The sequence below is a fragment of the Sorex araneus genome, chromosome 5 (assembly GCF_027595985.1).
Source record: "Sorex araneus isolate mSorAra2 chromosome 5, mSorAra2.pri, whole genome shotgun sequence".
NCBI lineage: Eukaryota > Metazoa > Chordata > Mammalia > Eulipotyphla > Soricidae > Sorex > Sorex araneus.
Window position 1 is genome coordinate 42,980,252 of NC_073306.1, and position 141,266 is coordinate 43,121,517.

Sequence of the window (141,266 nt, forward strand, 5' to 3'; positions counted from 1 at the left end):
GACAATGCAGGGATCTTCTCTAGCAGCTCGGGGTGGCGAAGTCAACACCACACGTATGCTCTCGCTTTAGGAAAGCACCTCTCTGAGCTGCTGTTTCCTCCTCTATGAATGAAAGCAAAATATCAGGCAGTTATGAAGATTAACTATCGTAATGGACACAAATATTCAATGGATAAAGATGCGACATACACACACGCGCGCACACATGCACGCACGTGAATGCGCATGCTCACAGTGGACTACTTCTCAGCTTTCTAAGGTGAAATCCCGCAACTTGCAACAATATGAATGCAACTAGAGAACATTATGCTAAGTGAAATCAGTCAGATATAGAAAGATAAATGCTATATGATTCCACTTATCTGTGATATATATATAAAACTTGCCAGGCTCTGCTGTGCGGGCGGGATACTCTCGGTAGCTTGCGGTGCTCTCTCTGAGAGGGACGGAGGCTTTTGAGGCGGCCTCTCAATGGGGTAATTTCAATAAAGACATTTCTGAAGCAGACAAACTAGAGAGCAAGTCTCAATGCCTCCTTCTCACCTCATACCCAACCCATTACAAAACTCTGGTGTTTCGACTTTGAATCAGCACTGTTTTATGGATTTGGCCTCCCTCCTCACCCACAGTCTCGGCCCCAGTCCAGCCTCCTTCCCCTACAGGCACGATGAGCACCACCATCTCATTGGTGCCAGGTGCCCCTTGCAATCTTTCCTGGCTGTTGAGCACTGTACGTGTGCACATACCCCTGCCTTGTCCTGCTGGTGACATAATGAGCATCTCCCTGACTTCCAGGTACCCCCATGATACAGGGTCATTCCCCTGGGAGATCCCCAATGCCTGCAGGAAATCCTTTGACAGGACCCTCAAGCCCAGCACCTCAGCCCAGCCCATCCCCCATTCCCACCTCCAAAGGAAGCACCTGCACTTCCCCCAAATGTGCCCGCCAATTCCCTGGCACAATGCTGGCTCCTCAGTCTGGAAATCCCTTATCCCCTCTCCATCTGGCATACAAGGCAAGGTCTCCTCCCTCTCTCCTCCTCCACCTACAATCTCACATCTGTCTCCATACACACAGAGAACTATAGCACCCCAGAAGTGTTTGTTGAGTGGACCTCGATTTTGACATCAGGCAGAGTCAGGCTTTTTAAAACTACCCTGTAAGCATCTCTTAAGAACCTGGAGCTGGGAATTGAGCAGACACCGGTTGGATCACCAACACTGCACAGGATTTTCTCCAGGAGCGATTCTTGAGGCCAGAGCAGGCAAGGAATAAGAGCTCAGCACAGACAAGCATAGTCCTAAAGCCCCCAAAACATAAAAGAAAATAAAGGGGGGGAAGCAAAGAAGAAAGCCAGAGCTTAAGATGAGGGTCTTGAACTTGCTCTCTGCAGCCAGACATTTCTCCAGCTTTATCTTCATCTTTTATGCAAACGGTCTATTCCATGCAAATTACAATAAGCCCTGTTTGTTTTAATCGAAAGATCATTTTTCCTAAATCTCTAAATTAATGATCCAAAAAGATGTTCCTGATTGCTTGTTATCCTCGCAAATTAACGGAGTCTGAGCTCTACCCACCCAAGGAACACGAAAGCGAGATCTCACTGCCCTTCCTCCCACAGCCTCTGAAGGAACAGCTGGGTTCAGCTCCCCCGGGACCCGAGGACGGTGGGGGCGGGGAGGGGGTCTGCAGCAGGAAGCGGGCCCGCCCCCTCCCCCCCGCGCCCCGGGGGCGGAGTCTCCGGGGCCCGCCCCGGGGGCGGAGCCAGAGCCCGGCGCCGGCCGCTCCAGCTCGGCTGGTTCCGGGTTGGGAGGCAGAGCTCGGAGCGGAGCAGTAGCCGCGGCGCGGCTGGAGTAAGGGGCAACGCCGGACACGTCTGCGGGCTGGAGTCGGGCTGCGGAGTGTGCTGGTGCCCGCCTCTCCTCTGCCAGGCACAACCGAGGTACGGCTTCGCCTGACTTCTTCGCTCACAATCCCCCCTCCCCGACCTCTCCCCCTCCCCCCTCTGCACCCATCCCGGGATTTCCAGCACCGCCCCAAGCCTCCGCCCCCTCCTGGATCCCCTTCTCCCAGCACCCATCTCCTCGGACCGTCCCTTCCCCTGAGCCCTCCGGGTCAAGAGCCTCTTCCCGCAAAGACCCACGACCTCCTCTCTCCAGCACCCTTCGCTCGGGGTCCCCCACTGCCGCACGACCACCACCCTTCCGGGCCGGCATCCCGGGTGGTCCGCAGCCCTCGCGCCCGCCTCGAGGGACCCGCCCCCGGGGCTCGCGTCTCGCCCGGCCCCCTCCCGCCGCCCCCGGCGCCATGGCGTGCAGCCTCAAGGACGAGCTGCTCTGCTCCATCTGCCTGAGCATCTACCAGGACCCCGTGAGCCTGGGCTGCGAGCACTACTTCTGCCGCCGCTGCATCACCGAGCACTGGGTGCGGCAGGAGGCGCAGGGCGCTCGCGACTGCCCCGAGTGCCGGCGCACGTTCGCCGAGCCCGCGCTGGCCCCCAGCCTCAAGCTGGCCAACATCGTGGAGCGCTACAGCGCCTTCCCGCTGGACGCCATCCTCAACGCGCGCCGCGCCGCGCGGCCCTGCCAGGCGCACGACAAGGTCAAGCTCTTCTGCCTCACGGACCGCGCGCTGCTCTGCTTCTTCTGCGACGAGCCCGCCCTGCACGAGCAGCACCAGGTCACCGGCATAGACGATGCCTTCGAGGAGCTGCAGGTGCGCGGCCCGGCGGCCCGGGGCGGGGGCGGGGCGGGGCGGGGCCGTGGGCGGGGCCACCAGCCGGGGCAGGGCCCTATCAGAATTCGTTTAGTGCGGGGGGCGTGGCCACTTGCGGGGCGGGGTGTTGGGGGCGGGGCCATGAGCTGTCAGTGCCTTGGGGTCTGAGACAGACTTGGAGTTGGGGTGGGTTCATGGTTGGGGAATGGGTCCCCCGTGGAGTGAGTGAAACGCGGGGGAAAGGAATATAAATAAGACCAAAGCTGGAGCAGGTACTGGGCTGAGGCACGTTGGGGACAGACAAACTGGAGTTGGGCAAAAAGCAGGGCCAGTCAGGAGTGGTGGAGACTGATCAGGAGACAGGAGCCTGCATGAGGAGGGCTCCAGGTGGTCAGAGACATAGCACAGCGGGTAAGGTGCTCACGGCTCCATCCCAGCTCCACATATGATCCCCCAACACTTCCAGGAGTGATCCCTAAGAGAGCCGTGAGTATGTCCTGAGCACCACAGTGTAGCCCAAACCCTTTCACCCACCTTCTGCCCCACTCCCCAAAATGGCTCGAGGCAGAATTGGAGACAAAGACGAAGAGATGGGGTGGGCAAGGGGTCTTTCTGAATATGTGTGGAAACTGGGTTAGCTGAGAGCAGGGTGGGCTGCGTTATGGAACAGGCTCAGTCAGGTCACCGGCAAAGTATCAGGATTAGATTATGCTGGGAAGGTCAGGAATAAGTCTAAGAGAGAGTCTAAGCAAACTAAGGGAGGGTCCAAGCAAACTACTTGAGAAGGTGGGGCTAGTGCCCAGAAACAGGGGCCCCAGCATGAGTGGTTAAGGCTCGTCCTAAATCCAGATGAGCTAAGAACCTATTTAAACCAGAGTATAGCCAAGCTGATAATAAGACCAAGATTTGGAGACTAAGATCCTACTTAGCAGGTATTGGAGAGAGAGGCCTCTAGAAAGTCTCCGGGACTTCTTGGCTCTGTCATCCACACCAGGCATCTGAGCACTTAGTGATAGAGAACATGCAGGCAGGTAATTTAGGCTAGTCAGCCTAGGATTATAAACCTTAAATCTTCCCAAATTCACTGACAACTGCTACTCAATTTCCAGACCTACTCAAATGTCCTCTCTGAAACCTTGCCCAAGTTTCAATAGCCAAAAAACAAAACAAAACAAAAAAGTATTAGAACACCGTTTTCCATAATTACCACACCATATTTGATGGAGTGCAGATATACCTCTCGGAGAGCCTGGCAAGCTACCGAGAGTATCCAGCCCGCACGGGCAGAGCCTGGCAAGCTATCCGTGGTATATTCGATATGCCAAAGACAGTAACAATAGGTCTCATTCCCCTGACCCTGAAAGAGCCTCTAATTGTTGGGAAAGACAAGTAAGGAGAGGCTGCTAAAATCTCAGGGCTGGGAGGAATAGAGACATTACTGGTACCTGCTTGAGTAAATTGACGAACAATGGGATGCCAGTGTTACAGTGATTAGAACCACATTTCTTCCACATGCTCCCCATTAATAAGTATAGTATTTCAAAATGTAGCAGTTTAAGCTCAGCTCTAGTTAACTGGAAAACATAGTGTGTTCTCTGTATTCTCCTTGAAGGATTCTCAGTGCATATTAAGAACCCAAACAAATCTTGCAGCAAAGCGATCCACTGTATTTAATAAAATGGCTCCCAAGCTTCTTTGAGCCTGAAATCTTTCAGATTGAACCATTCAATATAGCAACCCCTGTTTCTAGCCTTGGTATACCAGTCCAATACACCATCCACCAAGGACAAAAGAGTTTCTTATATCGATGACCCCAACGCCTGGCCAACAGTGCACCTCAGTAAAGATTGATTGAATGAATGAATGAATGAGTGAGTGAATGAAAGAATGAATTAATGATCAAAACGGAACCTGAGCTGTTCCAGACTATGGAACTTCGGGAATCAGAAGATTCTCTGAACATCTTATAAAAATGCAATAGTCTAACATGGGAGGTCGTGAGTTCTCTAGCCCTCGAGATGCTTAAGCAAAAGCTCAATACCTACTTTGGCCTCCTGTGCCTTGCACGTGAGTCTCTCTCAGCCCATTTAGTGGATGCCCACAGAAGTGGCTCAGGAGAAATGGGCCCATGTTTACATGATTTCCCCCAGATGCCTTTCATCCGCAAAGCACAGAGCACCTTCCACTCTGAGGATGGAGAGTCAGGGTCAGGGGCTCTGGGAGTTTGCTCAAGGCTGAGCCCACCTGCACCTGGGGCCCCTGGTGCCAAACACTCAATCAGAAGGAGGAGAGAACCTTGGACAGGACTAAATGCAGATTGTGAGGGTGTGAAAAGGTTGAGTCTAAAGCCATCTGCGCAGCCCCGTGGCTCTCTCGATGTGGGTCTGAGATTAGAGATATGATCTGACTTACAGCCACGCTACAAGAGGTGAGAGAGCCTGGCTAGGATGCAGGGGCTTGGCCAGCCAGGTCCTCCCCCGCTGCTCGCTCCCGCCTCTCCCAGCTGACTCTGCTGCTGAAGAGGCACCTGCCTGGTGGCCCCCGGGCCCCTGCTTGTGGCAAGACATCAGACATGTGTGCTTTGTCTCTTCGCTCTCCGCTTCGTGTCTGGGGAATGGAGGAGAAATTGAACCGGTTTTTCCTCCCCACGTTACTGAAACACTCTTGGTTTTTTGTTTCTTTGTTTATTTTTGCTTTTTTGGGGTCACACCTGGCGATGCACAGGGGTTACTCCTGGCTCTAACACTCAGGAATTACCCGTGGCAGTGCTCAGGGGACCACATGGGATGCTGGGAATCGAACCCGGGTCAAACGCCCTACCCTCTGTGCTATCGCTGCAGCTCCCAATATTGAAACACTCTTAAGTGAAAAGAAAAGCAGGGTTGCCCCCCTCAGATGCCCTCCAGGGAACTTACAGTCTAGTTGGGGTCAGACACCCCAGAATTTCAAACCTTCCCTCAACATTGTGTAACGAACTCCGCAGGTCACTTCATAGACGCCTCAGTGCGCTCGCCTGTAAAGTGGGGTCAGGAACGTTCTTTCCTGCTGGAGTTTTCATGAGGCTTGACCTGGCATGAACCTGTTATTTGAGATGCCTGGCACATGATAGGGCTGGGTCAGCTTGCGTTCCCATCCATTCTCCTTCTGCTTACAAGAACTCATGTGCCCAGATGGGCAAATGCCCAAACTTGCCTCTCCTCCCAGAGGACCAGGCCTGCTTTGGGTGCACCTTTGGACTTGGGAAGAAGGTGGCAGAGGAACCCCACAAAGGTGCTTACCTCTCGCCACTGGAGAGGTGAGCTCCTGGGTGAGGTTCAAGCCACGCCCCAGCCCTTCCCACCGAGCTCTCCCTCCCTCCTTGTGGGGAAGCAGTACCCTTTAGCTACGTGTGCCCCAGGAAGGAGAAGACAGCAGCTCCCTCCCCTCCTCTCTAAGCAGCTGCGCTTCTTCCCCTCCTCCACCCCACAGGCCTCTCTCCTGGAGAATCACAGACTTGGAGCTAGCAGGGCCTTAGAGCTCTTCCTTCACGAGACAGATGGGGACATGGCAGATGGGGAGGGACAGCACCTTAGCCCTTAAGACCAGAAGAGGCTGAGCTTAGATTCAAATTGAGTCTCCTTACACCCTTCCTTGCTATTGGCCTAAAGCTTATATGTTTGTTGTCCTGGGATCCACAGAGCAGAAGGTTAAGAGCCCTGATTTGTGCTCAGCTTCAGTGCTGGCTCTGCTGTTTTCATGCCGTCGGGCCGTAGGGAGGTTACTTACCGTCTCTAACCTTAGGTTTCCTCCTGGGCAGCACGGCAGTAACAGGGTAAGGCTGCACTGGGATGGTGTTAGCCAGAGCCGTGCTTGCACTCGGGAAACAGCAGCTGTGACCTGCTGCAGCACGCTCTCCACATGACTGGCAGCTGGAGCCAGATCAGTTCCTGTCGTGCAAAACAACCTTGTGCACTGGGGATGTTTAGCAACATCCCTGTCCTCTCTCCACAGATGCAGCAGCACACACCTCACCCAAGCAATGACAATGAAAGATCATCAGAGGTCCCCCCAACCGCCCCTGGCTCAGAGCCCTGACCTCCAGAGAAGTGCCACTCGGCTGCTAAGGCCCAGCTTAAATATCCCCTTCTCTGAGGAGCTTTCCTGGACCGCCCAGCAGCGTTGCTCTGGGCTCCAGCCTCCAGCTCTGGGGTCAGATCCTGGCAGCATCCCTGATGAGTGATGTGTCCGTGCTCAGGCCGCTGTACTTCTCTCATCTGCCGCCTCAGGGAGTTGATTCTCCTGGGAATCCATAAGGGCTTGGGCAGGGCTGTCAGAAGCACCCAGGACTGTGCCTGGCACACAGCACTTTTTAAATAACTTGACTTTTGGTGACAGAAAATAAGCAGAGGTACAGAATATGCGAGTTAAAGTTCTCCCATAGTGCTACCCCGTGCAAAAATCACATAGAGTTGCCTTTACAGTTTGGCAGACTTTTTGGTTGTGTATGTAGTATCCGGGCACGTGTGCATGTATATGCACGCACCTGTGTGTATATTCCTCTTCTTTTTTCACTGCAGAGTCCCTGGACCACAGAGCAAAAAGGGAAGGGAACTGCAAATCAGAAGTGTTTGGAATTCCTTAGCCAATGCATGTCGAGTCCTTCCCAACTGATGGGTGGTACTAAGTGCTTTTCTTATAATTATCTTACTGTCTTTTCTCTTTTTTTGCGGGGGGTTGTTGTTGGGGGACCATACCTGGAGGTGCTCAGGGTTTAGGGCTTACTCTTGGCTGCACTCATGGATCACCCCTGGTGTGGGGTTCAGGGGACCCTCAGTCAGCCATGTGCAAGGCAGACGCCCTATCTGCTATACCTTTGCTCTGGCCCCCTCACTGACCCTTTCTAGCCCCCTTTGGAGTGGCTTTTATAACTGTTCCTTTTACATAGAAACCAGGCCCAGGGGTGTTCCTTGTTCAGTCTCTGCACACCATAAATGGCAGAGGCAGGATTTTAAGCCAGTCTGATGGGGCCACTCATCAATTTGGAGGCCTGAGGATTGGTCCCCATTGCACTCTGTCCATCTTTGCATTTCGGGGGCTCAGCACAGGGTCAGGCTAAGGACACAGTATCTGTGGCAGCTGGTGGACTGGGCGAGGGTGGCTGGTTGGCCTCTGGGTCAGGCATGGCTTCCACCCTCTGGCCAGCCCTGCCTCCTCTCCCCCAGAGACAGGATCGGATTCTGTTCCTGGCCACCCTCTCGGGCCTCCTGTGTTCCTTAGAGGCTTTTCCGTGGCCTCCTTCATGCCCAGGGAGACAATGGCAGGCGGGGCATAGCGGCAGAGGCAACTGAGGATCACGTGGAGAAGGCGGGTGAGGGAACTGGGTTTACATCCCGCCTCTGGCCCTTGCAGCCTTTCCCAGGCTGCAAAACGGAAGGAAGAGCAAGATCTCCAACTCTGAATGTCGAGAGGGAGACCGTGCAGCTGCACACCCCAGGAGAGGGGAGAGCCGTGTCCAACACAGCCTCTGCCATCCCTTTGCCACACAGCAGGAACTTCGTGCCAACAGTGGCCTCCACGGGGGCAAGACTGGCTATGGGCACTGAACTCTTTCCCCAGGGGTGTCTGCAGACAGCCAGACACCCCTCTCATCCAGGGCACTTGGGACAAGCACAGTCATGGAGCGGAAGCTTAGGGCTGGGGGTAGGAGAGCGCAGGATGTTGGCTTTGTAGAGAGAGAAGGATCTGTAGTGATAACGGCAGAAATGCAATCATGCCCGTGCCGTCGACACTTGGCAGAGTTGATGGGGCCCTCGCTGCATACTTGCTGGGGCAGGCTGCGGGACCCGGCTCCCCCTGCTGCCATCTCCCTCCGTGGCTCCCCAAAAGCCCCACCACAAGTTCATTTTGCAGACAAACACACTGAGGCCAAGAGGTTTTGTAACCCGCCCAAGGTCACAGGGTGAGTAGGGAGAGCTGGGGCTCCGTCAGCCCGCAGGAACCAATGCTCTACCTGACCCCTGGGCCTCTGCACTGGGAGGGGCCTGAGAACCCCTCTCCCCACTCCCCTCCCTCCTCTCCACAGCGGGGAGGCAGCAGGGCGGGGCCCCTCACTCCGTTGTCACTGCTTTCTTACCTGCCAGATCTTGCGCTCAGGGGCATCAGCTGGGATGAGTGGAGTGGGAGGTGGGTTCCTTCCTGGATTCAGTGGGTCACTCTGTTATTTCTTCCATCGAGGCTCCTGCTCTGGCTTCTCTCAGCCTGGTCGTGAGCAGTGTCCCGGGACAGAGCCCTAACCTTCTGAGTACTGAGAGCAGCATTCCAGCACCAGCAGCCGTGGTGCAGGAAGGCCAGGGGCAAGGGCAGTGTCCGGTGGGCACTCTCTCCACAGCTCCCTCTTTTAGTCCTCAAAGCAGCCCTCTGGGGTGGGCCTCCGGTGTCTGAGAGTGCCTGGGGACAGGCATGGAGATCTCCTCTTTGGGGACTTTGCTGTGGCTGGGGGGGGGGAGAGGGATAGGAGTAGGAGTTTGCGGGGGGGGGGGCGCGTATACCACCCCACCCCACGGAGCTGGGACTGGGTCCTGAGATGCTGGCAAGGCAGGAAGATGTTTGAACAGGCGTGTGTGGCCTGGTCAGGCCTGCATGTCTGGGGCAGTGTGCAAGTTGGGCGTTGGTGAGGCTGAGCCTGGACACAGTGGGGTGGTGGGGTCAGAGTGGACAGTGCGGGGAGAGAGAAGTGTAAGCACTCAGGTGCGTCGGGAGAAGCAGGAGCATCAGGGTGCTGGGGGTGGTGGACAGAGAAGGCCAGTTCGGCTCGCCTGATAAGGGGTCAGGGAGGAGAGAGGGGTCCTTGGCGGGGAGGGGCACCCAGTAGGCTGGGTCCTGTCCGCCTGCATATTATTTCAGCCCTGTCGCCACCCAGAGTGCTTGTATCCGCTCGCCAACTATGACCCTGAGGGGCACAAGTGCTGAGACCAGAACCACCCCACCCCACCCTACTGGGACTTGAACCCAGCTCTGTGGACACTGGGGCAGCTCAGTGAGGCATCCCTGAGACCAGAACGAGCTGGCTTTCTGCTGCAGCTTTGTCCTCACAGATGAGCAGAGAGAGATGAGCTGGGCTGGCCTTGGTGCATGGGTATCCTAGAGATCTGTCCCCCCCCTTCCCCCACTTCTGGTCCTGACCTCTCCAAGCCCATGAGAGCCCCAGAGCACCAAGTGGACGTTTCTTCATTCTGTGCGTCAGGTCAGCGCCGGCCCTGTTGGCCCATCTGCAGAGGGAGGCTGAGGAGTGCCTAACTCTGACATGGCCCTTCTCAGTCCAGCTCCTCTAGGCTGACCATCACAGCTTCCTCTACCCCCTGCCCTCACTCCAACTGGCCCCACTGGCCTTTCCAGCTTGAGCGTCCACCCACCCATCACATACCTGGCTCCAGCCATCCCCGCCTGCCCCCACTTCCTGAGGGTGTGCCCCGGCCTGACCAGTTCTTTCTCCCTGGAACACTCTGACTCCACCCTGGAGACTTGAAGGAACCCGCCGCCGTCCGTCCTCCCTCTCCTGCCCGCCAGAAACCAGCCCTCCCCTGCAAGCGCCCGCAAGTCCCCCTTTCACATATAATTATAATTATTACCGCAATAATGATAGCAACTACGAGTGACTGGGCGCATCCACCCAAGGCAGCCTGGCCGGCCGGGAAGGAAGCTGTGGAAGCATGGTGGAGGCACCATCCTTCGCTACACTCGACAGGGGCGGGGTCAGAGGTGGAAGGAGGGTGACAACACACAGCAGTTGGAGCCAGAGGGTGGGGTCCTAGGCTTGCCTGTGTCTGCCCTAGTTTCCCTGGAAGTCCGTCCACTCCTGTCTCTTCCTTCCCAGTTCATGGCCATCTCCTCAAGGGAGCACTTGATACGGAGTCCCGGGGCTGGCTGCCACCAAGCCTGCCTCTGGGTGGCGGGGCAGGACGGTGCCTTGCCTTGAGTGGGAGGGAGGGATTTGGAGTCACTCCAAGCCCCAGCTCTGCCTCGTAGGAGCCCCCCTGACCTCTCTGAGCCTCTCTTTCCCCCTCTGGGGTGGAGGTGATGAAGGCATGAACTTCATGGAGTTCTGAGAAGCAGGTGACAGGAATTTCAAAGCCAGACTGCTCCCCCTCCATCCCTTCTGTCCCTGGCGTGGCCCCATCCTGCCTCGGGGTTAGGGACTCATTAAGCTTCCTGTTGCATGGCTGTTATTGATTTCCTGTCACCCTTGTAGGACAGGCAGATCTTTTCGAGGACCTCTGTTTTCTGTTCTAGAAACCTGGGGGTCAGACTAGGCAGTCCCTGAACTTCCTTACTGCTCTGGCTGTCTGATGAGGCAGGGAAGGATCTGGACACAGCAAGGGCTGACACCATCACTAAGTGACTAAGCAGCCTCACATGGGGCCTGTGGCTGCTGTGTCTCTGAGAACACAGTGTAGGTCAGACCCTACCCTATGAAGCTTAACCCTTCTCACTCATAGCTCCTTTCACCCAACCCTAGGAGGTATTAGCCTGATTTCCCAGATCAGAGAGGCTAGGCTCCATGCCCAAGGTCACACAGCTTGTACTGCAGAACTCATCTCCTGACCCAGCTCTGATCCTAGACTTGGAAGGAGCTTGGGAGGAGGGAGAGGCAGAGCTCAGGCTGCCTCCTGGTCCTCCTTGCGGGGTCTCGGATTTGATCTCCTAAGTTAACTGATCCCTCTGCTCTGCAGCCTGCCAGGGCAGAGCTGCCGGCCTCAGGCTCTCTCTCCTCCTCCCGTCAGAGAGGCAGTTTGGCACAGCCTAGCTTCTTCCCTGGGCACATTCACCCCACAAATGCCTGCCGGGGCTCCTCTGCCTGGTCCTGTCCTCGGCACCGAGCAGGGTCCACAGTGTCATGGAGGAGACTGACAGGTGACCTCAGGGGGAACATACAGGGTGCACCCTTGTGGTGCAGGTCCAGGACCCTGTGCACGCAGAGAAGAGTCGGGGTACAGTGCGGATCCCCCGGCAGGTACCGTTTGATCCAGGGGTTGAGAGAGGAGAGCAAGTCTTCCGGGTAGGGAAGATTGTGGGGCCAGAGGGAGTAGCAGGCGCGAAGGCCTGGAGGAGAATGCTGCAAGATACAGAGCAGCACTGTCCGTAGAACTTTCTAGACTGATGGGAGTACTCTGTCTGCACTGTCTGGTAGAGCCGTCACAGGTGACTGGTAAGCCCTTGAAATGTAAACCCAGGACCACCCGGTGCGTCTGGGGAACTCACTTGCCATTAAGATGCATCTTAGTTAACTTTCTTTTATACAGCCACACGTGGCTGGGGGCTACCATCATGGACAGTGCAGATCTGGGCCAAAAGATAAGCCTGGAAAGCATCCGGGCCCAGTAGGGGTGGTCTTGGATGCCATGCCCAGACTCCTTCTCAAACAACATGGAAATTCTCAGAGGGACTTGGGGTGAGGCAGGGGAGGAGAAATGTACGCCCGGGTCCTCAGGAAGGCCACTGCAACTGCTCCGTGGGACATTTAGAGAGTGCAGGGACAGGGGAGGGCTGAGACTCCAGCCCAGTTGAGAATGGCACCGGGGGCAGTTGGTGTGGGGAGAACTGCCAGTGCAAACGTGAGTGCTGGGTGGTCGTTATGAACACCATCAAGGGGGACTGCCAGATTTCTGGTTGGGAGGGTGAGGGGAGCAGGGATGCTTGATGCTGACACGGGGGCGCCTGGAGGGAGAAGCAGGTTCGTGGTCCCCGTTTGCTGTGATGCTGAAGTCTGTGTCCCCGCCTTCCTGGCTGGTACACACACCACGGGTTGGGTCTTGTCCTTCATCCCTCTCCCTGTCACGGACACCCCTTAGGGCCCAGGGGCCTGAGGCCATGTTTGTGAAATGGGTGAGTGAGTGTTCTCTAGTTCCCGGGGGCCAGGAAGAGGGGCAGGACTGCGCCCCTCTTCCTGGCCCTGGAAGCAAAGAGGAATTTCTCGAAGTCCCCAAGGAACCCTGAACAATGTGAGGAACGCGGCCACCCGAGCATTTTGCTCCGAGAATCTGGAAAGTTGCCCAGGTCTACTGGGTCTCTTGTGGACCCACCAGGACCTCCAAGTGGGGAGGGGCGGATCGGAACAGTCACATACCTGCATCTCAGGCCTGTGTCTGAGCTGGACAGGCCACAGGACCTCTGCCTCGTGAGTGAATGCCACTCCCCGTGAATCTGTGAGGACCGACGCTCAGGACTCTGTCTGAGAGACCTGGCGGGCCGGGCAGGGCTGCAGTTACATGAGGGGCGGGTTTGTCTTCTGAGTCCCTCTGAGGGGGACCGGGCCATGGGCTGGAGATGTCAGCTTGCCTGGTGCCTGCGAGCTGACTGTGCAGATCTCGCCCCAGCTCTGCCCAGTGGTTCCTGCTGAGAGGTTGAAACGGTCTCTGGCAGGAGCACTTACACTGCAGAGCAGGGCAAACGCTCCGAAATCCTGAGGGCCTCGCATCTCGCTCCGTCCCTGAGGGTCTGGCTGCCCCCACTGACACCAAGGACCCAGGCTCCTTCCTGCTGGTTTTGGTTTGTGACTTCCCTCTCACAAGGGGGGTGGGGGGGCCGTGGCCGGAGCTGGCTGCCGGAGCGCCTCTCGTCAGCACGTCTGTGCAAGCGCGCCAGTCGCAGAAAACAGCTGTTCCTACTTTTCTCTCTGACTCGCATTTCACGCCAGCTTCTCCTCGTCCCCCAGCTGTCATCTCACTTGCTCCCTCCTGAGAGACGCCTCCTCTCGCCCCCTTCCTAAGCTCGCCCCACCCTGCTGCCTGCTGTATTTCCTCCAGAGCACAGAGCATCCTTGGTCATCATTTCCCCTGTTCCGTACCTGTCTCCCCATAGGCTGGGAGGTTCCCCTGGGTCGGGGCAGCGTTGGTGAGGTCCTCTGCGGTAGACCCAAGTCCGAGCAGCGCCTGCCACTTCGTAGTTGCCCAGTCAATGCTGTCAGATAATGACTAAGGCAGAGTTAAGCGAAGATGATTGTATTCCAGAATCTTCCTGGGTTGTTGCTATCCAGTGTGTCAAATCGGTGGGATTCTGTTTTCTGCGGGTCCCTCCTGACAACTGGGTGCATGGGTAGGAGATGAATGGGAATGGTAAGTTTGCCTGCTGGCATCACTCACAACCAGGGCTAGCTCAGGACCTCAGGCCCTGCCCAGAGGCCATTTCCTTGGAAATTCGTTCCCAAAGTAAGCGTTCTGGAGCCCCCCCATCTCCGCTAGGTCATTAGTGAGTGTGGGGGATTTCGAGAAGGAACAAACGGGCCCTTGCTGGAGGACCAGAAGCTGGAAAGACAGAAGAACCTTCTGTGATGCCATGGGCTGGTTCTGTAAGTGCAGACCTCTGGACCCGGTACTGGAAGGGGGCCCCCTCCACGCGTTCATTTGACAGCTGACGATTGAGCAGGCCTATTGTGTGCTGGTGCTATTCAGCATAGACGGCAGACCCGAGAACGTGCTCCTGGAGGAGTGCTCCGTAAACAGGGCCAAAGAAAGAAACAGTGGAGGAATGGGCAAGCATGGCAGTGGGAGGGGTGGGATGACCCTGCCGCAGGGCTGTGATGGCGGGAGGGAGGCTTTGACACAGGGGTGGTCCAGTCAAAGGCCTCCGAGGTAGCGCATGTGAGTGACCCACCCATGATCCAAAGGCACCCCTGGGAAAACAGCTGAGAGGGGAGCATCTGAGAGGAAGCAGCAAGTGCCCGGCCATAGCCAGGAACACGCCCAGAGCGACCCGGAGCCAGAATGAAGGTCACCTGGGCTGGATGCGGAGGGTGATGAATGCAGGGGGGAGACACCTGCTTCAAGCACAAGATTGAAACAGGTGATGCCCTCAAACTCAGGAAGGAAGAGGAGCAATTTTGAATACATTTTCCGAAAGTCAAAAGTAATACCAAAAAATGACATATAGAGAGATAGATATAAAGAACAAAACATCAGAGTTCTGTTTGGATCGAACCCTCACTCTTGCAGGGCAAGTACTCTAGTGCAGAGTCCTTCCCCCGTGCCCCATTCTTTTTTTTTGGTTTTTGGGTCACACCTGGCGATGCTCAGGAGTTACTCCTGGCTCTGCACTCAGGAATTACTTCTGGTGGTGCTCAGAGGACCATACAGGATGCTGGGAATCGAAACCGGGTCGGCCGAGTGCAAGGAAAGCGCCCTACCCACTGTGCTATCACTCCAGCCCCACCCCCCCATTCTTAAAGACGAGATCACCAGCCGCATTGGAACCCGAGGTGAAGGGAAGCCAGGCAGACCTATTCTGGCCTTGTGCACGGCTGTGCTGTATCGTGGGTCACGGGTTTGCCGTCTGTCGTGGGTGGCATGGCGGCACGGTGTCATCTGTCCAGACCCAGGGCCACAGTCTCACGGCCTGAGTTCCAGTTCCAATTCTGCCCTCATGTGCTTTGGGGCCATTTTCTTCCCTCAGTATCTGTCTCTTCCTTAGAAACAGTCTGGCCCCTGGGCTCTGGGGAGGGCCAAACGACAGACAGAAGCCAAGGGCTGAGTGTAGCCCCTTAGCCTTCTGGAAGTCAGGGGAGAATGTTCCCGGCTCCTGTCCCAGGAAACGGTAGAGGGACAGCCTTTCTTGCTCAGAGCACTGAGGCGGGAGCCTGCCCAGGAATCCCCTCGAATGGCCAGGCAGAAAGCTGCTGCAAAACTCCGGGTGAAAGATGGAACGTAACAAGAACAGGACTTGGAGGGGTTGAATTGGGGCAGGACGTGGACGGTGGGAGGTGGAGATGCCCGATAGGGCTGAACTCCCAGGCCTGAACGCCGGGCTCCATCCCAGCCTTGTGTATTCCAGAGGGAGCTGAAGGAGCAGCTTCAGGCCCTTCAGGCTAGCGAGCGTGAACACACGGAGGCGCTGCAGCTGCTCAAGCGACAGCTGGCCGAGACCAAGGTGAGCCTGATGACCTGGGGACGGGCTGGGCCGGAGGGGGCTGGAGGCGGGGCCGGGAGGGAGGGGCGGGGCCGAGTGGAAGGGGGCGGGGCTCCGCTGTAGGTAAGTGGGTGGGGCGCCACCCTAGAGGGACTCCCAGGAAGGATTGGATGTGGGAGGAGGTGGGACAGGTCCCCTCCAGAAAACCCCAGAGCCGGGCAGGACTGGGAGAACTTCAGTAGTCCCTTTTCCTCCCCTAAACCCCTGCGCTGCGCGGCACCCAGCCCGCAGTGTTCCTTGAGACCTAGAATCGTCTCCCTCCTTAAGCTCATGCCCGGGCTCTAGACCCAAACCTGCAGTCTCTAGTACAAGGGCTTGAGTAGTCTTTCTTCTAGACCTGAGAGGCATCTCTTGGGTTCTGACTGAGCCGCTGGTGTGACTCTGGGTGAGCTGCGTCCTCCTCCTGGGTGTGGTGTGGCCGGCCGCGCTCCTTCCAGACCTGACTCGTGGGTCCTCCCACCCTGCCCAGGGGCTCCTCTAGTTTCCCTAACCCTGGCCTGTCTCGGGCCCAGCTGCTGGACCCTGGGCTGCTTTGGCTCTGGCTCCCCTGGCAGGCAGAGGTGCTGTGGCCAGCAGCGGGGATGCTCCATGCCTCGGAGGTCACCTTGTGCCTGGGAGCGGCCGTTGGAGAACCGGATCTGAACCCCAGCCTGGCCATCTGCAGCTGTGGGGTCACAGGAAGGTTGTGGCAAACATTTTCAGGGAACATTTCAGAGTGCCTGTAGGCAGGACCCCCAACAGACAGCCTTTGGGAAGCAACCCCAGAACCCCAGGCTGTTGACTTCTCACAGCCTCAGTTTCCCCATATGCCCGCTGATTCTGCACCTCTCCAGTGAAGAAAAGGCAACTGTAGCTTGATGGCGGGGACGTGTGAGGGTCTCTTTCTTCTCCCCGTCTTCTCTTCCCCTCACTGCACTGCCCCCCCCTTCTTGTTTTTCTCCACTGACCTCTTCTTCCCCTTGCTTTCCTGTCCATCTGTCTACCTCTGGGGGGTCCAGCAGGGGCCACCTCCCCTGCAGTTCCCCCAACCCCACATCCTGTCTGGACCGGGGTGTTTATATAAGAAATGCTTCAGGAGGTCATATTTCACCTGGTGCCGGCCTGGTCTTCCTGCGGCGCCTGCCCCTCTCCTGGTGGCCCTGCAGGCGGGGCAGCTCGTCTGATCTCCGCCTCCAGGCCCAGAGCTTTCCGTGGCTGGCCCCGGCCCAGTGACATGTTCTTGGCAGGGTGTTTTCCTGAGCCCACCAGGCACCCGCCAGCTCCGGGGTGTCCCCAGGGAGGTCATGGGCTGCCATGACAGCTGCTTTCCTGGCCCTGGAGCTGGGGGAACCGGGTCGTTGTGGGCTGACATTGCCCCAGAGAGAACTAGGGAACGCAGGACACGCTGAGTCCAACTCAGCGGTGGGGATTGTTTCCCCTCGAGGTCTTGCCTCACACCCCAGCCTGCCCCCTGCATAGCGCCTCCTTTGTTTGTAGCACATGTGTGACCAGCAAACACACACAGACACAGACACACACACACAGACACACAGACACACACACACACACACCTGGAGGTGGGAGCTGTCATTTGCTCCATGTTATCAGCAAGGAAGAGGAGGCACCGAGCGGTGGAGTGCTGAGCTGAGGCCCCACGGGGGAGGGAGCTCACTGGGAAACTGCGCCCGGCTGTTAGAGCCTCACGCCTCTCCCACTTGCAGCTGAGTGTTCTCCGGCTTGGTGGTCAGCAGGCCAGGTGGGCAGAGCAGAACCATCAGCACGTACCCAGACCCAGAGTTCTGCCTCTGACTTGCCTCCTTCCCGGTGTCCCTCCCTTCCTCTTATCCTGGGGACCCCAGGAGAGATTTGAAATCTTCAGTCATTTCTGCAGTGCCATCTTGGGCCAGCCCCCCTGGAGATGCCTTTTCTACCTGATGGGGAGGGGTCCCTTACTAGCCGCAAAGCATGTAAAGGCCAGGGGAGCAGTTGTATTAAGAGTATTTTCCCAGTGCTCTGGGAACACTGAACTACTTGACCATCTGATCAAGTTAGGGAAATGTCCCAGAGAAGGTAGACTCAGCCTTTAGTTTGGGCCTGGCAGGGTCAGTAGGAATTTACCAGTTGAATTAAGGTCTGGTTTTTTTTTGGTTTTTTGTTTTGTTTGTTTGTTTGTTTTATTTTTGAGGGGGTCACCCTAGGCAGGTGGAATTAGAGTTACTAGGGGTAATTATTAAAGGGTCAGACTGAGGACACTGAATGCTGGGCTAAGGAATTTTGCATTCATTAATCATCCAGGAGCCAGACGATGTTCCTAAACGTAGCTCTGGCCGTGGTCCAGTTTGAATATTAGAAGGATTGCTCAGGGGGCTAAGTTTGCAGCTAAGACATGGGTCTGACTTGCAGATTAAAGAATTAGAACTGTGGGGGCCAGGAGTACATAGGACCGGCCATTGGCAAGGTGGATGCGGTGGCCGGGAGCCTTGCTGAGCCCCCCCCACCCAGTAAGGACCAGGGAACCCTCCCCAAAGCAGGGTGAGTCTGGGGCAACGGGTGGGCGTGGAAGATCAGAGAAGGCAGCGCTGTCCCAGCCTAGCCTTGAGGAACTGGGCAGAGAGGGAACTGCCACAGGGGAAGGGGAACAGCCAGGGCTAGTGATGAGTAGGGGTGGGGGGGGCAGACACTGCCACAGAGTGGTAGAAGAGGAGCGAGGGGGAGGCCGTGGGCTTCGAGGGGCAGCAGCAGTGATGCAGCAAGGGCAGACATTGATGTGCAGCTGATGCAGTCTCGCCCACCTGCATCAGCACCACAAGAGCCTGGCTCCTTGCTAAGTGAGGGGCTTGGGCAGGCCACCAGCGGGCAGCTGCTCATCCCAGGCTCCCCTCCACCCCCTTTGTCTGCCCGATGCTCTGGGTGGGCATGCGCAGGGAGGCTGGCCCACTGCCAGCAGCTCTTCCGGCAGCCGTGGTGGGGAGGGAACAGCCCCTAATTGAGCCTTTGTTGAGCCTCCCACAGAGCCCTGGGCATTGAACACAGCGGGGTCCCTGACTCTCTGAACTTCCAGCCAAACCCCACAAAGTGAAATTGCAGAGGCAGGCCCCACACGCCGCTGCGGTCCTGCTGGCCGTGTCCGGCTGGCTCACACTGCAGCCTCTGCCTACTCTCCCGCTCCCCTGGCTGACGCCCTTCCCGCCCTTCAGGGTTCAGCAGCTAGCTCCTCACGAAGAACTCAGGGATGCGCCTCTTGGACTGAGTCTTGGCCTCCGCAGGCTCTCTCGGCTCCGTGAACAATACCTGCATTCTGTGCGCACTCCCAGGGCTAATCCTCCCCGTAACCCTGCCGTGCGTCACCCTTGGCACAGAGCAGGAAACAGGTTGAGGAGCTGGGGGATGGCTCAGGAGCAAAAGGTGCCAGCTCAGCGAGAGTGAGGTCGTGAGTCTGATCCCTGAGGTCGTCCACATGCGCCGTATGTGTGACCTCCAGCACACAGCAAACACACGCAGCACCGGAACTAAAGTGCTTGGCCCCGGGTGAGATGTGCTTGCACCTGGCCAGGAGCGTGGCCCCCAAATAACTACAAACAGAGTGTGCACCAGCACCAGGGTGAAAGGAGTTTGGCCCTGAGTAGTACATGGTCATGCACCACCGCGGAGCGTGTGGAGCTCGACCAGCACCTGTACAAGGTGTGCCTGTCCCATAACCAGGGGCACGACCCTGGTAGAGTGCCCGGCCAAGGTCACAGCGAAGTGAAGGGGGTGGAAAGGGAAAGCAGAGACACCAGGGTCAGAGATAGGAGACAACGGAGGTTGCCACAGCCAGAGATGAGACTCGTGATTCTCACCAGCTGCTGGGCCCAGCACCTGCGCCCTTCCTCACTCAGCCCCTTCCCGAGCTCCGTAGTGCCATAAGGACCAGACAAATAGTCTCGGTCCGTGATGGCCTTCTTTTTGTTTAATTTTTTTTTAATTGACTCACCATGTGCTACAGTTAACAAAGCTTTCGTGTTTGAGTTTTAGTCATACAATGACCGAACACCCATCCCTCCCCCAGTGCATTTTCCACCACCAATGTCCCCAGTATCCCTCCCCCGGCCCATCCCGCCCCTCCTCCTGCCTCGTTTTGCCCTTTCTCTCTACTTATGGGCATTATGGTTTGCAATAATGAGAGGTCACTTGATGGCCTTCTGGGGAATGGCTTTGACCGCCACCTTGTCCAGGCCCGCTCAGGGTGGCAGGACAGGGCACGTGACCACAGTGCGCCAGCCCCCACAGCTTAGAAAGCTGACTGCCACCTGTGATCTCCTCATTTGTGCTGCCATCTCCCACGAGTGGTTTTTATTAATTTTCCCCTCCCCTTTTTCCTCATTGCCAACCCCCCCTTCTCTCCCTCCTTCCTTGCCTCTTCTTCCTTCTTCTGCCTTCTTCCCTCTTCTTTTTCTTCCTTCTCTTTCTCCTCCTGCACACCCTCAGTTGTGGTGCCCACACACTCAGCATTGTGTTGTGTTTGCTGGGCTGTGTGCTCATTGCACTGATCATGACATACTCCCTGGGGGCTCCCTCTCTTTCATTCTGAGGGGGGGATGCTGCTGCCCAGACTGGTGGTTTAGTGCTAGAACCTGAGCATGCAGCTTCAGGCCCTGTAGTGATAGGAGCCGGCGATGCCCAGGGTCAGGGGCCTGCAAGGCACACGCCCTAACCACTGTCCTCTCCCCTGGCGCCAGTAGCGGTTCTCTCACACGCTCCTGGCAGAGCTCAGAAGGGCTCAGCCTTAGGTTGCTGGGCTCACGCCTGCCTGGTGCGTACAGGTGACAGGTACCAGTGTGCACCTTTGTCGCGGCACCAGGGGATCCCAAACTGCAGCGCTGCTGGCCTCAAACTCAGCATGTGGGGCGATGCCGGGGATGGAACTCACAGACAGCCTCGTGCTGGCCAGCCAGGAACTTTCCTCTCAGCTGCCACCCTTCTCCCACCCCCACCCCCGACCCTTCGATATTTTGATCAAAATAAGTGCTTTGCACTATCCAGCCAGAGCTTACCATCTCGGTCCCCAGACACTCCCAGATGTCCTATCCCTCCCAGATGCACAAGCTGGAAACTTCGGCATCACCCTTAACCCCTTTGTTTCCGGGGGCTGGAGCAATAGCACAGCGGGTAGGGCATTTGCCTTGCATGCGGCCGACCCGGGGTTCAATTCCCAGCACCCCACATAGTCCCCCGAGCACCGCCAGGAGTGATTCCTGAGTGCACAGCCAGGAGTAACCCCTGTGCATCGCCGGTTGTGACCCAAAAAGCAAAAAAAAAACACCTTTGTTTCCGGTCACTAGGGGCCACGAGGCTTCCTCTAGATGTCCTTTCAAGTCGCCATGCCCCCCTACTCTCCTCTCAAGTCCTGTGTCCCATGGAGCAGTTTCATTCCACACGGTCCTTTGCTAGCCCTGCCCTGGCTGGGGGCCCCTTTGTTCCACAGTCTCTTGCAGGGGCCTCACCGCCTGCCTTGCCCCCGGCACCCCCCCAATACCCCCGCAGCACCCCCCAGTGACTCCCCACAGCCCCACACAGGCCCCACAGTGCCCCCTGTGGGCCCCCACAGCCCCTGCAGCATGCCCTTCCCTCTCTCACCCTGGGGTCAGCAACTGTCCTCCCGGACGTAACCTTCTCCCTGTCCCCACAGTCCTCTACCAAAGGCCTGCGGACCACCATCGGCGAGGCCTTCGAGCGGCTGCACCGGCTGCTGCGGGAGCGGCAGAAAGCCATGCTGGAGGAGCTGGAGGCGGACACGGCCCGCACGCTGACCGACATCGAGCAGAAGGTGCAGCGCTACAGCCAGCAGCTGCGCAAGGTGCAGGAGGGCGCGCAGATCCTGCAGGAGCGGCTGGCCGAGACCGACCGGCACTCCTTCCTGGCCGGGGTGGCTTCACTGTCCGAGCGGTGAGTGCCCGCCCGCCAGCGAGGGCCAGCCCCAGATGGGCACCCCTCCCTAGTCACGCAGGGGTGAGAATGAAGAAAGATGGGTCATTAGTGGAGAATCACGCACATCTTGACCAACAAATACATATGGGGGCCAGAGAGCCAGCACAAGGGTTAAGGCGCTTGCCTTGCATCAGCCAACCCCGGTTCAATCCCTGGCACCCCATATGGTCCCCCAAATCCTACCAACAGTGGACCTTGAAAACAGAGCCAGGAGTGAGCCCTGAGCATCACTGACTGTTGCCCTAAAAAAAAAAAAGGTGTATAAGATGGCTGTGCCTAGGGGCTGGAGCAATAGCACAGTGGGCAGGGTGTTTGCCTTGCATGCGGCCGACCCAGGTTCAATTCCCAGCATCCCATATGGTCCCCCGAGCACCACCAGGAGTAATTCCTGAGTGCATGAGCCAGGAGTAACCCCTGTGCATCGCTGGGTGTGACCCAAAAAAAGAAAAGAAAAAAAATGGCTGTGCCTGTAAGCCACACTATAAAGTGAATAGAGGATTGCTGCCCTTTTTTTTTTTTCTTTATGAAATGCTGGGAATGAACTTGGGTCGGCTGTGTGCAAGGCAAACGCCCTATCCACTGTGCTATCTCTCCAGCCCCTGCCCTTTTTTTGATTACCTGGAAGATTTTGCATAATGATCAGTTCCACTCGTGTCAAACTGTGAGTGCCTGGACCAGAGAGTCACTTTCAATTATAACAACCCTCAGTAGCTACATGTTGAGGCTCAGTACTGAGCACTGGCGGCGGGTGTTCTGGGTGTCCTGTGCTGACCGAGCACTTGGCGCCAGGCCCAGGAGGTGCTTCCCAGGGGCCCAGAGGGCAGCTCAGCTGCAGAGACCACCCAGTCACAGCAAGGAAGGGAAGAATGGCACAGCCAGCCCTGAGCCTGGGTCTGGCAGGCTTCAGGCTTCACGTGTGAGCCTTCCCCATCAGCTGCCCCGACAGTGCTGCAGGGGCCCCGTGTGGACCCCACGCCACACAACCACCTGCTCCTTCTCCCCCTCTCCAGGTTGAAGGGGAAAGTCCACGAGACCAACCTGACCTATGAAGACTTCCCCACGTCCAAGTACACCGGCCCCCTGCAGTACACCATCTGGAAGTCTCTGTTTCAGGACATCCACCCAGGTAAGGCCCTGCCTGCCACTCCCACGGCCAGAGCTGAGCTCCTCGCGGCACACCCCGGCCTCGCTGCCCTCTTGGAACCCGGCACCGGGCTGGGCAGAGGGCCCGGAGAGGGCCTTGCAGAGTCCCTGGAATGCTCTCGGTCCAAGGTCCAAGCGCACAGCTTGATGAGTATGCACAGCCTCCAGATAAAGGGACTGAGCTCCCGGGCAGGGCACTCAGTGATGCCCCATGCCCCCTGGGAGGCAGACCCACCCTCGCTGAGATGCAGTACCTGCAGAAGAGGGGCTGAGGGAGCAGCGGCGGGCACCCCCGCCTCCTGCCAAGGACAGCGGCCCCTGGGGAGGTGGGGCAGAGTGACCTGGTTAGCCGGGCCTCTTCCTTTGTCTGTGGGGCCTGTGATGTGAGGCGGGCTCCTCTGCCCGGACAGGGGCCTCTGTGTCTGGGTGGGCGGGGCAGGGCCCCCAGAGACCAGCCTGTGGATTCCAGCAGCTTCCTGCCACTCCGCCTTTACCACGGGCTTTCTAGTGGGTCACCTGAGATCCCCTAGCGCCTGTTCCTCCCCTGTACAGGTCCCCCACTCTCCACCCCAGCCCAGCCCCGGCTCTTAGCTAACACAGGAAACCCGCTTCCAGCTGCCTGGTCTGAGCCCCAACTCTGGCCGGGTGGCCCATTGTTCCGGGGACACCAGCGTCTGCTCCCCTCACTCTGACCACACATCCTTCCCCTCCTGCTCATCTGGGTCCAGATGTCTGGGGTTCCATTAGGCCCACTGCCTTGCTGTGTGATGCAGGGCCAGTGCCTACACACTCTGATCCATCTCTGAACTGGGAGCAGACGCACTCACCTCCCACGGCAGGCGTGAAAATGGAATCACATGATTTCTTTGTGGTAATAATCCTGAGCAGTAGGTTGATGCCTGTTTAATGTTACTATTGTAGCAAAAACATCCCACAGCTCCTCAGTTTAGCTGAATAAGCTTTCCAGGGCCACAGGTGAATGTGGACTGGAACTTGAACCCAGGTCCCACTAGGTCCAAGCAGTAGGGTGGTAAAAAGAGCTACCAGGTGGGGCCAGGGTGCTTTCTTTGCACACAGCTGAACCGGGTTTAATCCCTGGTATCCCTTGTGGGTCCCCCGAGCCCACCAGGAGTGATCCCTGAGCACAGAGCCAGGAGTAAGCCCTGGGCACCACTGGGTATGGCCCAGAAAGCAAAACAAAACAAAAAGAAGCTCCCAGGACAGTGAGACCCTTAGGCGAAAGCAAAGTAAGTTTATTAAAGGAGCAGGAGCTGGTCAGTCTGACACAGGCCTCCAGGGAGAGAGCAGCCCTGTCCAGCCTCCTTGGGGAAGGTCTCTGCCGTGTGTCCCTAGGCTGCTTGGCAGGAAGTTCCTGCTCTCTCTAGTATAGTTTATACTGGGAAGTGGGTGTGAGCAGGAGGAGCGCTGCCAAGTCAGGGAAGGGAGGGAGGTGTATATAAAGTGTCCTGTCACAGGAAGGGAGTGACAGGCATGTAAAATAATTTGAGCCTAACCCAGAAAGAGAGTGACCAGGCCAACTGGGAGCCGAGCATCAGTGGGTCCGCAAGTCTCCTGGGCCCAGCTGATGGCACGAGCAGAGTGGTCCAGCCTCTCGGGTGTTCTAGATACGGGAGTTAAGCTGGGTGTCTCGTTAGTCACCCCCTTCCACAGAGATGAAAGACCCTGGTGTGAAGGACCCTGGCTCAGGTTCCCACTGTTGCCAGCCCACATGGCAGCTTGAGCAGACACCTAACACTGAGAAGTCACAGGTGCCAGGGCCAAAGAGGCAGTACAGCAGGAAAGGTGCTTGCCTTGCGTGTGGCCAACCCAGGTTTGATCCTCGGCACCCCTTACGGTCCCCTGAGCCCAGCCAGGAGTGATCCATGAGCACAGAGCCAGGAGTAAGCACTGAGCACTACCAGGTGTGAACCAAAAACCAAGAAAAGAAGAAAAGAAGGGGCCGGAGTGATAGCACAGCAGGTAGGGCATTTGCCTTGCACGCGGCCGACCCTGGTTCGATTCCCGGAATCCCATATGGTCCCCCAAGCACTGCCAGGAGTAATTCCTGAGTGCAAAACCAGGAGTAACCCCTGAGCATCGCTGGGTGGAGCCAAAAAGAAAAAAAAAAGAAGAAAAAGAAAAACGGGGGTGGTGGTGTGTGCTCCCAAGGCTGCAGTGACGTACCCACCACCTGGAGAGTGGGCAGATGTTTTCTGGGCCGGGCAGCAGGAAGCAGGAGGCCTTAGCCCACATTGTGTAAAGGCCTGTCCAGAGGGCAGAGCAGTGCTACCCACCATTATATCGCGCTCAGCCGCTTCCTCAGGAACAGTGGCCCACACTGCTAAGTGATGGCGCTGAGCCTGGGGGCACCTCTGTGGCTCAGCTTAGCCGCAGTGATGTGCCAGGGCCACCGGGGCAGTCTCGTGCCAATTGAGAGGCATGGCCACGGCTCAGGAAGGAGCTTAACTGGCCAAAGGCAGCAGGCTGGGAGATGAGCCATCTCGCATGCAGGACCACATGGTTTACCTAGGAAGACAAAATCCATTTTTTAGAAAGGGAAGATTTTACAGATGGGTGGGCAGCTGTGCAGTCAGCGACTTCTGCCGTGGCCAGCGAGCCTCGGAGGCATGTTGTACTGTCTGCCAGAAGACACAAAGGTTCCAGTTAAGGATTTAGTGTGCAGTTATCTCAGCTCGCTTGTGGGGGAAGGACAAGATCAGGAAACATTTTCTACAGTCTAACAGTTCCTGCGCAGGGTTTGGGGGATGGAACTCAGCTGTCTGCCTCTTTGAGGCCAGTTTCTGTGGAGCATGGCTGATGATGGTCACCAGAAGATATTTCCCAGGGCGCCATCAGCTTCTCTTCACCTGGAGGTTTCACAGATGCTTAAAGGAAGCAAAATTATCTTTTAGTTTCCCGGCACTCCTGGAAGTGCTCAGGGCCTATTCTTGGTTCTCTCAGGGAACCGGTCCAGCTGGTGCTTCAGAGTTACTCTTGGCAGTGTTCAAGGGACCACGAGGGGCAGGGGACTGAATTCAGGCCTCTTCACACAAGGCTTGTGTTCGGCCTGTTGAGCTCTCTGTGACCCTTGTTTTATGTTCTTACAAAATCGTGTCCAAGGCCTAGGCAAGAAGCTGTAAAATAGAGCACCCAGGGTCTGACAGAGGAGGACAAGCGAGGAGGTGGAGAGATGCTCAGTCAGTGCACAGGCACCGACCTCTCGGAGGAGGAAAGATGTTGGCCGTCTCCCCCGCTGTGCTGAGGGCTGTAACGCCCTTCAGGTCTCACAGGTGGGGAGCCGGAAGGAGCCCCAGAAACCAGGGCTTCTAGCTTAGGAGGCAGGATGCATGGGAGGCAGGAGCCAGGATGACCTTTTCGGATGTAAACACGTAAGTCTGGTTCCGCCAGCTAACCAGGAGACAGACAAGGCCACGCCCTTGGCCCCGCCTCCAGGGCAGCACCACCTATGAACAGCCGGCACTGCCCCCGTTCACCCAATCAGAACCCTGCCCGCGTCCCGTCCCTGGAGCGGGTAGTAACAGAGTAGCACTCGTGGTATTCGGGAGTTCCTGTCTGCCTGATGAGCCCGTGGCACCGGCCTCATTACCGGGCGTGGGCTGAAGAACCAGGAATTGAACTCTCCTGCCCACATGCCAGCCCCTCCGCTGGGCCTGCTGCCCCCAGCCTCTGTTTCCTCCGGTCACTGGGCTCTCCTATCACCTGGGCCAGGCTCCGCCCGGGGCATGGGGAGCTGCTGCTGCTGACCGCCTCGGTAGTGCCCCTCTCAGCCCCTCCGCAGACCTGTGAGGATGCCCTCCAGGTAGAGAGGCCCCATCTGTATCTTGTTAGCTCTGCCCTTCCCGGACTCTCCCCCACACACCTCCTGCACCCCTGCCCCGCTGCAGGAGTCCCCACATTCCTGGGGGGCAGGAGGGTCGGCCTTTGACCCACTGCCCTGCAAGGCCAGCAGGGTGGATGTTTACCCTGTGACTCGGTCTCTTCTCTCTCATGGCCCAGCGGCTGCTCGATCCCCGCACAAAGAATTGTGTTTCCAGTGACCCCTGGAGTCACAGGGCTAATTGTTTCCATACGGCCCTCTGAGTTCTAAGAACAGGAAGAGAGAGTTGGAAGCACAACACAGTTTTGCTCTGTTGGATGTATGAGCAAAAGCAGTTCTGGCTCTTGCTCCCTGTAGGGTGGATGGCCATCACTGGGGCGTTTTATTTCTGAGCATGGATGCAGCCAGCGGAGGTGACAGCAGCAGGGACCAGTGTCCCGGCCAAGTATAATCTTGTCCCTGCTCCACCAGATAAGGAGCACGCCTGAGAGCAGAGGGGAGTGTTCCTGCACTTTGAGGAGCCAGTCGTGAGGTTTCTTCTCCCTTCCTCCCTCTCCTGCCCTCCATTTGCCCTGGCCTGGCATGGTCATCAAGGCCAAGGAAGTCCCCGTCTAGCAGGGCGACCAGCTCCCTCCGGAAGGAAGGTGTAAACAGAGGCCTCCTTGACACGAGTTCCTGAGACTGGCGCGCCTGCTCAGCCAGTGTGACCAGCCCAGAGCCCGGTGCCCGGGGCTGCACTGCTGAGTGTGTGTTTGGTTTGGGGAACCTTTCAGAGGCCTTCCCCGTGCCTGGGCACATGAGGGGGGAATCTCACTGTCTCGAACATGGCCCTTGGCCTCCTGCCACCAGTGTGTGCAGGGAGGACTCTTCCTGGGGGCGAGGGAGGGTGAGCACCCAATGGCCAGCGGGGAAGCTTCCCAGAGAATGGGCCCTGGGGTGGGGGTGGGGTGCCTTTCAGAAGCAGAGGACCCAGCAGTCTGAGCAGAGGCTTCCGGCATGAATGTGTGTGTGTTGGGGGGGCGGGGGCAGGATCAGCAGACCGGAAGGGGGGCGGGAGACTGGACTGCAGCCCCCTCTCCTCTGTGGGCCAGTTTCCTCGTCCCTCTGATGAAACCTGCGTCAGCCGCTTTCCGCTTTGGCCTCCCGTCTTGGGCTTCATTGCAGCGCCTGGGTGCCCGGAAGGTCAGCTGACTGTTCACAGTTTCGAGGTTACGTGTGAATCTAGACCCCACACGTATACGGATTTGACTGTTGTGCCAAGGCAGTGACAGACAATGAAAATACCAGGCATGTCGGCCCGGCCCGGAGGTGTCCACACATACCACGTGAAAGACACGCTGCCCAGCCGGCCGGCCAGGTGCTGCCCTGGGTCACGGCCCCAGGCGGTGGGCAGAGCAGCCGCAGCATTCTTCCTGGAGATCAAAAGGGAGCAGTTCCAGTGACAGTTCCAACCAGACAGACTCACAGGTTCTCTCTTGACAGTCCTCCCAGTCGGCAGGGGGCAGGGTTGGTTATCCTGGCACACAGCCAACCCTGATCTGCCCCTGCGGTCCCCTGAGCACCGCCAGGAGTAAGCCCTGAGCACAGCGAGGTGTGGCTCCAAATTTTTTTTTTAAAGGAAATTATAAAAGAAATGCCTCCTACTTGGTACCATGTTGCTACATAAAGCAGAGTCGAGAATTTACAAAGAATTTCTGTTGGCTGGCATGTCTGGTGGGGCACTGGAAACTGAGGGATGGTGGTGGGTCGGCTCCCCTGTGGCTCTCCTGGGTCCTGCTCCCCTGCAATGCAGCTGAACTCTGGGAGGACCCCAGCTGTCACCCTCCCATTCATTGCACAGAAGAGGAAGCTGAGGTCCAGAGAGGTCAAGCTGGTTTTCAGTAGAATCCAGCTCTCAGGGAGACCTGGCAGAGTGGGTTCCTGTGCCTTCTCCCCACTCACCCTCTCCTCCCCCTGCCCCCCACAGTGCCCGCCGCCCTGACCCTGGACCCGGGCACCGCCCACCAGCGCCTGATCCTGTCCGACGACTGCACCATCGTGGCCTACGGGAACCTGCATCCGCAGCCCCTGCAGGACTCTCCCAAGCGCTTCGACGTGGAGGTGTCGGTGCTGGGCTCCGAGGCCTTCAGCAGTGGCGTCCACTACTGGGAGGTGGTGGTGGCCGAGAAGACCCAGTGGGTGATCGGGCTGGCCCACGAGGCTGCCAGCCGCAAGGGCAGCATCCAGATCCAGCCGAGCCGCGGCTTCTACTGCATCGTCATGCACGACGGCAACCAGTACAGTGCCTGCACCGAGCCCTGGACGCGGCTCAACGTCCGCGACAAGCTGGACAAGGTGGGCGTCTTCCTGGACTACGACCAGGGCCTGCTTATCTTCTACAACGCCGACGACATGTCCTGGCTCTACACCTTCCGCGAGAAGTTCCCCGGCAAGCTGTGCTCCTACTTCAGCCCCGGGCAGAGTCACGCCAACGGCAAGAACGTGCAGCCCCTGCGGATCAACACCGTCCGCATCTAGAGGCCGCGGGCCAGGACCACGCGGGGCCCCACGGGGTTGTCCCGAGACCGCAGGCCAACGGGTTCCGTGGTGGTCCCGTGTCCCTGTCTGTGGAACGAAAGCCGGGCTCTGGGATAGCTCGCTCTTCCGGTGCTAATGTGCTGTGGCCCCGACCTTGCAGGGGTCGCAGCTGTGGTGTAAGGGTGCCACCTGCCTCTCCTCTCTCCCCTCCTGTCCAGGGCAGGGCTCTGCCTCCTCGTCTCTCCCCCCGCCCCAGATGCCCAGCTCAGAAAGTACTGAGTGTGGCCAGCCGTGATACACAGGACCTCTGCGGCTCCCAGGCTCCGGGCTGGCCCCCGACCAAGCTAGCGACAGGCCGTTTTGCCCTGCTTCCAGCCCACAACGGACCCGGATCGTAGCTGGTCCTGGCTTGTCCCAGACCCACCCTAGAGCTCTGGGGTCCTCCTTGCCCCACTGCTCCACAAAAAAAAAAAAAAAAAAAAAATGACCTGAGACCCCGTGGAAGTGTCCCGGTCGCGAGCACATTCCTGTCACCACGCCTCCACCTTCCTGCCCACAGGTCTGTGCCCCCAGTGACGCAGAGCCCAGGACCCTAAAGTAGTAGCAGGAACAGGGTTGAGATGCTCGGGCCTCGCTGCTGAGAGGAGCAGGGGTGGTCGGGCCCTGAGCCCGGGCCCCGCCTCCTCCTCTCCGAGGATTCTGTTGCAGGGCACAGGTGCTGCTTGGACTCATCTAGTGGGACAGGACTTGTCAGCAGAGCAGCCCTGCAGGGGCTGGAGCAGCTCCCGGGCTCAGCATGCCTCTCTCGGGCATCTGCAGACAGACAGTTCTGGCATACGGACCTCCCAGGCCTGCCTCCCTCCCCTCAGTTCAACCCGCGACGCCAGATCTCTAGCCCAGGGATTCTGTTCAGGGTAACTTCACTCCTATCCAGAGCTCCGGCTGCAGCGGAGCCTGGGACATGTAGTTTCCTTCTTCCCAGCCGCCACCCTCCGAACAGGCGCATTAGAAGGAGGTCAGACTGGCTCGAGAGCAAGAAGCATGTCGTGCCGGAGTCCCGGCTCTCGCCACGGTTTGGAGCAGCAGAAGAGCCTCCAAGGGATGGGTGAGGGGCCTCAGGCCCTGAGCATCTGCTGATTGGCAGCAGCTGACGGGACTCCCCAGCTGTGTCTCTCCTCTTTGGTCCCAAGCCCAGATTCTGAGCTGGGAGAGTGAGGTAGGGGGCCACCACGCTCACCCCAGCAGAGACCGATCAACAGAACCTTGGGGCATGGCTGGATTCCCCAAGCTCATCTGCTGCCCTTTCAGCTACCAGAATCTGGGCACCCCGCCCCACCCTGAAGCAGTATTTTTATTTTAAGTGTTGCCCATTTCTGTGAATTATGACGAATTTGTATAAAATTGCGAGATGTTCTGTTCCTACGGAGAAGCACGAACGCCTGCCTCTCTTGTCTCCTGCGGTGTCTGTATGGGGGCAGTGCTGGCCTGCCAAGCAGTCCTGTCAGGTTGTCCCTCTTGTGCCCATTTCACAGAGGAGGGAAAATGAGTTCCAAGAGAGGTTATGACTTGCCCACTGGCCCGTGGCCCACACTGGTAAACAAATGGGTCAAGATCAGACCAGAGTTCTAAACCAGCACTTGTCACAACCCAGAAACACAGCCAGGGGGGCTGGAGTGATAGCACAGTGGGTAGGGCGTTTGCCTTGCACGAGGCCGACCCGGGTTTGAATTTCAGCATCCCATATGGTCCCCCGAGCACCGCCAGGAGTAATTCCTGAGTGCATGAGCCAGGAGTGACCCTGTGCATCGCCGGGTGTGACCCAAAAAGAAACACAGCCAGTCTTTGCCCAGGGGAAGGGGTGTGGGTACCCTAAAACTAGACAGGGGGTTCAAAGGAGTAATGAGACCAGAGACCTGAGAGATGCACAGCACGTCAGGTTCTTGCCTTGCACACTGCTGACCCTGGCTCCATCCCCAGCACCCTTGCACCCCTTATGGTATGCCGAGCCCCTCCAAGAGTGGCCCCGAGCACAGAGCCAGCAGTCAGCCCTGAGTACAGCAAGCTGTGACCCGAAAACCAATAAAATCAAGAGCCTGGTCTGAACTCCACACACTGAGCATGAATCCAAAGTCACTGTGTGACTTCAGAGGAACGACTTCACCTCTGCTTCTGTTTCCTCACTGGAAATAGGCGTCATAGGGTAATGAGCAAGGCCCTGCCTCTTTCCTGCTGCCCCCCAGTTGGCATCTGGAACTGGGTGTGTGGGAGTGGGGTCTGAGTCTCTGAGCTGACTCGGAACCTGAGGAATCCACCTTCCGCTCATGCTGTGTGAGGGGCTTGGGAGCCCGTTGGCCTGAAGGCCTTGGGGCCTGCTGTGTGGGTGTGCATGCCCAGGTGTGCTTCCCCATCCTACCCCCCCATACACCGCTGCACCCCCTGGAAGTCGGAGTCCCCTGGGGCCTGCTGTGAAGAGCAGGCGGCTGGCCCACCCGGACCTGCTCGCTCTTCTGTGAGACACCCTAGTCCCTGCAGCCCTGCCTCAGAGGTTGAGGGAGGAGAGGGGGACTGCCCAGTCACTGGCTGGTCTGAGGTTCTAGGGAGAAGAGGGTCATGGGCAAGGACTTCAAGGAACTATTGTTAGGGGAAGAGGGGGGCCATATGGGATGCCAGGGATGGAACCCGGGCCAACTACGTGCAAGGCCAGCACCTTCCCCACTGTTCTAGATCTCCAACCTCATTAGGGGGGATTTGAAATTGAGTCTCCCCCAGTCCACCCCTCGCCCTCCTCTGTCTCAGACCTCTGAGGGTCCCCCAAAACCACACTCAGTGGATCTGTCCTTGCTCATCTCACTCTGGGGCACAGAGACCGCCCCCCGCCCCGCTTGGTCCATCCTGCCCTTCTCCCCTGCCCCTCAGCTCTAAGCCCCACCAATGCTGGCCCCATCCCAGCGTCCACTCTGAGTATCTGGTGTGATTATAGGGATTAACCCGCATGCAGATCTGGAGATTCTAGGAAGCTGGGGCTCCTCCGGCCTTAGAGAACTGTCTCCCCTCCACTCCTTGTCGGTGTTGCAGTGACCAGTGCACACACACACCCTTAGCTGTGGTGTCTCACACTCTGGGGTGGCACCAGATGGCCGTGCCCTGGAAATCAGACTCTGTGCGGGGCAGTGCCAAGCCCCAGGGAATTTCTGAACTGAAGAATCTGAAGCGGGGGGCTGGTAGCAGGCACCCCACACGGACCTGGGCCAGTGAGGTGGGTTCGGAGGTAGCCAGCCTCGGAGAGAGAGTCCACAGACTCCAGTCACTTGATTCGCAGTGGCCATTGCTGGCCCGCAGATGCTGTTCTCCTCTGCCGACCATGGAGAGAGCCTGTGAGGCTGGTCTTCTTAGCCCCGTGATCGCGAGTCGAGATGCTGCTTCTCAGGGGTCCCGCAACCTGTACTCTAAAGCGCTGCAAACTGGACCCAGGGCCATCCAGAGTACATGCACGTGTGTGTGCGCGCGCACACACACACACACACACACACACACACACACACACACACACAGAAAATGCGTTTCTACTTTCGGGGCCACTTTAGAGACTGGGTGAAGAGTGACCAGTATTCAGAGTGTGTCCAGCTCCCTGCCAGGGTATACTTGGTAAGTGGCGCCTCCTTCACCTCGGGAAGGCACTGCCTACCCGCCCCCAACCCTTCCCCATGCCAGCAGGTCCCTCTCCCCACTCTGCACCTCCTTTTCCTGTCCAGAACTGGGTGCGTCTGCCTGAGGGGCAGGGCTGGGCCCCCGAGGCCTCTAACCAGAGCGTTAGCTCTGCTCCTCCCCAGGGAGGCAACGGCAGCTGAAAACAACAGAGATAAGGTGTCTTGGTAGCACGGGGCTGGCTCAGGGGATCCGAGGACCAGCGTCCCCTGCTCCAGAGATGTCATCCCCACCCCGGGAGCTGATTGCTCATGCCAGGGCAGCCTCAGGTCACCCCCCTGCCTGGGCGAGGGGCAGCGCTTTCATCGCCCCAATACAGCCCCGGCAGGCAGAGGCGAAGGGTGTGTTCTAGGCTTCCAGGAAGGGAGCTATGGGGGAGGGGGAGAGGCACGGGGGGGGGGGGGGCAGGGGGCTGGGAGGGGCGCAGTGCCAGCCAGAGCCAAGACTCATCTTTCTCGCCAGGCATGTTTTCTCACTCCTTGCTCTGACGCCCGTGATTCTACCCACGGCCCCTGGACTCCTGAACCCCAGAAGGAAATGGGTCGCAGAGGGGGGCGGCTTGTGTTTTGAAACACACCCATTATTCTGTGTTTTTTCTATCTAATGAAACTACATCTGTTTTCACACCGGAGATACGGCTGGGTCTTCTCCCTTCTTGCGGAATGTTGACGGCTCTGCAGTTGTGCCCAAGTGCCCACAAAATGCCCGTACTCGCTCCACGAATCTAATGGAGACTGACACGCTGGGCCCGCGTAGACGCTTCCTACACTTGCCATGGCACGAGGGCGAGAGGTACCAGGCCTGGGGTCTAGTGAACCCCTGGAAACTGCAGGCCTGGCCATGATCAAATCTGGAAGCTGGAGGGGCCTGGGGCAGCTGCTGCCCGATCCTGAGGCCCAGAGAGCATCACTTCTAGCCAGGGCCACGCCACGACAGAGTCAGGATCTCTGGGCCAGCCAGCATTCGAGGGGCCGCGGGGGTGAGGACGGGACCCAAGAGGGGCTCATCCAGGCCAGGGATGAAGCCCAGAGGGTGAACATGTGCGAGGGGGCAGGGGCAGGCTGAGGAGAGAGAGCACTGAGGATGAGGCTACTCTGCCCAAGGCCGGCCAGGGCACGGGGTCCTCAGAGTCGGGGACATAGCTCCCAGGAGAGGGGACAGATGAGAACCTGGGGTTGCAGTCAAGAAGCAACCCCCGGGGTGGAGGCAGTCTGGGTGAGATGGTGGCCAGTGCACGGACGTCGGGACAGCTGCTGACAAACCCCCCAAATCAGCCTTGCCCTTTACCCAGAAGAACAGGGGTGCCAGAGCCGGGCCAGACCGAGACCCAGACCTCCCGACTCCCCAGCTGCTCTGAACCGCTAATCGCCCCACTGTGGATTCACCCTCCTCCTGCCCACACCTGGAGACTGGCGCCCCGGGGAGAAGGCGTGGTCAGGCCCCCGTGGCCTTGGCAGGAGAGGAGGCGGGAGCCGGGCCTCTCCTCATCCACCAGCCACACTGCCCCGGGTCAGAGCTGTGGCAGCGCCACATGTGACCAGCAGCACAGGGGGCATGGCAGTGGTGGGTAAGTGCGGGCAGGGAGCCCTGGTCCACTGGGCCCCTGCCCCCTGACTGAGAGAGGCCCCGGCCCTCGGGCAATGTGGGGCTGGGGGATCTCGCCCAGAGAAGGGGCTGCTGTCAGAGCCCCCCACTTCCCAGCAGACGGCCCGGGCCGCAAAGCCCCTCCCTGAGACGTTCTTCGAGAACAATTCCAACACCCTCTTACTGCAACCAGATTTGCGCTCTTCAAGCAGACCAGGAGCCGTTCGCAGTGTTGGTCGTTTCCTACACGTCAGGTTAGCGTAAGGGAGGATGGACGCAGGGAGCCCTGGAAGCCTGCTCCTCCGCGGGGAGGGTCCCACGGTGAGTCCGGGCAGTCTCACCTGCCCCTGCCTTTCAGGAAAGGAGGCCCCCGGGAGACCCTGAGCGCCTGCCGCCTGCACCCCACTGATGGGCACGCAGCCTCCCTGCAACTCCTCTGCCGGGCACCGCCGCAGTAAGTAGCTGCCCTTCCTGGCATCAGAGTGCCGGAGCAGCGGAGCGGAGGGAGCACAGGTGGCCCCTGGACGCGGCCCCTGCCGGCTCTCCCTCAGACCCACAGGACTGGGGAAGGGACGGGGCGGGAGGCAGAGTGGAGCTGAGCCACTTGGAAACTTCGGGTTCCTGAAGCAAGTGCCCAACTCCCCAGACCCAGCCCGTGCTGGGCCTGAGACTTCTCTAGCCAAATAGTGTGAGAGAGAGCATGGATCTTGGGCAAGACCTTCGTCTGCTGAAGGTGTGTGTGTGTGTGTGTGTGTGTGTGTGTGTGTGTGTGTGTGTGTGTGTGTGTGCGCGCGCGCAAGTGTGTGGTATGGGGGGGTGCCCTGGCTCCTCACCAGTTCACTGTGTGGTTCCAAAGGGCTTTCTGAGCTCTGGAATCTAAAATCTGTTCAGATTCACAACTTTGAACGCACTTCCTCTGTCCTCTCAAAGTCCCTGGCACTGACGACCTGTCCCTGGTGCACTGTGAAGCATTATGCATGTCATCGCTCTCCTCTCGTCTAATCCCCACCTGAGAGGACCATTTCCACCCCACTTAGCCATGCCCGCCTAGCAAGAGCAGAGCTGCGTGTTCCAGGAAGATGGATAGTAGGATGGAGCATGCATATGGGATACAGGGCTGAGGGAGGAGAGGACAGGGGAGGAGTGGGGAGGGTAGGCAAGAGGAGGGCGGGCAAGAGGAGAGGAGGGGAGGAGAGAGGAAGGGAGGGGAGGGGAGGGGAGGGGAGGGGAGGGGAGGGGAAGGGAGGGGAACGGAGAGGAGGAGAGGTAGGGAATGGGAGAGGAGAGGAGGGGACAGGAGAGGAGGGGACCAGAGAGGAGAGGAGGAGAGTGGAGGGGAGGGGGAGAGGAGAGGAGAGAGGAGGAGAGGAGAGAGGAGGAGAGGAGAGGTGAGGGGAGGGGAGGGGAGGAGAGGAGGGGAGAGGATGGGAGGGGAGGAGAGGGGAGGGGAAGACAGGAGAGGGGAGGGAGGAGGGAACGGGAGGGAAGGGTGGAGGAGGGGAGGGAAGGGGGAGGGGAGGGGAGAGGAGAGGAGGGGAGAGGAGAGGAGAGGAGAGGAGAGGAGAGGAGAGGAGAGGAGAGGAGGGGAGGGGAGGGGAGGGGAGGGGAGGGGAGGGGAGGGGAGAGGACCATTTCCTACTGGAACCTCTAAAGTGACACCAGGTCTAAGCGGGGATGGGGTTTTTCCACACGGGGCAGGCAGAGCTGGAGGAGCAGAGTCTGCAATAGAGCTGCAGAGCCCTCAGCCCCTTGAGCACACTTGCCAGAACACGTGTGTACACATGTGCTGCTCTCGGTGTGTTAGTCTGCTGTGTGCTCAGGACAACACAGTCTGAGCACCTGCAGAAAAGAACCCCTGGCCACTGCTCAGAGTCATTCACACGCGCCTCCCCGTCGGAACCTTCCCTCCGTGCTGCCCACTCAGGACCTGGGGCCAGGTGGGCTGGGCCGCGGCTGCTGGGGGCCGGGGGAGCAGCCGGGATCTCCGTGCCGATGCCGCTTTCCCTTCGGCCAGATGTGGGCCTGACGGCCGAGGTGATCGTCATCCCCACCCTGCTCTGCTCCTCCACTCTGCTGCTCGTCAGCTGCTTCCTGTGGAGGACCTGCCGCCGGTGGTCTCGGCTCACCGGGCCCAGAGCACCTTCCCCGTGAGGGGCCCAGGTGAGTCCCGTGGCGCGTGCAGGGCCAGGGGTGCCACCTCTGCTGTCTCCTCTGCCCTGCAGCTGGAGCCCTGTCGAGACTGTTGAGGTGTGCAGAGGCTGGGCCTCTGGGCCGGGCACCGGTACCAGTGGCCGTCACCCACCAGGCCCTCAGACCCTGGAAGCGCAACTACGGCCCCTGGACTAGGCCCTGAGGGACTGTGGACCGAGGCTGACCTTCCTTTCCCAGGATACCCCCTCTGGCTTGCTGAGGCCTCCACGGGGAACTTTATAGGACCAGGAATCCTCCAGGCTGGATGGATGGGTGCGCTCCTGGACACACACACACACACACACACACACACACACACACACACACACACACACACACACACACACACCGGGGCGTGTCTCTCACATTATCCAGGCCTTGTAGGCCTCATAATTTTCCACCTCTGGAGCCTGGAGAGATAGTAGACTGGGGAGGGCGTTTTCCTTGCATGTATCCGACCCGGATTTAACCCCCAGCTTCCCATGCTTCCCCGAGCACCACCAGGAGTGATTCCTGAGTGCAGAGCGAGGAGTAACCCTGAGTATTGCTGGGTGTGAACCCCCCACAAAATCAAACAAAAGAACAAAAATATAAATGTGCCCGCCTTTGTTGGTTCTGTCTGGGGTCCCACCCAGCAGTGCTCAGGGGCACTCCTGGCTCACTCCCAGTGGTGCTCGGTGGGCCACACAATGCCAAGGATCAAATCCAGGTCTCCTGCATGCAAAGCATGTGCTCAGCCCATTGGGCTCCCCGCAGCTGCCCCCCGCCCCATCTGAAAGCACTCACATCTTTTCTGAGGTCATGGAGCGGCTGCTACTGGCACGGCTCTGTGGGAAGCAGAGCCCTAACACCCGTGACCCACATACCTCGAATGGCCTGGGAACCACTGGGAGCACTGGCACCTGAGCTGGTGGCTCCCTCCCCCATCCCTCAGCGACTGCCTTGGCTCCAGGATTCAAGGGCCCACAGAGGGAGACCTGGGTCTCACACCATCAGAACAAAAGTTTGGGCTCTTTCCTGCAGCCCAGGGCCTCAGACACGTGCTCCCTCTGCCTACAGTCCACTGTCCACATGTGTCACATGCTGACTCCTAACTACAAAGAAGCACCAGTTAGTCCCTCGGGGTAAGAATAGAAGAATGACAACCGAGTATGAGAAGCTCTTGTGTGAGATGCAGGAGCCGGGGGGTGGGGGTGGGGCACAAAGAGCACCAATCGGGGAAGGAGGGTTAAGGAAAGCATCCAGGGTACCAGAAGATGGCTAGAACGCATTGCAGATCCCTGGGTTCTATCCCCAGCATTGCATGGTGCCCTGGGCAAGGCCGAGAAAACGTTTCTGGTCCTGGCTTTGAAAGACTGATGGAGTTTGAATAAGGAGGGAGAGTCACTGAGAAGGCGTGGGCTGTTGCTTAGAGGATTTGATGTGGCAAGGCCTAGGGTATGACCACACAGGGGAGTGACTTCAGTGGAAAGGACAAGGCTTTGAAAGAGGCCAAGACACGGGGGACAGAAAATTGGAAGATCATCCCTGTATGTGTTGAAATCAAAGTGTCAGAGAGAAGCAGAGCTGGAGAAAGTGATTGCCACGAGCTAAGTCATATTTCTCTTCCTACAACCAAGACAGGAATGCCGTGTCCGTAGGGCACTAAAGAGGCCTCATGTCCGTGTCTCCGGGGCTTGGAACAGTGCCTGGCACAGAGAAGTCACTGTGACTCTTGGCTGAAGGAAGGACTGGATAAAGAGGAGAGTATTACCCTGCACACTTGACAGGTGAAGCTAATTCAGGCAAGAGTGGTCTCCTCATTCTTCCCATCTGAATTATGTTTTATTATTATTATCATCATTATTATATTTGTTATTATTTTTAATATTTAAAAATTTTTATTATTATTATTTAGCACAGCAGGTAGGGCGTTTGCCTTGCATGCGGCCGACCCGGGTTCGATTCCTCCATCCCTCTCAGAGAGCCCAGCAAGCTACCGAGAGTATCCAGCCCGCACGGCAGAGCTGGCAAGCTACCCGTGGCGTATTCGATATGCCAAAAACAGTAACAACAAGTCTCACAATGGAGACATTACTGGTGCCCGCTTGAGCAAATCGATGAACAACAGGATGACAGTGCTACAGTGCTACCGTGCTATTATTTAATGTAGGAGTACTGCTATTTATTCAGCCATTGATTAAGTCTGGATTCTGCTTTAACGTTATTATTATTTCTTCCTCAGAGGGCAGTAGCCGCTCTCTCTTCTTCCCGCCTAGCTTGTTAATCTCTCTTGCTGTTGCCCAGAAATCTCAAGGAGCTATTTCTTAAACTTATCCCCAGGGGCTCACACACTGGCAGTTCTAACTAATCCCAACTCCCTTGCTAGCCCAACACTGCCTTTGTTCTCTTCTCTGCCTTCTGCCTCATTCACGCAGACAGCTCACTGACAGTGCTCATTCTCTGCTCTTTGTTCATTATTATCTCAGCGCACCCCTTGCTCTTCAAACATCCCCACTCATTGCCCCATTTAACAACTTCTCTGATCAGAGCTACAACCATCTCCTCTCAATCCCCTAGTGCAGTCTCTCTTCTCTGTTGATGTTCTACTCTTCCATCGCTGTATAACAATTGACCTGAAAGTCTGGAAGAGTGTGGTTACTGGCTGCAGGATCACTGGGAATGTTGTAGTGAGCCTGGCCACATGCTCTTCACAACCTCTCAGGGAGTGGCCTAAAGTATAAAACCTCTTCTCCCCCTTGCTGCTGCCTCCAGAGCACAGCCTTCCCAGGGTGCTCTAGTTTCCATTTCATTCTCTTCTTCCACCCAGTACTTTAGCTCTCAAGAAATGACATTATCATACCTCTGTTCCTTTGTGCTTCCCACTGCCTTGGTCTGGGATAATTCTCTCAAACTTCCCAGGCTTTCCTACCCAGCTAACTCCTACTCATCCACCAAAGCCTGCTGCTGTCACCGTCATAACCCCAGCAGGCAATTCTATATGTCCCTGACCAGACCCCCTGTGGCACCTGTGTTTCCCGCTAACTAGCTCATAGCTCACCATATACAATGTCTCCATTTAGATACTCACAGGAACTCAAAATTCAACACTCTCAGAAAGTCATTTCTGTTCATTTTTTAAAATTGTATTTATTAATTGAATCACCATGAGACATAGTTACAAAGTTGTTCATGATGTGGTTTTAGTCATATAATGTTCCAACACCCATCCCTTCACCAGTGTACATTTCCCAATGTCCTGTTTCCCTCCTCTCCACTCCCCATAGGAGTCACTTCTCTCTCTCTCTCTTTCTCTCTCTCTCTCTTTCTCTCTCTCTCTCTCTCTCTCTCTCTCTCTCTCTCTCTCTCTCTCTCTCTCTCTCTCTCCCCTTTTGGGCATTATAGTTTGCAATACAGATACTGAAAGGTTGTCAGGTATATATCTCTTTACCTGTTTTCAAAATTCAGTTCCTGTCCAAAGTGATCATTTACAAAACTATTATTGTCATTCTGTTCATTTTTCTAGCAAGGATTTTGCCATCCATTCTGACTTCTCAAAAGTCTTGTTCCTGGTTTGAGGAACAAGTGAGAGAAGCTCCCCCACTTTAGAGATGTCACATGCCCAGCCAGCAGCCACTGGTAATAAGAACCTGCCTAGTAAACACAGATGACGCTCTAAAGGCAAGAATGGTGACCACAGGTTAGTCCTCTAAGTCCAGAAAGACGCTGGTAGGGTACAGTGACTAAGTGGCACAGACGCTTCCCAACCTGCCTCCACTGGCTTTACTGCTCTAGACAAGTTACTTCACTGTCTGCCCCTGTTCCCTAATCTGTGTGCGGAGATGCTCTGCGGTTACTCGGGTTCCAGCGCCCTTGGATGTTAGTGCATTAATTCTTAGAACAGCAGTGTGTAGCGTTCCCTACCACAGATGCGCAGACTGTGGCACGGGTAATGACTGGTGGCGCGTCTGCACAACACACCCTTCGTGGGCTTGTGTGCATCCGATGAAATCATGGTGAAGAGCGAGCGCAGAGAACGCACTCCCAAACGTCAAACACCTTGGGCTGGAAGTCACGAATCCGTTTAAAGCTCCGGATCGAGGCGCGTCTCCTCCAAAAAGAAGCGGGTAGACAAGGCCTGAGACACTCCCATCGCCAGTGCCTTTACTCTAGGGCCCTGCGACGCTGGCAAGGGGCCCGTCCGTGTTACTTCGGTATGAAGTGGGCAGGCTCTGCGCCGCCCATCCCCGCAGACCGCCCCCGTGGCCCCCTACTGCCTCCTTCCCTGGCTGACCCCTTGCCCGCGGGAGCCCCGCCCCCGGCCAGGGCCCGCCTTCTCATTGGCCGAGGCTGAGTCTTTCGGCCAATGGGCTCCACGACCTCGTGTTAAAATTTGATCGAGTTCCGCCGCTCCTCCTGGCCGGCAGAGGGCGCGAGCGCGCCTGGCGCGAAACCACGGAGCCTGTCGGGCACGGAAGTGACATCACGAGACCGGAAGTTACGGGGCGCCGGGTTGCCGGGTGCTTCACGGGCTTTCGCGCGGACTTTGCCGTGGCTGGGGACCGAGTGGTCCATGCTCCATCAGGCTTGTTGATGAGCTGGTTTCCAACTCTGAACTTATGAGCTGCTCTGATGAGAAAACAGGCTTCTAGCGAAGGCGCTCGCTCCTGTTCCCCATACCCAGCGCTTCCGGTTGGGGGGGTGGTGAGGGGGATCGAGGGGGGACACCTGAAAGGCAGGTCTCAGGGAGGTGTGCGCGGCAAGGACGGGGAAACCGGGGCCCAGCGTGAGACAGGGCCTTCCCAGGACGTGGGTGCCAGATTTACCAAAGAAAGTTCAGGGCACCCTTTGGAGTTGAGTTTCCAGTAAGCAAAAGATGCTTTAGTGTAACGTCTCAAAGATTGCTGTCGAGCACACGACTGTATACGGATAGAAAGTCTCATAGCTCTTCTGGATTCGGGATTAATCGGTCCTTCTGTGTTATATAGGAGGCCCTGGCCACGAGGAGGTAGTGAGTGGAAGGGCTGGTAGGACGTGCGTGTGCGCGCGCGCGCGCACACACGCACACTTGCCCTGGGCGGGAGCTAAACTTTACTTTCTAGGCTAAGAAGGGACCAAAGTCTCCTAGCCCTCCGGGACAAATTATTCCTTAGACGCTAAACACCTACTCTGCCAAGCACAAACCCAGATCATATGGACAAGTGGGAGAAAGGTTGTAAAATGACGTTAAGTGAAGAGATATTACAATGTGATTGGCAGTTTCATAGCAACCAATATCAGTTGCTATGAAAACTCAAAAGAAGTGAGACCTAACCAAAGTGTAAAACAAAAAAGGGACAGAGACCCGAAAGGTTCATCAACAGTTGTCGAACATTTTGAGTTAGGACAGTGTGCTAGCAGTGCAGGGGTAGAATCCGGGTCAGCTTCCTGCATGCATCTCTTTTGCCCCAAGAGCCTGGCTTCTGAATAAACTGGTGGTCCTCTAGTGATGGAGCTTCACAAAATTTGTTTTAAAATAAATTTACAGCTCGTTATCAATAAGCATCTGTTTTGTATATGTATTTTATATACCTGGGCTGCCAATGAAAACCTGAGGCCTCAGCCCACCTCCCTGATCTCCTCAAACACCATTCGCCTCGATGTACCCCAGCCAGTAGAACTCTTCTCATGTCCTCACATTTACCAAATTCTTTTCTGCTCTCAGGTTCTTGCCCTTGCCATTTCTTCCACCTAAACAGCTCTTCTCCCGGCTTCTCCAGGGCTGGCTCATTTTCCTCATAAAAGCTGCTAGGTGGGGCTGGAGCGATAGCACAGCAGGTAGGACGTTTGCCTTGCACTCGGCTGACCCGGGTTTGATTCCCAGCATCCCATATAGTCCCCTGAGCACCGCCAGGGATAATTCCTGAGTGCAGAGCCAGGAGTAACACCTGTGCAGAGCCAGGTGTGACCCAAAAAGCAAAAATAAATAAATAAATAAATAAAAGCTGCTAGGGAAGGCTTATTCTGGATACCCTATTTGAAGATTTTCCCCTTGCCTCCCAGCTATATGAAGCCACATTCTATAAGAATTAGATTCTAAAGCCAATTCTCAAGAAGCGTGATTATACCCCTCAGAAAGCTACTTTAGAGGCAGGCCAGCATTCCTATGTGCCTCTTTTGTTTGTTTTTGTTTTTTGCTTGACAATTGGCTGATATATCTGACCAGCAAAATGATCTGATACAAAGCTCAGGGTTGTGGCTCAGTGGTAATGTGCCTGCCTTATAGGTGTGAGGTCACAAGTTTGATCCTTAGGACCAAATAGAGGACTGACATTGAGTCCACTTTTTTTTTTCTTTTTGGGTCACACCTGGCAATGCACAGGGGTTACTCCTGGCTCTGCAATCAGAAACCACTCCTGGTGGTGCTCAGGGGACCATATGGGATGCTGGGAATTGAACCCGGGTCGGCCGCGTGCAAGGCAAACGCCCTACCTGCTGTGCTATAGCCCCAGGCCCGAGTCCACATTTTATAAGAAGCCTGTGAATGTTTGGAGATTATATAGGACCAGTGGTGGAGATTGCTGTTGCTATGTACAGGGTCACACAAACCCTTGGTGGCAGTGTTCCTGGGGGTTGCATGCTTAGTTTGTGGTGTCAGGGGTCACAAACAGGCTCCCATGGTCACACTCTGCAGGTGGGGTGGTCCTAGGGATCAAACTTGTGACCTCACACCTGTAAGGCAGGCACATTACCACCAAGCCACATCCCTGAGCTTTGTATCAGATCATCTTGCTGGTCAGATGTATAAAGACTCAGCTCTTTGTGCCAGAAAGTTCTCAAACAACCCAGCTTGCTGAGAGGTATGTGGATCTGTAGATTATATCAAGCAAAATAGGTCAGAGGGAGAATAAATGCCAGATGCCCTCATTTGTGGAATAGAGACTGAACAAAGGGACAGACAAAATCGGACCATGACAAAACCTGGGAAAAAGAGTGTAGGGGAGAGATGGAACCAGAGGTGACATAAGGATAGTGACATAAGGGCAGTGGTGGAGGGTCATGGGCATTTGGTGGAGGTAGTGGTGCTGTGCAGTAACTGTACATCAATACCAAACTTCAAAACTTAAAACCTGAACCATCTTACCTAAACTATGATTAAATGGAGCAGAGGGCTAATTGGGGGTCCCGACCATTTCCCCAATGTTCCCTTTACAGTTAGGATGAGCCTAGTTGAACAGGTGAGTTTCCTAGGGAACGATGACATCCACGAAGCCACCATCTCCCCCCAGAGCAGTGATCTCAGAGGACAGCGATGCTTCTACTGCAGAAGCATCCAGGCTTCCTTCAGAATGAAGTGCAGGGTCCTTGCCTGTTGTTCAGGGCCTCCTCCAGCTGCACCTGACTCCCTAGAACTCGTCTCTGCTTCTATGTCTGCCACAGGACATGGCCCCAGTAAGTGCTCAATAAAGGCTCAAGGAACTGCCTTTCCACATTTTGTTGATTTTGGATGTGGAGGTCACACCCAGCGATGCTCAGGGGTTACTGACTCTGCACTCAGAAATCACTCCTAGCGGTGTTTGAGGGACTATGTGGGATATTGGGGCTCGAACCTGGATCAGCTGTGTGCAAGGCAAATGCCCTTCCTGCTGTACTATCACTTGGGCCCTGCCTTTCTAAATTTATTATTATTATTATTATTTATTTTTATTTTTTTGCTTTTTGGGTCACACCCAGCGATGCTCAGGGGTTACTCCTGGCTTTGCACTCAGGAATTACTCCTGGCAGTGCTTGGGGGACCATATGGGATGCCGGGGATCGAACTCAGGTCGGCCGCGTGCAAGGCAAATGCCCTACCCACTGTGCTATCGCTCTGGCCCCCTTTCTAAATTTATTAAGCACTTAATGATGTGCTAGGTTCTGGAATAAAGTACTTTATGTACATTTTTCTTCTCACAGTAATCCTCTGAGGGAAGTACCTTTCGAAGCTACATTTTTCTTTTTTTAAATTTTATTTATTTTGCCAAGTAAATATTTATTTATTTATTTACAATTTTTTACTTTTGCCAAGGCATCAAAAATCAGATGGGACAGACATGTAATGCGATTTGGAGATGACTGCTGGACTAGAGATGTTACTGACTGGATTCCATGGGACATCAAAAGAACGCATGGCCGCCCACTTATGAGATGGTCAGACTTCTTAGTCAAGACCCTGAACGAATGGTTTGAGGCTCTTCGTGTTCCTGGAGCGAGCAGATACCATTGGGCTACACTAGCACTCGATAGAGATGAATGGAGATATTACTGGCACCCGCTCAAGCAAATCCATGAGCAACGGGATGACAAGTGATACAAGTGATTTATTTACTTTGGTCTTGGGCCACACTGGCGGTGCTCAGTGCTTATTCCTGACTCTGAATTCAGGGATCATTCCTGTCAGTGTTCCGAGGATCATCTGGAGTGCCAGGGATTGAACCTGGGTCAGCTGCATGCAAGGCAAGTACCCTACTCGCTGTACTATCTCTCCAACCCCTACAGCTACATTTTTCGAGTGAGTAAATAGCTATTTAAGTGCTGTGTTTATTGATTAGTGCAGTTAACACGCTTGTTGAGAACTGACTCTGTTCAGGTGATGAGACACAGCAGTGAGAAGAAAGCCAGATTTCACTGGTAGGATTTATGGAGGGGCCCCAGATGACACGCAGACAAACCTGCCAGGACCAATGGTACATCAGTGCCCTGAAGACAAAGAAAACCCGCTGTGAGGAGACTTTTCTAAAGGGAAAGCCTTGGCTGCAAGAAGACGTGCAGAGCTTGAGTGAGCTAGCCCTGCAGATAAATTGGGAGGGTCATTCCTGAGGGGTCAGTAAATATAGGCCCAGCAGGACCACCTGAACCCAGCATTTGAGGACGTGCGACTGGGAAGCTGTGAGGAAGTGGGGAGCAGAGAAAGTCTATAAGGCCATGGGTGAGGAGTTGGAAGTGTCTTTTAGGAAATCACAGGGGTGACAGGCTCTGCTGTGGAGTGGGGAGTGGTCTGTGGAGGGGAAGGGGCCCTGCGTGAGAAGATAGCAGTTTGGTCTGGGCCAGAAGCATCTCTCGTTACCTCCCAGGGAGAGTGTGGTGAGCATGTGTGAGAGGAATAGAGGGACAGCGAGTGACTGACTGGACAGGAGCAATAAACAGTACAGCAGGTAGGGCGCTCGCCTTGCAGGTGGCCGACTCTGATTCAGTTCCCCGGCACTCTATATGGTTGGTCCTCTGATCATGGTCAGGAGTGATCCCTGAGTACAGAGCCAGGAATTAGCCCTGAGCACCACCTGGTGTCGGGGAAAACTGAGTGACAGAGCAAGGAGCACAAAGGACCTTCGTGAAACACAGGTTGGGTGCTGGGACCTTTGTTGGAGGGTATCCCTAGGTGAGGACCCTGTGCAGGAAGTCTGTCAGGGGCCAGCAAGACCCTCTGACTTCTGCGGCAGCCGGATGGCCTGAGGACCTTGGTGTGCTGGGGAGTGTTCAAGGAGGGGAGGGCTTGTGTGTGTGGTGGGGGGGGGGGCACTCCCAGGGGCCTCTGAGCAGCTGAAGTCGCATAGCTCCCCACATGCTTCCTGGCTAGCTTTCTTCTTTGGCAGGAGATGGAAAGAAAAACAAAAACAAAATAACTGAAAAGGCACGACTGCTATGTTCAAGCAGGCCACACCCAGCTGTTTTTTTCTCAGAAAAGTTTTGCTTGCAGATAAAACCCTCAGAAGGCTCCTGTGAGGGAAGACAGGTGCCAGCTGCTGCCACTTTACAGCCACAGAGGGCTCTCCCCAGCGACCCTGGCCCAGCCCAGCAGGAAAACCTGTTTTTCACATGCGTCTTCAATTAAAAAAAAAAAAAGAGTCCTGAGTGTGAATATATGAATAAACTCACTATTCCATATCTGCTTGCGTCTCCAAAATATGAGAAACCTCTGGTAATGCCTTACAGTGGGGCCGAGCCCAGCACACACATGCACGGCATTGCTTTAGAGGGCAGCAAAGAGGGAGCTAGGGAAATTTGGAAGTTGTGCCCGGATCCAGGTCTTGCCCTGTGCCTCTCTGTCCTGGCTGCTCCTGGGTGTTCCAAGAAGACACATTTGTGTCTTTCTAACAGAGAGAATGGACAGTGAGCTAGCTCATGTTTCTCTGAGTTTTGGGAGCCATTCTAGCAAACGCCAGGAGGACAGTCATTGGAACCTTTAGTCCAGCCAGTGGGTCAGAAGCAGAGGTGACATGGACACTGGTGTCTGCCTATGGTGATCTGACAATGCCAGGTAGAGTGCATCAGAATTGGGTTGGCATGGATCCTGCTGGGTTGACATTGAGTGACAAAACTCACACACATACACACACACCCTTAGGGAGAATCTCAAAGGCTAAGCAGTTGAAATTAAATCACACACACACACACACACACACACACACTCTTAGGGAGAATATCGAAGGTTAAGCAGTTGAAATTAAATCACACACACACACACACACACACACACACACTTAGGGAGAATCTCAAAGGTTAAGCAGTTGAAATTAAATCACACACACACACATACACACATACACATACGCCCCTACTTAGGGAGAATCTCAAAAAAAGGTTAAACAATTGAAATTAAATAGACAAGTTGACTGAGTAGGATGGGTTGCCAGGAGCTGGGAAAAAGGAAATATAGGAGTGACTGTTAATGGGTACAAAGTTTCTTTCTGAGATAAACATGTTCTAGAATTAAAATAATGGTGATGATGGTGCAAACAACTGAAAATCACCAAATCTACACTGTGTAAGGGTAGCACTGTAGCACTGTTGTCTCACTGTTCATCAATTTGCTCGAGTGGGCACCAGTAACGTCTCCATTGTGAGACTTGTTGTTACTGTTTTTGGCATACCGAATATGCCACGGGTAGCTTGCCAGGCTTTGCCGTGCAGGTGGGACACTCTCGGTAGTTTGCCAGCTCTCTGAGAGGGAGAGCCATGTGCAAGGCAAATGCCTTACCTGCTGTGCTATCACTCCAAGGGCTTTTGTAAGGGTGAATTTTTAAATTTGTGAATTATATAGTAACCTTTTTCAACTACAGAAAAATACACAAATAAATAGGATTCCCTGCAACAGCTGGGAGAACTCTAAAATTTAAACTCCTTTGCTAATCTGCCGAACCATTGAGCCATTTTGTCCCCAAGTTAGGAGGTCCTGAAAAGCATGCATCTGCTATCTGGCCAGGCATTTCTTCATCTCTTCATATCTCACCGTGGACATACAAAGACATCCTAGCCCCAATCACTCAGCCACACAAACAACATTCCAGTTGCAAAAGTCATAACGGGAAAGCAATGCAGAATCCCACACACTTAGTGACTGAAGATTGTGGCCCTGAAGACTCAGCCAGTAATAATGAGCTATATAACCTCTCTGATAAGGACTTTAGACAGGAAATGTTGAGGATGTTTAAGGAGCTCAAAAAACAGTGGAATGGACCACCAATAAAACACAAGAGTATATGTGAGCAGAAATGATCAAACCACAAACAGAAATAACAGAACTGAAAAATCTGATAGGCAAAATGAAAAACTCACTGGAAGGCCTTGTAAGGGTGAAACTGACGCCATGACAGGGGACAGAAATCAGCAAAATCAGCTAGGCCTCTGGTTCAATTATGGGAACTAAAACAGTTTCAGTTTCCCAGCAATAAAATAATGCGTAACTAGACAACCTGAACCCACCTGGGAAAGTTCCTGGGCCCAACCAGTGGGCTCAATCAACCATTATGCCCCCAGTCAAAATGCCGCAGAAATTGTCTTTTGTTAACCCTAAAAGAATTGAGTAGCTTATGTCACCATGAACTGTTACTGGAAACTATTGTTTGTTTCATAACTATTGTATTGTTACATAAGCAGTACATACATAGGCATGTACTGCTTATGTAATCAAACCCTATATAAACTGCTTGCTGCCTGAAGTCGGGGTTGCTATCAAGAGACCACTCCATGTGTGAGATAGTTGACCCCAGTATACTGGAGTAAAAGTCCTACTGCTTTTGCATTATCAAGTTAGTGTTTCTGTTTGTCTCACCGCTTGGGAACCCATAGTCCTGGGCCTAACAGCCTCAGCAGCTGTTGCTCTGTGAGTGAGCTCTAAGTGAATCAGTGAGCTCTAAGATGAGGTGCAGAAAACCTCCAGATAACAGTAGAAGATGGAAAAACCCTCAAAATAAATGAACAGCTGACAAGAGAGTTCTGGGGTAAAATCAAGAGAAACATAAAGATTATCTGGGTCCCAGCAGGCCAGCAAGACAACCTTAACGAAGAAGTAAGAGTCAAAGGCATCATTGCCAAGAAGTTCCCAGAGCTGCAGAGTACATGCACCCAGACCCAGGAGACTCAAAAGGGTACCAGCTAAAAGAAATCCAAATAAAAATACCCCAAAACGCAGCCTAATCAAAATGACAAAAGCCATAGAGATAGAATACTGAAAACAGCATGATCAAGAGAAATTATATACTAAGGAATGACCTTTAGATTTACAGCATAGGGGCTGGAGCAATAGCACAGCAGGTAGGGCATTTGCCTTGCACGCGGCCAACCCAGGTTTGAATCCCAGCATCCCATATGATCCCCTGAGCACCGCCAGGAGTAATTCCTGAGTGCATGAGCAGGAGTAACCCCTGTGCATCGCCGGGTGTGACCCAAAATAAAAAGCAAAAAAAAAAAAAAGATTTACAGCATATTTATCAAAAGAAACACTCTGGTCCCAAAGACTATGGTTGGATATAGTAAAAAGAAAAAAAAACCCAACTCAGTGAAGTGAATGCCTCACCAAGAAACTTTATCCAGCCAGACTCTCATTAGATTTCAAAGAATGACATACAATTTCACAGATAAACAACTCTGGAACTTCATAGACTCAAAACTATCTTCACAAGAACACTAGAGGAGCTACTTTAAGACTAGATGAATCCCACAAAGACAACAAATTCCTGCCAAAAGGTGACACAAAACTCCATGACAATAATCTCTCTGTCAATGTGCTAAATGCACCAGTTAAGAGACACAAAGTGGCAAGATGGATTAGAAAATTGAACCCTTGTACTTACTTTGGCAGCATGTATACTAAAATTGGAACGATACAGAGAAAATTAGTATGCACAAGTATGACACACAAACTCATAAAGTATTTCACATTTGAAAAGAAAGAAAAGAAATTTGCACCCAAGATTCTGCTACCTGTAAGAAACACATTTGAACATTCAGAGCAAACACAGACTCAAAGATTGGAAGAGAATATTTCAAGCAAACGACTCTCTCAAAAAAGGCCGGAGTGGCCATACTAGTATCAGATGACATAGATTTGGGGCTGAAAAAGATTATAAGATACAGTGAAGGTCATTTTTTAATGATGAAAGGATATGTACATTAGGAAGAACTCACAATCCTAAACATATTTGTGCCTAAATGAGAAACCAGCAAAATACTTAAAACAACTGTTAATAGACTTAAAGAAAGTCATTGATAATAGCACAATAGTTGGAGACTTCAACACTGTTCTGTCAGCTCCCAACAGATCAGCTAGATCAAAGCTCAGTAAGAAAATAATTGCACTGGAGAAATAAATGGAAGAGAGCTGGTTAGTATATATATATATATATATATATATAAGTATATATATATACTAGTATATATATATATACTACTAACAGATATATATATATATATGGCTTTTCATTCTCAAAACCCAAATACACATTCTTCTCCAATTGCACATGGGATACCCTTCAAGATATACCATATGCTAGTATCAGATGAATGATACTAGATCACATGAAACACACCTCTACAAAGTCAAGAGGATAGAAATCATACCAACTATCTTCTCAGACCATGATGCACTGAAAATAGAAGTTAATCACTAACAGAAATGGAGAAACAACTCAAATGTGTGGAAATTAAATAGCTCATTACTGAACAACTAATGATTAGAGGAAATCAAAGGAAATTAAAGGACTCCTGGAAACAAATGAGAATGAGGACATGCCCTACTAGAACTTGTGGGACACAGCAAGAGCGTTATTAAGAAGAAAGCTTACAGCCATGCAAAGCATTCATCAGGAGGGAAGAAAGGGCCCACATAAATAGCTGGGTTGCACAATTTAAGAAATTGGAAAATGATCAACAAAAAGAGTCCAAAGCAGGCAGAAGGAAGGAAATAATAAAACTTAGAACAGAAATGTATGAACTGTAGTCCAAAAAGTAAATCCAAAATGTCAAAGAGACGGGCCAGAACGACAGTACAGTGGATAGGACATTTGCCTTGCACGTGGCTGACCCAGGTTCTATTCCCAGCACCCAGCACCCTGCACCCTATGTGGTTCCCCAAGCCCACCAGGAGTGATCCCTGAGCTCAGAGCCAGGAGTAAGCCCTGAGCATTGCTGGGTGTGGCCGCCAAACAAACACAGAACCCAAAAAGATCAATGAAAATAAGCGCTGGTTCTTTGAAAAAACAAAAATCAGGAGTCTGTTGAGCCCAGGACCGAAAGGAGCCTGCTGCCCAAGCACAGCCTGTTTGGGGGACCAACTTGGGGCCTTGGCTCCGGGTGTAGCAACAGTCTGTGACCAACGCTGCCCCACCGTCACTCCTGGATTTCGCAGAAATGCCCGTTGTGGTTTTTTGTTTTATTTTGCACTGCTTTCCAAGAGCATCACAATTTCCTTTGCCTGGCTGACTACAAAGAGGAAGAGGAAGGATTCAGGGTCTTTGCCAAACCCCTCCCCAGCCCACATCATCGCTCTTTGAACTTTGTGTTTCCTGAGTGGCCCCGACAGTGTCAAACACTCCATGATTGCCACGTTGGACCAGGCCTCCCCCTGAGCACTGCGTTCCCCGGGGCCCTTCCCACTCATGAGCGGCAGCGCCTACCTGGAAGGAGGCAACGCTGCCCCCATAATGGAGCTGCCCCCGCCTCCCCCCAATAACTCATCCTGCCTAATGCCAAGGCCTGGGAGGGCTCTGGAAGATGGCAGAGAAGTGGGGTGCCAGTGAGAGACGCCCACTCTGTCAACTGCACCCTAGGCTTTGCCCCAGCTGATTTGCAACATCTGGACTCCACTCGAGTATTGAAAAACCTAGATATTTATTTGCTTCATATTTACAAAGGTGGGAAGGAGACCCCGGGCCACCCCGAGGACACCCCGCACCTGGCTGACCGACCTGCTTGCGCTGCAGAGGAGGCGGACACGGCTAGAAGGGACAGGATTTATGTTGCATACTTGAAACTACAGCGAGTGTAAGACTGGTCCTATTAACAGGGCAGAAACACTACAGGCAGAGCACGGGGTGGGTGGCCGCGTGGGCACCAGAGTCCTGGCCAGAGGGTGCCCTGCCTGCCTCTCCCACAGGCAGCTCCGCGGCCCCGCTGGGCTTCTGGGGGGAGCGGGGCCCGCTCACATGATGCTTGCCGGGGTGAAGACAGGGCCCACACACAGAGTGTCTGTGATCTCCCAGCCACAGGACAGAGGCTTGCACACGCCGTCAGCTCCCTCGTCCTGTTCTGCCGGCAGCAGCCGCCCTCGCAGCGCTTCCCTGCGGGCGAGAGAGGAGACCAGTGGGGCCTGCGGGCTCCTGAGAGCCCCATTTCCTGCCGCCAGCCCACAGACACAGCCGCGTGTGTGCAGGGGCACAAGAGGCCCCCTGGTTTCTGCCACGTGACCTCCAGGGTAGCATCTCCACGTGGAAGCGCCCACATTTACCCAGCACCGGCTGTGGGCAAAGACAAGACCAGAGCTCTTCTCTGCAACGGGTCCTCCCCAAGGCCCCTACCCCCCTACTTTGTGCAGTGTGGACGTGGAGACTCAGAAGTACCTGCCGGAGACCCTGTCTTAGAAAGTGGACCGGGGTTCAACCAACTCTCACTCCAAAGCCACCTTCTGTGTTCATCCCCCCAAGACTTGGGATGGTTCCAAGTCCTCCTCAGCACCTACAGAGTGCTCCCCTCCTGTGTGCCCAAGCTGGCAGACTGTGCCCACGTCTCCCTTGGCTACAGGCTGGCAAACTGGTCCCCAAACGACTGAGCCCCACCCCGCCAGCTCCCACCCTCCTTCTCAGGTCCCTGCTTCTCTCCAGCCCGCTCTGAAGCTGGACTGTCCCCTGGGGGCTGCCTGTCAGCACCCCTCACCACTGCCCCCAGGACCTCTCCCCCAAGAGATCAGGGCCAGACTCGCACAGGTGCCTCTGCATCACCAGCTTGACCCACCTGGCGCAGATGGGAGGGAAGGAGCACTGTGTGCGAGGACAGAGGGCAGAGTGAGCCCGAGGAGGGGGCACAAGCCAACTCGTTTCTTTCAGCCCCTTCTTTGGCTCCCTGCTGCCCTCATGGTAAAGTCCAAGCTGGGCCTCAACCTTCTTCTTTATTTCAGGCCCACACCCAGCGATGCTTAGGGGCCACTCCTGGCTCTGTGCTCAGGAATTACTCCTGGCAGTGCTCAGGGGACCATACGGAATGTCGGGGATAGAAACTCAGGTTGGTCACATGGAGGGCAAGAGCCTTTCCCACTCTCTCAGCCCCTCAGGGTCCTTCTTTTTTTTTTCTTTTTGGGTCACACCTGGCGATGCACAGGGGTTACTCCTGGCTCATGCACTCAGGAATTACTCCTGGCAGTGCTCGGGGGACCATATGGGATCCTGGGAATCAAACCCAGGTCTGCTGCATGCAAGGCAAATGCCCTACCCACTGTGCTATCGCTCCAGCCCCTCAAGGTCCCTCTTGATCCTGTCTTCCCACAGGCCACTTGGGCCAGGCGCAGCCACTGGTAGTTCTGGGAGTTAACTGGACTTTTGAGCTCTGTACCTGTGGGCTCAACTGCCTGGCCCACCACCTATCCATGAGGGGCCCCTGACCTGCACCCTGAAACCCCCACCCAATGTGTGCGAAGGTTTGCCCTTGGCACACCCTCCCAGGGAGCCATCACCCACTGCACGCACATGTGTTTATACACCCTCAGCCTTCCCCACCCCAGGAGCCATCACCCATAGTGCCTCCGTGTGTGTGTGTGTGTGTGTGTGTGTGTGTGCGCGTGAGTGCATGTGCATGTGTGCACTCTCTCTCAGCCCTCCCTGGGAGCTGTCACCCACTTGCCCATTTGCCCTGCCTCCCTGGGGGGCCATAACTACTGTGCCCATGTGTCCAGGCCTGTACGCAGCTGCCACCCTGGCTCGGAAGCTCTGGTTCCCCTCCCTCAGCTTCCAGGACACGGCACAGAGCCAGGCCCTGCCCACCGCAGGACACTGTGAAGAGGCCCCCCTGACCAGGGGGGTGGCATTCGGCAGGCCCATCAACACCGTGGGTTCCTTCCTGGTGTGGTACAGATGGGTTACCCATGCCTTATACCTTGCCGCGGCTGAGGGCGCCGGCGTGGCAGGCTGCAGGCGTGCTCATGTGTTCTGTAGTTCTGGGAGTCAGCCCAGGCATGTGCTCTCCCCTGAGCCACGTCCCTGACCCCTGCCCGGCGAGTGGCTTTGTGTTTATTTTTTTAGTTTGCTTTTTCAGCCTGTATAAATCCCCCCTTGATACCAAATGACATTTCAGTCTGGCCCCAGACCCCGCAGGGAGCAGAGAGATGAAAGCCTTGCCGACTGGAGAAACAAACCATGAGTCTGAGACTGGGGCCCCCTCGGGCCCGGGTCCTGCAGCAGTGCTGGGGGGCAGGGGGGAAGGTTCGCAAGGCACAGCACAGTTCCCAGTGGGGACCCTGCTTAAGTGCCTCCCCCACCTCAGTGCTCAAAGCAGGGGTCCTCTCCGCTGCCCAGCTGTATGACCTCAAGCAGGCGTCCTCTCTGGGACAGCTCTGACCCCTACCCCCCAGGAGGCTCGGGGAGCAGGCAAGTCCTTCCTGGGTCACCCACTCTGGCAGATCCTCCCTGCCCACTCCCGGAAGCAAGAGGAACCCTAAGATCCAGCACCCCATGTCTGTCGCTCCCTTGCTTCAAACCAGTCTGTCTCCAAGCCCAAAGCCCTTCCCTGGGCCTTCCCCGTGCTCCCAGGGCACCGCCCAGCGTCCTCCCCACACACCACTTGGCCTTCACGGAGGCACCACATGCTCTGGCCTTGCTCCCTGTTCCTCCTGCCCGGGCGCCCGCCACCTGCTCTGCCTCCTGCCGGCAAATCCCACTCCTTGGCCAGGCTCTGCCTTCTGGGTTGCTCCTCAGGGGGCAGGTGTGGGTCTCGGGGAGGAGGGCTCTGGGTTGGTGTTTTCTTTGTTCTCTCTGTCCCTCTCTTTCTTTCTCTCTCTCTCACACACACATACACTCACGCACTCTTACACACTTTTACACGCACACTCACACTCTTACTCACACAATGGCACAACTCTTTCATAGTCTCACACACTCAAAGACTCTCACGCACTTCACACACATTCTCACAGTCTCTTACACACTCACACATAGTCTCATGTGCCCACACTCTCACATCCACTAACACTCTTTCACACATATTCTCACACAGCCTCACACAATCACACATTCACATACCCCACCGCCCACCCACAGCCCAACTACACCCCCAGAGTATGACCATGAGGGCATCTCACACACACACATGCACACACACACATGCACATGCACACATGCATGCAAACATGCACGTACACACGCACATATGCACACACGCATGCACGCACACACACAGGCACACGCACACACACGTACACACGCACACATGCACACACACACAGGCACGCACACACAGCCCGTGTCCTGAGTCTCCCAGGGCTCTGAGCTCCTCAGGGGAAGCTTGGGCTCATTCAGGGCCGCGCAGGCGCGGGCTCTCCGGGATGCAGCCTGCACATCTTCCCGCCCGCTTAGCCCATTCCCTCCTCCTCCCCGCCTGGGCCCCTTACCAGGTCACCCGGGACATGGCACAGGTGATGCGGCAGGCCTGGGCTCCCCCAAAGAGGGAGCCGGTGCCCAGGGTGTACGCGCCCATGTTCTCAAAGACCAGCCAGTCGCCTACGTGTAGTTGAGGCAGCCACAGGCCCTCCGCGATGCAGTCGCAGCCCTCGCGCGCCGGGCCCCACAGGCTGCTGCTGAACAGGGGCTGCTCCGAGGATGGTTTCTGCAGGGCACAGCGAGAGCCGCGGTCAGTTTTCGGGGTCTTTCCCTCCCAGTGGGGCGCACACGCCCACCCACAGCCTGAGCACACCGCCAGAGTATGACCATGAGGGTGTCTCATACACACACCACACACATGCACACACACATATGCACACACACACATGCGCACACACACACATGCACACACACACACACACACACATACACAGTCATGCACTCACCCCCCATGTCCTGAGTCTCAGACCCGGCTCCAACACTCGCCAGAGCCAGGACCCCGGGCACCATCCTTAGTCCCTATGTGCACGGTCGACTCCCTTGGAAAGCCGGGGTGGTGGCAGTAGTGCCCCCGAGGACACAGAAAGGAAAAATGGGTGTAGGTGAGGATTATGTCTGGCACACACGAGGGCCCAGGAAGTGAGCGGAGTTCCTGCTGTTCCTGTTGCCATCCCCCTCTGCCACGGTCTCCACTGGCCTTGCAGACACTTCCCAGGCCCTGGGTGAGGGTGTGCCCACCTCATGCCTCCCCCTTCCTCCCACCCACTTCTCTGGATTCCACGACGGCCTCCCTGACACCCTCATTTTGTGCTAGGTCCTGTGACTGGAGCCAATGCGTTAGGGGCAGGGAGACCTATCCCCACCACCGTGGCTCAGCCTGGTGATGAAGTTGGGCCAGCTGGGGGCAGGGAACATGGCTCAGTTTAGACCCTGGGTCCCATCTCCAGCATTAAAAAAAAAAAATGCCAGGGCTCCAACACAAGCAAAGGGAGAGCTGGCCCTTGCCACAGGGGCCCAGATAGGACCACTTAGGCTCTCAGGGTCACGGGGCGTGCCCAAGGCCACCACCACCAATGACACAGAACTTGACGCTTTGCCTTAAATGACTTCCAGCTTCCGAAAGGACATCTGTCAGACAGCCCTTGTGCACCACCAAGATATCAGTGAGGTTTGTCACCTGGGAAGGACCCTGTTGGGGTCTGAGGAGAAGAGCCATGACTGACAAAGCTGGTCTGAAACCCCCGTGAGAGGCTCTGTGCCCTGCCATCCGCCGACCCCCCTGTGCTCCTGCGGCTGCCCGGTGCTCCCCAAGAGGACTCCCTGCTTCCCCGCCACCCCCAGCCTTGCAGAGACTCCCAACTGTTTTCTGGATCTCAACAAAACCTGCCCCGTGGAAGCCGCTTGTTAACAAAGAAAAGCAGATGTAGACTCTAAGAATCAGGAGTCAGAATTAGGGGCTGGAAAGATAGAACAGTGGGTAAGGCATCTGCCTTGCATGATGCTGCCCCGAGCTCAGTCCCCTGCACCACCTACGGTTCCCCTGATCACAGAGTCAAGAATAAGCTCTGAATGCTGCCAGATCTGGCTCCAAAACAGAACAAAACACAGTAGACACTAGCCTATATCCCTGAGCTCATGCTGCAGACACTTATTGAGCACCTACTATATACTAGGCTCCAGTCTTGGGGGTGTGCCATGAACACACAGAACCAAAACCCCAGCCCCCACTCACTCCTACTCCCACAGCTCACAGACCAGGATGGGGAGGTGGAAATCCATTCTTGTGCACACAACATCCTGTTCGTATTTGCCAGCTCTCCTCAATGAGATCAATCGCAATGGCTTTGATTATTTCCCTTCGCTCCAATCATTAAAGAACATTAAGCTAAGTTTTAAAGATTTAGGGGAGAAATGTTATATAAATGTATCCATGAGGGTTCCTAAGAAAGTAGGTTTTAACACATCCTGTAAAAAGAAAAGGCACCCTTGAGTGGTAAGTTATAGTTCTCCCACATCTTATGAGTGGTATAAATAAAATATCACAGAAAAGATAATTTTAAAAACTTTCCCCTAAAAATAATGCAGAAGTGCCCTTTCCTGGGGCCGAAGTAATAGTACAACAGGTAGAGTGCTTGCTTTGCATGCAGCTGACCCAGGTTCAATCCCTCACACCCCATATGGTTTCCTAAGCCCACCAGAAGTGATCATTGAGAACAGAGCCAGTAGTAAGCCCTGAGCACCATCAGGTATGACCAAAGCAAAATGAAAACAAAACAAAACAAACAAACAAAAAACGTGTGCTATTTTGAGGTTTGTGTTTTGCTGGTGAGGGGTGGTGGTTGGGCCATACCTGGCAGTGCTTAGGGCTTACACCTGGCTCTGTGCTCAAGTGTCACTTCTGGCAGACTCACGGGAACCATATGAGATGCTGGGGATCAAACCCTGGTCAGCCGTATGCAAAGCCTTACCCATGTTACACACTGGGCCACAGGGCACTCTCCTTCATTTGTGCTCACACACACATGCTCCTAGCACTCACACTCTTAGTTGAGGCCCACAGGTCATGGCTGTGATGCTGGGGGGCGGGGTGGGCCGTCACTGTCGTGCTCACAGATGCTTACCAGATATCACACTTTCTGGTGCTCACCAGGGGTCACAGCCCTTTTCTGGTGCTGACACGCCCCGGCTCCAATGCAATCAGTAATGACTTGCAGTACCAAGGAAGACGAGCGAGAGAGCTGCCAGAATTCTGCACCGTGATGCGTGGGCAACACGAGGGGGTTGAACTTGTGACCACAGGCTTGCAAAGCAGGTGCTCTAAGTCCCTGCATTATTGTTCTGTGGGGCCTGAGACCCTGGGTTGGGTACCTGGCACCAGAGATCGTCTAGCTAGAGGGAACACCCATAGGAAAAAGGATAACAAAATCAAGGTTCAAATGCCCAACCACAGATTTATAAAGATACTGAAATTTTTTTTTACTTGTTTTTTTTCAATTTAAAAAAGTTTTAGGCTATAGAGAGATAGTACAGCTGGTAGGCAGACCTGGGTTCAGTCCCCCAAGCCCTGCCAGGAGTGATGCCTGAGTGGAGAGCCAGGAATAAGCCCTGAACACTGCCTGGTGTGGCCCCCCCAAAGGAAACACAACAACACTTTTTACGAAGATGGCGCCGAAAGCTAAGAAGGAAACCCCTGCGCCTCCTAAAGTTGAAGCCAAAGCCAATGCTTTGAAGGCCAAGGAAGCAGTGCTGAGAGGCGTCCAAGCCAGAAAAAGAAAAAGATCCGCACATCACCCACCTTCCAAAGACCCAAAACGCTGCGGCTGAGAAGGCCACCCAAATCCCCTCAGAAGAGCGCCCCCAGGAGGAACAAGCTTGACAATTATGCCATCATCAAGTTTCCTCTGACCACTGAGTCAGCCATGAAGAAGATAGAAGATAACAACACACTTGTGTTCCCTGTGGATGTCAAGGCCAACAAGCACCAGATTAAACAGGAGCTCTCGGACATTGATGTAGCCAAGGTCAGCACCCTGATTAGGCCCGCTGGAGAGAAAAAGGTGTGTGTTCGGCTGGCTCCTGATTATGACGCCTTGGATGTTACCAACAAAATTGGGATCATCTAAACAGTCCAGCTGGCTAATTCTAAATGCAATATTTTTTTCACTATACAAAAAAAATTTAGGGCCCAAAGCCATAATACAGTGGGTAGGATGCTTGACTTGCACACAGCTGACCCAGGTTTGATCCCCAGCACCCCACTTAGTCCCCTGTCCCTGTCAAGTGTGATCCCTGAGGGCAGAGCCCGGAGTAAGCCCTGAGCACTGCCAGGTGTGGCCCCTCAAAAAATAAACAGAAACCAAAAAAATTTTATTGCAGCAATACTGATTTGCAAAACTATGGTTTTTTTTGTTTGTTTGCAGGTTTTTTGGCTTTTTTCGGGGGGGGGGGGGTGTCACACCCGGCGATGTGCAGGGATTACTCCTGGCTCTTCACTCAGGAATTACTACTGGCGGTGCTCAGGGGACCATATGGGATGCTGGGATTTGAACCCGGGTCAGCCACATGCAAGGCAAATGCCCTACCCGCTGTGCTGTTGCTCCAGCCCCAAGCAAAACTATGTTTTAAGGGTATGGCTTCACATCTTTTCAAAATACGTTGCCACCATGGATCTGGAGCAATAGCACAGCGGGTAGGGCGTTTGCCTTGCACGCAGCCGACCTGGGTTCGATTCCCAGCATCCCATATGGTCCCCTGAGCACCGCCTGAGTGCAGAGCCAGGAGTAACCTCTGTGCATTACCGGGTGTGACCCAAAAAGCAAAAAAAAAAAAGAGAAAAAAACAAAAAACAAAATACGTTACCACACTACACCACACCTACCACTGAAGTATCAACATCCCTCCACCACTGTTCACTGTGTGTCTGTGATTCAGTGATTCCCTGTGATACCCATTTTTTCATTCCCAATACAGAATGGTTTTGCTCTTAAGAATACCTGTGTGCTTCATGAAAAAGTGCTCTGCATCACTAATCATCAGAGAGATGCAGATCAAAACAACCATGAGATACCACCTCACACCACAGAGATTAGCACACATCCAAAAGAACAAAAGCAACTGCTGTTGGAGAGGATGTGGGGAGAAAGGGACCCTTCTTCACTGCTGGTGGGAATGCCGACTGGTTCAGCCCTTCTGGAAAACAATTTGGACGATTCTCAAAAAATTAGATATTGAATTCCCATTTGACCCAGCAATACCACTGCTGGGAATATATCCCAGAGAGGCAAAAAAGTACAATCGAAACAACATCTGCACATGTATGTTCATCGCAGCACTGTTTACAATAGCCAGAATCTGGAAAAAACCCGAATGCCCCAAAACGGATGACTGGTTGAGGAAACTTTGGTACATCTATACAATGGAATACTATGCAGCTGTTAGAAAAAAGGAAGTCAAGAATTTTGTAGTTAAGTGGATGGGCATGAAAAGTTTCATGCTGAGTGAAATTAGTCAGAAAGAGAGAGACAGACATAGAAAGACTGCACTCATCTATGGTATATAGAATATCAGAGTGGGAGACTAATACCCAAGAACTGTAGAAATAAGTACCAGGAGGTTGACCCCATGGCTTCGAGGCTGGCCTCACGTTCCGGGGAAAGGGCAACTCAGAGAAGCGATCACCAACTACATTGTAGTCGAAGGCCATGTGGGGGAAGGGAGTTGCGGGCTGAATGAGGGCTAGAGACTGAGCACAGTGGCCACTCAACACCTTTATTGCAAACCACAACAGCTAATTAGAGAGAGAGAACAGAAGGGAATGCCCTGCCACAGTGGCAGGGTGGGTTGGGGGGGAGATGGGATTGGGGAGGGTGGGAGGGACGCTGGGTTTACGGGTGGTGGAGAATGGGCACTGGTGAAGGGATGGGTTCCCGAACTTTGTATGAGGGAAGTATAAGCACAAAAGTGTATAAATCTGTAACTGTACCCTCACGGTGATTCTCTAATTAAAAATAAATAAATTATTAAAAAAAAAAAAGAATACCTGTGTGCTTTTATTTTCTGTGATTTTTCATTTTCCTAGTTTCTGTGATGCTGATATATGCACATGTTCTTTTTTTTTTTTTTTTTTGCCTTTTGGGTCACACCCAGTGATGCACAGAGGTTACTCCCGGCTCATGCACTCAGGAATTACTCCTGGCGGTGCTCAGGGGACCATATGGGATGCTGGGAATCAAACCCAGGTCAGTCTTGCCTCGAATGTGGCCAACCCAGGTTGGATCCCCAGCATCCCGTATGGTCCACTGAGCACTGTAGGGAATAACTCCTGTGCATCACCACCTTGTCATTCCCCTCCCCCAAATGCTTAAAAACAGAATATTAGATGGCTAACCACTATTGTTAGATCAGCTAAAATTCTGTGTAAGGAGTCAGAGAAACAATACAGCCAGTTAGGCACTTGCCCTGTACATGGCTGATTGGGGCTCATTCCCTGGCACCCCATATCATCCCCAAGCCTCATCAAGAGTAATCCCTGAGCTCAGAGCCTGGAGTAAGCCCCGAGAACCACTAGGATAGCCCCAAAGCAAACAAAAATACTACGTAGTCATTAAAGGCAAGTTTTCAAATCTTGGTTAATAGCATGGCAATAGCTATACCCCAAATTAACAGGATCATAAAAGTGGATACAAAGAAAATGTGATCCCAAACTTTATGAGTGGTAAATCCAACACATTTTCTAAAAGACTGCAAAAAGAAGGCACAGAGAAATCAATCAACAGGATGAGCATGCACTTGCACTTTACATGCTAGAGGTTGTCTGGATTTGATATCCCTAGCACAGAGCTGGGACAGCCCCTGAGCACTGCCAGGGGTAGACCCCACCTCCAAACAGACTGGAAAGAATTCTATGGGTGGATATGTTCATCCTTGCCATCCATTTTCTACTAGTTTTGTCTTTTTAAAAATAAGATTAGGGGGCATAGAGGTATTACAGCAGGCAGGGTGCTTGCCTTGCACACACCTGACCCAGGTTTGATCCCCCTGCTTCCATATGGTCCCCCAAGCCCTGCCAGGAGTGATCCCTGAGTGCAGAACCAGGAGTAATCCCTAAGCACAGCGGGATGTGACTCAAAAAAACAATAAAACACACACACACACACACGGGTCTGGAGAGATATTACAGCAGGTGTGCTTGCCTTGCATATGGCTGACCTGGGTTCAACCCTGGGCATCTCATATAGCCCCCTGAGCATTGCCAGGAATGATCCCTGAACACAGAGCCAGGAGTAAGCCCTGAGCACAACTGGGCATGACCCCAAAGCCAAAAACTATAAAATTAAAAGATACCCATCCACACACACAGACATACACACACACAGCCCATGAAAAAAAAAATTTTGAACACATGCACATACCCAACTGAAAACACAGCCACTCACACTCAATTTAGCAGGCATCATTTCTCTTCCTTTGCTTTATTTTGGGGTCACACCGGGCAATGCTCAGGACTTACTCCTGGCTCTGTGCTCAGGGATCACTCCTGATGGGGCCCAGCGGACCCTAGGGGGTACTGGGGACCAAACCTGGGTTGGACGTATACAAAGCAAGTGCCTTACCCACTGTACTCCCACTCGGGCCCCTCTTCCTTTGCTGTGGGGGCTCACTCTCTCCTCCGCTATCCTGAGTGGACCCATTTGCTTCAAAGAACGGAAACAGGCCGTGCCTGTGGCTCACCTTCTGTGGGACGGGGCTAGGGCATGTGTTGTCAAACAGGACTGAGCTGAAGCTTCCATACACGCCCTCGGGGAGGTAGTACACCATGGTCTTGGGGGTGGAGCCGGTTTCCTCTGTGGGGAGGGGAGGGGAGGGGAGGGTCAGGCAGGTGGCCACAGCTGGCTACCCCTTGCCCAGCCCCGGGCTGGGTCCTGGGCTGATGTTAGCAGCGTGGGCCGAGAAGCATTGAGGCAGGCCAGCTTAAACTGGACTCCCAGCCCTGGGCCTTAGCAGCTGTGTGACGCTGAGCTCGTGACTCAGCCTCTTGTGTCTAATTTATTCTGCTATAAATTATTTGTATCATGTTCCAAGAAGAGGAAGACCAAGGGTCTGCGCTTTGGAGAGGAGACAGGCATGAAGTCCAACAGGGCTTTCCCGCTTACTGGATACTAAGACATTCACTTGCACATCTTTGGATTTCAGCTTTCTCATCTGTCTGATGAGACTGTATGGCATGATGTCTATTCTCCCTAAGGTTGCCTTGATAACAATCTTTTTTTTTTCTGTTTGGGTCACATCCAGCGATGCTCAGGGGTTACTCCTGGCTTTACACTCAAGAATTACTCCTGGCGGTGCTTGGGGAACCATAAGGGATACCGGGGATCGAACCCGGGTCGGCCACGTGCAAGGCAAACACCCTACCCGCTGTACTATCACTCCGGCCCAATCTTGATCAAATAAGAGCCCAGGAAACAAAGATGCTACCTAGCAGAGAGGGGGAACTTGATTTATGCAAACACGTCCTGATTAAATCTCAGATTCCTAATGTGGCCCGGCTGGAGTCAGACCAAGCCGGCCGTCCAGTCAGCTCAGCGTGAACTCGGGAAGTGAGGTGACCTCTGTGAGCCTTGGCTGGCTCGGCTATCATGTGGGGTTAATTACTAGCGAGCTAAGTCCCGAGTCCAGTACACAGCAACCACTCACAGTGGTGAGTATGATCATCACAGCCCTCTCCATACCCATCCCCGCCTCTAGAGAGCCTGGTTCATTGCTCTCACCAGCACTATCTCTTTGCACCTTTCTTTGACCCCCTCCACTCAGAAAAATGACCAGGAGGGTTCAAGAGGCACATCCTGGGACACTAAGTTTCCCTAAAGTCAGGGTCAGAGTTATAATACAGCAGGTAGAGCATTTGCCTTGCATGCAGCCAACCCAGGTTCAATCCCAGCATCCCATAGGATCCACCCCCGGCACCACCCCAAGTGATTCCTGAGTGCGGAGCCTGGAGCAACCCCTGAGTTCTGCCAGGTGTGGGTCCCCACCCCAAAATAGCACTGTCGGGGCTGGAGCAATAGTACAGTGGGTAGGATGTTTGCCTTGCATGTGGCCAGCCTGGGTTCGATTCCCAGCATCCCATATGGTCCCCCGAGCAGCGCCAGGAGTGATTCCTGAGTGCAGGGCCAGGAGTCAGCCCTGAGCATCACCGGGTGTGACCCACAAAGCCAAAAAAGAAAAAGAAAAAGCATTGCCGTCTCATTATTCATCAGTTTGCTCCAGTGGGCACCAGTAATGTCTCCATTATGAGACTTGTTACTGTTTTTGGCATATCAAATACACCATGGGTAGCTTGCCAGGCTCTGCCATGCGGGTGGGAATCTCTCGATAGTTTGCCAGGCTCTCCGAGAAGGATGGAGGAATTGAACCCGGGTCGGTCACATGCAAGGCAAACACCCTACCCACTGTGCTATTGCTTCATTAAAAAAAAAAAATCCCTAAGGCAAGAACTCATTCACCAGACTCCACCCACCCAATCCCTAAAATCAGACCCAGCTCAGCTACTCTCTGTCCTAAGCTTCAGAGAAGAATGGGGTTCCATGGCCCACCTGGTACCTACCCTCCCGGCCAGGTTGGTCTAGAAGAACTTCCTTCCCGGCCATGATGCTGATGGCCAAGGTGAAGGCTGAGGTCACGTAGTACCTCCCCAGCTTGGCAAGGATGTCCACGCCACAGCCCTCCGGGAAGTACAGGTCCAAGGCTGAGCTGATCACAGAAGCAATCTGATGACAGGGAGATGGGAGACAATCATGCTTGAAACGGGGCTTCATACTGAAGACAATGCCAAACCGATTTCTTGACAGCATCTTTGATTTCCGGAAGAAGAACTTGGCAGCTGCTAAGGCCCCCGCTGGTAACTGCAAACAGCAGGCCAAGAAAGCAGGCGGGAGGCAGAGCTGGATGGACCCTCAGGCCCGTATGTCTCCACCTTCCCAAAGCCCCCACATGCTGGGTACTCTGTATTTTACAGAAAATACAGAGAAGGGAAAAGATTATAGCCACTCTTAATTCTATCACCCAGATTAAACTAATCAATGTTAATTTTTTTGGCCTCATTCTTCAGGTTGGTTTGTTGTTGGTTTGGGGGCCACATCTGGCTGTGCTCGGAGCTGGTGGGGCTCTCGGGACCATATAGGGTGCCAGGGACCATATAGGTTTGCCAAGGCAAACACCTTACCTGCTCAATGTTAACATTTTGAAGAAGGTATTTTAGTTATTTTTCTACAAATCCTATTTTTGTGATAAACTTGCTAAGCAGACATAACCCTGCTTTTGTCTTGAGTAAATATTTTCACCAAAGTAATAACACCCCCCAATGCTTTCATCAACATCACCAAACCAAAGCGTTAGATGGACATCGGACTTCTGTCAGCTGGGATCCCAGAATACTGACAGCCCTGTAGGAGCACAGTAAATTTGAATTCTTGGCATCCCGGTCCAGGATTTCTCGGGGTCCATTCATTCCTGGATGTGGCAATCCCAGGCTTGTCCTAAGGAGAAGCGACCCCTCGTGGTTGGAGTGGGGATAGTGATGGGACAGGATTTTGTTTCTATTTTTGGGTTGTTTTTTTTTTTTGCTTTTGCTTTCAGCTCACAGCTGGAAAGTCAGAAGGGAGAGGACAGGAGGCTGCTTTTCCTTCCCTTGCCCTGCCATGATTTCTCATTAGCTCACACCCTCATTAGCCCACCGAGACTTAGGACTTATGCAAATATATGCCAGTTAAACCTCAAAACGGGCCTAGGCGGGAGGCAGGCAAGAGCCAGGCTGCATTTTGCTCTGCCGCAGAGCCGTGACCTCTGTGGGCCTCAGCGTGAGCCACTGAAACTCAGGGCGGAAGAAGTGAAGACTAGCCAGTAAGTGGCCACATCGACACCTCCAAATCCCAGGATACTGACAGCCCAGTAGGAGCACGGCAAAATAGATGGGAAGCAGCACAGAAGCCCCACTGAGCTCAATAAGCAAAAACACTAACAGAGAAGGTCATTGTTGCTCAACGAGCAGCAAACATCTCAGTAAAGCCTCAGACAACGACTCAAACAACCCCACCGTGAGATATAACAATTCTCACAACTTTCCTTTTCCTGAACTATATATTTTTTTTAAATAATTTCACTGACTGTGTGGTTGTATCAAGCTATTATAATATAAATGATTTTGTGCCTCAGGGGGCTCGTTTGGGGGTAGAGGGGTGGGAACAGGACAATGGTGGGGGAAGGCCACACTGGTTGTGAGATTGGTGCTGGAACACTGAATGCCCGAAACAACTGTATCATGAACAATTCTGTTCAATATTTAAATAAAATCTCAAAAAGAAAAAAAAGAAAAGTCCAGGTAGGGTGATCGCTGCACCCCCAGGCCCCTCCCAGCCCTGTGTGACACCCCCGGGTTCAGGTTACCTCCTCGAATCTCACTTTGGGCCCCTCCACTCCAGGGAAGCCGCCACCGAGGTCCAGGATGTGCATCCTGTGTCCCAGCTCCGTGGCCATTTCGAACACAAGCCGGGCATCCGCGATGGACTGGGCGTAGGCCTGGGGGTCAGGGCAGTCGCTTCCAATGTGGAAACTGGGGAGGGAAGAAGAGCCTTGTCTCACAGGAAGGGTCCCGGGGCGCCTCCCTGGAGAGAGAGACCCTGAGCAGGGCCACGGGGCCTACTTCAGTGATGCCCTGAGTAAGGAGTGGACAGGAGGCCAGGTCCTAGAGCCCTCTGGAATAGCATGCTCCGGCCATCCCACCTCTGGGTACGGCCTCCCAACACTGCAGCCTGCCTGGGCTCGAGTTTCCTGGTCAATACAGCGGGCATGAGATCCCATAGGCTGGAAGATTCTGCAGGTCATGCTTTTATTTTTTTTTATTTATTTTTTTATTTTTTGCTTTTTGGGTCACACCTGGCAAAGCACAGGGGTTACTCCTGGCTCTGCACTCAGGAATCACCCCTGGTGATGCTCAGGGGACCATATGGGATGCTGGGAATCGAACCCGGGTCGGCCGCGTGCAAGGCAAATGCCCTACCCGCTGTGCTATTGCTCCAGCCCCTGCAGGTAGGTCATGCTTTTAGCACCGTGCCTGTAGCCCTGTCACTGTAGCACTGTCGTCCCGTTGTTCATCGATTACTCGAGCGGGCACCAGTAACATCTCCATTGTGAGACTTGTTGTTACTGCTTTTGGCATATAGAATACGCCACGGGTAGCTTGCCAGGCTCTGCCATGTGGGCAGAATGCTCTCGGTAGCTTGCCGGGCTCTCCGAGAGGGATGGAGGAATCAAACTCGGGTCAGCCGTGTGCAAGGCAAACGCCCTACCCACTGTGCCATCGCTCCAGCACCGGGCCTAGCACGTCCTAAATCCAAAACAGATGAAAGCTCTATCACAAGATTCCTTCTGCCCTCGCCCTGCAGGAGGAGAGGCAGAGCAAAGGTGGGACTGTCCACCTCTGCCCTACGGTGGGAGAGCCGGGTCCTCCCGGAACCCCTGAGATCAGGACTATCTGGGCGACAGGGCACCCCAGACCTTCCTTCCCGAGGAGCCTCTGCAGCTGCACTGGCACGGGCCCTCCTGGGAGCGTGGGTGTGCTCGGGGGGGGGGGGAGGGGGGCTTCCCGGCACTCACCTCACCCCCACCACCTCCGCGTGGTTCTTCTTGGCGTTCTCAAGCAGGTGCTTGCAGGATTTCAGGGACGCACCGAACTTGAGGCTCAGGCGGCTCAGGGAGTGGGGGTCGGCGGTGGCGATACTCAGAACCAACCTGGGGAGACACGTGGGGCGCCCCTGCGGGTGACCTCCCGCCGCCCCCACCCATCACGGGTCTCAGTCATGCTCCTTGGTGGCTCGAGCTGCCCAGCCTGGGGCCCCGCCCTGGTCCCCCCACACCTCCCCCACACACCTTGCCGCTTCACAGCCCCCGTCCCCCCCAACCTGCCCCCCAACCAGTTTCCAGCTTTCCCCGAGGAGGGGACAGACTTAAACATAGCACCCCAGCAATCCGGATCAATCGAAAGCGGCTTTGGGTAAGCCAGAATGGCCCCCAGCTGGCCCCCCCTCCACCCCGGGTTCCTCCCTGGACACCCCCACGCCCACTGAGCCCCCACTGAGACCTATGGAAGCCACCGCGGGAGGCCCCGGCCCTTTCCCCGCGCTGTCCCTCATATTCCAGCCGGGCCGTCCATCTGCTCAGCCTCCAGCGCCCCGTGCTGTGGCTGCCCCGCACTCACGCCCACCGACCCGCCAGAACCAGCCACTCCCCACGCCGGACACCCTCTCCCGGGCCCAGGAGGGATGCCTGGGCTGGACCCGCTCCCCTTGTCCAGGCTCAGGGTCACCGCACCCTCCTGCCCCTGTGGCTGGGTGTGAGGTCGGGCCTGCTCCTCCAGCTGGACTTGTTCTGTGGCCCTGATAACCTCACAACCCCCCCACACAAACACGCACACACACACACCCCACACACACCTAGCACACACCCCCATACACACCTCACACACACCACACACACACATACACCTAGCACACACCCCCATACACACCCCACACACACCCCACACACAAACACGCACACACACCCCACACACAAACACGCACACACACCCCACACACACCTCACACACACCCCCATACACACCTCATACACACCCCACACACACCCGCATACCCCACACACACTCCACACACACCCCACACACACACCACCACACCCCACACACACACCCCACACACACCTCATACACACCTCACACACACCCCACACACACACCACACACACCTCACACACACCCCACACACACCTCACACACACCCCACACACACCTCACACACACTCACACACACCCCATACACACCCCACACACACACCCCACGCACACTCCACACACATCTGCACACCCCACACACACACCACACACACACTCCACACACATCTCACACACACCCCACCACACCCCACCCACATACCCCTGCACACCCAACATGCCTATGCATACACACCTAACACACACACACACACACACATATACACCCTCACTCACACCCCACACACATACCCATACATACATACTACACACACACTTCACACACATCCCCACATACCTACACACACACCTACACCCCCTTCCCCATACACACAAACTCCCCTACCCCTCAACCCCCCACACCTACATACACACACACACATACACACACACACGTGCAGCCTCCCTCGGGCGGGCTCCTGGCCTTACTTGGCGCTGGGGTGGCTCTTCACCACCTTCGCCAGCTCCAGGGTGTTGTCGAAGCTCAGCAGCTGGACCCCGTGCTTCGCAGCGTACTTGATCTGCGCAACTTGCTTACAGGGGTTGGCGTAGATGATCTTACTGGCGGGGATGCCCAGACGCTGGACCAGCTCCATCTCTGCCTGTGGGGTCCCCGGGGTGGAGGTGAGGGGGCCCCTCGGGGGCAAAGCAGCACAGAGAGGAATGATACTGCAGCTGTGAGGAGGGGGCCCAGGGCCTGGGGAGGGGCACAGGGGCCAGAGGACAGGTTCTGTTTGTCGAAGCCTGAGTTCCAGCCCTGGCACCAGCAGAGTAACCCGTGAGCACTGAGCTGGGAGTGCTCCTGAGCACCTCCAACTGTGGCATCGAGAAAACAACAAAACAGAAGTGGGATTCACAGGCGCCACCACGTGGGCTCACCCACCAGCCCTGCTCCACTGAGTCATCACTAAACCTCCAAGGCGATGCATGCCAAGCCGCTAAGCACTCATGGGCTTCTGGCTGCAAACTCCGGGGCATGGTCAGGAGAGGGGCAGGTCAAGCCCATGCCTGCTGAAGCTAAGGCAGCTACGCCCACATGCCCACAGCTGCCACAGGCCCGTGGCCCGGCTTCTCAGGCTCACAATCAATCTCTGTGGGAGACCAAATGGCAAAGCTTCCAGGTACGGAGATTCCAGGCTGAGAACTCTGGAGTCTTCCCAAAACTTCTGAGAGCCACGCCCCACAGCTGCCGCCATGCCAACCCATTCTCCAGCCTGGCACCACAGATCCAGGAGCCCCCCCAGATTCCGCAGTGCCGACATCCCGGAAGGCGCTCACCCAACTAGATGGGAAAGTAGCAGAGACGCCAACTAACTCAACACACGAAAACAGTAGCACGGGAGGCCCAGCCAGCAACAGACCAGCTTAGTAAAGCCGCAGACAAGGGCTTAAGGACCCCACGGTGAGATGAAAAATTTCACAAATTCTTTTTTCACTGAAGTTTTTTTTTCTTTTTTGCTTTTTGGGTCACACCCGGCAATGCACAGGGGTTATTCCTGGCTCTGCACTCAGGAATTACTCCTGGCGGTGCTCAGGGGACCATACGGGATGCTAGGAATCGAACCCGGTCGGCCTCGTGCAAGGCAAACACCCTACCCACTGTGCTATTGTTCCAGCCCCTTCACTGAAGTATTTTTGATAATTCCATTAGCCAATTAGTTGTAACAAGCAATATAAAATAAATTATTGTGTGCCTGCTGAGGGGGCAGGCTTTGTGGGGGAGGGGGGAAGGTTGGGAAAAAGGGGACACTGGTGGTGGGACTGGTGTTGGAACATTGAATGTCCGAAACAACTGTATTAGGAACAACTTTGTAAACCACGGAGTTTAATTTTAAGTGGGATTCACTTTTACTTTGGCTTCTGGGGTCCCATCTAAGCTCAGGGCTTACTCCTGGCAGTGCTCAGGGGACCGTACAGGGTGTTGGGGATTGAAACGGCAGGCAAGACAAGTGCCCTAGCAACTGTTCCGTGGCTCCAGGCCAAGGATTCACTTTTAGACTAGAGACCCCCAAGCCCAGTGCGGGCAGGCAGGGCAGTCCTGCAGCAGTGTGAAGGGGCGTCTGCACAGCCGGTGGGGCCGCCAAAGGGTACCCGGGGCTTGGTCTGGGAAGTTCAAAGCCTAGTCAGCCACTGGTGATGACAAACATCTTGTGGAAAAGGAAACATTTCTTTCTGAGGGGTAGGGCGGGGGGAGGTCTCCCATACAGTATTCAGGGAACTCAGAGCATCTCCTGGCAACTCTCAGTCAATCAGGTTCAACGTGAGGGCCCAAGGATGCAGCGCAGCTTGGGAGTCACAAAGCCACCCCAGAATCTCATGGTGCTCAGGGGCCTCCGGAGTCACCCCAACGATCCCATCAGAGCTTCCCCCACTCCACCGCACCCCAGGTTCCAGGGGCCACTTGGTGCCAGATCACTTTCAAATGCACATAAAGGCACTCTGATTCTATCCCCGGCATCCCATACGGTCCCGAGCACCACCAGGAGTAATTCCTGAGTGCGGATTTTGGGCAACCAGGTGCGGCCCAAAATCAAACAGACAAAAATGCACTCTGGGCTCATGGAGGTCCTGACCACAGGGCCTGACACTCGGCTGTGGGTTGGAATAGTCACACTGCGACATCACGGATTAATTAGTCCAATCACAGGAGCTGGGCTGTAACACACTCCTCCTACATCCGGTATCCTACTCCGCATTTTTGTGGGGGAAGGGGTGGGCACATCCCGCAGCGTTCAGTGTTTATTTATTCCCGACCAGGGGAGCAAACTCAGGTCTCACGGCCCTACTCTCCATTTTATGTCCATTCTCACTTACCCCGATATGAGACAGGAACCAGAGTGTATGTCACTTATCCAAAGTCACACAGCTGAGCTGCGACCAAACCCTGGGAGCGCCACAGCCCGTGTGAGGGACCTGGTGAGCTCCTGAGTATGCAACCTGCACTCCTGCACCCCAGCTCTCGGTCAAGCATAGGGACACGGCCACCGAGGGCAACCCTAGCCACTGCAGGGACAACAGAGGGAAGGGAAAGAGGGTCATCGAGAAAAGGGTTTTGTTTGGCTTTGTTTAGAAAAGGTCAAACACAAGTGTCCCAGCTGGCACTCTGAGCTGAGAAGCATTTCCTGAGCTTCAACAAACTGCCTGAGCTGGCCCTGGGCTGGCCTAAGACCAGTGGGGACAAAGCCACAGAGCCTTCAGGCGAGGGGGCGGTCGGGAAGACTGAAGATAGAAGGGGCAGACTGAGGAGGGGGAAGGAAAGGGGACAAGGAGGGTCTGAGTTTAAGCTGAGGCCTCAGCCAGGTCAGGAGGGAAAGGAAGAACGTTTCCCGCAGAGGCACGACCTGAACGGAGGCTCTGAGGGAACCGGGTGTGGGGCTTGGTCAAGGATCCGGGAGAGACAGGAGACAGTGAGGCCTGGGCCAAGGAAGCAGTCAACTGGGAAATCCAGGGGATTTACATCAGGAAATGCCGCAGGTTTCAGGAAGGGACCTGACAGGTCTGATTTGCATGGACATTAGTCACTGGGGAAGCCATACAGAGCTAGGTGGCCCTTCACCACGGGAGGGGACGGCCCCAGCATGACCCAACACACAGGCTTCCAGCAGCCTTCCGGAGCTGGTCAGCAGCCAGCCCCGACAGGTCTGGGCAGATCTGTGTGGGCAGCGGAACTCCTGGAGGGCGAGTTTTCAAGGAAGCCTGGGGTGGAATCCAGAGGTGCTCTGAGAACAGGGGGGTGTGCCTGGGAGGAGCTGCAGCACTGAGAGAGAGAGTCCAGCCAATACCTGCACACACAAACCCCACCCCTCCACCAGGCCAGTAGGTGTGAAAGGGGGTGTTGTCTCAGGACCACAGGGGCCCGGCCAGGGGCAGACAGCAGCCCACTGCCTGTTCACATCTGAATCTGAAAACTGGGAGCACTTGGGCTGTCTTTGAAAAGATCTGGCACTCACAGGGAGCGCCATTCAATGGTGCCAGAAGAAGTTCTAGAAGACTACAGGCTCTGATTGTCTCCAGTTCCTCCAGGGTTTCCTCGGAGGCCCCGAGAGATGGCCCAAAGACATGCATGCAGAGCGCATGCTTTGCAGGTCAGAGGCCTGGGCTGGGTCCCGGCATCGCCTGGTCTCCTGAACTCCTGGGGAATTCTGAGCACTAACAGGTGTAGCGCAATTGTTTTTAAATTGTTGAGTGTAGATCCGAGGTAGAAAGTAAAAGTTGCTGTATTGAATCTTGAGAGGACCATTAATAAGGTGACCAAAGAGTGTCCCACATGCATCAGCAAGGACATATCTCCAAAACCTGCTAAGTTTAAAGTAACCACCACTGGGGGCTGGAGTGATAGCATAGCGGGTAGGGCGTTTGCCTTGCTGACCCGGGTTCAAATCCCAGCATCCCATATGGTCTCCTGAGCACTGCCAGGAGTAATTCCTGACTGCAGAGCCAGGAATAACCCCTGTGCATCGCCAGGTGTGACCAAAAAACAAAACAAAAATAAATAAATAAATAAAGTAACCACCACTGACCATGAGTGTCTTTTTGCTACAAGATCACAAAACAGCCTGCATTTTCCCACAAAATCCTATATGTAAGCATTTGTTAATACTATATGTCCAAGCTGGTTATCTCTGGAAATATAAGGGCTTGTGCCACTACATCATCCCCTATCCCCAAGAAAAAGGGGGCCAGAGAGATAGCACAGAGGTTAAGGCACTCTCTTGCATACAGCTGACCCAGGTTTGAATCCCGGAGCCGCTTATGGTGCCCTGAGCACAGAGCCAGGAATAAGCTCTGACCACTGCTGGGTATGGCCCCAAAACAACACACACAAAACATGATTAATTGATGTCCTACTTATTTTTTTTAAATCACTGTATCACTGTCATCCTGTTTTTTTGTCATTTTACTTGAGCAGGCACCAATAACATCTCTATTCCTCCCAGCCCTGAGATTTTAGCAGCCTCTCCTTACTCGTCTTTCCCAATGATTGGAGGCTCTTTCAGGGTCAGGGGAATAAGACCTATCATTACTGTCTTTGGCATATCAAATACGCCATGGGTAGCTTGCCAGGCTCTGCCCGTGCGGACGGGATACTCTCAGTAGCTTGCCGAGCTCTCTGAGAGGTATATATATATACATATATATATATCAGAGGTATATATTAATATATCATATTATATTAAATATATAGATATATATTTTTTCTAAATAAAATGCTTTTTTAAGTATTCAAAAGGAACGTTTTGAACAAAGCATGTTCCCTGGATCCTGGAGACAGTCAGAACGTTGACAAGGAGAGATTTTATGGAAGAGCAAGAGTGGGGGCTACAAAGCAAAGCCCTACGGTGTTTGTGACAAGGGAAAGGTGACTGAGGGCAGCTCGCCAGGCACCACTTGCTTTGGCCATAAAGAGGGAGCAAGGGATTGTCTGGTGGTGGGGTGGGGGTGATGTGGTGTCTAGGGAGATGTCAGGAGGGGACTGGCTGGGAACAGGAGTCAGTGTAGACCTCTGGGGGAGTGCTTCTGTGAGCCCAAGTCCCACACAAGGTGTAGCCTGTGCCCTAGACCAGCATTCCTCACCCTCCTCACAATGCCCTGCAAAGCTGTCCACAAGCCGGCAGGAATGAGCGAGGCGGAGACCGCTGGTTTTCTGCCTTTCTCCACCAGCCAGAGACCCTGTCCTGCCCCTTTGCAGGGTTCCACGTCCCGGGGCTCTCAGCGTCTGTTAAATGTGTCGCCACTACTGCTGACCAGCAGAGGGCAGCCTTGGCCTTCCAGGAAAAGCAGCGCGACCTCAGACAATGCACCCGAGGCGGCGCCCATCCACTGGCCAGGAGGGGGCCAGGCCTCGTGATTAGCCCAGAGCATCCACCAACCCCTCCCTGAGCGCCTGGAAAAGCCACAGGCCATAGAGGCAGAGCCCATCACCCCAGAAGCGGCCGCTTCCCGGAGGAGCAGTTCCCAAAGAGCAGGAGCAGTTCCGTCTCTGGGCTGTTTCCTGCCCGTGAGATGCTTCCTCAAAGGGTTGCTGTCGGAACCTCGCACCTGCCTCATGGGGGGCTGCGGAAATGAGTGCAGGTGCAGAGAACGCGCTGGGCAAAGTGCCTGGCATACAGAAGCACTCACAAACTGCAAAGATGTTTAGTGTCCCCCCTGACTTCCAGATCTTTCTCTGCCCTGATACCCCATAACTCTGCTCTTGAAGACCAGCCTCTGAGGCTGGAAGACCAGGGCCCAAGGCCTGGCTTTCCAGAAACTGAAGGCTCGGGTCAGAGGGCTCGGGACTGTACTTCACCCCCAGACCCAGGAGGCAGGAGAGGAGCGGGGCTTCCCAGCCACCTACAGGGCAGTGGGAAGGTGGTGCAGCCTGGCTCTGCTCACCTGTGAGTATGCCCAGGGGACCACAGCATCCTCTGATGGAGGGAAATAACCATCTCTCTCCACTGTACCACACGCTCACCTGACTAAATATACGAAGCCAGAGCTAGCGCAAAGGAGGCTTCAGTCTCCATAAAGGGAGCCTGCTGGCTCTGACCGCCTCGCCCCTGCAATCCCTCCAGCCCTGTCAGCCTGCCCAGACCAGCTCTCTTGTCTCTAACCAGGAACTTTCTAGACTTCTCCTCCAATACTCAGCCACACTGCTGTCCGTAATGTAAAAAAAAAAAAAAAAAAAAAAGCTCCTCAAAAACTAATAAAAATAAAAGAGCTTTCTCTTTAAAACATCACTCTGGCAGTCGGGGAGATGCTCCCAGAGCTGACGTGTAAGCTTCGCATGCAGGAGCCCCAAGTTCGAGCCCCAGCATCATAGAGTCCCAGCCCCTCTAGGAGCCACTCACTCCCAAGCACCATCCTGGGAGCAGTTCCTGAGCACTACTGGAAGTGACCCCCCAAAAAATCAATAATAACAGAAAAAAACCACTAAAAGCAATTGAAAACAAAGCCCAGTAATGGCCATATCACAAATCAACACCCCTAAACACGCTCCCACCACACCGGGCCTTTGCACATGCTGGTCTCTCCCTCTGGAATATTTTCCTCCTAGTTATCCTAGTTATCCGCCAGGCTATCTTCAGTTCTGTGTTCAAATTTCAGTAAATCTTCCCAGAACTAACTCTAAGAGACTAAGTTCCTCAATTCCCCTCCTACTTTAACTTTCTCCACAGCATTTTCGATCTAAGATATTCCAGATTATCATTCTTTTAACTTCAGCTCCATGGAGAAATGCCCATGTCTGTTTGATTCACTAAATCCTCACCCCGGACTGTCCTAGGCTCCACACATTCATTTGCTCAGTGAACAAAGATGTTCAAAGCTTCACTCTGAGTAAATAGCATCGTGTCAAGGTGATAAAATTTTACCTACTGAAACCTGATAGAGAAAGCTAAGCACTTCTTCAGGGTCGCTCTGCGTCACTCCACTGCTGGCCCTGCCTGGCACATGACAGAAGTGACATGTGACAGAAGCTCAGTGAACAGGAACACGAGTGTCTCCATCAATCTAAAGACTATAAGGGAAGGGCTGGCGACGTGGTAAAGTGTTTGCCAGGCATGTGGCCAACCCGATCTCCAGCATCCCATATGGTCCCCTGAGCCCCACCAGGAACAATTCCTAAGTGCAGATCAAGGAGTAAGCCATGAACATTGCCACATGTGACCCAAAGGACAATCAATCAATCAATCAATAAAGACTCGGGGGAAATAAGCCCACAGCATTTAGTAAATCAGAAAGGTAACAAAACTCTGAAATGATCAGATAAGAAAATACACAGGTACACATTAAGATTAAAAAAAAGAAAAATAAACTTAAAAGACATTTTATTAAAAGAATAGCTCTAATAATGCATAGTTCTATGTACAGCTCTGTTCAATAAATAATGCAATATGAAGAAAATTTGAAAATTGGGCTACAGAGATAGTACAGCAGGGAGGGCACTTGCCTTGCACACAGCTTGACCAGGGTACAATCCTCAGTATCCCATATGGTCCCCAAGGACCACCAGAGTAATTCCTGAGAGCAGAGCCAGGAGTAAGCCCTGAGCATTGTAGAGTAAGACCCAAAAACAAAAAGAAAGAAAAAGAATAAAGAGAGAAAAGGGAAGGAAGGAGGAAGGAAGGAAGGAAGGAAGGAAGGAAGGAAGGAAGGAAGGAAGGAAGGAAGGAAGGAAGGAAGGAAGGAAGGAAGGAAGATCTCCATTAAAGATGCAACCCCCAGAGGCTGGAGAGAAAGTACAGCAAGGAAAGTGCTTGCCTAGCAGACAGCCAACCTAGTTTGAATCCCTGCCATTGCACATGGCCCCCTCTCAAGTATCTTCAAGAGCAAGCCCTGAGCACCACAGGATATAGCCCCAAAACAAGCAAGCAAAAACCTAACTCAGGGCTGGAGAGACAGTACAGCAGGTAAGGCACTTGGCTTGCACATAGCCAACCTGAGTTCAAACCTCAGCACACCATAAGGCCCCCTGAGTTTCACCAGAAGTGACCCCTGAGCACAGAGCCACCAGTAAGCACTGAGCAGAGCCAGGTGTACCCCTCCCCTGGAAAAAGTTACCCCGGGGATAGGGGAAAAAACCCTGTGTGATAGGGCACTCCCTGGGTTAAATATCTGGCACTTATGTGCCCACCCCAGCCAGCACCACCAAGGTCTATAACCCTGATGGTCCCTGAGCGCCACCAGGTACAGATTCCCACCCACCCCCCAATAGAGAAAAGAGCGACCCATCTTCCCAGGAACACCCAGGCTCCTATTTAGAATTTCCAGGCCAGCAGACTCCATGTTTGTTTCCTCTGCTCTCGACCCTTCAACCCTCTCCGGAAGGGGGTGGTCCAAGTGCAGGTGACCCCTCTTCCGTGGACACCCAGGGCCAGTCGGGAGCTGGGGCAGGGAGGGGCAGCGGCTCACCTGGTTGGCACAACTGAAGCCCAGCCCCAGCTCGGCCAGGACCTTCAGCACGCCGGGGCAGCTGTTGCACTTGACAGCATAAAAGGGCCGCACGCGTGGCAGGCACTTGAGAAAGCCGAAGTGCTTCCTCACTACGGCTCCCAGGTCAGCCACGAAGAAGGCAGCAACTTCACCCTGCACGACAAGAGGGGTGGACGTGAGACCCACCGCGCTTGCCCCTGTCCTCCCAGTATGCCCAAGCCCAGCCCTGGCCATGAGACTGTCAGATTCTGCAGAGCGGGGAAGAGAGGTGACTCTGGTGAAGTGCTCAGGGCTCTGGGAGGAAGCTGGAGTGCCAGCTGCAGACTGGACTGTTTCTCCCCTCCCAGCCTTCGTTCCCACCATGCCCTCCCTGTGGAATCCCCTTCCCCGACCTGCGTCTGGCAAGGTTGGGGCTCAGATGCTGCCTTTCCTAAGCCCAAAAGGCAACCCTGCCTGGCTTGCTACCATTGCACTCTGCCTGTGCTCTGCAAAATCTCAGAACTGGGAGACCCAGCAGCCTTCTCCAGAAAACAGCAAGCTCCTTAAAGGCAGAAGCTCTGGCCACTCCCTGGCACACGGGGCTGCTCCTGGAAAACTTGAGGGAGTCCCCACCATCCCTGACATGCATGCTGTGGTCATCACAGGTCAGCGGCCAGCAGGTGTGAGGGAAGAAAGTTTACTAGGACTGTTTTCCTTTCTTAAAAAATTTAGGGGCTGGAGCGATAGCACAGCGGGTAGGGTGTTTGCCTTGCACGCGGCCAACCCGGGTTCGATTCCCAGCATCCCATGTGGTCCCCTGAGCACTGCCAGGAGTGGTTCCTGAGTACAGAGCCAGGAGTAACCCCTGTGCATCTCCAAGTGTGACCCAAAAAGAAAAAAAAAAAAAGGAAAATTTATTTGGGGGCTAAAGAGATAGTACAACAGGTAATGCGTTTGCCTTGCATGCAGCTGACCCGGGTTCAATCCCAGGCCGCCCATGTTTCCCTGAGTACCCCAGAAGTGATTCCTGAGTGCAGAGCCAAGAGTAACCCCTGTGCATTGCTGGGTGTGTCCCCCAAACAAACCAAAACAAAACAAGTTTATTTTATTTTGCCATATCCAGCTGTGCTCAGGGTTTACTCCTGGCTCAGCGATCACTCCTGGTGGGTTGGGGAGACCATAATGTGTTCCAGGGATCTAACCGGTGTTGGCCATGTTTAAGGCAAGTGCTCTATCCACTACTATCTCTCTGGCCCCTCAGTTTCCCTTTTATGCAACACTTCTTTGATGCCATCCATTTGGTATCTGACATCATGCTCAGGGTCAGAGATGACTGGGCAGGGCTCAGAGCCTTGGATGAAAACAAACCCTGCAAACAAGCACATGCCAGTTCATTTAACAAATGGGAGTTTCAGGGCTGGAGCGATAGCACAGCGGGTAGGGCATTTGCCTTGCACGCGGTCGACCCGGGTTCAATTCCCAGAATCTCATATGGTCCCCTGAGCACCGCCAGGAGTAATTCCTGAATACAGAGCCAGGAGTAACCCCTGTGCATTGCCGGGTGTGACCCAAAAAGAAAAAAAAATAAATAAAAATAATGGGAGTTTCTAGCACAGGTAGTAAGGAGACCCCAAAGAAAGAAGATACACAATTTACCTGAGGCAATCAGGAAAAGGTGATAGTGACTGATCCCAAGGAATGAGGAGAAATAGAGATGGAGAGAGAGAAGGAGAGGAGGAAGCTGGAGAGAGGGGGGTAGAGAAGAGGCTCAAGGAGGTGCCCTCCACAGAGCTAGCAGCCTGGGCAAAGGCCCGAGGGGCATGCCTAGCATCAGGGGAACATCACTACCACAATTCTGCTCAGAGCAGGAAGCCAGGAGCGGTGCTTTGACTCCATCCCAGAATCAGCCCTGGGGGCCTGCCCAAGAATTTTGACCTCGGGGACTAAGCGATAGTACGGTAGGCTGTGTTTGCCTGGACTGCAGCTAACGGTGGTTAGATCCCCAGTATCCCATATGATTCTGTGCCAGGTCAGGAGTAATTCATGTGTGCAGAGCCTGGAGTAAGCCCTGAGCACCACCAGGTATGACTATGTGGGGGGCTGTACCAGTCAAAAGGGGTAGGATGGGGCAAGAAGGGTAGCTTGAGGGGTGGGGAGGGCAGAGCTGGGTGAGGTTCTGGAAGGCCACTTCAGAGGCCTTGGGGGGGGGACCAAAAATAAAAGAGAGAGAGAGAGAGAGAGACAGAGAGAGAGAGAGAGAAACCTTCCAGGTTTGCCTTCCACCAATGCAGCACAGTGCTTGGTGATGAAGATGGGGGGTGGGGGGTGTCGGAAATGCAAGGGCAAAGGAGCCTGTTTCCTGCCACAAGCATGGGCTAGATCCAAGTTAAGTAAACTAGTAGGAGAAGGAAGGCCCCGGGGCCGCTGTCAGAGACGCAGCGGGCTCCCCGGGCGCGCGGCCCCTTCCCGCTCCCAGCCCCTCACCGTGGTGGCCTGTGAGGCCGCCAGAGTGAGCTCCTCCAGCAGGTCTCCGGTGCTGAAGCCCTCCTCCACCATCACAAAGTCCGATTCACTCAGGTAGCCTGCCATGCCGAGCAGGGAGGGCCGGTGGGCGGGATGGAGCCGCCGCCGTCGCCGCCGTCGCCGCCGCTGCCGCCTCCTTAGAAGTATGCAACACACTGCGGGGGGAAGGAGGAGGCGCTGCGGGGCACGGCTGGCTGCGCCGGGAGCCGGGATTCTGCACCCGACCCGTGCTTTGCAGGCCCAGGTGTCGGGGCCGCGCCCAGCCTCACCCCCCACCCCGCCCCATCCGTAAAACGGATGTAAGTTCTGAAGTTCGTGCTGGGGCGCAGAGGGCTGAGGACCGGGATTGGATTGGGGGTGGGGGGTGGCGCGGAGAGAGAGAATGAGAAGGGGTGGGGGGAGCAGGGAAGCGTGGAACCTCGGCGATCAAGTTTTCCGAGTGCTCCCCCCAATCTTGACCACGCCCACCCAAAGTGGCAGCTCGCGGGCTGGGGTCTGAGTCCGCGCCCCGCTGCGTGACCTTGGGCACGCCCCGCGCGCTCTCGGAGCCTCACTTCCACCGTTTGTCAAGGCGGACCGGGCTGGTCCTGCCGGGCTAGGATTCTAAGCGTGCACGGGGCTGACCTCAGGGTGCGAAGGGGGCGCAGGTTCCCGGGCGAGAACCCAAGGCTGAGGTTCGGTCCTGGAGCCCCCTTCCGAGTGCAGAGTCGAGATCCCGCCCCACGCACCCCCTTACCAAGCCCCGTCCTCCTCCACGGGGGCCAGAGCCAGGGGCGCTGCTAGGGGGGGTCGCCGGTGACCTCGAAACTTGTGCAACACCCCAAGGAGGAGTGGCAGTTGCGGAGCCGAGGCCCCTGCTAAAAGGAGGCAAGAAGAGGCGGGTGGGGAGGAGGCGGCGGGAGGTCAGCAGTGGGCTCCGGGGCGCCCGCTCCCCTCACCCCGCCCGAGTCGCACCGCACACTCGCCTTAAAACGCATTTACACGGCTTCGGCCCATAGGTCTCCCCAGCGAGTGAATCGGATCCTCGGCACCTCCGCTCCCTCGCTCCCCCCGGGCTCGGGCCCCGCGGCCTGCGCCCCGCCCGCCTAGCAGCCACCGACCCCCCACGGCCCGCCTTCCACCCCGGCCCGCTTATATAAGCCCCATCCTGGCCCCGCCCCGACGCCCAGGCCCCGCCTCCGCCGCGCCCCCGTCGTCCTGGCAACCGGGCGCGGCTCTCCCATTGGTCGATTCCGACATAAAGCTTTCAGCAGGGCGTGCGGGCTCCGCAAACCAGAGCCTCAGCGCTTCGGGCGGGTCTTTACCCAGCGCTGAGAAAATCGGACTTGCTGGGGCCCCGCAGAGCGTTTCTGAGGTGGGACTCTCAGATCCTGCCTCTTAGAGAGCGATCAGGAAGCCAGGAGAGTTTCTATTTGCTCCGGGAAGACTTTTCAGTGATCCCTGAACTCCGTGGAACCCTTCTCTCGTTTCACGCATCCCTGGAAGCCCAGGTCAAATGTCACGCTCTTGTATTGTTTTTGTAACAAAATTCTTTTTCTTAAATTGCCTCTTCCAGCATCTTCTCTGATTCCTTCAGCTCAAAACCTAGCTGAAATGCCTTCAGAAAGCTTTCTTGTGGTTTCCCGCTCGGGGCAATGCCTCCTGTCATCCTACCTTCCGAATCAGGCCAATTCCTGCTTGTCTCTAAAGTGAAATGTATCTCTTTAACTTCTATAATTTACAAGTCCCTCCTTGTCAGTTCAGTGCAGTGTCACCTTTTCAATTAAGGTCCCCGTGACAATCTGAGCTAGAAGAAGCGTTGGAACTCCCAGCACTTGCGAACCGTGGAACGCCTCACTTTTTCACTCTCACGTTGGGACACTCCACTGTCCCAGCACTCATCCGGTTACCCACAGAATGAGTTTCCCATTGTGGCTTTACACATATTGTTTAGCTGTATTTCCCGACTAGGCTGGGAATGTTCAAGGGCAGGAATGAAGGGCTTGGCTCCCCCAGATTGCCCAGCACCTACAAACAAAATGCTGAAGATTCAATACCTGTATTTTTTAAAGAGAATTCCAAAGTTCATCTGAAGAGTAATTGTACAAGAGCATCAAGATAATCTTTTTTTTTCTTTTTGGGTCACACCTGGCCATCACAGGGGTTACTCCTGGCTCATGCACTCAGGAATTACTCCTGGCGGTGCTCAGGGGACCATATGGGATGCTGGGAATCGAACTCCGATTGGCTGCGTGCAAGGCAAATTCCCTACCCGCTGTGCTATCACTCCAGCTCCAAGAACATCAAGATAACCTTGAAAAATGAGAATGTCCTCTACCAGATATCAAGACACTTTGTAAAGTTATAGTCTTAAAACTTCAAGGTGCTGGTGCAGAAAGAGAAAAGATGAAAGCAGTCTAGATCACCCCTTTCATAATTAGAAGTTTGCTCCCCTCTGTGAAACCTTTCAAATCTATAATGTCAAAAGGCTCTAGGACAAACTCGCGTGCATGTTCTCTGACAGACTAGGCTTCTGGAAAGTCAGACGCACTCCAGCTCAGCTCATGCTGGTATGACAATGGTCATGGAATCTTCAAGAGCTAATTTCTATCTCCACCCAACCTGGCCATCTGAGTACTAGTTGTCCTTGGCTGAGTCATCCTGTTGGAGTCAGTGTCATTTATGCCGGTTTGATATTGTCCTGTAAATGGAGAGGTTCTGACTGAACTGTTTCTCTGGGTCCTTCTTCCTTTGTCTTCTATGCATAAAAACAAATGAGAGATAAACAGATAGAGAGGGAGAGAGAGAGAGAGAGATAAAGAGAAATAGACTTTCATTAAGCTGGACAGATAGTAGAGTAGTAAGGTACTTGCCTTGCACACAGCTGACCTGGGTTTGATTTCCCACACCACGTATGATCTCCCCTGAGTACTGCCAGGAATTTTCTCTGAATGCAGAGCCAGAAGTAAGCCCTGATCACAGTTAGGTGTAGCCCAATAACAAAAAGAAAGAGAGAAAGGGAGAAAGAAAAAAAAGGAAGGAAGGAGAAAGAGAGATAGAGAAAGAAAAAAATAAAGGAAAGAGAGAGAAAGAATACTATAGGGATAAAGCACTTGCCTTGCTCATCTGTATTTGATCTCCATCATCCCATAAGTTCCCCTGAGCACTGCCAGGAGTTATTCCTGAGTGCAGAGCCAGAAGTAACTGTGAACATTGCTGAAAATGGCCCTAAAACAAAATAAATAAATATGAAAGAAAGAAAGAAAGAAAGAAAGAAAGAAAGAAAGAAAGAAAGAAAGAAAGAAAGAAAGAAAGAAAGAAAGAAAGAAAGAAAGAAGCTTTCAGAGGCCTTCAGTTTATGGAAAGCGGCATTTGCAGGCTTATGCTTTAAGTGATTAGTAAACATTTGTACCAACATATGAATGAGCAACTGAATAAACACCTATTATAGGTAATAGACAGGAGTAGCATGGCAGAAGCATTGAAGAAAAAGATGACTGGTAAGTATATGGGAGTCATTGGGCTGGAGCGATAGCACAGCGGGTAGGGCGTTTGCCTTGCACGCGACCGACCCGGGTTCTATTCCCAGCATCCCATATGGTCCCCTGAGCACCGCCAGGGATAATTCCTGAGTGCAGAGCCAGGAGTAACCCCTGTGCAGAGCCAGGTGTGACCCAAAAAGCAAAATATATATATATATATATGGGAGTCATTTGACTCTACTTATTTTTTAAAATCATTCTGTAAGCTGGGTATATCTGGAAACAATAGTCTAGCTCTGTTTCCCTAACATTTTTTATTACCTAGTATATAAAAGGTACATCTAATATGCTTATTGAATGAATCAATAAAAGAGAAAATGAACCAGAATTCAGTCTGTTTATTTGTAATCTGTCAAAGGTTAATAGAGAAAAAAAAACAACCTGTATCTGGGTACAGATAGATCATGGACTTATCTTTATCCCTACTGGGTATGTGACATCACTGTATCTCCATGACAACCCCATGTCATAGGGGTATACTGTTCCCATTTCACTGATCAGGAATTGGGGGCTCAGAGAAGTTCAGTAACTTGTCCAGGATTACACAGCAAGTAGGGGTGGAGCCCAGATTTATGTCCATCTATCCAATCCCTTAAATTTTATTCTTAACATCTAACAGGGGGTGAGCATCCTGGCCCCAGCTAAACAATTGCTCAGTTATCCTGCTGGCAATCAGCCCAGCTGGGGACTTCTTTCATATTGGCCTTTTGTGCCACTGCTATCCAGGGACTGATGCTGGGCAGAGCCTGCAGGGGTAAAAGCCTAACAGGGCCCAGAGGAATAGCACAGGGGCTTAGCACTCCGCTTTGCAAGCTTAGGGTCATTAGTTCAAATCCCCGGTGTCCCATGTGCACCAAGTACGATCCCTGCAGTTCTGCTGTTTGAACTTGACATCTCTCCATCTGCACTCCCAACTCCGAGAATGACTCCCAGCTATTCCTCAGTCAGGTGTGCATAAGCTCCACAGAAAGGGGCGTTCTCCCTGGAAAGCAGCACAGCTAGAAGGTTGTATGAGTGCCAAACCCAGGAAATGCTGTAAGCACACGTGTAGCACTAGGGCAAGGCCCAGCATGCACCATAGCCATAGCTTGTGAACCTCAGTGGAGAGTGTGACCTGCAGCAAGCACATGTGCAAACACTACAGCTGAAGGACGCAACCCTCAGGGAGCACTGTGGCCCAGTGCGTAATCAGTAACCTGAGGCACCATGACAGTCTGCACACAGCCACGCAGCATCGCCAGGTGTGTGTGCAACCCCACTCACCATAACTACCATAACAACTCTGACAAGGGGAAGGGAGAGTAAATAAAAAACAAAATATAAGTTTTCTTCCTCTCTTCCTCCTCCCCCTCCTGCCCTCCTTCTTCTCCTTATCCTTGTTCTTCTTTATTTTGGGGCTACACCTGGCAGTGCTCAGGACTTACTCCTGCCTCTGAACTCAGGGATCACTTCTAGAAGTATTCAGGGACTGTATATGGTGCCATGGATCAAACTCTGGTTGGCCGTGTACAAGGCAAATAGCTTACTTGCTTTACTATCCCTCTAGTCCTAGTTTATCTTTTTCTGCCTCTGAAAACTCGTGATTTAAAGAATTAACTTGTATTTCCTGAGCAATTATATAGCCAGGATAAAAGGGATACATTCAGTGCATCCCTTGGCTCCAAGTTACTTTGTAAATGTATTTATTTTCTTTAATTAAAAGAAAAAAATTAAGGGGCTGGAGTGATAGCACAGCGGGTAGGGCATTTGCCTTGCATGTGGCTGACCCGGGTTCAATTCCCAGCATCCCATATGGTCCCCTGAGCACCGTGTCTCCCCCCCTTCCCTCTCTTGGTCAATGATATAAAAGGAATTGCAGACTGTTTCCTCCAGAGGTATGTAGAGGTTCTAGCTTCCAGTACTCAGCATTTCGACCTTATTTACTTATTTAGAAATAAGATCTTTACACAGGTAAGAAGTTAAAACAAGGTCCTCAAACTGGTAGCCTTGTTCAGAAGGGAAATTGGGGTATCAAAGTACAGCGCATTTCTTGCAGTGGCCACCCCCAGTATGATCCCGGGCACCACACGATGCCTGGAGCATCACTGCATGCAGCCCTGCAGACCACTGAACACGAGGCAGGGTGACTGGGCCATCTCCTGCACCCGCAGGGCCCCATAGCATCACGTCCTTGGGCCCTTGCACTGAGCCACCTGCCTGCTTCACCAAGAGTCACTGGAAGGGGTCTCAAGACCCAAACTAATTGACAAAAAGGGGAGTTTTGTAAATAACTTGAATCAGAGAAATTTGGCCACAGACTTTCAGAGGAAAGATGACATAAAACCACATGGGTAGAGACACTCTTGTGATCAGAGTGAGACTTCTGCAAGCAAAGACCCGTGGATTGCTGTCAAACCTGGAAAGTGAGACGAGGCTCAGAAGGTTCTCCCTGGAGCCATGAGAGTGAGAGAGAGAGGAAGAGAGAGGAGAGAAAGACAGGGAGGGAGAGAGGAGAGAAAGACAGGGAGGGAGAGAGGAGAGAGAGAGGGAAGAGAGAGAGAGGGGAGAGAGAGAAGAGAGAGAGAGGGGAGAGAGACAAGAGAGAGAGAGTGCAAGAGACTATTGACCCTGAATTCAGCTTCTGCTAGAACTGTGAGTTAATACAGAAGCGCTGGGAAAGGAACACAGGTGGGGTGACCCTGAGTCCAGCTTCTTCTGTATAGAACTGTGAGATAACACAGAAGTGCTGAAAAAGGAACACAGGGTGGGGTGGGGAGATGGCTATTTAAAGAGAGCTTTCCTCTTACCTGAAATCTGCAGATTTGGTAGTCAAACATTGAACAATCAGTAGAGGGATGGTACTAACCAATCAGAAAGGACATGAACCATGAACAGTTTTTTCTGATAATCCTTGTGTGTAGTGGCTAAATATTAGCCTCAAGGACAGGCCTGGCGCTCCAGCAGCCATTTTGGGGCCATGAGGTTGGAAGCCAGGAGTTGAGGATGGCAGAGTTGAGAGAGGAGGTACACAGTCCTCAAGACTGTGCAACAGACAGTTTAGATTCCCAGGGAGACGTCCAGTGTTCTGCCACTACACAGGAGAGTAGACTCCAATTTGTTTACGGCTCCATTATTTTGCCTTTTAAATTTTCCTTAGTTCCAGACCTAAATTTAAATGCTATCCAATCTCATGAAGTGGAGGTAAACCTCAACGAATGATGGCTAGGAAAATATTTTGCAAACTCTCCAGCCTATACCTGTACTATATCTCTGCCCCTGTGTTAAAGTCTGTGTTCTTTAATTTTTTTGGGGGGGTCACACCCAGCGATGCACAGGGGTCACTCCTGGCTCTGCACTCAGGAATTACCCCTGGTGGTGCTCAGGGGACCATATGGGATGCTGGGAATTGAACCCGGGTTGGCCGTGTGCAAGGCAAACGCCCTACCCGCTGTGCTATTGCTCCAGCCCCCTACAAACTTTCTTCTAAGGAAATACTTTTTGATGACTTTTAGTGAATTATTCATAACAAGAAATACAAAATAAATTATTAAGGGCCTGCTATGGTGCAGGCTTGGGTGGTGGTTGGGAACATTGGAAATAATGGTGGTGGGAAGGTATAAGGGTGGTGGGGTTGGTGTTGGAATATTGAATGTAATGAATCATCATGAACAACTTAAAAAAAATAAAGTAGTAGGTGTTAGTGCTAGTACCCGGACCCAAGGTGCATGAGGCCAGAAATGTCAGGGACAGGACTTGAGTGGGGTCAAGATAAGCAGTCCTGGGGCTGGAGCAAAGGCACAATAGGTAGGGTGTTTGCCTTGCACGTGGCTGACCCGGGTTTGATTCCCAGTATCCCATATGGTCCCCTGAGCATGGCCAGGAGTAATTCCTGAGTGCAGAGCCAGGAGTAACCCCTGTGCATCTCCAGGTGTGACCCAAAAAGCAAAAAAAAAAAAAAAGCAATCTCCTAGGGGGTTCAGGGACCTGAGCCCAGGAGCACCCTGCAGGGGTCAAGGACTCAGGAAGCTGGTGGCTGTGATGGGAAGGGGAGGGCAGCGGAGTCCAGCCCGCTCCTCAGGGGTCTGTCCTTCGTCTTTGACAGTCCTGCAGCACAGGCAATCATTAGCCCCACCTTACAGATCAGAAAGTGGGTTCACACCTCAGCCTAAGGCCACACAACTGTGAGTAACAGAGCCGGGACTTGGCTCTGGTCTGCCTGACCTCAGGCCTGTGAGAAGGACCCCAGGAACGAGGCACGCAATCAGAACAAAGACTGAAGGGACCAGGCTGGGAGCAACGAGCTGGAGTCCAGAGGGAGAGAAGAGCCGGGTGGTCAGAGCCAGGCGCCAGCTGGCAGAGGTCAGCCCACACCCCTCTGCAGACGTCAGAGGGTCCAGGACCTGACCTCAGAAACTGACTGTAGGGGCCGGAGCGATAGCACAGCGGGTAGGGAATTTGCCTTGCATGCGGCTGACATGGGTTCAATCCCCGGCATCCCATATTGTCCCCCAAGCACTGCCAGGAGTAATTCCTGAGTGCAAAAGCCAGGAGTAACCCCTGAGCATCGCTATGTGTGACCCATAAAGCGAAAAAAAAAAGAAAGAAATTGACTGTAGTGACTGTAGTCTTTGGCATGTTAGACCCAAGCTGTCTTGAAGTAAAGATGGAAATGAAGGCCCCTGAGGATCACCCAGTGGTGAGCGCCTGCCTTTCGAGTGTGAGCCTGTGAGTTCAATCCAGCATGGCCCCACCGGCCCTAGAGAGCTCGTAGCTCTGGCACATAGGACTTCTAGGGCCACAACCAAGGGTGTGTGACATCTCCCACCCCCAGTCACCACAGAAATGACGAAGAGAGGGACACAGATGTTGTTTTGGTTTGGGCCACACTGAAGTGTCCAGGAACTGCTCTCAGCTCCATGCTCACAGGCCCGTGCGGTGTTAGGGATGAAACCCAGGGCTCCAGCATGAGAAGTCTGCGCTCCAGTTCTCGGAGTCATCTCTCTGCCTGCCCCCTCAAAATATTATTTTTGTGTGTGTGTGAGGGTGGAACCAGAGCAATAGTACAACAGGTAGGGCATTTATCTTCCACATGGCTGACCTGGGTTCGATCCCCGGCATCCCACATGGTCCCCTGAGCACCCTAGGAGTGATTCCTGAGGGCAGAGCCAGGAATAAACTCTGATCATTGCCAGGTGTGGCTTAAAAACAAAAACAAATCAAAAAATTTTAATTATTTTTTTAAAAGGATAGAGGGGGGCTGGAGCAATAGCACAGCGGGTAGGGCATTTGCCTTCCATGCGGCCAACCTGGGTTTGATTCCCAGCATCTCATATGGTCCCTTGAGCACCACCAGCAGTAATTTCTGAGTGCAGAGCCAGGAGTACCTACCCCCTGTGCATCACCGGGTGTGACCCAAAAAGCCAAAAAAACCCAAAAGGATAGAAGGGCCAGAGAGATAGCTTAATGACTCAAATGTATGCTTTATATGCAGAAGGTCCAGGCTCAATATCACTGGACAGTCCCTCAAGCACAGTCAGAAGTGGCCCCAAAATACAGAAGCAGGAGTAGCCTCTTAGTATTGCTACATGTGGCCCCGCATAAAAGGATACAAACTAGAAATAGGGTTCACCATTTATTGAGTGTGTACTATATTCCAGGCACTATTTTATGTACTTACCAATAATAATAGTACTATCTTATAACTTGTATGTAAAAAAATTTTTTAATGTAGGAGCACCGCTATTTATTCAGCCATTGATTAAGCTGATTGACTTGGTCATGAACTCCACATTACTTTTTTTTTTTTTTTAAAGACAATGCCTGGCTGTTTTCACCGGGGCCCCTTGGAGGAGGGTAGGTTGAGGGGTTGAGTTTCCCTCCCCACCCCCAGCATACCCCCAGCAGCTGAGGAACTTCGAAACCCAACTACAGCCATGCTCAGGGCCCCTCTCCACACATTTGGACGAGCCTCAAACCCGAAGGAACTGGCAGGGGAAACCAGGTGTGAAGGACCTGGGGCTGAGATCTCCAAGCCTGCTCGGATCAGGACTGGGCAAGAGGCACATTTTCCAGTAGCTAGGCAGTCACACCCAGAAACTGTCCCCGGTGCTGTTTAATCCCATCAACGGTCAACGTCCAGAGACTATAAAACCAAGCTCCTGGAAGATATCTTATAGCCTAGTTCTCCCTCTCGGAGAACCTGGCAAGCTACCTAGTTTCCTGCTCGCATGGGAGAACCTGGCAAGCTCCCCGTGGTGTACTCATATAACAAAACCAGTAACAATGATGGGTCTCATTCCCCTGACCCTGAAAGAGCCTTCAATGCGGCACCTTTGGGAAGGATGAGTAAAGAGAGGCTTCTAAAATCTCAGGTCTAGGATGATGGAGATGTTAGTAAGACCGCTCAAGAAAATTGACGGTCAATGGGATGATGATGAATATGATGATGAATCACCATGAGATACAGTTACAAAGCTTTCATGTTCGAGATTCAGCCATATAATGATTGAACACCCATTCCTCCACCAGTGCACACTTTCCACCACCAGTGTCCCCAATATATATCCCCCCACCCCACCATCCCCGTCCTCACCCTGCCTCCATGGCTGGCAATTTCCCCAATACTCTCTCTCTCTCTCTCTCTCTCTCTCTCTCTCTCTCTCTCTCTCTCTCTCCCTCTCTCTCTCTCTCCTTTTGGACATTATGTTTTGCTCAAATTTTTCCACCACCACTCAAGCCTGCCTGCCAGGGCAGATGCTAGATTATTTATTGTCCATTGCTCATTTTGAATATCATGGGTGCTGTGACCTCGCTTCTTGGAATCCTTAATTGTAAGTGGTTGGGTTCCAAAGACATTTCTGTAGGGCAATAATCCATTTTTGGATTCAATTGGGCATCTCTGAACCAGGGCTGCTGGTGCGCTAAGAATGTCCCCGAAGGCACATTGTGGGGATGACAGCCAGGCTGATGAGCAGGTTGGGAGCCAGGGAGGGACAGCCTGGTGCCTCTGCCACCATGCGGCATGGAGATTTAGTCCTGGAACCCGCATACCTGGGCCTTGCTTGTGGAAGCTCTTGGTCTCTGGGATTCCATCTGGGGTAGGCAAGGAGACTGCATCTCCGTCTGGGGTGCCCCAGTGAAATTGGCTCGGCATGGGGCCCGGAGAGATCTCCGGCTCTGAGGTGTCTTCCAGGACTCGTTGCTGTGTCTCTGGACCAGGGATGTTGGTGCACTAAGATGGTGCCCAGAGGTACATTGTGGGGGTGACAGTCAGCTGACAAGCAGGCAGGGAGCTGGGAAGGGACAGCTGGACTCAAACTCAGGAATGAGCACCAGTGGGGAACTTGAAATGGTGTGGCCCAGGGTCATCTTGGAGCAGACCATGGGTCCTTTGGCACTTCCCAGATTCTAGTTATTAGGTCAGTGACTATACCCTCTGACACGGGGACCAGGCAAGCCAGAGGCCCAGTCTGTGCCTTAGCACCCACCAAGGGCCTGGTACCAGGCCGCAAATAGCGCCCATGTTGGCTGAGTTTAGGGATATTGTCAGAACCTTCACTGGCTGGCCAGATGCTCGGCTGTGGAACATGGTGGTAGCGTGGATTTCTCCATGTTTATTTTCACTCTCTCAGGGTGAGGACAAATGTGGAAAAAATACTAATAGTGTGTGACAATTAAAGAATCCACACACTTCCGCTCAAGTCAGACCTGAGTCATGGCTGACAAATGTGATGCAAAAACAAGCAGGAAAAAAAAAGGATTCAGCTGAAAATTCTCACTTTCTTCATTGCCACTGGGAGTGCGATGGAAAAAAAGACTTTCTTTCTTTCTTTTTTTTTTTTAAGTATTGCTCTGTAGGGCTGGAGCAATAGCACAGTGGTAGGGCGTTTGCCTTTCACGAGGCCGACCCGTGTTTGATTCCTCCGCCCCTCTCAAAGAGCCCGACAAGCTACCGAGAGTATTGCGCCCGCATGGCAGAGCCTGGCAAGCTACCCTCGGCATATTGGATATGCGAAAAACAGTAACAGTAAGTCTCACAATGAGAAATGTTACTGGTGCCCGTTCGAACAAATCGATGAGCAACGGGATGACAATGACAGTGACAGTGATTGCTCTGTAGTTTATTTGTAACAGTATGTCAGAAAAAGTAAGTTAAATGGTGGTGGAAAGGTATAATGGTGGTGGGATTGGTGTTCAAATATGAAACGTAATAAATTATTGTGAACAACATTATAAAAATAAAATTTAAGAAAAGAAGAAAAGTAAGTTATTAACAATAATAAATAACTGGAGTGAGAAAAACTGTCATAAAGTGACACAGAAGGATAACAAGTTTGCGGGTCCACATTGGCCTGCTAGGTTCATGGCCCCTTTACAAACTTGGCCCTTTGAGGTGGCTGTGGCATGATAGCTGTGAACCAATCAAGACCCAGCTAGACATGCCAACAGTCAAATTTACTCTTAAAGCTACATGTAGGTGGCATAGGTGTAACAACCCAGAGAATCTCTGAGAAGAACAGGAGGAACATTTGATAGCAGAGCTCTTATCTGTTCTCCAAAGGTTCTCAAAAAGGGGCTGGAGAGATAGAACAGTGGCTGACGTACTTGCCTCAGATGTGGTCTACCCGATTTGATTTGATCCCTGACTTGACATATAGTCCCCAAACACTGTCAGGAATGACCCCTGAGCACCACTGGGTGTGTCCCCCAAACAAACCCAAAGTAGTTTCTTATTCATTAGTTAGAGAAGAGGGAACAAGATCCTGCTGTTCCCACAAGCTGCTAACCCATACACTAATTTTGGGCCAGGAAGATGACACAAAAGTCTGGAGGACTCCCGGGTTTGATCCCATGGGGTCTCACTCACCACCTCCGGGAGGGTCCCTCTCTAATAAAATCCCAATGATTGGCCACCACCTGACCTTCCAGCTTTCTGAGTCAGTAGTCCCGGGTGGCCCTGGAGAAATGACATTTCTGACAAGTTCCAGTGCTGCTGCTGATTCAGGACCCAAACTTTGACAACTCCTAGCCCAAACAAACTTGAACCCCCAAAGACAAGAGGTTGATGCTATGTTTCCTGGGGGAGAAAAAAGTATCAAGGACTGGAGAGATAGTACAGGGGTTAATGTGTTTGCCTTGCATGCAGCCAATCTTGATTTGAATACCAACTCCACATATGGTCCCAGAGCACTGCCAGGAGTGATCCCCGAGCACAGCCAAGTGTGGCCAAAAGGGAAAAAAAAAGAAACTGTCATGCTCTCAGCCCCAGCCCTTCTCTGGCAGGAAGTCTGGAAGGAGCCAAAGTAGCCCAGGCTGAGTGATTGCATTATCTCCAGCCAATAAAGGATACATTCCAAGGGTACATATGTTTTACAGTCTCCAGGACAGCTTCTGGGAACTTTACTGTGTTCATCTGTAAAATGGACATAATAAGGATCTAGTTCTTGGGTTGGTATAAGAAATTTAGGATCACATTGAAACTCTGACACATAATTAGCCGATGCACTTTTTTTGGTTTATTTTTGGGGTCACACCCAACAATGCTCAGGGGTTACTTGTGGCTCTGCACTCAGGAATCATTCCTGGTGATGCTTGGGGGACCATATGAGGTGCCAGGGATTGGACTCGGGCAAATGCCCTCTCCACTGTACTATCACTCTGGCCCCAGCCAATGTATTTTTTTTTAATTTTTTTTTTAATTTATTTATTTTTAATTAGAGAATCACCGTGAGGGTACAGTTACAGATTTATACACTTTTGTGCTTATACTTCCCTCATACAAAGTTTGGGAACCCATCCCTTCACCAGTGCCCATTCTCCACCACCCGTAAACCCAGTGTCCCTCCCACCCTCCCCAATCCCATCTCCCCCCCACCCCACCCTGCCACTGTGGCAAGGCATTCCCTTCTGTTTTCTCTCTCTAATTAGCTGTTGTGGTTTGCAATAAAGGTGTTGAAGCCAATGTATTTTTAATAGTAGCTTTAAGTGATAGTATCCTGAGCCAAGGTGCAAAGTGACAGAGGAGAAAATTTAGAATGTCAGCAGTACGCCAAAAAGCAATTTCTGAGCACAGAGCCAGGAGTAAGCCATGAGCACCACTGGGTGTTGCAAACAAAAAGAATGTCAGGGGCTAGAGCAACAGTACAATGGGTAGGGTGTTTGCCTTGCATGTGGCTGACCTGGGTTCGATCCCCAGCATCCCATATGGTCCCCCAAACAACACCAGGAATAATTCTTGAGTGCAGAGCATTGCCGAGTATGACTCAAAAAGCCCCCCCCCCCAAAAAAGGGGGAATATCAGAGAGATACTGCCAGAGTAAAATCAGTAAACTGGTCCCCTAGGGAGTTTTGGGCACTGAGCTGCAGCACACACTGCAGGGCTCAGGGGCTCAGGGAGTAGGTGGCTGATGTGCCAGGGGGTAGACAGAGGAACTCTGTTCCATTCCTTGTGGGAATTCGCAGGGGCAGAGGCCCGTGTGCTGAGCACTGGCTCGTGCCAGCCTGACCTGGGCTGTGCTCTTTCTGAATTGCAGGAGTCATTCTGTTCCGGCGAGTCATTTGCTCACTCCAAGGAAGCATGAATCCAGGCCGCCATGTCCTTGCCTGTCCTTGCCTCCCCCACTGCTGACGGAGATTGGGGACACACAGGATCCCAGTGCAACCAGCCAACTGTCGGCCAGGAGGATGTACTGGGATCCCACTCCAGAGGGAGCCAGAGAGCACGTTCCTGTCTCTCACAGACCTGGACGCTTCTGGTAAGCTCCCGTAGAGAACCCCAAAGCAGAGGCCCCCCAAGAACAGGGTCAGCTGAGGTTGAAAGCAGCGTCTGCCGCTGCATTCCATCATTACCGAGCTGTCCCAGACTCCACATGTCGTGGGATCACTCTGGACATGAGGACTGGGAGACAAGATTCACTGGGAATCATCTTTGACCTGCAAGGTCACAAATCCAAGCAACACACACACACACAGAGTCACCCTCATCTCTAGTCTGGACACCTGCAATAATGCTTTTAATACTCTCCCCACCAATATCCTCCTGCCAATGCAGTCCCCACACTGCTGCCGGAGCATTCGTATGAAAATGCAAATAATGTCAAAATACAAATTAAGCCCAACCAGGAGACAACTTCCTATTGCTCTTGGGATCAAGTCCCAGGCCCCGAGCGAAGCCTGTGAGGGTTTCATTAGGAAGCTCTCCACAGCGCGATCTCCTCCGGGGCAGAGCTGTTACTGGGATCTGCGTCACTTTGTGGGGCCGGATTTGTTATTTATCTTCTACTCTTCTAGACGTTTGGCTGAGATGCTCCTGTTACAAAGAACAGATAACTAAGTGGAAACAAATGGAACTCTATCTACACTCCGGTGCCCGGGATTCCAGGCCCGAGGCACGCATGTCCAGGAGAACTTGGCGAAGATGGCCACTATCCCAGCTCCTTGCCCTCCTTGCCCTTGCCCTCTCCGCGTTGCCCTTCTGCAACGCGGAGAGGCTTAGCCTAATTCCCTTCCCAGAAACCTGGGCTGGCCTTGGTTACTTGCTACTTGTGACAGCGGAACACAGCAGGGGCTATACCACATGACCTCTGAGATGGGGCCAAAAGGAAGTGTTCATCTTCTTCCTTGATCTCTTGGACAGTTCACTCCACCAGTGCTCCCTCTTAAGACACCCCCTCTCAGAGCCCAATCACTATGCTGCTTTCTTGCTTGTTTTCTTTTTTTGTTTTTGGGCCACACCTGGCAATTTCAGGGCTGACTCCAACCCTGTGCTCAGCATCATTCCTGGGGGGTGCCCAAGGGACCATATGGGATGCCAGGAATCAAACCCAGGTCAGTCACCTGCAAGGCAACCACCCTCCCCATTGTACTATCTGCCCAGCTAACTATGCTATGAGAAGCCAACCACGGGTAGGCTGGATCTCAGCCCAGGTACTAGCTGTGTGAGAAAGTGGCCCACATCTGGGTCCACCCCCAGGTATTAGGGGTCTTCCCTGTGAGAGGTCCAGACACCGTGCATTAGAGATATGTTATCATATAACTAGGTACCTCAAAATGCAACAGCTTTTTTTTAAAAAATGTAGCAGTCTGGGGCCTGAGCAATAGTACAGTGGGTAGGGCATTCACCTTGCACGCAACTGACCTAGGCTCGATTCCCAGCCTCCCATACTTTCCCCCAAGCACCACCAGGAGTAATTCCTGAGTGCAGAGCCAGGAATAACCCCTGACCATCACTGGGTGTGACCCAAAAAGAAAAAAAAAAAGAAGGCAGCTTGAAACAACAAACGTTTCTTGTCTCATGGAGTTTCTGGCAGTCAGAAAGGCAAGAGAGGCCTGGGTCGGGGTGGTTAAAGTCCATCTCGCATGAAGTTGTACTCAAGCTGGTGGCCAGGGCTCCTAAGCCTTTGCTGTGCCTTTGATGAAGTCCTCGGACCCTCACCAGGTGGGTTTCTCTCCTGAAGCCTCCCCGAGACGTGGCAGCTGCCTTCCTACAGAGCAAGTGACCCAGGCTGGAGGCTGAAGCCACACTATCTTTCGTAACCTGGATTCAGACGTGACCTACTCTCATTTCGGTCATACTCCGTTGCCACACAAGCCAACCCAGACAGTCACAAAGTGGGAATAACAGGGCTGTGCAGGACAGGGGGCGGGAGCCATCGTGGAAAGTAAATGTCACAAGTTGAGCCCAGCCAGCCCTGCTACTTCCCAGTAAATTCCACGGAATCCGGGTGCCTGATCCAGTGGAGGGTGTTGGATGTGACAGGGAAACGGTTACCGGAGCAGGGAGGGGTGTCTGGTTCTCCCTGCCACCAGAGGGCGCCTGAACTCTCCGCACCAGCAGCGCCGTTTGGACCCCCTCGCTTGCGTTCCAGGTGCTGAAACAGAATGAGCAATGCAGAGAGAAGGGCAACAAGGATTTGAGGAGGTGGCGGATGGGCAAGATGAGGAAGAAAGAGGGGCTGTGCCCCCCATCCGCAGGCCCTGGGGAGGGGGGCTGCAGATGACAGATGTGAGGGGCAACAGGCCAGCTGGGGTCAGAAGTAGGAGGAGAAAGGTGAGCTGAAACCTATTTGGCACAGAGCATGACATCAATGTGGCCTGTTGGGGGTCCCTATCGCCATTTAGCCCCCAAACAGAGAGAGAGAGAGAGAGAGAGAGAGAGAGAGAGAGAGAGAGAGAGAGAGAGAAGAGAGGAAGAGAGGGGGGAGAGAGGGGGGAGGGAGACAGACAAAGAGAGAGAGAGAGAGAGAGAGAGAGAGAGAGAGAGAGAGAGAGAGAGAGAGAGAGAGAGACTGTAGCTTAGTAGGTGTGATGGCAGAGAGAACAGTAACACAACATCTGCAAAGTAAAGGAATTAACCCCAAGGCAGGGCCTGCAGGGGTCACCCGCACCAGAAGGCTGGAACGAGAGTTCATCCCCCTCCCCCACCTCCCTCCCCCCCCCACCCCATTTTCCAGTAGCTAGGCAGTCACACCCAGAGACTGCCTCTGGCACCATGTAATCCCACCAGCGGCCAACATCCAGAGACAATAAAACCAAGCTCCCGGAATGGGAACAATGCGACTGTGCGACATCTAATAGCCTAGTTCTCCCTCTTGGAGAACATGACAAGCTACGAGAGTCTATTGCCTGCTCGGGAAGCCTGACAAGCTCCCCGTGGCGTATTCATATCCCATATATAGTAACATATCTCCAAATACATACCTCTCGGAGAGCCCAGCAAGCTACTGAGAGTATCCCGCCCGCACGGCATAGCCTGGCAAGCTACCCATGGTGTATTCAATATGCCAAAAACAGTAACGATAGGTCTCATTCCCCTGACCCTGAAAGAGCCTCCAATCACTGGGAAAGACGAGTAAGGTGAGGCTGCTAAAATCTCAGGGCTGAGTTTTATAGAGACATTACTGGTGCCCATTCGAGTAAATCGACAAACAACAGGATGACAGTGATACAGTGATAGTTATTTTATTATAATTTGTTTTACTTGTTAATGCAGATATTTAAGCATTATCTATAATAATTTGTTTTGTTTTGTTTTGGTGCCACACCCGGCAGTTTTCAGGGCTTACTCACAGCTCTAAGCTCAGGGGTGACTCCTAGAGTGACTTGGGGGACCATATGGGCTGCCAGGGATTAAATCCTGGCAAGGCCCTACCCACTGTACTTACCACCCCATCCTGGTATATATAATATATTTATAAAGTATATATAATATACTTCTAACGTAAAGTAAGTATTCCCTTTTTATTTTATTTATTTATTCATTCATTTATTTTGGCTTTTGGGTCACACCCGGCGATGCACAGGGGTTACTCCTGGCTCATGCACTCAGGAACTACTCCTGGCGGTGGGTGGGAGACCATATGGAATGCTGGGATTCGAATCCAGGTCGGCCGCGTGCAAGGCAAACGCCCTACCAGCTGTGCTATTGCTCCAGCCCCAGTATTCCCTTTTTTAAAACAAAACACATTTTTATACTTTCATAGGCCTATTCAGATTTTTCCTTATTTCTTTCTTAATTCTCCTCTCCTCACTCTAACTAAACTATGCATTTGTAGGATTTATCTATTTCATATTAATTTTGAGATTGATTAGCATAGAACTATTAACCTCATTAATTTTTTTTTCTTTTTGGGTCACACCCAGCGATGCTCAGGGGTTACTCCCGGCTTTGCACTCAGGAATTGCTCCTGGCAGTGCTTGAGGGACCATATGGGATGCCGGGGATTGAACCCGGGTGGGCCACGTGCAAGGCAAACGCCCTACCCGCTGTGCTATCGCTCCGGCCCCTAACCTCATTAATTTTTAACTCACATATTTACAAAAAGAGAAGGATGCAGTTTTGAAATTTTTTTCAACTTACCATTGATTTACAATCTTGTGTGCTTGCAATTGTTCAGATTTAATCATCTATGTGTGTATAGATGTCACCTCCTCCGCTATAAATAAATAACATATTTCTCTCATATTTGGAGTATAAAGAAACATAGTAAGAAAATTGAGAAGTGGCAAAGCCATTGGAATTGGAGGTTTTGTCTATAGCATCAGCTTACATGTAAGGGGGATGGCTAGGAGGGGCCCAGGGGTCACTGGGGAATGAATGCCCAGGAGACACTAGAAGTTAAAATTGATGGAAAGTTTGGAACCAACTTAGAATATCATCAAAGGGGAGAGTCCATTCGGAAGGAAAAGGACAGATGCCAGTTGGTAAAAGCCCTTTTCTTTTTCAGAGCATCCTCCTGACTCTATGCCCAGGTGGAGATGGAGCCCAGTGCCCAAGCTGACGGGCCCACCGGGGCTTTCTGCTTATTTTAAACTCTTCCTTCCCCCCTTCTTCCTCTTCTCCTGTTCATGTTCTTGTCATCACAGGGGAGTAAAGACACCCTACCCGCCCCGTGTGTCACTCTCCCTATAGTCGGGGTACTCCGGCACACCCTGTAGATAGCTGTCTCTGGGGACTGCACGGTTTTTTTTTTACTTTTTGGGTAACACCCGGTGATGCACAGGGGTTACTCCTGGCTCTGCACTCAGGAATTACCCCTGGCCATGCTCAGGGGACCATATGGGATGCTGGGAATCGAACCCGGGTCGGCGGCGTGCAAGGCAAACGCCCTACCTGCTGTACTATCGCTCCAGCCCCGGGCTGCACATTTTAGGTGTGGCGTTCACATATGTCCTCCCAGCGGCCACACTCCTGGCCACAGCATGCCCACATCATTTCTAGCTCACGCGTTTTCTTTTCCATTCCGAGGCCACACCCAGTGGTGCTCAGGCAGGGGCTTCTCCCAACCCAGGGCTCAGAAGGGCTACCCCCAGGTGTGACCCAAGAACCAAACCCCACCAGGAGTGACTCAAGGACCAAAACCTTCAACTCATCAATCAAGTGATTAAATCTGGGCTTTAGTCATAGCAGGCTACCTGCGCTTCCCTGCGCTGGTCTGTGTACCTACCCCGGGAGCAGGCTTCAACTATCCCTCTGCCCGCAGAGCCCCTCCCCGGGTTCTCTGCTGCCTGGATGCTGGGTCAGTCCTGTAGGAGGGAGTCCCATGAAGCCTTGCACTCCATGTTGTTTACTTGCCCCTGTCCATGCTCCCTTCGAGCTTCTCAGCTATTTCCCTCCCCTGCGTGAGGCTTCGATCTTCAGGAGGGATGTGATGGTGTCTAACACGACAAAGAGCTCCAAGTGAACAGCAGGTGGTTGAGTGACTGCATAAACCCACAGGCCACATTCTTCACCCGCTGTCCATCTTGTCTGTCTCTCCCTGCATCTACAGCATGGCCATGTGGAGTTCAGAGTTCTGGGCAGAGATGGTGCTCGTCAAGGCTGTCTCTGAGCTTCCTAACCCAGTGCCCTCTGCTCTGCTGGCCACTGTCCAGGAGAACTGCTGGCGCCTTCCACAGGGTTCCCTCCAGGGATGCATCTTACATCTCACGAGAGGGTGTGTGTTGGTTGCAGTGCATAACACCTTTTCTTAGAAACTGGTGACTTTTCTTGAAATCCCCAATTGGCCTGTGACCTCAAACAGTAGCTGAAAGGCTTGTTCAGGTGACTCGGGCTCTGTCAGCGCTTCAGAAGCCACATCTCAGTGTTGTGGTTTGGTGGCAAGGGGAGAGGAAATCAGCTACAGAGATTAGAAAGTGGGTGCCCAGTTAGGTGGCCGTGGAGCCTGGGAGAGGCACTTAAGAAGGGGTGTGCTGGGACTGGAGGGATAGCACAGCGGGTAGGGCATTTGCCTTGCACGCGGTCGGACCTGGGTTTGATTCCCAGTGTCCCATATGGTCCCCTGAGCACCACCAGGAGTGATTCCTGAGTACATGAGCCAGGAGTAACCCCTGTGCATTGCCAGGTGTGACCCAAAAAGCAAAAAAAAAAAAAAATAAGGGTTGTGCTCTGGCAGAGGGGAGGGGCTGGGTCTGCCTAGGTACGTCGAACTCAGACCCCATGGTAAGAAGAGCCTGGTCCCTCAGCAATCTCCCGCCCCCTGCCCCTGAGAGCAGGACCAAGAGGGGCTAGATTGTGCCATGTAGGGAAATCCCATGAGGCTAAGGAGGAAGCTGAAAAGTGGGCTTTGCAGGAAGCCTGGGTTTGATCCTGGCACTGCATGATCCCCCAGGCATCGCCAGGAATCTCACAGGCACACACGCACACACATGCATGCACACACACATGCATGCAGATACACACACATACCACAGGTTGAGACCTGAGAAAGAAACATACAAAAGATAAAGAAGCGGTTGAGGATCTCAGTGGCCAACTATCTCAGCATCCAGGTCAGAGGCGGCCCCAGCCTGGAGCCCAGCAGCTGCAGCCATACTGGACCTGGACACTGACCAGACGCCTGGTGTCTGTCTGCTCTCACCCCCGACACAAAGCTTTCTGCTCCACTTTGTATTGCTTTGTACTCCACGTGTCCCCCTCCCCAAGGTCTCTTATTGTCCAGGGCCAACCCCCTGCCCCACCCCATAATGAGAGTCTGCTTCCTGTGTTATTGGGCCTCAGGGGACCCCAGGAGGTGTCTCGGGTCCTCAGACTGACCAGGGGCCAGGAAGAGGGGAGAGCGCTGAAAACTGACCCAGAAGAAGGTGAACGCTCTTCTGCTCTGGGATTGCCCACACCTCTCTGGAAGCTCTCCCGTGGCCATGCCCGAAACTGTCCACTCCCCAAAGCACAGAGCACAGGACCTTGGCCCAGCTGGTCCCTCATTCTTGCTACCCCTGGACAGAGGGGCTGGTTTCTGGCTGAGAGAGGGGACTCTGCCTTTGCTGTCCCCTCTCCTCCCCTTCTGCCTCCCCTCTAGCCCTTTCCCTTCTCTCACCTCTTCTCTCTTCTCCTTTTCCTTTCCCCTTCTTTCCCTCCCTTTTCCCCCCTCCTTTTTCCGTTCCTGCCCTCTTCTCCCCTTCCCTTCCCTCCGTCAGCTTTTAGAAACTTCACAAGAGACTCCTGTGGGACCAGAGCAATAGTAGAGGGGTAAGACATTTGCTTGCACATGGCCGGCCTGGGTTCAATCCCTAGCACTACATCTGGTTCCCTAAGCACTGCCAGGAGTAAGCCCTGAGCAGATAGCTAGGTGTGGCAAAAATAAACAAACAAACAAATAAATAAATAAATCCGATCAGGTACAGAAGGGTGAGCTGGGAAGGGAAGGGGAACCTTTTTCTCTAATAGTCAACTTGAGAAAATGCAGCCTTAGCATCAAACCTCTCAAATACCCAACTTTAGAATCTCTAGAAGTGCAGGTGCCAGGGCTTTTGGTGAGCGTGATGTGGGGTGAGGAAGGGGAGCCTGGTGTGTCTGCAGAGTGGGGCGCCAGTCCCACAGCCCCCTCCATGCCTCTGACATCTCAACAGGGCTGAGCCCAGCCCTGGTGCCAGTGCTTCTGGGGCGCATGGGGGGCACCGTCGTCGGAGCCTGGTGGTGAGAAGTCAGGGCCCCCGTTGGACGCCCAGACACACTCTTCTTCTCTGCCAAGTGCTGAATTCACGAGGCGCCTCAGCCTCTGAAACAGGGAAAGCTGCAGAAAACAAAATGGAAGATCGAATCCCATAGGATCTAGTTATCCTACTTCTGGGTATCTGCCCCAAGAATACAAAACCCAAAGACACAGGGAAAGGTGTACAACCTGTGCTCATCATGGGATTATTCATGGCAGTCACAGGCTGGAAACCACCAAAGTGCCCAATGGCAGAGGAGTGGATAGAGGTGGGACACAATAGTGTACTATTGAGCAACAGAAGAAAAGAAAGAGGAACCCCTTCCCCCCCCCCACGGACAAGAAATAGGGAACAGGACCTAGGGACAATGCAGGGCTACCGTACTTCCCTTGCATGTGGCCAACCTGGGTTTGATCCTCGGCACCGCATATGGTTCCCTGAGCCCACCAGGAGTGAACCCTGAGCACAGAGCCAGGAGTAAGCACTGATCATAGCCAGTTGTGGCCCATAAAAGAACAAAAACAGAACAGTGCATAGTGTCGTTTGAGTGAGCCCGGGCAACTGAAACAGTGAGGAACTGTTGGCAGAATGGCCCTAGCAAGCTGGGACACCCCAGCAGGTTTGGACATGCGCAGACACAGCTGCTTCCTAGAAGAATGCTCTGCGTCCTGCGCAGCCAACTTGAACTTCGTTGGAAGAGAGGAAATGAGAGCGGAATATGGGGTAGGGAGGACTGCATGAAACACACAGCGACTTTATTCCAAAGTTCATTTTCTTTTATAGCACGCAGTGAACACGCCGTGGGAAAGCCAGCAATTACAAGTTGAGCGAGCTACATTATCTGTTACTCTACTTTGCAGCTGCGAGTGCGGCAGTTCCTTGAACTCTCTCAGGAATGAGAACGTGACTCCTGGCCCGGCCAAGGCAGATCAGGTGTAGCCTTCCCTTCGGCCTCCCCTTTACAGGGTCAGCGGCCAGGGCAGGGAGCTCCCATACGCCCAGTTTTTTCCCCTGCTCATTCCCTTCTCAGGGAAAACAAGCAGGGGCTACCGTGGCCAGTCCCCAACAGAACGTAAAGGAGAAGGCGGGTCACCAGGGAACTTCCCACCAATCAGACCTGCCGTGACTGAGCGCTTCATTTGCATACAGCAGACCTGAGCCACCTGAGAGCAAACTAAGCCGCCGCTATGGCACATATTAGCACTCCCCAAGGTCTGGCACATACCTGAAATAAACATACTTTGTTCCCCAGGCTGCAGTTTAGAACTCCCCATGTCGCCATGCAACAGCATGGCTGGAACTGGAGATCAAACAAAGGTGAAAAAAGTCAGAGGGAGCAACCAACTTCCACCTTGCTTGAGGAAGTGAAGCAAAAAATCACTTCCCCCCATCACTGTCACTGTCCTCCGTTGCTCATCAATTTGCTCAAGCGGGCACCAGTAACTTCTCCATTGTGAGACCTATTGTTACTGTTTTTGGCATATTGAATACGCCACGGGTAGCTTGCCAGGCTCTGCCATGCGGGCGAGATACTCTTGGTAGCTTGCCTTGCTCTCCGAGAGGGGTGGAGGAATCAAACCTGGATCGGAGGAATCATACCTGGATCTGCTGCGTGCAAGGCAAACGCCCTACCCCCTGTGCCATCACTCCAATCCTATGTGGAATACAAAAGAATAAAACAAAATAATTCATTTTAGTTATTTGTTTTCATTTTGTTTTTTGGGCAATATCTGGCAAAGCTCAGGGTTACACCTGGCTCTGCACTCAGAGATCACTCCCTGCAGTGCTCGGAGATACACACAGGATACTGGGGATCAAACCTGGGCCAGCCTTATACAGGGCAAATGCCCTACCACTTTACTATCACTCAAGTCCTTATTTAATTTAATTAATTAATTTATTTATTTATTTGCTTTTTGGGTCACACCTGGCGATGCACAGGGGTTACTCCTGGCTCATGCACTCAGGAATTACTCCTGGCAGTGCTCAGGGGACCATATGGGACGCTGGGAATCAAACCCGGGTCGGCTGCATGCAAGGCAAACGCCCTACCCGCTATGCTATCACTCCAGCCCCAAGTCCTTATTTTATTTCATTTTATTTTGGTTTGGGGCCCACACCTGAGGGTGCTGAAGCTCAGACCTCAGCTTCTGCAATGCAAAGCTTGTTCTTGCAGCGACTAGAGTCAATCCCTGACCTGAAAATAAAATTGTTATTAGAAGGGAAAGGGATGAGGGAGATTGAGTAAATCAGGTTAAAAGAGTCAACTGTTGGGTTCCAGGGAATAGCTCAGTGGCAAAAGTCACCAGCCTTGTAAGTATGAGGCTGCAAGGCCCGTCTCTGGATCTACTACATGCGCTGAGCACAGTCCCAACAGCTCTGCTGACTGGGCCCCTCAGTGCCTCAACAGAGTTGCGAGCTCTAGCACCACAGCCAGGTGTGTGTGAGCACCACAATGGAAAGGTGTGAGTGCGACTGCCACGTGCACCTCAACTAAAGATCTCCGAGCTTTGGGGCCGGAGTGATAGCACAGCAGGTGGGGCGTTTGCCTTGCATGCAGCTGGCCCGGGTTCAATCCCTGGCATCCCATATGGTCCCCTGAGCACCACCAAGAGTAATTCCTGAGTGCAGAGCCAGGAAGAACCCCTGAGCATCGCTGGGTGTGACCTCCCCCCAAAAAAATGATATCCGAGCATGGAGGGCAGGGATGAACTGTGAGGAATGTTTGTGTGCACGCCATTTTGTGACCCCTGGTGAGCACTTCAGCCAGATTTTGTGCAAGCACCATGGCCAAAGGACAGGACTCTGGCAGGCACCACAACTAAAAGTGCAAGCAACCAGGCATGGGAGCACTCCCAGCTGTCATGACAACAATCTCAGTGGCAAGGGGAAAGGAAGGTGAGAGGAGGAGAGAGACACTGTACAATGAAGGATGGAGTGGACTACTTTTTGTTTGTTTAGGGGGATATACCTAGAAGTGTTAGTGTTAGTCACTCCCCATAGTACATTGGGGGACCCTGAAGTGCCAGGTTTTGGGGTTTGGTTTGGTTCAGTTTGGGGGCCACACCCAGCAATGCTCAGGGAATACTACTAGCTCCACACTCAGGAATAACTCCTGGCAGTGCTCACAGGACCAGATGGGATGCTGGGGACCGAATCCACGTCTGCAGTTTACAAGGCAAGTGCTCTACCCACTGTATGAGGTACCAGGTTTGACTCAAGGCTCCTATATGCAGAGCTGGAGAGAAAGTACAGCATGAAAGTTGTTGCCTCACATGCAGCCATCCCGGTTAAATCCCTGGCATTCCATATGGTCCCCTGAGCACTGCCAGGGGTAATTCTTGAGTGCAGAGCCAGAAGCAACCCATGAGCATCACCAGGTCTGGCCCCAAAATAAAAACAAACAAACAAAAAGGCTTCTACATGCAAATCATATCCTTGAGCCATCTCCCTAACCCATGAATCTTTTTTCATTTTGGAGGGGCATGGGGGTACAGTTGTGGAAATTACCACAAAAGCTATTGGAAAACCAAGTAACATGCTTTGAGAAGTGGCAAACTATTATGTTAGTGGACCCAGTTGAGCACAGGCTCCAGAACTGGGCTCAGAACCAAGGTGACCTGTGTCTTATAGACTATCAGATGGGGGTTGGGCGGGGCATTTGCAGGCAGCTGGCTGGAGGAGAGTACAGAAGCAGAAATTTCAAGGCATGTTATTTTGCAAACCAGGATCTGGACCAACCCAAGGACATGAGCACATTTGGAGCACATTCCCAGGTTACCAAGGTTACGAGTGAGATTAGGACCCTCTCAAGGACATCCCGAATGCACTCACTCCCTGGTTGTGATGTCGCCCAGACTCAGCGGCCCCTTGGCAGCTCCTGCTCTCTGCTGTTAGTCTGCTGGAAATGAGCCTATTTGAAACGTGGGCAAGGGGCTTTTTCCTCATCAATACTGCTGTCCAAACCCGGTGAAGCAAATGCTCCACCACTGAGCTACATCTTCAATCTGTGGAATTGAACTTTAAGTAGAGAACATAGTGGACAGATGTTGACTTATAACAGTGTTCACTTTAAACCTATATAATATTAGAAATCTATGTTACTTAATTTTTCTTTTTAACTTTGTCTTTCCTCCATCCCTCTCGGAAAGCCCAGCAAGCTACCGAGAGTATCCTGCCTGCACGGCAGAGCCTGGCAAGCTACCCGTGGCGTATTCCATATGCCAAACACAGTAACAACAAGTTTCACAATGGAGACATTACTGGTGTCCACTTGAGCAAATAGATGAACAACGGGACGACAGTGCAGTGCAGTGTTAACTTTGTCTTTGGGACCATAGCCAGCAGTATTCATGCCTTACTTCTGGCTTTGTGCTCAGGGATCACTTGTGCTCGGGGGACCATATATAGGTGGGGGCTGCTGGGCCTTCAGCAGGGCAGGAAATTAGCCTGCCCCCATGCCAAGAAGGCTGCAGAGTTTTCAGCCTAGAGGTCCATCTGCCTGGGACGATTCAGCAGCTTGGAGTCTCTTCCGCTAAAAAAGTTTTTGTAACTTATTTAACTGTCACAAATTACAAAGTTATTCATGATCGAACTTCAGGTGTACAACTCCAGGTGATCAAACTCCAGTCCTTTCCCAGTGTCCCTTTCCTTCCACCAGCGTTCCCAGTTTCCCTCCTGTCTGCCAGCCTGCTTCTGTGGCAGGAACTTTTTCTTTTATCATTTTTCTAAATTTGTTTTTAAGAGATCTTGACTCATACGCTTGCCGTCCTCAAACTAACCCCCTCCCCAGTCTTCACTGAATCTTTTTTGTTTGTTTATCTTTGGACCACACCCTGCAATGCTCAAGGGTTACTCCTGGTTCTGTGCTCAGGAATTACTCCTGGCAGGATTGAGGGACCATACTGGGTGCCAGGATTTGAACCCAGCTCTGTCACCTGAAAGACAAGTTCCTACCCACTGTACTAAAGAGATTCAAACCCAGCACTGAATCTTTTTATTAAAGGTCAGAGACAAGGGGCTGGAGCAATAGCACAGCGGGTAGGGCGTTTGCCTTGCACACGGCCAACCCAGGTTCGATTCCCAGCATCCCATATGGTCCCCTGAGCACCGCCAGGAGTGATTCCTGAGTGCAGAGCCAGGAGTAACCCCTGTGCATCGCCAGGTGTGACCCAAAAAGCAAAAAAAAAAAAAAAAAAAAAAAAAAAATTTAAATATTTAAAAAGGTCAGAGACAAACTCCTCAAGGTTAATTTTCAAGGACTTCCCTCATTGCTCATCTTTGAATCCTCAGTGAAGACCTGTTGGATTATTATTCACAAATACTCACTGCCACTGGTATAGGTTTCTGGGATTTCTCATGGACATGCCCAAGAGTATAGTTTTATCATTTCCTTAGATGAGAACTTTTTGACTATTAAATTGTGAAATTAACAAGAATGAGACATCAAGTTTTACCCATTGGATTGGAGTAAATGAACATGATTGGCGGTTCTTAGAAAGGGAACATATACTCTCAGACAGCATTTGTAGGAGTGTACATTGGCACGCCTTTTTTTTTTCTTTTTGGGTCACACCTGGCTATGCACAGGGGTTACTCCTGGCTCTGCACTCAGGAATCACCCCTGGCAGTGCTCAGGGAACCATATGAGATGCTAGGAATCGAACCCGGGTTGGCCGCGTGCAAGACAAACGCCCTACCCACTGTGCTATTGCCCCAGTCCCTGGCACACCTTTTTGCTCCTTTTGCTCGCTCCAGTGGGGCTGTATGTTCCAGGACCCTTTCCTTGCTTTAGTCAGTGAAAGGTGAGTGTATCTGGCTTTGGTTCTTCCATGCCCAAGGGGCCAGTATCTTTTCTGGCAAGATGCTTTAAGAAAAAACATCATTGTCCTTTCCTTGTGTCAAGATGAGTTAACAACCGGCTCTCTAAGGAGAAAGGGCATTTCCCAATTTCCATCCCATAAATAGTCTCACCATGACCAATTTTAAGCAACCAGCATGACTCCACTTGAGTACAGAGTTGGAGAAAGAGACTCGTATCAGTTTTCACTGGGGCCAGCCCATCCCAGCTCACCCAGATTATCTCTTTCTTCTCTGCTGAGTACCACATTGCTCACGGCCAGCCCCCTGGTGTTTAGCAGAGCAAGCATCCACCTGTAAAATGAGACTTGGAAATTGTTGCAGCATAATGAGCTGAAACTAAGGCACTCCTTGAAACTCTTTCTCTTGTTTTAGTAAATGCCTTTCCATTTCAATCCACAAGCATTTCCCAAGGCGCATGACATGACATGACATGACATGACACGTGAGAGACAGCACATGAATGTAGCCATGAGCAATAGAGGCAGAAGAGCCAAAACTCCTGGGGTGAGAGTCCAGCTTTCCCATGGACTAGTCCTTTGCTTGGGAAAATGACCAATAACTCCAGTAGTTCCTTTCATTTTTCTTTGTTTTTTGGACTACACCCAAGGCTTACTCCTGGCTCAGCACTCAGGAACCACTCTTGGCATGACTTAGGGAATGATAAGGGGTCCTGGGGATGAAACCTAGATAGGCCAGGTACAAGACACTTGCCCTCCTATTGTACTATCTCTCCAATCCCAAAATATTTTCTTAGTTTAACTTGGAAGTAGAGGTCTGATTTGTTGAACTTTTGTTTTGTTTGGGGGCCACATTGAGCAGATCTCCAGTCTTTCTCCTGGTGGAGCCCAGGGTTCAAACTCAAGTCAAGGTAAGTGCAAGGTAAGTATGTGCAAGGTAGTGCCGTACCCGATGTTCCATCTCCCCAGCCCTTCCAGTAGTTCCTATCTTCACCTATAAAAGGTGATATGTTTCACAAGATATTGTGAAGGGGATTGCACAACTTGCTAGGTGAGAAGGGCTAAGCCCAGGAAACCTGCTCTCCAACTATTTGCCTTTTCTTGTTGCTGTGAGCAACCAGGTCCCAAGCCAGGAGCAGAAGAGCCTGCTCTGGGGTAGCGAGTCCCAAGTAGGAAATAGGTAGGAAAAGCTAAAAATCACAGTAAGTTGCAACAAGAGCAAGGGATGAAGGAAGCTGTGGGAGCATGAGAAGAGCAATCGTGATGTAAGATGCTCTTACTGAAGGCCTGGGAAGACTCGACTTAGAGGGAGCTATGGAATCGGGCCTCCAAGGGTGGGGAGTTTCCCTTGGCCTTGGATTACAACTGTGATTAATAAGTAGTGGGGGAAGGGAGGGGAAGATTGAAGATGGGTTTATGACATAGTGAAATAGTGGGAGAGGGTCATGGGCTCACTGGTAGTGATGGGTGCAATAACTTTGCACATAAAGACCATGAATGTTAAAACTATTGTAACCATGTTTCCTAAAACTATAATAAAATGTATTTTTTTAAAACGACTTGTTTTGGGGCTGGAGCAATAGCGCAGCGGGTAGGGCGTTTGCCTTGCACACGGCCAACCCGGGTTCGATTCCCAGCATCCCATATGGTCCCTTGAGCACCGCCAGGTGTAATTCCTGAGTGCAGAGCCAGGAGTAACCCCTGTGCATCGCCAGGTGTGACCCAAAAAGCCAAAAAAAAAAAAAAAAAACCCGAGTTGTTTTTCTAGTTAAAAAGAATGGCTTGTCACCAGGAAATGAAGGATTTCCTTTGAACTCTAGAATCAGTCTCTGATTTCTGCGCTAGTCACCCTTTTTTCTCTCAGTTTTTGGTTGCCCAGACTTAAGATTTAGAATTTTTATTTGTTTTTTATTTGTTTGTTTTGATGAGGGAAGTTTTGGACCACACCTGGCATTACTCAGGGGACCGTGGGGTGCCAGGAATCAGATTTGGGTTGGCTACACTCAAGGCAAGAGACTTACCTGCTATACTATCTCTCTGGCTCCCCAATAAAATAAAAAAACTTGTCATTTTAATGTTTTTTTTTTTTTTGCAGGGGGAGAGGGGTTGGGGCCACACCTGGCAGTGCTCAGGGCTTACTCCTGCCTCTGTGCTTAGGGATCACTCCTAGTGGGCTCACGGGACCAAACCAGAGGGGGGTTGGGGGCCAGCTGTGTGCAAGGCAAACTGCTCTATTCACTGTACTATCACTCTAACCTCAAATTTTGTTTTTTTTTTTGTTTGGGGACCACACCTGGTGATGCTCAGGGTTAATCCTGGCTCTGCACTCATCCTGGTGCTCGGGGGACCATATGGGATGTCGGAGATGGAACCTGGTTTGGCCATATACAAAGCAAACACCCTACCCATTGTACTACAGCTCCAGCCCCAGATTTTGTCTTTTAGACAAAATTTAAGAGCATTTGAGAAATGCTTCCAGAAGAAAACCTTCCTTAGCTGCCTGCAGGAACACCCCTCGCCCCCACCCCTGTCGGTTCCTGTCTTCATCCCTCAGACTGTGACTGCCGCAAGCCTGACCCGCTCTTGGCTCTGCGCGATGGCCTCGAACCTAAACCGGAAGGTGAACAGTGTGACCGTTGAGCATTCCAAACGTGAAGAGAAACTGAAAGCAAGGAGGCGAAGACCCAGGCCAGGACGTGGCTCAGAAAACAGCCTAGTCAGACAGTCCCTCCGGGCCATCAGTCACCCAGTGTGGCTGGACTCTCACCTGCTCCCAGAGCAGCCCTGCCACTCTGTCTCTCGCCCACAAAGGTCAAAGTCCTGGGCAAACACATCCGCTGGTCAAGCGTGATCATGTGCTCGCTGCCCGCGGCCAGCGAGGCAGTGAGATTCTGCCCTTCCCGCTTCTGCTGGGTGGCGGGTGGCTCTGCTCCCCCCAAAGCCTGTGTGTTCTTGGATTTCCGTGGGGACTCCCACTCTGCTGCCTCCATAGTGCCTCTCTTGCTCTTGCCCTTGCGCCTTCTGCACCCTCTTTGTCTGCAATAGTCTTTCCTCTTCCCCCCTCCAAGGCAAGTCCTCTTCCCCCGACAGGCCTCTTTTCTTTCACCTGTGACCCCCCTAAAGCCTGGGATCGAGGCCCCTCCGCTGTGTCCCCATTGCCACCCGCACTGCCCCGTCACTGACCTAAGGTGCCAGTTCACTTGTCCCCACACGCAGTTGACTGCAGTGCTCTGCACTCGGAGGCCCAGCCCTCTGTCACCACAGCTCTCAGCACCAACCGTAATCTGGGCCCTTGGTCTGTGCTCACTAAACGTGAGTTTTAATGACGCTATTTAAGGCGAATTTGATGAGCACTGGAATGTAACTCAGTGGCAAAAAGAAAAAGAAAAAAGCCAGCTTCTCATCTAGGAGGCCCTGGGTTTGATCCTTGATCCCTACCTGAAAAAAAAAAAAATGATTAGCCCATAGGGCTGGAGACATAGTATAGGAGGTTAAGCACTTGCCTGATATGAAGTGGACCAGGATACGATATATGATCCCCTGGGCACTGCCAACAGTCATTCCAGGGCATAGAGCCAGCAATAGCCCCTGAGCACAACCAGGGATGGCCCAACACCCAGCCCCCACCAGAAAATAAAAATAAAAATAAAAATGGACCATCGGTGGACATCTCTCATGGCTATCTGTCTAAGATTTGATTGTTTTTTTTTTAGGGGGGGGTGGGTAGCGGACATACCTGGTGATACTCAGAGGTTACTCCTGACTCTGCATTCAGGAGCTACTCCTGGTGGGCTCAGGGAACTGTATGGGGTGCTGGGGATCGAACCCAAGTTGGCCATACAAGGCAAGCACCCTACCCACTGTTTATCACTCTGGCCCCCTGCCTAAGAGTTCTTACCTCTTATTTTGGAAATTATCATCATTTGCTCTCCAGGATTCACTTCTTCCAGACATTTCCTATAACCTTATTTATTTGTTTGGGGGCCAACCTTAGCAGTGGTCAGGGTACGATGCAGTTCCAGAGATTGAATCCAGGCCTCTCATGCGAAGCATTTATTCCAGTCCTTTGCATCATCTCCAGCCTCTTTCCTGCTATTTTTTTTGTTTGCTTGGTTGGTATTGGGCCACACTCTGTGGGACTCAAGGCCTACTCCTGGCTCTGTGCTCAGGGATTACTCCTGGCGGGGCTTGGGGGGCTATATGGGGTACCAGAAATCAAACTCAGGATGACTTCAAGCCAGAGAAGAACCTACCCACAGCACTATTGCTCCAGTCCTCTTTCCTGTAATCTTAAAACAGTCATCAATTATTGTCCTCTTCACATTTGTCCAGGGGTCAACCTGAGATCTAAGTCCAGCCAGGGTTTTGAATCTTGAGTCAGATAACATGGATATAGGAAACAGCTGAGCTGGATCATTCCAGTCCCTGAGTCCAGACTAAATAGAGAATAGTCTCAACCAAGTTAAGTTCCAAAGTGTAAACTATCATAGACAATAAGGCAGAGAGAAACAAATTTCACCCTTATGACAAAGCTGTTGGCATGATCCTTAAGGTGTAATGGACAAGTGGACTTGCTAATACTAAACCCAAATATTCCTCTTCTCTATTAGCTCCAGGAACTGCTGGAAAAATTGTGATGTTTCTGGGTGAGAACCAGGCACTGAAAAATTCAGAGCCTGGAGGAAGAGAGTCAAAAGACATGCTCCTTGGGGACAGGTAGGTGTGAATGAGAAAGAGGGAGGAAGAATTGAATTGAGTTCCATTCAGGCTTTCCAACTCACCAATCAGAAGGTCATTTCTCTGATAGGATGAGGAAGTAGAGGAAGAGAAAAGCATTTCACTCTAAAAGAGGTCTTCCCACCGGGAATATAAAGAGGGGAAATAGTCAATACCCATGCACTATCCATATACTCCTGATGGATACATGACCCAAGTGGGCTGGATCCTCTCTTTCTTTTTTTTTTTTTTTTTTTTTTGCTTTTTTGGGTCACACCTGGCGATGCACAGGGGTTACTCCTGGCTCTGCACTCAGGAATTACCCCTGGCGGTGCTCAGGGGACCATATGGGATGCTGGGATTTGAACCCGGGTCGGCCGCGTGCAAGGCAAACGCCCTACCCGCTGTGCTATCCCTCCAGCCCCTGGATCCTCTTTCTTTATGCACTAGTATCCTCCCAATGAATCCCTTTCTTGCTTAATGTAGCCTGGGTCCTTTTTTTTCTTTTTGGGTCACACCCAGCATTGCTCAGGGGTTCCTCTGGCTCTGCACTTGGGAATTACTCCTGGTGGTGCTGGGGGGACCATATGGGATGCCGGGGATTGAACCCAGGTCAACCACGTGCAAAGCAAATCGCCCTACCCACTGTGCTATCACTCCAGCCCCCTGAGTCTGTTTTTATTGTTGTACCCAAAGCACGTAATTGTTTTCTACTGCTGCTATAACAAATTTCTACAGATTTGGTGGTTTGAGACAACAAAAATGTGTTGACTTAACAATTCTGAAGATTAGCACTGTAGCACTGTCGTCTCATTGTTCATCGATTTGCTTGAGTAGGCACCAGTAACTCCATTGTAAGACTTGTTACTGTTTTTGGCATATCAAATATGCCACGGGTAGCTTGCCAGGCTCTTCCGTGCGGGTGGGATACTCTTGGTAGCTTGCTGGGATCTCTGAGAGGGATGGAAGAATCGAACCCGGGTTGGCCACATGCAAGGCACGATACTACGATACTATGATACTACGCTGTACTATCGCTCCAGTCCATTCTGAAAATTTAAAGTACAAAATGGGGATAAAATGAAGACATGAGGGGCTGGAGCAATAGTACAGCAGGTAGGGCGTTTGCCTTGCACGTGGCCGACCCGGGTTCGATTCCTAGCATCCCATATGGTCCCCTGAGCACCTCCAGGGGTAATACCAGGAGTAACCCCTGTGCATCGCCGGGTGGGACCCAAAAAGCAAAAGAAATTTAAAAAAATGAAGACATGAGCAGAAAGATATATTCCTTTGGAGCTTCTTGGGGACATTCGACATTCTACTTCCTTTGGAGCTTCTTGGGGACATTCTACTTCCTTTGGAGCTTCTTGGGGACATTCTACTACCTTACTTTTCCAGCTGCCATCTTCCTGGACTTGTGGCCCCAATCAGAAATCAATCACACCATTCTTAGCTCTTATCTCATCAGACTACCTTCTCTGGCTCCCTGGCTCCCTCTTGTTATATCAGGCCATTCCAGGTAATCAGACTAATCTTTCCATCTTCTAACCCTTCATTTATCCATCTGCAAGAGTCTCTTTTGCTGTATGAATAATGTAGTCATTCACAAAACTCCAACAGAAACACCTGTCTCTTTTTTGTTTTATTTTTTGGGGGAGGCCACACTCATCAGCGTTCGGGGTGTTCTTTTAGCTCTGCGTTCATGGATCACTATGGGCAGTGCTCGGGACCCATATGTAGTTTTGGCCTGGGGTCAGCCCCCATACTGTCTCTCTGGCCCACTCCAACAGAAACATTTCTCAGCTTGTTTGAGATTTGCATTTCTCTCCTCTTCAGTGTCCCCTGCAAGAAAGCTTCAGAAAACGTGAACCTTCCAGTTGCCCAAAGCCTACTGGATAGATCGTGATCTCTCTATCTCCCTGTCTCTGTTATCTCTCTGTTCCTAGCAACTGTTAGCGGGGAGTGATCACATGACCAGACACTTGACCAGCACATGTGTTTGCCCAGTACTTTAACCTCTGAGGGATAGAGGCAAAGTGGCAGGGCCTGCTCTGGGAGGCAGGTGAGAGTCCAGCAGCCCTGGGTGACGGATGGTGCAAAGGGCCTTTCCAACCAGACTTTCTCTTGGGCCATGACTTGACCTGTGTGCTTGGCCTACTTGTTTTGACTTCCTGTCCCTCATTAGAATTTGTGCACATCCTGAATCTTCTGGACCCCTCAAGTCCTTTCTCTTTCCCGGAGACCCCTGTGATTTCTCTAGCTGGAAGCCAAGCACCACAGGGAGCGATCCTGGAGTACTAAGCCAGTAACAGCCCCCCCAGTAGCAGTGGTTTTGGCCCAAAGAACAAATAAAAATAAATAAATAAGACTATGGGGAAACAATTATTTCATAATCACAATCTTGACCAAGAAGGGCCCTTGGGGCTGGGCTTGGGCTGCCAGGGCCTTAGAGATTGCTTCATAGGGGTGTAAATTAAACTTTCACACACAAGCTATAGAAGTTATTTTTCCTGTCTAAGAAAAGCTTGTTTCTTCTGCAAAATATCACCTTTTCCTGATTTCAAAAGGTTTTCTTATTGTTAATGTCTATTGGCACATTCCAGTCTGGAATCACCCTCGTCCAACTTGGATGTAATTCCTTTCTTTTACTTTATGGGGTTCCTGTTTCTCTCTCTTCTCTCATTTTTCCTAAATAAAACCCTTTTACTTAAATAGCAAAAAAAAAAAAAAAGACATAAAGGAAAAAGAAAGAAAGAAAAAGAAAAAAAGAAAAAGAAAAAAAAGAAAAACATAAAATACAAACAAAAAAACAGTTGTTATTTTTTTTTTAGCTTTTTGGGTCACACCCGGCAATGCACAGGGGTTACTCCTGGTTCTGCACTCAGGAATTACTCCTGGTGGTACTCAGGGGACCATATGGGATGCTGGGAATAAAACCTGGGTCAGTCGTGTGCAAGGCAAACGCCCTACCCACTATGCTATTGCTCCAGCCCCTCAAACCCACCTTTATTGTGGATTGCATTATAAAAGTTTTTGAAAATATAAAATGCACAAGGAAGAAAGATACTCCTGAAATCCCATTACACAGATTGCTGCTCTATCAAATAAAAGTAGGGTTCCGTGGCAACTGCAATTCTGTATCTTGTTTAGTGAATATTCCCCCTCCCCCATAATCTGATACAATGAAGAGGTTACAGTGTGCAAATCTGTTGCAATTTATTTAGCCAATCTCTCTTTTTTCCTTTTTCCTTCTTTTTAAGGGGTGGGTTTTATTTTATTTTGCTTTGAGGCCACATCTGCGGTATCCAGAGTTTACTCCTGGCTCTGTGCTCATTCCAAGAGGACACTCAAGGGGCTAAATGGGGTGCCCGGGATCAAACACGGGTCGACTGAAAGCAGAGCAAGCGACTTACCCATGATACTCTCAGCCCTAACCAATCTCGTCTTAAGCTGAACATTTAAGATACTGACTTTCCGTTTGAGACTTCGGGGCTATTTGTACGCGACAGATGTTTATCTTTGCTATATACAATTTTAGCCCTGCCTTTATTTCTTAACACAGACTTTACCCGTTTCCTTGATTATTTCTTTTGAATTCCTTAGAAATAAAATTGCTGTTCCAAGTGATATTTGATAAATACCGTCAGTCTTAGAGACTGATTTTACCCATTTACAAGCCCACAGGTAATATCGGAGGACTCCACCCAAGTTGCCGCTGTCATAACTGTCAAAAGCTTAACTAGAACTTGTCGCCCTGCCTCGGGCCGGTCTCATTCACCTCTTCCCGCCCACGCCGCGCTCCGGCGCGAGCCCCGCCTCCTCCCCCCCGCCCGCCTCCGCACGGATCCCGCCCGCCTCTTCCTTACTAGCGCACTACTCTACCCAATCAAAAGCGCCCTTTCCCAGCGTCGCCTTCTGATTGGTGCGTTCCAGTGTCTGTCGCGCTCGAAACGGAATGATGGACGCGGCGAAGGGCCAGTGCGAGCGACGAGCGGGGAGTGCGTGGCGTGCGTGGCGCACTGGCCTGGAAGCGGGGGACCTGCGAGGTGTGCTGGCGGCTGGAGCAGCGAGGGACCCGCGGCCATGGCTCCCAACGCGCCCGCGCACACACACGCCGACGAGTACCCGCAGGGCATCCGGGCAGTGCTGCTGGGGCCGCCGGGGGCTGGCAAGGGCACCCAGGTGGGCCGGGGCGCCGCGCCGCGCGGGACCTGTGGGGCGCCAAGGTCAGGCCGGCCAAAGGTCCGGCTTGGCCCGCTGCGGGGCTGGCGACTAAGGCCTGGGCACCTCTGACCGGGGTCTGAGGCTCTGCTCGGGCATTTGGAGCAGGGTTCGAATTGGAGGCCCGGGGGGGGGGGGGATCAGAGTTAGGATCAGAGTTCTCGAGGGGTCCGGTATTGTGTCGAGTTAGAGCACCCGGGACTCATCGGATCCCTTAAGAAGTAGGAGCCCGGAAGAAGGCTTGGGGGGAGGGGGTGTCTGGTGAGCCCTGGACAGAGGCATATAGATTACGGTGTGATGAGGGGACTTGCGGACAGCGAGACGTTCAGAATTAGGGATACAGCCCCAGAACTCTGGGTCGGGGCCCGGGGTGGTAGGGGGGAGCCTCGGGGGCGTTTGTTAGAAGGATGAGCGACCGGAGGTGCGGGAGCCTCTGAGCACGTGGTGGGCAGCTGGGAGCTGACCTGGGCCAGCAGGGAGGAGAAGGGAAGCCCGTCTGATCTGCCACAGCCAGTTAGTTAATTTCCTAGGGAAGGGGAGGGTGTCTCCACGCCAGTGAGAAAACAGGTTCCAGAGAAGTCCGGTGAACTTTCCCAGATCAGTGAAATTGGCTTCGAGGAGCCAGTGGAACCTCAGAGCCATTGGGGTTCTTCGTGATCAGCGTGTAAAGGAACTCCCTGCCCTAGCGCAACTGTCAGAACTTGGGAAGTTGGGATGTTTAGGATTTAGAAGCTCGCGTGTTGGGAGATTGTAACTGTCTCTTGCACTCCTGCCTGGGGTCTGGCCATGGTCTCCCCCATCCCAGGCTCGAGCTTCCTGTTAGGTTCTAGAGCAGGAATTTCTGCGTGTCTGACCTTCCTGGGGACTGGGATTCTGCCGACTATGCCCACTCTTCTCATCGTGGCACTGGCAGAGATGGCAGTCTCAGCAAGCAGACTGTCTTGCCTGGGCCCCTCATGGCACCTTTCACATTACCTGACACTGGTGGGGTTACTGGAAATAGGTGAATGGTTTGGGTTAATGTGGGAGATAAGGAGGGAGGACTGGGAGGTTGGGTTCCTTCCTGTGACCTTGCTCTTTGACTCTGGGCACTAGGTCAGGACACCCACTTTTCCTTTTCTCTCTCCAGCTGGACTTGTTTCCTCACTACCTACTCCCCTTTCTACCCTGTCATGATGAAGTTGCTCCTTTCCTGTTGTTGCTACCCTCAATTATTAGGTAATTTACGTCTTAGAAATGTTTCATCCCAGACTGCAGGCTTTGGGGGAGTAACCAAGTATAAACAGGAGTTCGCGTGCTTTGATGATTTTTTTTTAGTTTATATTGAAATTAATAATTGCAGTATTGGGAACTGGAGTGAGGCACTTACCTTTAACATGACCAACCTGGGTTCTATCCTCAGCATCCTGTATGGTCCCTTGAGCACCATCGGGTGTAGCCAGAAAAAGGAAACAAAATTGCTACAAACTAGTTGTAGGTTTTGAGCCACACCCATTGTGTGGACAACTCTGGCCCGGTGCTTGGGCACCCTTGCCCTGCCTGGGATCAGACTCTGGCCTCCCACATGCCAAAGATTTACTCAGTCTCTCAGACTCTGAGATAGGGATGTGTAATGCAGCAAACTTTCCAGCTTCTAAGCTTCAGTGTTTTAATCTGAGAAACGGAAATAAACCTTCCCTTCCTCTAGGAGATCACTGGAGACCAAGCAGTGGACAAGATGGAAAAAGTCCCACTCATGTAGACCAGAAGTTCCCCGGGGCACGGGGAGATCACTCTGTAGACATGTGGGAGATTCCATCTGTACCTTGACAGGAACCACTAGGAAGTGTTCATTCCCTTATCTTAGCACCACACCTCCCTGTCCCTTCCTTACAACCCAGCTGTATTTCAGTGTGAAAGGTGATAGAGTCGGGAAGTTTCGATTTGTTTGGTTTTTGGACCACACCTAGCAATGCTCAGGGCTTACTCCAGTTTCTGTGCTTCTGGTCACTTCTGGTGGTGCTTGGGGATCATCTGAAGGTGCAGGGGGTGGAGGGATTGAACCCAGGCTGGCTTCACACAAGGCAAGCACCTTTCCTGCTGTACTGTCCAGCCCCTAGTCAGGAAGTTTTGAAGGAAATTTATTTATTTATTTTTTTGCTTTTTGGGTCACACCCAGCGATGCTCAGGGGTTACTCCTGGCTTTGCACTCAGGAATTACTCCTGGCAGTGCGTGGGGGACCATATGGGATGCCGGGGATCGAACCCGGATCGGCCGTGTGCAAGGCGAACGCCCTACCCGCTGTGCTATCGCTCCGGCCCCTGAAGGAAATTTATTTATGGGCTATGGTAGTGCTGTGGAAATTCCCACCCAAAGTCAGAGAAAACCAAACAGCGTACCTTGAGGAGCAAGAAAACGCTTAAATTATGCTCATGGACCCCATTGAGCTTGTGCTCCAGAACTGGGCTCAGAACAGAGGAGAGAGCTCCATTTTATCCATTATCTGTTAGGGCATTTGCAGGCAGTTGGCAGGAGAGTACAGAAGCAGGAATTCCAAAGCATGTTATTTTGAAAAGCAGGGTTTGGACCGTCCCAAGGTCATGAGCACAATTGGCGTATATTCCCAGGTTACAAAGCAAGGCCAGGACCATCTCGAGGACATCCCGAATGGACTCCCTGGTTATGTTATGTCATGTCGCCCATCCTCAGCTGCCTCTTGGCAACTCCTGCTTTGTGACGTTAGCCTGCTGGAAGTTAGCGAGCCTGTCTGAAATGTGGCAGGGGGCTTTTTGCCTCATCAGTGGGAAATGGCCGTTGACAGTGATTAGAGCCGGACTTGAGGGAAGGCTTTACTGAGTCACTACATCTTTCTTCTCATAATTGGAACAGTAGGAATACTGATGGTTGTAGTTTCATGTAGTTAAAAAAAAAAAAAGCAGTTCTAAAGCCATGCCACTTACAAAATGGCAGCCTATGGCAGCGTATAGCCTGGGACCTGCAGATACTCTGTAACATTAGATAATTGAATTTTGAATACTCAAAAGATAGATTAGGATAATGAGCCCCTGTCCCAAGCATCAACTGACTAGTGGCAGTTCTTTCCCTAGCCACTCTGCTGCCACAAATTATTTTAAAGTAGGGGTTGTGAGATAGGGCAGCAGGGAGGGTGCTTGCCTTACACGTGGCTGGCCTCAGTCCCCTGCTCTATGTATGATGACCTAAGGACTTCCAGGAGTGATCCCTGAGTGCAGAACCAGTCCTAAGTACCACCGGGTGTGCCCCTCCCGCCCCCCAAAGAAAACCCAAAAAAATTATTTTAAAGTAACTCCCAGAAATGACATTATTTATGTTTCAATGTAGAATCTCTTTAAAAAGATCTTTTTGTAGTCAAGTGTAATAATACCCTTAAATACTAACAGATGGGGGTGAGGCTGTGATGTTTAGGGTTATTCCCAGCTCTGTGTTCAGTGATCACACCTAGCGGTGCTCAGGGTCTATGGCCCCCAAAAATAGTAATAGTTTTGGGGGCCAGAGCGATAGTACAGCGGGTAGGGCATTTGCCTTGCACGCAGATGGCCGACCTGGGTTTAATCCCCAGCATCCCATATGATCCCCGTGAGTGCAAAGCCAGGAATACCCCCTGTGCATCACTGGGTGTAATCCATAAAGCCAAAAAAAAGTAACAATTTTAATAGCAGTGTTCATATTTCTATTTGTCTGACAAATGTGATCATTTTGAATCTCATTGTTTACCAGTCCCTTTAAAAAAAAATTTTTTTTTTTCTGCCACTAAAGTTTTTTAGTGGCAGAAAGTAGGTCTTGGGAGTGTCTTTACTCTGGGAATTTTTTTATTCTACCCCCCATGCTGTATTTACTGTCTTCTTTCCTGTTGCCTATAAGCTTGATCATATACTTCCCAGAGACAGGTTCAGTTTTGGGGTGTGATTGTGTTGTCGGGATGCTCAGCCATCCCTCTAGGATGCTGTGTCTTCTGGTCTCTGGGTCTTTATTTGTCAGGGCATGCCATCTGGAGGCATAGCTTCGAGTGGTTGGTAATCACTGAGCTCTCCTGCCCCCCTGCATGGCCTGGCATAGCTCTTCTCCACTCGCCCGTGGCTTGGATTTGACCCATTGCCCTTGTTTGCTTTGCCTGCCTCTCCCGCATTGGGAGATATTTGTAATGTTACATGTAAATTCCTGGGATGGAGGCACTGTGTCTACTCAGAGATTTTTTTTCCCCCTGCTAATAGAACCTTTTTATAGCAGCATAACAGTATTTTGTGCATTTTATGTTGCTGTGATTGAAATAATCCATTTCCACTTAAAACTTCCTTCTTGTGGGGTCAGAGATATAGTACTAGGGTTAAAGTGCGTTCCTGAGCACTGCCATGATGATCATGAGCCAGGAGTAAGCCCTGAGCACTGCCAGGTATGGACCCAAAATGGAAGTAAGTATATATGATTGATTGATAGATAGATAGATAGATAGATAGTTGATAGATAGATAATAAATAGATAGACAGACAGACAGACAGACACATGCACACACACATATGTTGCTGTTCCTGCTTTGGTGGTGATTGTTGTTCTTGCTCTGGTTTTCAGGTTTTTTGGTGCTCAGGGGACCATGTGATGCCAGGTATCAAACCCAGGGCTCTTGAAACACAGAACATGTGCTCCAGCATTTAATCTCTCTCCAGTCCCCAGACCTCCTCATTTTAGAGTAAACTACCTAAGCATGTTGAAACCACCTGGGTGGGTGGGGGCATAACCTGCCATGCTCAGGGCTTACTCCTGGCTCTGTCCTCAGGGATCACTCCTGGCAGGGCTCAGGAGACCAACCATGTGTAGTGCTGGGATCAAACCCATATCAGCTGTGGGCAGGGTAAGCGTCTTCCCCACTGTACTATCTGCCTGGCACACGTGTGTGCACGTGTGTGTGTGTGTCTGTGTGTCTGTGTGCGTGTGAGCATGTGCGCGTGCACAGCTCTGTGGTATTCACTCTCCCCCTTTAGCATTCAGAAACTGGCGTTCAAAGGGCTTGATCTCTGGCTTATTCTGCAGGTCATTGGCCAATCTGGCAGTTTCATGATGCCAACAGTCCTACCCTTTTTGCCACTGTCTCCTGCCCTGGGTTAGCTACCTATGTGTATTGTGTTGGATAAGTTCAGGGCTAGACATGCAGAGGTTGTCCTCCGGAGGATTATTTTTGTCTGTTTGGTTTTGGTCAGGGGGCCATACCCCGCAGTGCTCAGGGCTTACTTCTGATTTCTTGCTCAGGGATCACTCCTGGTGGGGCTTTGGGAACCATAGGCTGTGCAGGGGACCATACTTAGTTTAGTAGCATGCAAGGCAACCTTAACCTGCTGTACTGTCTCTCCAGCTCCAAGGCCTGTCAGGAGTGACCCCTAGCATTGATCAGGAGATTGTAGTGCTGCTAGGGATTAAACCAAGGTGGCTGCATAAAGCTGCCTAAGGCAAGCTCCTTACACCTGTACTGTGTCTCCAACAAGCCCACCCCTAATATCTGTTTTTGTTTTTGGATTTAAGGGCTTAGGGATATGGCTCATCAGTAGAGCACATGCCTTGCACGTGTGAAATCCTGGGTTCAGTCCCTGACCCCGCCTGCAAAAGAGAATGAAGAGGTTTTAACTGAAGCATCCAGTACACTGAGAAAGGTGCAGATTTTGTAAGAAAATGACTTCATGAATTTTCAGTGTGAACACACTTGTGGAGCTTCTGCTCTGACACACACCACACTCTCCTGTCTCCCCAGGAAGCCTGCGGGCTGTGGCCTGTAGTAACACCCTCTAGTCTCATGTACAAGTCAGAGCCTGACCGGCTTTTTCCTTTTCTTTCCTTTTCTATTTTTTTGGCTACACCCAGCTGTGCTCAGTGCTTATTTCTGCCTCCGCACTCAGGGACCACTCCTGGCGGGGCTCAGGGGACCCTACGGGGTGCTGCGATTCAATTTGGGTTGTCTGCACGGAAGGCGAGCGCCCTGCCTGCTGTACTGTCGCTCTGGCCCCGGGCCCGGCAGTCGTGGAGCTGAATGTCATCTTTCTTGTTGCTCCCTAACTTGATCTTACACAACTTCATTTCTAAATTTCATTTGTGGGGGCCAGAGAGGTAGTTCAGGGGGCTGAGCACCTGCTTTGCATGGGGAAGTCCTACTCCCCTGAGTGTTGAGAGCAACCCTCCAGCTCAGAGGCTGGGGTGGCCTCTCAGCCCTGGTGGGTGTGACCCAAAAACAAAAAAAAAAATTTTTTTTCATTTGTAAAATGCAGATAATAACAACTTCTGCCTATAGCAACATGTTTGCTACTTGCTATGCATCCTAAATACTGCAAAATAATGAATAAACTGCTTAGGAGGTTGCAAACGCTCACTGCTAATGCTGATGCGATTCCTCCTCAGAAGAGGAGGGGCGGGGTTGGAGCGATAGCACAGTGGGTTGGGCGTTTGCCTTGCACGAGGCCGACCTGGGTTTGATCCCTGGCATCCCATATGGTCTCCTGAGCATTGCTGGGTATGACCCAAAAAGAACAAAAAAAAAAAAAAGAGGAGGGGCAGTGGGGGAGATTTTAGAGAGATGCTCAGAATTCAGATCCGGAGCCGGTCAGAGCTTTGCCCAGTAGGGCACAGGGAAGCCGCCTGCCAGCCTGGGAAGGAGCACAGACAGAACAAGGGCCAGGGAGAGGCTTGGTCTCTGTGATCAGCAAACTCCTCAGAGCGTGTGGCTGTAGGGGTGTGTCAAGGTGGGGGGCTTCGGGGGTAACAGGAGAGCTTGGGAGACCTGTTGTGGAGGACACTCCCTGGCACGCGGAGGTGTTTGGGCTTCTCCACCATTCACTTCCTGGGAATGTGTGTGTGTTGAGGGATGGCCGGCATGACCTAGCATGTTAGTCGATAATTCCCCTGCGTGTGCAGAAGCCACAGAGATGGAAATGGGAAAGGCTGCTTTAGACTCCAAGGCGAGAAACTTGGCGAGTCGGAATTTAAATCAAATCTCAGTAGCTGATCGTTTCATTCCCCGAAGTGCCAGGCATTGTGCTGGATCCTTCTGTATCTTGTTTTGGGGCCACCTCCAGCAGTGCCTAGGGGCTATGCCAGGCTCAGTGCTCTGGAGTCACTTCCACAGTGCTCGGACTGTTGCCAGGGGTTGAACCTAAGCCTTTGACATGCAACGCTTGTAAAGGAATGTACTCTATTCCTTTACACTGTCTCTCTGCTTGCTATGCTGTCTACTTCTGTATATGTAATCAACTCCCTAAGTTGACGTTATCTGTCCTCTAAATGGTATCAGTGGTATCTTTGAGTGGTGCCTGCACTGAAGTTAGACCATATGTTCTATACAAAGTATAACATTGGAAAAGGCTCTGAATGGGCGATAGCATGCAAGCGGTACAGCACATGAGGCCTGAATTCAGTCCACAGTACTATTCTGGTGGCTGCTGAGCACTGTGGGCCCTGCTGGGCAGAGTCCCTCTGAGAGAGCAGCTAAGGGCTGGGGAGACAGCTCAGTGGGCTAGGGCTCTTGCTGTTTGTGCAGAAGGCTGTCTTTGGCATGCCGGGAGTCAACCGGCAAGTACTGAGCCACCATAGTACTGCTGGGCGTGGCCCCAAAGCCAACAAATTCAGGAAAGGGCTGGGAGGAGGATCAGAGGGGCTTGAGCACCTGTGTGCAATCGAGTGGTCATCAGTGCAGATCCCTGTTGTCCATGTGCATTGAGCTCAGTTCTGGAAGCTCCGATTTGGATCCTGTAGCTCTGCTCTCTGACCCTTTGCTCAGCAAGTGATTTTTCTGCCTTATAGCCAGTTGTGTGAGCCCTGCGAAAATGCAGTGCGCCCCCAACAAGTTGCTAAGCCAGGGAATGCATTCTCTGGCAAGTAAGATAGTGTGTGCACCACAGTGGACCCCTAGTAAACACAGCCACTATAACTCCTATGCCAGTAAGGAGCATGGTCATGTGTGGGCACCACAACTCGCTGATCACAGTGTCTGAGTGTGTGTGAGCCACACAGCCAGATGGACAATTCCCCCCTTGGTACCAGAGCTGAAAATGTGCAAATACTGCAGCCAAGCATGTGTGTGACCCTTGATCATTGAAACAGCAACCAAAAGAAGGGGAAATGGCCTTAAAATTTTTATTAAAATGAAAAAATAACTGAGTGGGTAAAAGACAATTGCTGAGGGATGGAGAGATACTGGAGCAGGTAGGGCACTTGCCTTACATTTGGCTGACCTGTGTTCTATCCCCGGCACCTGATATGGTCCTCTGAACCTTGCCAGGAGTGACATGGCGTATTCAATATGCCAAATACAGTAACAATAACAGGTCTCATTCCCCTGACCCTGAAAGAGCCTCCAATCATTGGGAAAGACGAGTAAGGAGAGGCTGCTAAAATCTCAGGGCTGGGACGAATGGAGACGTTGCTGGCGCCTGCTCGAGTAAATTGATGAGCAACGGAATGACAGTGATACAGTGACAGTGATGCAATCAACTCCCTAAGTTGACATTATCTGTGTTCTTAAGAGTGAAGAAAGAAGCAAGCCTCAAGAAAGCTGTGTTGGGGGCCAGAATGATAGTACAGCATAGAGGGCGCTTGCAGCAGACTCGTGTTTGCTCCCTGGCACTGCACATGCTCCCCTAAGCCCCGCCAGGAGTGGTGCCTGAGCACCTAAAACCAAAAAAAAAAAAAAAAAAAGAGGGCACCAGCATTTCAGGTGAGGGTGGAGGGTGGTTAGTGCTGTCCCTCTGGGCTTGCCCCCAGCAGCCAGAGTGCTGCCCCATGGCAGCACCAAAGGGAAGGGCAGCAGGGGGGGGGGGGATCTTGGCCGGCACCAGCTGGAAATAGCTCAGTCTTAACTGCTAAATCAGCCTGTGCGTCTGGGTTTGCGTGTCTGGCCAGTACCCTGAAGATTGCAACAGTGCTCTAAAGTTTGGACTCGAGAGAGAGCTTAAGAGGGTGGTAGCATGCAGGAGACCGAGTTTTGCTCCCTGGCACTGTATGGTCCCCCTCAAACTGCTGGGAGTGGCCCCTGATCCCCTGAACACCACTAGGCCCCAAACCAAAACCAAACAAACCACTGAGCTTTGAAAACACTGAGTCGCCATGTCGCATCTCTCGTGGTTATAACTAGTGCCGTCCCCCCAAAGCTTGCCCCTTGCGGCTCAAGAGATGATTCAAGGGCTGAGTGCAGCTTTGCACCCCGGGAGTAGCTCCTGAGCACGGACAGAGGTGACCCAAAAATAAAATTTTAAATTTTGTTTTGTTTATCTTGGGGCTACACCTGGTGGCACTTGGGGCTTACTTCTGACTTTGTGCTCAGGGTTCACTCCTGAGCCCGGGGGTCCATATGCAGCACCTACCCGCTGTACTGTCACTTTGGCCCAGCTGCAGGCAAGGCGAGTTAGTGCTTTACCCACTGTGCTATCTCTTTGACCCCAGCAAAAAAAAAAAAATACATAGATATTTTTAAATTAAAGTTTCCCTCAGCCCTGGCTTTCTTTTGGGGGGTATTTTGTTTGTTGATATGCTTTTTGTTTGGGTTTTTTGTTTGTTTTTTGTTTTTTGCGGGGGAGTAGTTGGGGGTCGTGTTTTTGTTTGTTCGGTTGGTTTTGGTTTCTGGACCATACCTGGTGGTGTTCGGGAGTTACTCCTGCTCTTCATGCAGGAATCACTCCTGATGGTGCTCAGAGGATCATATGGATTGCTCGGGATTGAACCCGTCAGCCGAGTGCAAGGTAATCACCCTTCCACTGTTCTAGCGCTCTTGCGCTGTGGTCTGTTTTGGTGTGTTTTGTGAGTCACACACCTTTCGAGGCTCAGGGTTACTCCTGACTCTGCACTCAGGAATTACTCTTGGTGGTGCTCAAGGGTCTGTGTGGGATGCCAGAGATTGAACCCAGGTCAGCCATGTGCAAGGCAAATGCCCTCCCTGCTGCACTATCACTCCAGCCCCAACCTGGAGTTCTTTAGAAGCCGTGAGCGAGCCTCTCTGACTCAGGATACCAGCAGTATACTGGGTCTTCAACTGGTCAGCAGCGTGGAAGTGATAATTGAGATGTTCAGGCCCCACATCCCACAGAGTCGGAATCTGCATTTCCGCAGACACCTCCAGATGATTCAGAGTAGGAGAAGGCTGTCTCTAAAACATAAATTAGGGGAGGGGGCAGAGTGATCACACAGCAGGTAGGGCGCTTGCCTTGCATGCAGCCAATCCAGGTTTGATCCCCAGCACCCTGTAGGGTCCCCTGAGTACTGCCATGAGTAAGGCCTGGGCACCGCTGGATGTGGCTCCCAACCTCTCCAGTAAAAAGACACAAATTGGAAATATGAGGAAACTATGATGAAGATACCTCTTCAGACTTCTGTAGTTTGCAGTGAAGCGTACCGTGGAGAGGAAAGGCTCTAGACGGAGCCACTCTAGTCACTGAACGCAGATCGAGTGTCTGGTATTTGGGTGCTGTGTGTTATTTTCTCCTCACCACCGCCCTGCGAAGCAGATGTACCCAAGTGACTTGGCGTGGCAGTAGAGTGAGACATCCAGCACCTCCCCCGAGGTCACGGCTATCGGGCACCTTCGCCGGGATTCCTGTGCAGGTCAGGCTAACTCCAGACCCCTGGGGGTCATGGCCCGGCCCTCACCCACTCCCCCGTGCCGTGACTGGAGCCCAGTGGGGACTGTGACTGGAGCCCAGAGCAAAGCCCCTGGGGACTGTGCCAACGACCACTCTTCTCTTTGGTGCTTTGCTCGGCTCTTCCCTCTCGACAGGCTGACCCGTATTTCTCAGCCCGCGTCATTGCAGCAGCCGAGGAGGAAGCTTGGCAGAGAGTGCCCTTTCTGGGTATGTGGCCGCCGAGCCGGCAGGTGGGACTGGAAGGTTTTAAATTGCCAGAGTGACCTGACCTATATAGGTTTCCCAGTTGGGTTTTTCAAAGTGTGGTGATTTTTTTTGGTTTTCTCTTCAGTTCCCTTTTGTTGTTGGTAAGACTGAGGGTGGCACCCTTGGTTCCGTTGTGTGTACACTTGGTCGTAGTGCCTGGGGCTGCATTCGGCATGCAGGGCAGTTCCCAGGGATCCCTGCTAGGCAAGCGTTCTGTCGCTGAGCCTAATTCCTAGGGGTCCACGCCTGGCAGTGCTCAGGACACAGTCCCGGTTCTGTGCTCAGGGATCACTCCTGGTGGCGCTTAGGGGCCATGTGCAATGCCAGGACTGGGCGCATGGAAGGCAGGCACCTTACCCCTCTGTATCGTCTCTCTGGAACCCAGACATTGAGTCTGTGATGCCTTCTCGTCGGACTTTCGTCTTTCTGGCACTCCTGGGGGGTTCACTCATGCACCGCAAGTGCTCCACCAGCGCTTTCCACGTCCCCAGCCCTCTGGACTCTGTGTGCTGGGACTGACTCGGTAATTGTCGGTCCCACACCAGAATTTGCTGTACCGAGCATTGAGCTCCCTTTGTTTGGCTTAGTTGTGTACATCTAAGAAATCTCGCAGTGAACAGGAACCCTGCCGGCTTCTTACAAAAGAAAATGAACCAGAGAACTGTGCAGTCCTGAGTGTTTCTGCTCGCGTGGATCCCACATTCTTTGCCGCTGTTGAGCTGTCCAGGGGGTCCCCCTGTGCTGAGAGTCTCCAGACCGGAGTTCTTAGAGGACGAGGGTCTGTGTCCCCGGGTTCTGGAGGAGTCGTCGTAACGTTTCCATTCTGTATGAATGAGTATGGAGCTAGGGCAGGGGTTACAGAGGCACGGAGCTCACGGGGCCCTCCCTTTGTGTGGGGCCCTGCACGCGCTGGGGTGTATTACCTTCTCCACTTTCACTTGCAGGAAGCGGAAACTTAGGGGAGGTCACTTTCCTCCAGCCACACTTCTGGTCACTGGTGAAACCCAGGCAGCTTGACTCTAGCCTGTGCCCTCGGGCCCAAGACAGCCCCGTGGGCTGAGTGCGTGCCTGCGTGCCGGAGGTGCCGGTTCCGACCCTGCACCAGAAGCCTGGCTGCTCAGTGCTCGCCAGCTCGTCTCACTCACCCTCACCCGAGCCTTTTGACTCGGAGCCTCTGAGAAGTTCAGAGTTGGGGCTGGGGTAATGTAGCCGCCCGCTTGGAGAAGGGGCAGAAGCCTCTGCCCGGAGAAGCCCCTGCCCTTCACCCGCCCCATCTGCCAGCCGCGCCCGGGAGCTGCAGTTCTGCACCATGTGCTGCAGGCTTTCCACACACAGTCTAATTTTTTTTTTTTACTTTTATTTTCATAAGTTTGTTCACATTAATCTATTACATTCAGTACTTAAACACTAATTGCACCACCGTTACACTTTCCCATCACCATTCTTTCAAATTTTCCTACCGCCTGCCTGCCAGGAGCAGATGCTAGGTAATTTATTTACTACTGCTTATTATGAATGCCATGAGAGGGTAAGCGGCCGTGCAGTTCTGGATTCTAACATTGTAAATGGGGCCCAGAGACATCTCTGCAGGGAGCTGATCTGTTTTGAGATTCATTTGTCTCTGGGTCAAGGCTGTTGGTGTGCTGAGATGGCGCCCAGAGGCAGATCGTGGCCGTGACAGCCAGGACCCCGAGGGGGTGGGGAGGTGGAAGGGATGACCTTAGTCCTTGAACCCGCATACCTGGGTTTTGCTTCTGGAAGCTCGTGGCCATCGGGGTTTATCTGGAGCGGGCAGGGAGGGCACACCTGCTCCATCCGAGGTGCCCCGGTGTAACTGACTCGGTACGGGATTCAGAGAGATCGCCAGCGAGCTGCTGTCCACACACCTAATTTAAATCTCACAGCCGGGCCCAGAGAGCGCTCAGTGCGCCGAGCACTTGCTTCTGCACGCACAAGGCCTGGCTTCCATCCCCGTCGCCCCAGACACTGCTGGGAGCGACCACCAAGCCCAGAGCCAGGGGTAGCACTACCCCCATGAACCTTACGGGTGTGGCCTAAAAAACAGGCAAAATGAATTTCACCTGCTGTTCTGACTTCTCGTTCATAACTGGCAGGTCGGGCTTGTCTGTCACTCCTGTGTCTAATGGAATTAGAGATCCTGGGAAATGTGATTTTTGTTTGTTTACTTTGGGGCCACACCCAGTAGTACCCAGGTTACTCCTAGATCTGCACTCGGTCACTCCCAGCGGTGCTCAGGGGACCATATAGGATGCCAGGGATCGAACCCTGGCATGCTGCATGCAAAGCAAGCGCCCTACCCGCTGTACTATTGCTCCGGCCTCCTAGGTGGCTAATATTTATGACAGCTGCCTGTGGACTAGGTTCAGTGTTTGGAGTTCTTATATTTGCTAGTGTTTCTTACCACAGCTTCACTTGGACTTTAGAGTATAACGTAAGTACTTTGATCCTTACTGGCAGGGGAGGGAAGGGGCATTTGGGTGAGGTTTACACAGACCCTCTGAGTGTGGTTGGCTTCAGACTCAGCCTGCAGTGTTAACCAAATCTTGGTTTTTGTCTTCTTTCCCACAGGCACCCAAATTGGCCAAAAACTTCTGTGTCTGCCATTTAGCTACTGGGGACATGCTGAGGGCAATGGTGGCTTCTGGATCGGAGCTGGGAAAAAAGCTGAAGGCCACTATGGACGCCGGGAAGCTGGTAGGTGTGGGGTGCCAGTGAGTATAGATATCTCCTCAGAGTCTAAACCGACACTAATATGGTAGCACCACGTAGCTATTGAAATCAGCTTACGTTTAACTTAAATTTCAGTTTCTTTGTTTTGTTTTTTGTTTTTTTGGTCACACCTGGTGATGCTCAGAGGTCACTCCTGGCTTTGCACTCAGGAATTACTCCTGGCGGTGCTTGGGGGACCATATGGGATGCTGGGAATCGAACCCAGGTCGGCCACATGCAAGGCAAACACCCTACCCACTGTGCTATCACTCCGGCCCCTTAAATTTCAGTTTTTGGGCCAAAGAGAGAGTACAGAAGTTAAGGTGCTTGCCTTGCGTGTGGCCAGCTGTGGCTACTTTTCCTGACACCATGTGTGGTCCCTCTTAACACCGCCAGGGGAAAAGCCTAAGCATGTGGGCAGAGTGACAGTAGTGGGCAGGGTACTTGCCTTGCACACAGCTGACCCGGGTTCAATTCCCATATCATAAGGTTCCCTGAGTCCCCAGGAGTGAGCCCTGAGTGCAGAGCCAGGAGTAAGCCCTGAACACAGCCGGGTGTAACACAGTAAACAAACAAAGAGAAAACCCTGAGCACAGACCTACCTCCACTCCTTACCTTCCTATCCCCCCCAAAAAAAATTCTGTTTCAGTCCAGAAAAATTATACCTGAGATGAGACGTTTATCTCACCTCTTCTCTGGATTGATCCCTGCGTATGGTATGCTGAATACCACCAGGGGTCACTCGTGAGCACCAAGTCAGGAATAGCCCTAGAGAATGCCAGGCATGTCCCCAGCCACCCCACACCCCACACCCCACACCCTACACCCAAAATAAATTAAAAGTAAAATTCAATTTCTGAGTCTTACTTGCCACTTTTCACATTTTCATTAGCCACGCCGGTACAGAACTTACCTTTTCAAACTCTCACGACCCTATACAGCACCACGTAGCTGAGCATGGGCAGGTCCCCAAAAATAGGCAATTGTTGGGGCTGGAGCTGTAGTCCGAGCTGGCAGGACACTTGCCTAACACACAGCCGATCCAGGTTCTATCTGGCAACCCATTGGGTCCCCTGGAGTGATCCCTGAGCACAGAGGCAGGGGTGAGCCCCAAGCATGGCCCACGTGGCCCAACGTCCCGGCCACAAAGCAAAACAAAACAAACCAAAGTTGGCCATGGTGAAAGGTTTTGAATGTACAGCGACCAGACAGGAATTCAAAGCTAACTGCAGAGAAGGAAGTGGTGGCGCAGTAGGCTGTGCACACAGCAGGCTGGAGGCCCAGGCACGCAGGGCACCACACAGTCCCCAAGCACACAGCTCGGAGGTTCCCCAACACAGCTAGATGTACACCCTCTACCTCCCCACCACCACCCCCCCAAAAAGACAAAGAAACAAGCAAAAGTAATCTCATAACAAATCTTGGGTATTTGTGGGGGAGGGCAGGGAGAGGGGTGGAGTCACTCCTGGCAGTGCCTGGGGGTCTTGGGTAAAAAAGTTCAAGAGGGGCCGGAATGATAGCACAGTGGGTAGGGTGTTTGCCTTGCATGACCCGGGCCCACCCGGGTTTGATCCCCGGCACCCCATATGGCACCCAGGATTACCCCAGGCACCGCCAGGCATAATTCCTGAGTGCAAAGCCAGGAGTAACCCCTGAGCATCGCTGGGTATGACCCAAAAAGCAAAAAAAAAAATCAAGTTCAAGAGCCTTGCTCAGGGACATTTCAACATCACGAAAAGTTCCACTGGGCCAACTTGTGCTTTCAGATATTGACAAACTGACAATATATAAACTTTTCGACTAACAGGTTATTTGCTTTATTCTGAATTTACGGCATATTTTGTCTTTCTTTTTGGGTCACACCCAGTGATGTCAGGAGTTACTCCTGGCTCATGCACTCAGGAATTACTCCTGGCAGTACTTGGGGGGACCATATGGGATGCTGGGAATCGAACCCGGGTCAGCTTCGTGCAAGGCAAATGCCCTACCAGCTGTTCTGTCGCTCTAGCCCCAATTTATAGCATTGATTTTGCTCAGTTTTCTCACAGATTCTTGGTGCTCATGCGTTTACAGAGCCAGAAACAGGATTTCCATTCCAGTGCCAAAAATCAGACGTGAATCTGTGAGGCCTTAGGACGCCACTCAGGGTGCTGAACCTGTTTCCGCGGCTCTGTCTCCTAGCAGAGGCACTTGCCGAGGGCGCCTTCCCAGTTGCGGGATGTAATAGTGTTTTTCTTTTGGTTTTAGGCCAGTTGGTCTCATCGGACAAACACAGTCTGTCGATCTATGAACTCTGATTGGTGCCAGTGCTTAATTGTGCTTGGGATTTGTAACAGTGATTCCAGAGGTGTTTGAGCACCATAGGAGCCATTTTGAGCATGGCCTCCTGGTCTGTGGTTGGGGAAAGTTCTGGACGTTCCCCCCACCCCCTTCTTATTTCCTGCTTGGCTTTGAGATTCTGTAGCTCCATCAGATGTCACCCCTGCCCTCCCCCCCGCTGCCCCTCTGCTTCTGGCTCTTACTTCCTACAAGTGAGGCCTTGAATTGAGCCAAAAGCCAAATATTTTGGACTTTGGTTCTTGGCAAAAGATCCTGTGCTGAGAGAAAAATTGGGATGTGGCAATGCGATTGCTTATCTTGGGCCTTCACTTAGTCACAGAGCTTATACTTTGTCCCTAAGTTCACAGCTGGTCCGGGAGATAAGAGTTGCCAAGCTACCAAAACGGAGAACCTTCGAGATTGGGTAGAAGACCCAGCAGGGAACCGGTGATCGATCTGATAGCCAGCCCATGTCTTCACCGGGGGTTTGAGAGGGTCAGAAATGGGTTGGGTTGGTTCTTCAGTTAGTTGCTTTGTTCTGACCCAAACTTAACCAGTTAAATTTGTGTGACCTCACATTTAAACTATCTTGGGCCTTACTTTACTATGAACCATCACAAAACCATGAACGAAGTTGAAGCTGAAGAAAACAACTCACTGGGTTTGCCAGTTCTGGCCCTTGTGTTTGGGGGTCTCACCTGGTGGTGTTCAAGGCTTACTTCTAGCCCTGGGTTCAGGGATCCCTCCTGGAAGTGCTCAGGACACCATATGTTGTACAGGGATCAAACTAGGATGCAAGACAAGACCCACGGTACTGTCTCTCCGGGCTCCTTTATGCTGAGTTTTTGTTTGCGGGGAGTAGGGGGAGTACCAGCTCGTGCTCAGGGAGTTTCTGGTGGTGCTTGGGGGACCAGGCAGTGCTAAACCCATCCTCATCTCCCCGGCCCTAGTTAACATTTAAACTCAGAATCTTTTTGTTTTGTTTTGGGTTTGGGAATTACACCCAGTGGGTGCTCAGGCAGCCAGTGCTCAGGGGACTGTGTGGTGCTGGGGATCGAACCCGGGCCTTAACTCGAGGTTCTTTTGTTCTTGACACCCAGGTGAGTGATGAAATGGTCGTCGAACTCATCGAGAAGAATTTGGAGACCCCACCATGCAGAAACGGTTTCCTCCTCGACGGCTTCCCCCGGACTGTGAAGCAGGCGGAGATGGTAGGTGTGGCGTGCGAGCCGGCGCTGGCCCTCGAGGCCTGGGTTCCTGCTCCGGCGGCTGAGGCGGGCTGTGCTCTCTTTCAGCTCGACGACCTCATGAAGAAGAGGAAAGAGAAGCTGGATTCCGTGATCGAGTTCAGCATCCCCGACTCTCTGCTGATCCGGAGGATCACAGGAAGGTATCTGTCCCCGGAAAGCCCCTCGCCCCCTGCTTCCTCATCTCGGTTTGGCTGTGGGAGCGGCACGCGCGTGGCCTCACAAGACTCGGCGCCGTTTCCGTACAGATTGTTCGTTCCCGTTTGGTGAAGTTCCCTAGATAGGGGGATGTTGCTGGGGGAGGGGCTTGAGAAACAAGAGCTAGGAATTTTACAAGTCGGACAGCCCCGCGGCTCTGTCACCTTCTAATTGTGACTCAGCCAGTTTCTTAACCTTTCCAAGGCCGTTCTCCTCACAAGTGGAGATCCCTGCTTTGCAGAACTGTCGCCGAGTGGCGGGGTGGCTGCCCGCTAGAGCAGGTGCCTCCGTGGGGAGGCCGGCACCGCATGCACGCAGAGCGCGTATCAGAGCAGATACTTCAGAAATGCTCTTTATTTGATGTGTGCACCTCTGCCATAGCGGTCTTGTAAAATCTGCTTTGTTGGAGTTGCTGGAGACATTTGTGGTGGTGTCGGGAGGGCGCCCTCAGCTGGCTCTGAGTGTGATTATCTGTCCTGATTTGAGACAATGGGGGGAAGTGTGCGCTTGGAACAGCCCCTTTAGCCAAAAGCTCTGTTGATTTGTGTTTTGTTTTGGTTTGCTTTTTGTTTTAAAGTGTTTACAATAGAAGCTGGGGCAAGTACAGGGGTGGGGCGCTTGCTTCCCTTGCACTGGTCCCCGGATCGATCCCTTGCCATCGCATTTAAGGTCCCCCCAAACACTTCCAGGAGTGACCACCCAGAGCCAGGAGTGGCCCCTGAGCACGGCAGGTATGACCTAGGCCGTGACACCCCTCCCCTCGCCCCCCAAGTGTGTTTGCAGGGGCCGACCTTTGGCATAGGAATGCTGCAGCTTTGTTTCGAGAGACTGCCCCAGCCTTCCGCATCATTGTACTGGTTGCCGGTTGCTCTGTACCTTCCAGCAGCGTGTTGGAAGCTGTCCGCCACTGATAAACCCTCTCACTCGCATCTTTGTTGTGGACGCTTGACTTTTTTGTTAGTCGTTTCAGTGGAGTCTCAGGAAGGTGGTTGGGCCACGGGGTTGAACCAGACATCCCTGGACATTATTTTTCATTTCTGCATGAGATGTCACAGTAGATGATCTTCATTGTTTCCTTATTATTGTACACATGTGTTTCTTCCAGTTGCCTACTCTTAGTGCTTTAGCTGTCACACTACCTATAACAAAATTTTATATAATTAAAAAGTTTTGTCTTTTTGGACTGGGGCAGTAGTACAAGTAGTGCATTTTCTTTGCATGTGTACAACCGGGTTTGATCCCCGGCATCCCATGTGGCCCCCTGAGCACTGCTAGGAGTGGTTCCTGAGTGCAGAGCCAGGAGTAACCCCAGAGCATCGCTAGGTATTACCCAAAAAGAAAAAAAAAGTGTCCTTTTGGGTTCTTTTGGTTTTTTTTTTTTCTTTGTTTTGGTTTGGTTTTTGAGTGACTCCTGATGTGCTTAGGGCTTACTCCTGGATCAGTGCTCAGAGATCAGTCCAGCAGGGCTTGGATGACCAAATGAGATGCTGGGGATTGAAGCCGGGTCGGCCATAATGGTGTGCAAGCTCGCTCCTTGCTGTATTTCACTCTAACCCTGGTACACCTTCTTTAAGAGAACAAGGCAAAGCGCCATGACTGTACCCCAGAACACCCCCACCCCAGTCACTGTGGAAAGCACTGCTGTGGAGGGGGAGAGCCAGCGCGGCCTCTCGTGGAAGGGGATGTGCTCCGGGACCCTTGCACCCCAGGAGGAGCCATATGCCCTCCCCAGAGCGCCAGAGCCCTCGTAGCTGCCCCGAGCGCTGGGTGAGGCAGGAACTGCTTGGTCTGAGGTGGGCCTCACTGCAGTCTGACGAGACACGGGCCCCCAGGGAGCACCTGCCCCCCAGCCTGGCCCTCGCTGCCCACCATTTTGCAGGTGGCTGTTTTCTTTCCTGGTTGTGTTTGTGGCTGCATGTTCTCAGGGTCGCTGTCCAGTGTGTCAGGAACGTCCCAGGCAGGGGAGTGTGGACAGATCCTGACACCCTCTCTGTCACCCTCCTACCTCTCTGGGCCAGGCTCGGGGTGCAGTTTGGACTGGACTTGAATCCCACTTTAATTTTTACTTATTTTGGTGCAGTGCTCAGGGGTCGCTCCTCCCAGTGCTTGGGGAGCCCGTGGGGTGCCGAGGGTAAGCGCTTTACCCCTTCCTCTCGCTCTAGTCGCCATTTGTTTCCTTTCCCTTCCCCTTCCTGGGAACTGGCCTTGCATTCCCCTTGAAGTAACGTTCGCGGGTGGGACAGGAGCAGTGTCATGCTTGTCACAGGGGACGGGTGGGTGGGGAGGGGGACGGGGGACATGGGGCTCCTAGGGAGAACCAGAGAGGCCAAGAGGCAGCCTGGCTGATCTGGGCCCCATTTTTTTTCTTTGGGTTTTGGGGCCACTCCCAGCCACAGTGCTCGGGGCTTGCTCCTGGCTCCGTGCTTGGGGGAAGCAGATGTGCCAGGGATCAAACTGGGGTCAGTCACGTGCCGGGCAAGTGTCTTACCCTCGGGACTGTCTCATGCCCAGCCGTGCCCATGGGGAAGGCTGTAGCTGGGTCTTCCCTTCCCTGGGTCTCCTGATGGCTGCACCCCTCCAGCAGCGTGAGGCACCTCGCCGCCGCCTCCACCACCACCGCTAGGAGGAGGCCTGAAACATGTTCTCATTAATAAAATAGTATCACGGGTGGGAGAGAGAGATAGGAAGGTGGTCAGACGCAGCCGACCCCAGTGTGACCCGCGGCACCGCATGGTGTCCCCCGAGCTCTTCCAGGAGTGACCCCTGAACTCCTGGAGCCAGCAGTACCTCTTGAGCGTAGCCAGGTGGCCCCCCATGCCCCCCCCTCGGGTAACTCAACTTTCCAGGCTGATGTCTGAGATAGCTGTGCCCTCGGGCACGGGAACAGCTGGGCAGGCCTGGGGTGACCACAGCCCCCTGGCAGAGCATGCATCCCAGTGTTGTTCAGATACTCTGGGACTGTCGGGAAGCTGTGTCCCCACAGAGCTGGCTGGAAGGGTAGGCAGGCCCGCCCTGGCGCCCCTTCGGGTGTGTGCTGTGGCCTCTCCTCTCGGGAGCTTGCTGTCTGGGACACTGCACCGCCTACATCTCAGTGCCAAAGTGTTCCTGCTTAGTACAGCAGGGGAGGCTCTTGCCTTGCACGTGGCTGACCCGGGTTTGATCCCCGGCACCACTAGATTTGGCCTGAAAACTACAAAAAGAGAAATGTGGGGGTTTTTTGTTTGTTTGTTTTTTGTTTTTTTTTTTTGTTTTTTTGTTTTGCAGGGTGGGGGAACAGTCTCCCAAGCAGGGGGCCCTCAGGGGCCCTGTAGCCACTCCCAGTGATGCTTGGTCCCGTGCTGCCGGGGCCCAGCCAAGCTGGCGGCCACGTGGGCCACCCTGGTGGTGTTGCTCGTGGTAGAAAGCAGTGTTGGGACTTGAACCAGGGCCTCTGCCCGGGAGCTGCTGCCTCCCAGCCCACAGAAATGCATCTTCTTGGGTACTTGGTTCTGTTGCACGCGTCCTTTTCCCAGGGTGGTTAGTGTCGCCCTCCAGCGGTTGGACTCCTGAGTCCTGGTTTCTGTGGGGTTTGTGTGCGGAGAGCAGCTTTTCCTAGAGCATCTGTCTCGTTTTTTTGTCATCAAACTAGGTTAGAAAACAGAGTTGGGGTCTGAGCACTGGCTCTGCAGGCAGGGGCCCCAGACCCTGTTCCCCAGCACCACCTGCTCCCCTGAGCACAGAGCCAGGAGTACCTCTGCCCCCCGGCCCCAAGTAGGGGTGCTTCCTCTGTCTCCTGTCCCCAATCACTTTGCCCACGTCTCGGAGCTGATCATCACTTTTCATCATTGCCCATTTCCCCGGTTCTCTCGCACTAAGCGGAGCTCTGCCAGGGCCGTGGCTCCCTGAGTCGAGCTACGTACGGTCCAGCAAAGGTTTGTCGAAAGGATGGCAGAATGAATGGCTCTGAAGCCAGCACCGGAGTCCCTCCTCTTACGCCCAGGCTGAGGGAGTCACACGGTCCTTTTCAGATACTTAGAAGGCTGGATCAGAGTTACAGGCTCTGTGGCTCAGAGGGCTGGAGTACACGCCTTCCTTGCGGGACCAGCACCACGTGGCCCCAGGGTCCCCAGCTGTGCACTCACTGCCCTTCTCCCTCCCCCAAAAAATTACTCTTAGCATAAGCTCACTGGAAAGTCCAGTTTTGTTTGTTTGTTTCTTTGTTTTTTCCCATTTTGGGGCCATACCTGGCAGTGCTCAGGGATTACTCCTGCCTCTGTGCTCAGGGATCATTCCTGGCAGGGCTCAGGGAACCTTGTGTGGTGCCAGGGATTGAACCAGGGTTGGCCACATTCAAGGCAAGTGCCCTACCTGCTGAACTAACCAGCCCAAGTCCAGTTACTGTCTTAAGAGATGCCTGGGCGGGGTTCTCTGCTGGGGCGCAGTCCACACCTTCAGGTTTCCGTCCGACTGTCTGGGAGACTGCAGGGGTGCAGGGAAGCTTGCATGCCCCCTGACTGGTGTCCACTTCTTTCAGGCTGATTCATCCCGCGAGTGGCCGTTCCTACCACGAGGAGTTCAACCCCCCGAAGGAATCCATGAAGGACGATGTATGTCGCCTCCGGACAGCACGTTTCCTTCCTCTCCTCTTTCCTCCTTGGCTTCCTCTTAACTTTGCTCCCCCTTGTTCCTTCTTATTTCTACCAATACTGCTGGCTTATCTGTGAGAAGCATCCCTCCAGGGAATTTTCTCGGGCCGTGGCTCACCCACGGGGTCCCTGCTGGCTGGAGGTGACTGCCGTGCCAGCTCGTTTCCATGGCCAGTTTGTACCTGTTTCCTGATCAGCCCCTTCCTGGCACCCGGGCAGCCTGGGGAAATCTAATCAGAAGGAGGCTGTTGGGAAACCCCAACTTGGAGCCAGCGAGGGGCAGACGGTGTTGCAGAGGAGTTTGTTGATTGTTCTGTCCCAGACCAGAGTCCTTTCTCGTGAGTGCTGGACGGCAACCTGCAGGGTCCCCGCCTGTCTGGCGGGTGAACGTTGCCACGTTCTTAGAAGCACTTTTAAGTGCCTTCAGCGGTACAAGGGGAGGGTCTCATCCACGTGCACTCCAGTGTTTTCCGTTTCATTGAGATGAGCATGCAGGCACCATGGGAATTTTCTGGACTTCGCTTTGGCATGGGAGTCAAATCCATTAGGTCTCCAAACCCCAAAGCCATCACATCAGCCTGGGGCTCAGAGTGGTAGTATAGCAGGTAGTGACAGACCCAGGTTCCATCCCAGCATCACATATGGACCCCCGAGCACCGCCAGGAGTGATTCCTGAGTGCAGAGACACTGTAGCCACTTCACAGAGTTGCCTAGTCAGGGTTTTCGTGTGTGTGTGTGTGTGTGTGTGTGTGTGTGTGTGTGTGTGTGTGTGTGTGTGTGTGTGTGTGTGTGTGTGTGTGTGTGTGTGTGTGTGTGCTTTCCAGGATATTGATAGCCAACGACCTTGGTAAAAATCACTAAGACCGGGAAGCTATCTAGCACAGGGATTTGGGTTACCCCAGACCAAGCCCTGGCACTGCCTGACCTGACCCGGCGCCAGACATCACAGGTGTAGCCCTGAAGGCGCCAGGCACCACTGGGGTGGCCTTTAGACCCAGCATCTAACCATCCTACCCATTTGGCTCAAGTTTCACCAGAAGTGACCCTTCTCTGCCCCTCCCCCACATCCACAACTTGAAAAACAAAAACAAACCAAAAAAGAAAGCAATTAGTGTTATCCTTGCTAATGCGTCTCTTGTCTTCTCCCTCTTGTCTTTCCTGAAGCTGATCCTAGAAGTGATTGGAAGCGGAATAGCTGGAGCCAAGCTGTTGGACAGGCTCTGCCCCTCCCTCCCCAGTCCCTTTCCTTACAGTTGCTGTTTTAGGCGCCCCAAGGTCTCAGGATCAGCTTCTGGGACCGACTTCCCAGGAGTCCCAGTTCTGTTAGGAAGGGCCTGTCTCCGACGGACTGGGAGCTAACAGCAGCTCAGAGCCTAGGAGCCCAGGCTTCCCTCCCTGGCCTTGCACGACCTTCTTCCTCTTCACAGATCACGGGGGAGCCGCTGATCCGCCGATCAGACGATAACGAGAAGGCCTTAAAGATCCGGCTGGAAGCCTACCACACGCAGACCACCCCCCTCGTGGAGTACTACCGCAAACGGGGCATCCACTCCGCCGTCGACGCCTCCCAGACCCCTGATGTTGTCTTCGCAAGCATCCTAGCAGCCTTCTCCAAAGCCACATGTAAAGACCTGGTTATGTTTATCTAATGTGGGGTTGGAGAGTCCTTTCCTCTTCCTGTCCACGCGGGGGCGTGGGCGGGGACGGCAGAGCAGACAGAGCGGTTTCCTCAGGCCAGCAAGAGTGTCACCTTGTGTCCTGATTAAAAGCACTTGCTTCATGTAACTTTGGTGTGTGTGCCACTCTCATCGCATCTGTGTCTGTGTGTGTCTGTGTGTGTCTGTGTGTATGTGTGAGTGAGTGCCTAGACACTCTTATTTCCTGAGTGACAGTTAGGTGACTTTCCCGCTCTGTACTTCTTTGTCCACACTCTTTAATTTTCCCATATCTGCCAGGCGCCCCAGTTCTATCGTATTTACATTGCCCCGGCTGATTAGAAGTTCAGGGTTAGTTAAACTGGGCCAGAATTTCTTTGTTTGGTTTGGTTTTGGTTTGGTTTTGTGACGGCACCTGGCGGTGCTCAGGACTTACTCCTGGCTCGGCTCTCAGGGATACTCCTGGTAGTGCCGGGGGTTGACCCCTGGTCGACCATGTGCAAGACAAACACCCTCCCCACTGTGCTGTATCTCCAGCCCGCAGAGAAAAGGCACGTGAGTCAGTGAGAGGATAGGGATCGTTCCTTTTCCCCCCCTAGATGGAAGGGAAAAGGCACTTAAATTACAGGTTCCAGAAATTTCTGAGAAGAACAATGAGAGTTCGTTTTTTGTTTTTTGTTTTTAATTTGAATCCTGGTGCTACAAAGTAATTTGTTTGATCCCTGTGTTTGAAAAGTGAATCATCACCCCAGAAATCAAAGGTGAAA

The 141,266-nt window shown here is 52.9% G+C and overlaps 3 protein-coding genes and 2 pseudogenes across 5 annotated transcripts in view; 4 read left to right on the forward strand and 1 right to left on the reverse strand.

The window, feature by feature from the left end:
* The first annotated feature begins 1,788 nt into the window (after window positions 1–1,788).
* On the forward strand, window positions 1,789–30,528 carry TRIM62 (tripartite motif containing 62). Its single transcript, XM_004614276.2, has 6 exons — window positions 1,789–1,943; window positions 2,161–2,716; window positions 15,518–15,613; window positions 21,300–21,556; window positions 22,609–22,724; window positions 28,546–30,528. The coding sequence occupies exons 2-6, from the start codon at window positions 2,309–2,311 to the stop codon at window positions 29,094–29,096; spliced, it is 1,428 nt and encodes a 475-aa protein (XP_004614333.1). The 5' UTR covers window positions 1,789–1,943; window positions 2,161–2,308; the 3' UTR covers window positions 29,097–30,528.
* Window positions 30,529–49,637: 19,109 nt separating this feature from the next.
* Window positions 49,638–49,737, forward strand: LOC129405290 (U6 spliceosomal RNA; annotated as a pseudogene).
* A 1,922-nt stretch (window positions 49,738–51,659) lies between these two features.
* Window positions 51,660–81,272, reverse strand: AZIN2 (antizyme inhibitor 2). 2 transcript variants are annotated; one of them, NM_001293736.1, is given in 11 exon segments: window positions 51,660–52,129; window positions 55,444–55,658; window positions 62,663–62,775; window positions 64,536–64,698; window positions 66,374–66,539; window positions 67,583–67,717; window positions 69,183–69,355; window positions 77,646–77,819; window positions 80,130–80,323; window positions 80,905–81,025; window positions 81,134–81,272. In NM_001293736.1, coding segments are annotated over 9 exon segments (1,383 nt in total). In that variant the 5' UTR covers window positions 80,235–80,323; window positions 80,905–81,025; window positions 81,134–81,272; the 3' UTR covers window positions 51,660–51,990.
* On the forward strand, window positions 58,595–59,055 carry LOC105943214 (60S ribosomal protein L23a-like; annotated as a pseudogene).
* A 35,373-nt stretch (window positions 81,273–116,645) lies between the features above and the next one.
* The window catches only part of AK2 (adenylate kinase 2), a 27,098-nt gene continuing 2,477 nt past the window's right edge, over window positions 116,646–141,266 (forward strand). The window contains exons 1-6 of one of the 2 annotated variants that reach the window (XM_055140594.1): window positions 116,646–116,814; window positions 130,315–130,440; window positions 133,875–133,985; window positions 134,070–134,164; window positions 138,733–138,805; window positions 140,272–140,467. In XM_055140594.1, the coding sequence (XP_054996569.1) occupies window positions 116,716–116,814; window positions 130,315–130,440; window positions 133,875–133,985; window positions 134,070–134,164; window positions 138,733–138,805; window positions 140,272–140,467 (700 nt within the window). In that variant the 5' untranslated portion in view covers window positions 116,646–116,715. Of the gene's footprint in view, window positions 116,815–130,314; window positions 130,441–133,874; window positions 133,986–134,069; window positions 134,165–138,732; window positions 138,806–140,271; window positions 141,244–141,266 lie in introns of those variants that run through there. The other variant, XM_004614279.2, reaches the window with a different exon arrangement.

Coding starts and splice junctions, on each gene's coding strand:
- AZIN2 (XM_055137296.1), bottom strand. CDS start 80,234: ATGGCAGGCTACCTGAGTGAATCGGACTTTGTGATGGTGGAGGAGGGC. Junction 62,776..64,535: donor AGACCAACCTGGCCGGGAGG/GTAGGTACCAGG, acceptor CCCTCCCCACAG/AGGAAACCGGCTCCACCCCC. Junction 52,130..55,443: donor GCCATGTCCCGGGTGACCTG/GTAAGGGGCCCA, acceptor TCTCGCCCGCAG/GGAAGCGCTGCGAGGGCGGC.
- TRIM62 (XM_004614276.2), top strand. CDS start 2,309: ATGGCGTGCAGCCTCAAGGACGAGCTGCTCTGCTCCATCTGCCTGAGC. Junction 2,717..15,517: donor ATGCCTTCGAGGAGCTGCAG/GTGCGCGGCCCG, acceptor TGTGTATTCCAG/AGGGAGCTGAAGGAGCAGCT. Junction 15,614..21,299: donor GACAGCTGGCCGAGACCAAG/GTGAGCCTGATG, acceptor CTGTCCCCACAG/TCCTCTACCAAAGGCCTGCG.